General features: G+C 44.4%; 2 protein-coding genes and 2 long non-coding RNA genes across 4 annotated transcripts; 2 read left to right on the forward strand and 2 right to left on the reverse strand.

Annotated features, from left to right (window-relative positions):
• Nucleotides 1-11,434: 11,434 nt before the first annotated feature.
• Ttr (transthyretin) lies at nt 11,435-19,563 on the reverse strand. The gene is made up of 4 exons (XM_021628496.2): nt 19,383-19,563; nt 18,255-18,385; nt 15,436-15,571; nt 11,435-11,686 (listed from the first exon to the last, which is right to left on the reverse strand). Exons 1-4 carry the CDS (start codon nt 19,449-19,451, stop codon nt 11,579-11,581), a joined length of 444 nt encoding a protein of 147 aa, XP_021484171.1. The 5' UTR covers nt 19,452-19,563; the 3' UTR covers nt 11,435-11,578.
• A 28,000-nt stretch (nt 19,564-47,563) lies between these two features.
• Nucleotides 47,564-52,076, forward strand: LOC132652374 (uncharacterized). Its single transcript, XR_009589880.1, has 4 exons — nt 47,564-47,675; nt 49,818-49,920; nt 51,104-51,303; nt 51,745-52,076. It is a non-coding gene; the product is annotated as an uncharacterized LOC132652374 (long non-coding RNA).
• A 5,553-nt stretch (nt 52,077-57,629) lies between these two features.
• Nucleotides 57,630-110,264, reverse strand: Dsg2 (desmoglein 2). The gene is made up of 15 exons (XM_060377638.1): nt 110,142-110,264; nt 95,109-95,144; nt 93,401-93,535; nt 89,184-89,345; nt 88,916-89,060; nt 87,640-87,806; nt 80,391-80,528; nt 80,112-80,297; nt 74,711-74,976; nt 71,341-71,483; nt 70,835-71,062; nt 68,395-68,622; nt 65,772-65,893; nt 63,237-63,566; nt 57,630-60,630 (listed from the first exon to the last, which is right to left on the reverse strand). Exons 1-15 carry the CDS (start codon nt 110,187-110,189, stop codon nt 59,608-59,610), a joined length of 3,357 nt encoding a protein of 1,118 aa, XP_060233621.1. The 5' UTR covers nt 110,190-110,264; the 3' UTR covers nt 57,630-59,607.
• Nucleotides 102,517-105,285, forward strand: LOC132652375 (uncharacterized). The gene is made up of 3 exons (XR_009589882.1): nt 102,517-102,611; nt 103,631-103,769; nt 105,204-105,285. It is a non-coding gene; the product is annotated as an uncharacterized LOC132652375 (long non-coding RNA).
• Nucleotides 110,265-120,901: the final 10,637 nt, after the last annotated feature.

Genomic DNA, 120,901 nt, shown 5'->3' on the forward strand with positions numbered 1-120,901 from the left:
GCCTGTGGGCTTGCTGACCTGATGTATGCCACAGTGAACAACAACAAAAAGACCCCGACTTACACAGGACAGGAGGCAAGGTTCAGTTTCTGAGGTTGGGATTTTCCTCTGACCTCCACCTGCAAGCTGTGTAATGGTGCTTGCTCACATGCACACATACACACACGGGCGTGCATATCCACACACACACCAAAGAACCAAGAATTATTTTCTTACCTTCACCCCGAAACTTCCTTTTTCAGTCACAGTTTCCGGGAGCTGAACTGAATGTCACAGTTAACTCAGTTTTCAGATATTAAAGATATTTAAGGAAAAGCAGTCAGATTCTAAATTCCTTGGGACTAGATTTGTATTTGCATTTGGAACTTGGTCATGAGTTTTTTGGACTTAACTGTTTCTGTAATGAATTCTGGGTATAACTAATATTTAGAGAACTTGTGACCTATAGATGATTATCACTGCATAGCACAAATGATGTCAGTCATTAAGTAACCACCATTTAAACGACCAGACCTAAAATGTAATTTAGGTTATTATGCCAGGGGTTCATGGCTCTGGTGTGTGCCACAGAGAACAGACTTGTGTGCATGTGTGTAAATGTGTGTATGTATGTATGTAGTTATATTATTTGTATAAGTATATATTTACTTAACTTAGATCGAGGTGTTACTGGGGATGGAACCCAGAACCCCTGAAAGATCACTCTAAGACTCAGCTATATCCCCAGACTTTGATTTTCTGAGACAGTCCCCCAGGCGCCTCTAGAACTGTGAGTCCCCCACCTGCTTCTACATTATTCTGCTGCCTCAGTCTCTCTGGGATTGCAGGCATATGCCACCACACCTAGCTGTTGAATTTAATAGTTATATGTATACATTTTTGGTCCCGTCTTTACATACATGTTTGGACAAAATGGGTTAATCTAGAGAAGGCTATTTGTAGGAGTCTTAAACTATATACCACTCTTGATTAAAATGACTCCAGAACAAAGAGAATTGCAACTACAATATACTATAGAAGAAGAAAAAGTAGAGGAGGTTCCCCTTTCTCCACAACCTCTCCAGCATGTGTTGTCACTTGAGTTTTTGATCTTGGCCATTCTCATGGGTGTAAGGTGAAATCTCAGGGTTGTTTTGATTTGCATTTCCCTGATGGCTAATGAGGTTGAGCATTCTTTAAGTGTTTCTCTGCCATTTGATATTCCTCTATCATGAATTCTCTGTTTAGCTCTGTTCCCCATTTTTTAATTGGATTACTTGATTTGCTGCTTTTCAACTTCTTTAGTTCTTTATATATACCGGATATTAGCCCTCCGTCAGATATAGGGTTGGTGAAGATTCTTTTCCAATCTGTAAGCATTTGTTTTGGTTTGATGACAGTGTCCTTTCCTTTACAGAAGCTTTTCAATTTCATGAGGTCCCATTTATTGATTGTTGCTCTCAGAGCCTGTGCTGATGGTGTTCTGTTCAGGAAGTTGTCTCCTGTGCCAAGGCTCTTCCCCACTTTTTCTTCTAACCGATTTAGTATGTCTGCTTTTATGTTGAGGCCTTTGATCCACTTGGACTTTAGTTTTGTGCAGGGTGATAAGTATGGGTCTATTTGCATTTTTCTACATGTAGACATCTAGTTAGACCAGCACCATTTGTTGAAAATACTGTCTTTTGTCCATTGTTTGGTTTTGGCATCTTTGTCAAAATCAGGTGTACCACTCTGGAAATCAATCGGTGCTTTCTCAAGATCCAGCTATACCACTCCTAGGCATATATCCAAAAGAGGCTCAAGTACACAATAAGGACATTTGTTCAACCATGTTTGTAGCAGCTTTATTTGTAATAGCCAGAAGCTGAAAACAACCCAGATGGCCCTCAACTGAGGAATGGATACAGAAATTGTGGCACATCTACACAATGGAATATTACTCAGCAATAAAAAACAAGGAAATCATGAAATTTGCAGGTAAATGGTGGGAACTGGAAAAGATCATCCTGAGTGAGCTATCCCAGAAGCAAAAAGACACACACTGTATATACTCACTCATATAAACATATAATATACAATAAACCTATACACCTAAAGAAACTAATCAAGAGGGAGGACTCTGGCTAAAATGCCCAATCCCCATTCTAAAAGGCAAAGAGGATGGACATCAGAAGAAGAAGAAAACAGAAAACAAGTTAGGAGCCTGCCACAGAGGGCCTCTGAAAGGCTCTGCCCTGCAGACTATCAAAGCAGATGCTGAGACTTATGGCCAATTGTTGGGCAGAGTGCATGGAATCTTATGAAAGAAGTAGGAAATAGTAAGATCTTGAGAGGACAGGAGCTCCACAAGGAGAGCAACAGAACCAAAAAATCTGAGCACAAGGGTCTTTCCTGAGACTCACACTCCAACCAAGTACCATGCATGGAGATAACCTAGAACCCCTGCACAGATGTAGCCCATGGCAGTTCAGTGTCCAAGTGGGTTCCATAGTAATGGGAACAGGGACTGTCTCTGACATGAACTGATTGGCCTGCTCTTTGATCACCTCCCCCTGAACGGGGAGCAACCTTACCAGGCCACAGAGGAAGACAATGCAGCCACTCCTGATGAGATCTGATAGACTAGGGTCAGAAGGAAGGAGGGGAAGACATCCCTTATCTGTGGACTTGGGGAGGGGCATGTGTGGAGAAGGGGGAGGGAGGGTAGGATTGGGAGGGGAGGAGGCAGGAGTTTATGGGGGGATACAAAGTGAATAAAGTGTAATGAAGAAGAAGAAGAAGAAAAAGAAGAAGAAGAAGAAGAAGAAGAAGAAGAAGAAGAAGAAGAAGAAGAAGAAGAAGAAGAAGAAGAAGAAGAAGAAGAAGAGGCTCAACAGTTAAGGGCACACATTGTCCTTGCAGAGGACCAGAGTCCAGTAAGCATGTACCGCATGACAGTTATATACCAACATGCCTAACCTTCAGACAGTCTTAAAATAGTTTTTATGTCTTTGATATATATTATTAATTTAATCATCACTGTTTCAACTTGTGTTCTTCAGGCTCTTGAAGGGGTAGTGGATACTCTGACCCTCAAGAAGTATCTTTCTTCTGAATGGAAAACTTATAGAGTGGGTAGACATGAAGAGCACATGCCATCAATGTGTCATGTTTCTGAGCATCACTGTAGGAGTGGCTCTCCCTCATGTGTAGACTGCTTCCCGGCTGTACACACAGACTTGGAAAGGGTAGTTGAAATGACTGCTCTTCGGTAATAATAGACTTTAACAAATGGCGGTAAACTCTTAGGAAGGACTGGCAAGGGCTTGAATTCGGAGAGCCCTTGTCATGAGCCAGCTAACGGCAAACTTTCAAAGCTGGATCCTTCCCAGTTTAGTGAGCCACTGGAGGACTGGGATTGATTAGACCGGCTAACACTTGAACACACCTGGCATTCCAAGGAAGAACTTGATTTTTATGAAGCCAGCTTTCTGCCTTTACCTTAGAAAGCCTTTCTTCCATGCCAATGGCCCTGGGTTATGATTAAGAAACACTCAGCAGGGTGGGTATTCTTTGATTCTCAGAAGTTTTGACAGTGGTTAATTACACAAACAGTAAAACTGGCAAAGGCCCAAGGTTGACACGTGTCAGAAGTCCTAGAAGAAATGTGACAAGTAGGTGCTTGGGAGTAAATTGAGTGGTTGCCTCAGCAGCAGCTAATGTAAAAGGGCCTTGTAAGAAGAAAGGGGAAAAAGAGCTCACATCTTAACCATGTCAAGTCATTGTTCTAACACTGTACACGCACGATCATGAACTATCATGGTGAAAAGGCTGAGACAAAATGTTCATGAATTCTTTTTTGTGGTGGTCCCTCTGGCTCACCACCACACCTGGCCTCACTGATTTTGTTTGTTTGTATGTTTCTGGTTTTTTTTTTTTTTTTTTTTTGAGCCAGTTTCTGTGTGTAGCCTGGGCTGTCCTGGACTCACTTTGTAGACCAGGCTGTCCTCGAACTCACAAAGATCTGCCTGCCTCTGCTTCCCTGAGTGCTGGAAAGGTGTGTACCACCACACCGGCTTGATTTTCTCATTTTAATGTCTTTGAATATCTTGTAGGATCACAGGACCAGCTTACAGAATGGTTAATGAAGAGAATATTATTTCGTTTATTACATTCTAAGCTCTTTCAATCTAATTCTTTTTTTTTTTGATTCTCACATCTATTCAGAAGTGAGAGTAGGTTCAGGAGCCAAAGCAGATTCATTTTGCAGTTCCAAAAGAGGGTCCAAGGCAGGGGAGAGGAAATCCTCAATGCTAGGCACTCCTGCTCATTCAAAAGGAATCAGACAAGGGAGGTGGTTGAAGGAATTTTGAGAATTTGTAGAAGTCCATACATCCCAAGACTGAACAGCCTACAAAATCTTTTTTACAGCTGGACGGTGGTGGCTTACATCTTTAATTCCTGCACTGGGGGAGGCAGAGGCAGCCAGATCTCTGTGAGTTAAAGGCCAGCTTGCTCTACAGAGGTAGTTCCAGGACAGCCAAAGTACACAGAGAAACCCTGTCTCCAAGAAACCAAAAAAAAAAAACCAAACTAAAACAAATAAACCAAACGACAAAAATCCTCTTTAGAAGCCAATTTGTCACAAGAATTTTTTTTTCCTGAGGAAGATGTGAACAGCATCCACTCCCTCCTCTAAAGCTGCCAATCACAAACCGAAGTCTAGTCCACCTCTGCTCACTTTGGGGAGCCAGTGAGTTTATTGGGCTTCCTTACTGAGCAGGGGTGATGAGTTGCTGACAGGGGCATGAGCGACTCCCCTATCAGCCACACCACAAGTGTTCACCCCACATGGATTTCGACTTCCCTCTAGCCCCATAGAAGAGACCCCCTTCCCCTAGCTTTTTCCAGCTTATATACTAGCTGTGGGAAGCTAGGGCAGAACTTCCTACACATGGCTGGAAGGAACGGCCAGATACTGAGGTTGAGGGTTCTTGCATTTCCCACCCTCCCTCCTTCCCTCTCTTCTTCCCTTCCTTCTTCCCTTCCTCCTTCCCTCTCTCTTTCATCTTCCCTTATGCAGTCCAGGCTGACCTGAAACTCAAAATCTTCCCCCAGGCCTGCTCAGTTACAGAGAATTGCTGTCTCTCCACTGGGCAGAGGCGATGTAAACAGTTCCATCGTGATGGATCTCAGGAAGGCAGTGGCAGGTTTGGCCTAGAGGGTCAGGCCTTACAACACAGTTCATAACTTAGGCTTTAGGTTCAAAGAAATTCAAGGAAATATGAAGGTGTTACCCGCCCACAAGTGTGCGCACGCGCTGTGTTTTGTGTTGTGTGAAGGATTCCATTGCTTCTTAAAAAAGAATATGGTATTGCCTATACAGAGAGTTTGTTAAATAAATAGAAGCCATCCAAAGGACTATTAGGAAAAACTGGAGCAAGTAATCAAGTAATTATTTGTTAATAATGGGTTTTTAGTAGCCACTTATCTAAAAATTTCTTTTAGAAGTCTTTACTGGAAGTGGATGTAATTTCACTCTGTGCCCTGAAGCTAAAGCATTATAATTACATATCCCATTGAGGAACAAATTGAATAGGAATCGTGGAACAAGGGAGGAAACTTTCAAGCCATTCAATTCACTTCCTTTACGTTTCATTAGATTAGACATAGAAAATTTCCTTCTTCCCTCCCTCCTTCCCTCTCTTCTTCCCTTCCTTCTTCCCTTCCTCCTTCCCTCTCTCTTTCATCTTCCCTTATGCAGTCCAGGCTGACCTGAAACTCAAAATCTTCCCCCAGGCCTGCTCAGTTACAGAGAATTGCTGTCTCTCCACTGGGCAGAGTACCAGGGTTTTTTTTTTTTTTTTCTTTCCATTTTAATTTTAATTTTAATTAATTACACTTTATTCACTTTTTATCCCCCCGCCTCCTCCCTCCTCCCCTCCTAATCCCACCCTCCCTTCCCCTCCTCCATACATGCCCCTCCCCAAGTCCACTGATAGGGGAGGTCTTCCTCTCCTTCCTTCTGACCCTAGTCTATCAGGTCTCATCAGGAGTAGCTGCACTGTCTTCCTCTGTAGCCTGGTAAGGTTGCTCCCCCTTTTAGGGGGAGGTGATCAAAGAGCAGACCAATCAGTTCATGTCACAAGAGAGTCCCTCTTCTCATTACTATGGAACCCACTTGGACACTAAACTGCCATGGGCAACATCTGTGCAGGGGATCTAATTTATCTCCATCAATGGTCTTTGGTTGAAGTATCAGTCTCAGAAAAAACTCCTATGCTCAGATTTTTTTTAGTTCTGTTGCTCTTCTTGTGGAGCTCCTGTCCTCTCCAGGTCTTATTATTTCCTACTTCTTTCATGAAATTCCCTGCACTCTGCCCAATGTTTGGCCATAAGTATCAACATCTGCTTTGATACGCTGTAGGGTAGAGCCTTTCAGAGGCCCTCAGTGGCAGGTTCCTGTACTGTTCCCTGTTTTCTCCTTCTGATGTTCAGCCTCTTTGCCTTGCTGTATGGGGTTTGAGCATTTAGCCAGAGTCCTCCTTCTTGATTAGTTTCTTTAGATGTTCTTTAGATTTTAGTAGGTGTATCCTATATTATATGTCTAATATCCACTTATGAGTGAGTATATACCCTGTGTGTCTTTTTGCTTCTGGGATACTTCACTCAGGATGATCTTTTCCAGTTGCCACTATTTACCTGCAAATTTCATGATTTCCCTGAAAACCGACTGGTGGATCAATGGAATCAAATAGAAGACCCTGAAATAAATCCACATACTTAAGGACACCTGATTTTTTACAAAGATGCCAAAATCATACAATGGAAAAAAGACAACATCTTCAACAAATGGTGCTGGTCTAATTGGATGTCTACATGCAGAAAAATGCAAATAGATCCATACTTATCACCCTGCACAAAACTAAAGTCAAAGTGGATCAAAGACCTCAATATAAAACCAGACACACTAAACCTGTTAGAAGAAAAGTGGGGAAGAGCTTTGACCTCATTGGTACAGGAGACAACTTCCTGAACAGAGCACCAACAGCACAGGCTCTAAAAGCAACAATTAATAAATGGGACCTCATGAAATTGAAAAGCTTCTGTAAAGCAAAGGACACTGTCGTCAGAACAAAACGCCTGCCTACAGATTGGGAAAGGATCTTCACCAACCCTTTATGTGACAGAGGGCTAAATATCCAGTATATATAAAGAACTCAAGAAGTTAAACAGCAACATATCAAATAATCCAATTAAAAAATGGGGTACAGAGCTAAACAGAGAATTCTCAACAGAGGAATATCGAATGGCCAAAAAACACTTAAAGAAATGCTCAACATTTTTAGTCATCAGGGAAATGCAAATCAAAATGACCCTGAGATTTCACCTTATACCCATCAGAATGGCTAAGATCAAAAACTCAAGTGACAACACATGTTGGATAGGTTGTGGAGAAAGGGGAACCCTCCTCTACTGCTGGTGGGAATGTAAACTTGTACAACCACTTTGGAAAACAATTTGGCGCTTCCTCAGACAACTAGGAATAGCGTTTCCTCAAGATCCAGCTATACCACTCCTGGGCATATATCCAAAAGAGGCTCAAGTACACAATAAGGACATTTGCTCAACCATGTTTGTAGCAGCTTTATTTGTAATAGCCAGAAGCTGGAAACAACCCAGATGCCCCTCAACTGAGGAATGGATACAGAAATTGTGGTACATCTATACAATGGAGTATTACTCAGCAATAAAAAAAAACAAAACAAAACAAAACAAGGAAATCACGAGTAGCAGGTTTTCAATGCCCATAATCCAGTCGCTTAGCCACAGGCTTAGCGTCAGAAGCCCCCGGCTAGCCACTTCACCGGCTTCTCCATTGCCCTGGGTTGTTAACTTCCTGTCAAAACTCTCCAGACCTCTTCCTTCAATAGGACATACTGCAGGTTTGAATAACCAAAGCACTATCTTACTGGGAATATTGTCAATCTCCTTCTCAAGTCTTTGGCCCTTCATTATCTATCTTTCTTTTCATTACTGCGTTTTTACTATATACTTGCTTAGTGGTTCCTGATAACTTCTGCAGATTAGCAATTTGCCCAGCTTTGTGAGGTCGCTAATCCCCAGGAGAACAGAATATGCTTTACTATTTTGCTACTATACGATTTTAAATATTTTATGACAATGTTGACTGCCTATCTTTTCCAGCTGGCCTGTCATCTCATCTTCCTGCCTTTCTTCCATTCTTCCACCCACTGCCTGACATCGTGTATGGATGAGTATGTGTTCATACGTGCACACATGTGTCAGAGGTTCATGTTGAGTATCCTCTTCTTTTACTCTTCCCGGTGTTTTTTTGAGACAGGGTCTCTCCATGAAGCTGGAGCTCACTGATTTGACCACAGTAATTAGCTAATGAGTTCCAGGTATCCTCCTGTCTCCATACTTCCAATTATAGGCATGTACCACCACGCTCAGCTTTTGCTGTGGATCCTTGGCATCCAGTCTCAGATCCTCATGCTTATGTGGCAAGGACCTCAGCAGCTGGGGTCCAACCCCCAGCCCTGCTCCTTCTTTTTATAGCAATTACACCTGAATTCTTTTGTTGGACTCCCTGCGCCCTGGGCAAGTTCCAATGATCTCAGTGGGGCTCTGGCCCCAACGATGTTCTGATCCCCCTCTGTGGAGTTCCCATCTCATGATGCTTTCCTATTTAGACAGGCTTATGGCAGCAGAAGTCTCTGAAAGCAGAGACTTGTGGGGTTTTGATGTTGTTGTTGTTGTTTTTGTTCCTGACCCTAGTCTAAAGGACATCTTTCTTTCTTTCTTTCTTTCTTTCTTTCTTTCTTTCTTTCTTTCTTTCTTTCTTTCTTTCTTAATTCATTTTACAGTCCCAGCCCCCTCCCTCCATCTTCCCTTTTCCTTAGAAAAGGGGAGCTCACTTTCCCATCTGCTCCTGCTCATCAAGTTGCACCAGGACTGAGCATATCCTATTCCACTGTGGCCTAGCAAGGCAGTCCCACCAGGGGAAAGGGAGTCCATGTAAGATGCAGTCCCAGCTTTCCTTACTAGAGGACCCACCTGAAGTCTAAGCAGCCCATCTGCTACATCTTTGTAGGAGGCCTAGGTCCAGTGAAATAGACAGTTTCCACACATATTTTAAGTTTTTGAAATCAGTCCAAGAATGTAGAAGCTGGCCTTGGTACATAAAACAGGTTAACTAGAAGAGGTAGTAAATCATGTTTCCTGGTACCAACATAGAGAGAAAACTCACCTGGTCAGTTACAGGAGGTAGAAGGTTCAGGTTTGCTCACCTGGAACTAATCCTTTCATTTATTCATTTATTGGTTCACGCATTAATGCATTTGACATATTTGGCAGGGCTGCTACTCCATGACGTTCCGACATTGATCAAGCCCTTTGTGGTTAGATGTTGTCATACGGAAGCTGGGAAACCTATCTAGTGTGCCTTCCAAACGCACTTTCCCAAGGACAGCCTTGAACAGCGTTGTTCCCTTAGCTCAGCACAAGTTCTCACGCTGACAGTGGTTCCAGCTTCGCCTTGGATCATCAGCCTTGGCCTTCTCTCCTGTCATACCTTTTGCCTGTGTCTATAACCTCTAGTTTCCTGGGATGAATAAGTGGCAGTAACAGCAAGCGAGGGGTGAGGTACACATCTCTAGGGTCTATTTTAGGAAACCTGTATGCAGCCCATCTCCTAGCTCATAGAGGTTCCAAATGGACCTTCAGGATTTACTTGAGTTTTCCAAAGATGAATTACCATCTGCTTTAGCTTTAAATTAACTGGGACAGTTGCAACCCAGAGAGAATGGAGAGCTGGGGAGATGGAATTGATTCTAAGCTCATTTCCATTTGGAAAGGCAGGAAGAAAAACTAATGGAGCTTAGGGAGGCATGTGTTCTATGAACTGTGAAGTAAAGGAAGGACATGCCTGTGAAATGAAGGTTTGGGGAAAAACAATTCTGCCTCTGTCGTACACTCTAGATGGATAAAATATAGCTCAAGGCAAAAAAAATACCATCCATTTCTTTTTTTGACAAGTGCTGTCAAATGTGGCAGGTAGGACTTGAATATTTATGCTCATTCTTTTCAAGAGGTGCCTTCATCACTTGGTTATGTGCATGCATACACTGTCAACTTTAGAGTTTAAAAAAAACTTGTCTGATTATATTAAACTCAGTGTGGTTAAAATCGAACTTACTCTCTTTGATGACAAATGTGGGTGTTTTGATTTTGTCTATATTACTGTGTTCATTCCCTGGGGTGTGTGTGTGTGTCTGTATGTGTGTGAATACATACACACACACACACACACACACACACAAACACACACACATATCAGTTAATCCTTAATTTGGGTTTTGACTAACTTGTTGTTGTTAGAAAGGGTTTCACTATGTAGTCCTGGTTGACTGGGAACTCACTATGTAGACCAGACTGGACTCAAACTCACAGACATCCTCCTGCCTCTGCCTCTGCCTCATCTTTTGAGAGCTGGGTTGTTTCTTACCTGATTGCCAGGTAGAATTGGTCTAAAATGGATTAGAAGAGCTAAGTTGCAACAGGTTTGTCCCTTAGGAGCTCACTATTCCTTAAAAATGTTTTAGTGTTTAATTTTGTTTTCTCCAGTTTCATACCTGTGTGCAGTGTATTCCGATGCTCTCTTTCCTAGAATCCCCTAGGGAGATTCCTCTCTCATCTCCTCTCCCCCATCCAACCCTCCATACATTGCCACCAGACCTTGTCCCAGATTCATGACTTTTGATTTGGTTTTGTGACTGTGTTTATTCACTGTGGCTTGGAAATGTCCCTTGGAGCTAGTGGAGTCAAGGTACAGAACTGAAGACAATGTCTCCTCTTCTCCCTGAATCTATCAGTAGTCAACAGTTGAGCAGCAAGAGCTGAACCACCTTCTCCATCCATGCCTGATGGCTGATAAGTCCATTCTTGTGCAGAGGAACTGTGACAGTCCCCAAATTGGTAAAGTGAGTAACAAAAATGCCTGAAGAACCTGTCCTTACAATTCTTTTTATCTATTCCCTAATGGTATAGAAAAGTAAAACACTTTCTTTTCAGAACATGTCTTTGGCTTGCTTTTCAGGGTTGTGATTAAACCCGGGACTTTGAGCGTGCTTGGGGAAGACACTACTGTGAGTCTCCACGCCCTCAGACTGTGTGTTTTCAGTCCACAGACCATGTTTATTATTGATTTGCTGCTGCTAAAGCATTGAAAGGTTGGCCGTCTCTGCTTCCTGATCTGTGTGCCTTGAGCAAGTTGCGAGGAACATCCACAAGCACAAACATCCTGCCCAAGACGGACAGGATCCCTTTAAACCATGAGCCCAAAAGATATTTCCTTTCTTAAAAAGTTCAGATCAAAGATCTTCTAGAATTCTTCAGTAAGAATTTGGGTTTTAGTAGCAGAGGAGAAAATGAGGGAATAAAGAAGAAACAGTTGGAATGAAATAACAAGTTTAATAAGAATGTTTCATGGCATCTTCCCGAGGTGCTAGTACAGTTTACAGAGCAAGAACACTGTTTCAGTACAAACAGGATACTACTGCTTTGGCAAGAACCTGGTCCTCCTGGGCCAGGGTTCTCAGTTCTTGGGGTTGCTGACAACAGCGGTGGTGCTGTAGGAGTACGGGCTGAGCAGGGCTGCGATGGTGTAGTGGCGATGGCCGGAATCATTGGCTGTGAAGACCACCTAAAAGAAAGGAGAGATAGGTAGTTCAGACAGAGCCGGGGGGAGAGCCATAGTCCAAGCTTTCACTGGAAGTTCAGTGCTAAAGTGATAACCTTCGTGTTTTTGTCTGATTTCTCTAAGGTGGGGGAGGAATAATTAGAACAAAACAAAATATGCTGCCTAGATAAGTCCTTTCAGCCGTATGCGGGCTCCTAGAGAATTGCAGGAGGTCTCTCTTTACAAGTTTACATCGCAGTCTGGGTGGCCTTGCCCCGATCAAGCAGGGTCATAGAGAGCCTGGAGGCTACTGTTTACTTTCTTGGTTTAGATTAAAGTGAGGAGAAGGGAAACACTGGCATCCACAAGCAAAAGACCTGTGGGGAGTGGTGGTTGTCAACCATTACTCAAACCTCCAGACCCAGAATGTTGGCTGGAACCATTCTCCATCTGAGGAGCACTTGCTGGTGTCTGCCTATGTTTCTACAGGGGTCCCTGTACAACACAAGTGGTATGTGGTTGGCTGAAATGTGAATAAAAGCTTTGGAGCTCATGGGAGTTTCTGGACAAAATGTGGATTTTGCAATTAACTAGCCACTTCTCAAATCACTAGATTGTCTGAGACACAGATAGAGCAGCAGCTCAGGGATGGGGGTGAGGCAAATCCAGAAGAGATGTTAAGCCTAGAAAGTGTATGCAATTGTACTCATTTTGGGTACAGGTTTTGAACACACTTTGAAAAAAATACCTTTTATTTCCAAATTTGGGCAAAGAAAGCTTGGATGACAGAGTAAAACAAGCTAACACAAAAATAATATCCAGATACTTGGAAGAGAGAGTCACCTTAGACACTCCATTTTATTTATTATTATCATTTATAGTGTTATGGATTAAATCTTGTGACTGGCAGGCAAGCCCTCTGGCACTGAGTCTCAAGCCTGGCCTAGGTTGGCCACTAACTCATGATTAGTCTACTTCAGCCTGCCAGCATTAGATTGCAGGCCTGTGCCTCTCCACCCACCCCTCCGAGTTTCTTTCCTCTGTCACATTGTCATCCAGTCTCATTTGTGAAAAATGGATATTATGTGACTAAAAAAAAAAAAAAAAAAAAAACAACAACAGGAAACAGAGCTCTGTCAGTCATGTTCTTGCCTTGTTAGCATGAAGACATGAATTCGATCCCCAGAATCCACGTAAAAATGTGGGGTGTGGTGAAGAGTGTCTAATCCCAGAGCTGGGAAGTGGGCAATAGCCTCGGGATCACTGGCTGGTCAGTCTAGCCCAGCTGGTGAGCTCCAGACTAACGAGAGACTCTTCCTCAAAGTGTGTGTGTGTGTGTGTGTGTGTGTGTGTGTGTGTCAGGGTGCAAGGGGCTGGGGTGGGTGGGTATGGGTGGACAGTGTCCTTGAGAATGATAGCTAAGGTTGTCCTGTAGCTCCCACATGCACACACACATACACACAGGGCCATACACACACGGGCATAAAAAAAAATCCACAAAGCAAGGAGACCTATTAGTGCTAAAGAACATTTCCTAATTTTCCTTGGTCTGTGAGATGCCTATGATAGGATGGTCTGGAACCCCACCTGGGAGGAGGTGGCCAGCACTCAGAGGCTGCAGCTACCTAGGAGTGCTTTATCAGAAGAGGAGGCAGAAAGAGGATAGTGGCAGCAAGATCCGCCCACCTGCCAGCACCACAGGATTAGGGACCCACACCCCCTTTCCCACAGTCTCCGCTCCAGTGTGCCGAGTGAGTCCTCCCCTTTCTCTTCCAAGGGCACGTGCTTTCAGTTCTGCATCTCTAGCCTTTAGCAGAGTGCTCAATATCAGAGGTCTTTATTTTCAAAAATGCTTGTTGGGTGATGGGTTGGGAGTGTGGTTCAGTGGGTAGAGTGCTTGCCTGACATCATTAAAACTTTGGCTTTCAGAGCTCCAGCTTGGAGCAAAACAGCTGTGGTGATGTATGCCTTTCATCCCAGCACTTAAGAGGTGGAGACAAAAAGGCTAACAGCTCAAGGTCCTCTTCAGATACACAGCTGGTTTGCAGTTAGGCTGGACTACAAGAGATCTTGTCTCAAAAAAGAAAAAAAAAAAAAAGCCAAAACAAGATAAAAATGTTTGTGGACTGCATTCTTAAAAAAGGATCCTACAAGCATTCTAGCAGGAGGAGAATGTTATGGGTGAATCCTTACAGGTACTCCCAGCAGGCTGAGATCAGCAGCAGACAAGGGGACGGGGCCATTTCATCCAGAGGACAGAGCAGGCGTTCCGTGCTGGCGCCCAGCTAACCCCTGCTCATGCCTCACTGCACTAGTGTGTTGTGCCCGGTGAGGACTAGAGTGCCATCTTATCAGACGGCAGACTCTCGGTAAGCGTGAGCCCCAAGAGTCTAGCAGGCCCCTCTGGTTTGTCTGGTAACAGTCTGCTGAGAGGACTGCTCCACGTCACCCGAAAGTCTTATCCGTGGCTAAAGCCACGGTCCCCAGTTCCCGTTCGTGCCTCGCTGGTTAGGATTCGTCAGCTCGACAGAAACTAGAATCCCCTAGGGAGAGGGGCCCTCCACCGGGGAATTGCCTCTGTCAGATTGGCCTGTAGGCAAGTCTGTGGAGCTTTTTTTTTTTTTTAAATTAATGATTGGTGTAGGAAGGCCAAGCGTGCTGTGGATCGTGCTGTCCCCTGGGCACAGAGACCTAGGCTGTACAAGAAAGGTAGCTAAGTAAGCCAGTGAGCAGCATGCTTCCGATCTCTGCTTCAGTTTCTCCTCCCAGGTTCCCATCTGGCTTTTCTCCACGAGGAACGGTAAGTTGGAATATGAAATAAACCCTTCCTTCCCCAAGTTGTTTTTCAGTCATGCTGTTTATCGTAGCAACAGACAGCAAACGAGGTCAAGCGCCGAGCTATTTTTGGTGGAAATTGTTATCTCCAGTTCTGACCAACAGGCCTGGCTTCTATTTCCGTGACAGCCCACCTGTGTGAAGTGACTGGGGAGCAAAGGCTTAGAGAAGCCCAGTGTGAAGCAAAGGCTACTAACATGGCTTTTGTTGACTTAGTGTTTAAATTCAGCTCCATTTCTTACAGAGAAACTAGCTGAGGCAGGGAAGGCTCACCAACCAGCCAGAGTCCAACTCCAGCCTGAGCACTGCCGATGTGTCCTGCTTCTTCACTGGCTAGCACCTACACTTACACGTGCTAGCCTTGTGGCCTGGATGAGGTACTCAGCATCCCTCGGCTTCTTCATTGGTAAAATGGGTGCAAGACAAGGCTAGACCTCCAGAGGCTGATCAGAAGGATGAAAGAGCTTTGATTCAGAAACCCCCTTCCCATGTGGTATGCACATGGTGATTTAGAAATTAAACTGTTGATGATTTTGAAGGTATTGTCAAGAATTATATACACAAACCTCTGGGGGGGGCAACAGATGTGTTTCGGAATAGAGAAAATGTCAGAATATAGAGAAATAGCGTAGAGAACCCTCTCTTTGGCCCTGAAATGTCCTTAGTGGGGTCCGGAGGCTGCCTCAAAAGCAAACATTAATATTTTCTTAACAGAGAGACGGATTTTCTCAGAAGTGCAGTTAGCTGACCATAAGTAGTGTGAACAGGCTCAGGCTGTGTTGCCGGATGAGGCACTGTTTCTCAGGCACTGTGGAGCCTGGCTGTAGAATGGGAAAGGTTCCCCACTCTCCTCTCACGCCCAAGGTACACCAAGAGCAAAGTGCATTTCCTGAGACTGAAAACAAAAGCCAGACAGCTCCGTGTGTGTGTCCACTCACCTCTGCGTGTTCATGGAACGGAGAAATGCCAACAGACTTCCAGTACGACTTGGTGTCCAGCTCTACCCTGTACACTCCTTCTACGAACTTCTCATGTGTGGTCAGCCCGTGCAGCTCTCCAGACTCAGCTGTGCTCCTGGAGGGCACAACAGTCCAGGTGAACGCAAGCAAAAAGAAAGGATCACTAGCATGGCAAAGAATCCACAAACGTGTGTGCATACATGTGTGTGTGTGAGTGTGTGTGTACATGTATGTATCTGTGAGTTCTTCAATTCAGTTCTTTGATTCAGTTCAATCAACTGAATCAAAAGGAAGGAAATTCTTGTGTTTGTGATAAAATGGCAAGAAATTCATACAAACTTTGCATACAGCTCCATTGTAGAGTTTTGTCTTATGAGAATAAAGTATAGTAAAATGTTTACCTTAAAGGTGTTAATCCGGGTATGCAGGCCCACCTGTTATTTCAGTGCTCTGCAGTTAGAGGCAGGAGGGTTGCTGCAAGTTTGAGGGCAATTTGGTTTATATAGTGAGCTCTGGATAAGACGGGACTAGGTGTTGAGACCCTGTCTCAAAATTTTTAATTAAAATTTTCAAGGGAAAGAAAGAATAGCTGTAAGGCCCAGGGGTGTTGTTCAGTGGTAGAGTTCTTTCCTGGATCCAATCCCCAACAACAACAACACACACACACACACACACACACAGAGTATTGCATTCAGAGTTAATGATGTGACAAAAGTTCATGACAGTCCCTGAAAATGTCACAACCTACTCTAACTCTGTAGTCCCCTGTGACAACAGAGTGGTAGTTCAGTGTCCCATGGCACAAGGGTAACTTCCAGAGGTATTGTCATTTATCATGGCAGAAGGCCTAGTAAACAAAACAAAACAAAACAAAAAAACCTTGTAACTGACTTTCTCCTTTTATAAATTTAATCCATTTGGTAATTCTTTGCCAACAAGAAATACCAGGTGACTCCCGTTTTCACGCAGGCACCAGTTCAATAATGTTAGAAGCAGTTCAAAAATATTAGAGACTGCTCCCCATTGAATTACAACCAAGACAGAAAAAAGTGGCAGTTGTCTTTGGTGACTCTGAACAGGCCTATCATCATCTCTCCACCTCCTTTTTTTGGTGTGTGTACACGAAAGAAGAGCCACAAGAAAGTCTGAATGTTTGGGTGTAGTTCTATTCCATTAGAGTCCCCTAACTACTTCGCATGCTGTGCTTGACACTTATATAATCACAAAGAAATTAACAAATAGAAACTCAGTTAAAACCACACCAAAGAAAATGATCTTCCCAATGACTGGTGAAGAGCACTAGTGGGTCTTAGTATTCAATTAAAGCCTAGTAAAGGCCTCACCCAGGAGGTATAATGCTTAAGCTGTTCTGCTAAGTGCTAAGGTGTCATTGCTGTTTTCCATGTGCTTCATTTGTTCAGGATAATTAGTGAGTTAATTGCTAAAAAAAAGAACAAAAAGTAGCAGATCTCCGATGATGATGTGTTTCTTATTAAGCATGGTGGCTTCCACAGAGCTACTCTGTAATGGTGTACATTTAAAAAGCCTCTGATTCTGGATAATGCCGTAAGCTCCAGGAGGGTGCAATGTCAATATTTTTTCCTTTCATTAATAAGTTAGCACACATGTACACATACTTCCTAAGAGTCTAAGACCTGGACTCAAAGCTTGAGCATCATCCATGGGTACCAGAGAATCTGAGAACTGAAATTACATGTATATGGTTTTGTATGCATTTGCCCATGGATCTCTTTGTGGCCATGGAGTCTATAATTTTTACTTATTTATTTTTACCTCTATTTCTCTCTGTCTCTCTGTACGTGTGTGTTGTATGTATTGTTGGATGTGGTGTGTGTGTGTGTGTGTGTGTGTGTGTGTGCATGCATGCGCACACATGCGCGCACGTTTGCATGGCTTCATCTCAAAGCTGGATGTCTTCAATTATTCTCCACCTTGTTTTCTGAGTCAAGGTATCTTGCTGAACATGAACCTACCTATTCATCAAAGCTGGTAGCCAATGAACTTCTGGAGCCCCCCCCCCCATTTCTTAGCTCCTAAGTCCCAACTACTGTTGCAAGCATGGACTACCATGCTGGGCTTCTTACACCAAGTCTGGGGCCTTTGCACTTGAGTCCCCAATCTTCTGAGCAGGCACTTCACTGACAGCCACTTCCCCAGTTCCCAGAGACTGTAATTATCATCACCTTCTTCAAGTGGGAGGAGAGGTAAAGGGTTGCAAATTCCAGCGAAGCAGGGAAATTACTGACTCTCCCTTTTCCCTTCAGCCCTAGACTGTGTTCCGCTTCCTAGTCATGTTCAGTCAAGCAAGGCAAGAAGGCAGCTTTCTTCTTCAGCTCACACCTTTAACCTTCTAACAGATTCTTTAGCTACCAGGTGTGTTTGGTATATATATGTATGTATAATGTATATCATATATATTATACGTATCATATGTACATGCATCATATATATTATACGTATATGTGTATAGATATATGATTTGTCTCCTTTTACTTTATGTGTACAAATGTTTTGCCTGCATGTGCAACTGTGCATCACACACATGGTAGACAGAGGAGGATGTTGGAGCCCCAGAAACTGGAGTTTCATGATGGCGAGCTTCCATTTCGGTGTTGGAAGCCAAGCCCCTATCTCCTGCAAGAGCAGTAAGTGCTCTTAACCACTGAGCCATTTCTCTTAGCACTGTGGCTGATGATTGCATGTGCCTGGCTCCAGCAAACAGGAGGGTGAAAGGGAAGCTGGAACTAACCCTGTGGTGGGGTGTTCTGCAAGCTTACCCAGAGGCAAAGGGCTCCCATTTTCCCTCACTATTCTTCTTGAACACTTTCACGGCCACGTTGACAGCAGGGCTGCCTCGGACAGCATCCAGGACTTTGACCATCAGAGGACAGTTGGATTCTCCAGTGCCCTGAGAGTAGAGAAGACAAGAGACATGTCGGTGAAATGGATCACGGTAAAAGGGCTTGTTCTTTCTGGTGTTAGAATCTGGAACAAAACCAAAAGTACATGCCGATCCCATCAAGATAACATAAGTGTTGACAATTAATGAGCTTCCTTATTCGGCATAACACAGGCAGCACTGTTTCCAAAGCAAGAACAGTTTCTGCCCCCAGATGCACTGCTGGGCACCAGGGATATATTGAATGAATTTTCAAAGGGAAAGCAGGCCCTCTGAGAGCCATTGCTTTGTCCACCTCCCCTTCTTAATGGAGCCACTGAAAGGGGCACAGTGCAAAAAGAAACAATGAGCTTTTTCTCGAGATAGTTTTAATCAGCGGTTGCTATAGTAATTTCCTCTAGTTGTATCATAGCCCCCACCTATTCCCTGACCCATTTCATTGCGCTATTTAACTCTTCTGGAGGACTTCATCAGATACTGTGATAGCGTATCAGCCAAAAAAGAAAAAGAAAAACGATCAATAGTACATTTTGATTAGCTGAAGAACTAAAATATAATCTTTCACAACAGATATATTAAATATAAAGTCTACTAGGTATATTAAATGTATTTTGTGAGAATTCAATACTAACAGCCCCACTGATCATATCCCTTTTCTTGTACAGCTGGAGATTGAACACAAGACTTTCTACATGCTAGGCATTCGCTGGACCACTAAGCTACACACCCAGCCCTTTTATACCTTTATTCATGTGTTTATTTCATATCTTTATTGTCTAAGGATATCAGGGTACTGAGTGCCACAGAGTCAATGGGCCAAAGTCACAGGGGGAAGAGCCAGGGGTCCAAGCCTCAGCCCTTCTCTTTGGAGCTTAACGGTAAACATGGACCATGGGTACCCTTGTCCTAATAACACCAGCTAGATCCCAAAGCTGGAGGAAGCCACTTCTCCTTCATCTAAGGTACATCTGTCATTGTCTGGAAAGGCTTGCACAGGATCACTCACCGCAGGGTCAGCCTCAGACAGAAATAGCAGTCCGGCGAGGCAAAGGAGGAAGAGACGAAGGGAAGCCATCCTGCCCGGAGTCCTGGACCTCTGTGATGGCTGCTCCAGTTGGAGGGGCTTTTATACCCCCTCTTCCCAAGCCAGGCTGCTGATCCCTGCCAATCTGACTCTAAACCTGCTGATTCTGATTATTGACTTAGTCAACAAAAGGAGAATAAGTAACCTACACAAATATGAACCTTGTCTAGTGAGATTAGAGGCTCGGAACACCCATTCTATGAAATATTCTCAACCGGTCATTTGACCAGCCAGATTCCACACAACAAAATAATCTAAACAAAACAAGAGCAGCCTGCCCATGTGGGTTGAATGGAGTAGAATTTGGGGGATTTCCCCCTTACCAGTTTCTATGCATCTTTTCCAGTTTCTATATCTTTGTTTTTTATCTTTGATTTTAGATGATAGATATAAATTGCAATGATTTGTTGGATGCTGATTGACATCTGGCTATTGTATATATTTAAATATAGTGTATTTGAGGATACCTCTGCATTAGGCTATGAGTCATCAAGGAAGATCCCTTGGCAGCTTAAAAAAAAACCAAACTTTCTTGTAGTCAAACTAAGCAATTTGGAAGCTTTTTTTGAGTCTGTGTGTATGTGTACCACCATTTCTCCTTTCCTAGATAAAGTTTATCCCAACCTCAGGAATAATGGTGTATTTCAGATTGCTGCTTGTGAGAGGGTAATGAGAAATCTTTACTGAGGCTTCTCATCAGGAATGCAGGAACAAAGACACTGGCTAATCTTTGTCAGAACTGAAACTTCTGGAAGAAAGGAGGCATGGCTGAGTCTGTGACATCTCTTCATCCTCACTGACCAACACAAGTTCAGAAATGCATGAACTCTTGATTGTGTGTGTGTGTGTGTGTGTGTGTGTGTGTTGTATGCTGTGTGAAGGCAGTTTTTTATTCTTACAAGGATGATATGTAAGAGATACACAGAAAATGTGTGTTTTGGACATGTGTCAAAGGGGAGAGTACCTTGGCGCACCTAGAGTTGGAGAGGTATTCCAGTGGCTGATAGAACCAAATCAGGAGAGGATCAACAAGAAATCATGAAGAATACCAGCTTCCAGGGAGACATGGATGGGACAGGAGGGAATCCCAGGATATGAAAATGTGCAGATGGCTTTGGAAAAGCAGGCAACTGTAGGAAAGCAACACAAGTTGGTACAGCGAGAGCAGGACTGTAAAGTCCCACAGTTTAGAGTCTGACAAGATTGGAGGATCAGACTCAATGGCCTGCTTGCTTCTAAAAAGGATTTCCCATCTCAGATATCAGCCCACACACTTGTAAATCAGAAACATCCAAATTTCTCCTTGAAGGGGGCTTTATAAGAACTTTAAATATGGCATGCTATAAGTGCATCTTATAAACTGGAAAGCACAATTGTAGTATCTGTGCCATTCAATATCTGTGCCTAAGGAGAAGATGCTTTCTCCAGAAGCTCTTATGCCTTGTAACACAGGATTAACTTGAAAGCCATTCTCTGTACAGGAATCCTAAACTTTTGAAGGTTCTTTCACTATCCAATGAAACCCCCCTACCCGTGTATGTGAACTTCACACTCTGTTGAAACAAGAATTGCCTCCCCAGAATCCTGCAAACAGACTGAGCTGAGCTGCCACTTGCCCACAGGCACCATCGTTTCTCTAGAATTATGAAACATCTGCAGAAATTATAAATTGAACCATGTTTCATTAAAACCTGGACTTTTGGCTCATCTTGAGAGACTGGAAGACGGCAGCAGAAGGCTTACATTCTCATGAAAATGCTCTGTGGAGTCCCATGCTGGGATATCTCAGTTTCCCGAGTTCCCTCTAACTCTGAGGCCAGATGGCATTGCTACAGCACTCAACTTCTTTGTCTGTCTGTTTTTGTTTTGTTTTTTAAATGCACATCTGTATTCCTGATTCAGAAAAAAGCCCAGCCTCTTTCCTCTTTATAATTTAGTTGTGATTTGGTCTTCTGGCAGCATGTTTTCTTTTGCCAAATAAACACACCCACCTCTTTGAGAGATTCCTCTTTAGACATAGGACCTGGACTCCTCTCTACCAGGACTTTGTCCTCTGGCATCCTCCCACTGGTCAATGTTTCTCTTTAAATGTGATGCACTGAGCCGGACACACACTCCAGATAACTGAACCAGACACACACTCTAGATAACTGAGCGGGACACACACTCTTGATAAGATCACTCCAACCCTGAGGGCATGGAGATGAGGTTTTAGTCTTCCTTGACAAGCACAGTCTGCAGACAGTGTTGTACCATGAATGCATTCACTGTGGCCCCTCCCCACTCTGTCTGGCACAACTATAGAACATCCATCATAATGAGCTATGCTCATTTGTCAATTTCTTTCTTTTTCTTTTTTTTTCTTTTTTGGCTTGATGTTTAGGGATGGGATCTCACTTTGTAACTTTGGCTGACCTGGAGCTTACTACATAGACCAGGTTGGCCTTGAACTCACAAAAAGATTCTCCCAACTCTGCCATTTATACATTTTAATCTAAGTATAGGACCTCGCATTTATCTCTGACCATCGCATACTGGTAGTTCTGGCCCACCAACCCATCCTACTGACATTTGATAATTGACTGTATTAACCAGCAAATTAGAATATCTTCAGATACTTTGATGTGTTTGCTTTTTGGAAGAACATCACCCTAGAAAACAGTTTAAAAAAAAACCCCAATAATTTGAAAGAGACAAGAATGTGAAGGAAAAGTGAGGTGTTTGAAGCACAGGGAGATGTTGAGTATGATGGGAAAACTACTGATAGCCCTTACAGACACGGATTATTAGACCATGTTTGAACAGAGGCTGATGATCAACAGGTAGACTGTCTGGAGCCTGAGTCAAAGGTCAAGAGCATTTTTTGTGCTGGAGCTGGACAGAAGGAAAAACCGACAGAGTAAGGATATATGTCCAAGATGAGCTTATGGGACAAAGGGCAGCTGTGCCCTGGTAAAGCCAGATGCTTCTTTCCTGATAGTCACTTTGTGAATGGGTCCCATGGATAAACACACTTTTCTAAAGAAAGAAGAGCATGCTTCTTGTTTAATTGAATTTGTAAAAACTCTTGATGGCTACAGGGATCTATCAAGAAGGATGAATTCATGTCAACATTCCCCATTTTTCTGGAGCCTTTGCTGTAGACGTTGCCTGTTCTGGCGTGATGGCAGCAGTGACTAAGATCTGCAGCTAGACAACACAAATACCGTTGGTGAAGTGTTCAAGGTAGAAGGCGGTGTCTTTTCTTCGCCTTTTGCTGGTTTTCTTCGCATTCTAGCTGTGGTGCTATAGCCTACATGTTTAACTAAGGTGAAAGAGAGACTGATTTAGCGACAATATCTGTTTTTCTGCTACCAAATACATGGTAGTTAATGAACAACCCTGGCTGGCTGCTTGTTTGAGATGCTTCTGCCTTCTCCCTTAGGTTGCACAGCTTCGTTCAACACATCATTTCTTCCCCTAAACAATTTCCTCATTTGTTTTCTGAAGGTCCACAACGGACACCTAGCCAGCTAACAGTCTGTAGGCCCTGGAATGTTTGCTAATACTATTGCCATAAGCTGATTAGCAAGAAGGAGTTGGAAGGCCAAGTGCTCTCGTTGCACCTCATGGTGAGAAAGTTAGAAAGAGAGAAACAAAGGTGTTTGGGACTCTGGATCTTTGCAGGTCAAAGAATTCAATTTTGTTAGCGCTCCTTGAGGTGGATAAGCCCTGGGGGTTTGAGTAATGCTAAGCAAATTATAAAGCCTCCTTTGAAAACCATAATGCTGATTTAATTAACAGTCAGGCGGGCTTCTGATAATCAAGGAACTGGAGCAAGACGGTTCTGCATGTTTCGTGAGAATGATTTCTAGGTGGGAGAACCTGGCTAAGATTGTTTACTTCATTGCTGAAAATACTTTATTTATTTGCTTTTTTGTAATAGACATGCTTGAACCTGCCTTGTCTAGTGTGGTTTTTTTTCCTCCTGGGAGTTGAATGCATAATGAAAAGGCCTCTTTCTTCTCCTCTCTTTCCTCTGTCTTCTAAGAATCCAAAGGATGACTGACATTATCCAGGAATGGTCACTACATCACCTTTTAGTTTTTGGTTCGTTGTAGTTTCAGTCTCCTGGTTAAACTGTAGTGCTCTCCTAGCTGGGAGTGACAGTTGAGAACATCCTTATGTAAGACTGCCCCCCAACTCCTATCATGCATGCTGCCGTACAGTGTGATGGGGGACAAAATCACCAAGAACATTGATCTCAGCTTCTCTGCTGTCTAGAACCTACTCTGTCTCTCTCAGGTGGGTTCTGATTTGTCTACTATCTGCAGTTCAGATGATAGCCAGTTAAGACATCATGCCTTGGTCTAGTCTGGGCTTACTACATTGGTTGCTGTGTTCACACATTATTTTAATTGCTTTATTCATACATAGACGTTATGTGTGGCGTGAGTTTTGGCTTTTAGAATTTTCCAAAGATTATCCTCCTATTTTATGTGGACAACGAGAAGGTTCAAGGCCTCTTTGTCAAGTAGAAGGGTTTGTCTTGGTTTCTCTTTGTTGCTCCTTGCCGTTTTCAGGGAGCTAGTGAGGCCCAACAGGCTTGAGGCCACTTGGCACTTTGACGTGTCTGGCTGTGATCTGTGAAGGGAGAGCAGGAGCATGGTGCATCCAGGGACCAGATATCTTTCCAATCTAAACGTGTCATTGGCTGTTTCATAGCTCAGCTTCGTTTCCAAAAAGACTGCAGTGGGCTTGGGCCAACAGTGCCAGCTGAATTAAAGATTTGATTGATCTTTCACCTGTACTTTCATTGTCCTTAGAATTAGCTGCACGGCTCTGTGACCACAATCCATCATCAAGGATTCAGGGCTTGGTTTTGACCACTGCTGTTCTTTTGTGATGTGGAGGTATGACTGATAAAGAGACATTGTAAGCTCAATTAGTTAAAAAAAAAATAATTCTTCTAGGCATAAGTTAATGTTCAACCTTCAAGTGGCCCATCATTTAACTCTTAGGGAAGACATGTCTTCATTAAACTGGAAGCAATCAGTGAGTGGGCAAAAATTCATGAACAGAAGTGGCTTTGGGTTCATGAAGGGATACAATTTTGCTTTTACTATCAAAGATCACAGTATCTAAGAATGTAGAAAGAAATTGTGCTTTTAATTCTTTTCTTATTCAAGAGGAGACATATATGGTGAAGGTGAATGAAGGGATTAATGGCTTAAGTCCTGTAGGACACAGAATAGAGGAAAACTCAAAATCTACGATCAGGGATGGAGCATAGACTGACAAAAACATCAGGGTTTTTTTTTTTTAATTTTTTACCTTTCTTATTTTGTATGTGTGCTTTTGTGTGGAGGTCAGAGTCCAACATCAGGTGTTGTTCCTCAGGCTCCATCCACTTTGTTTTTTTAAAGACAGAATCTCTCACTGGGACATGGAACTCACCAGTTAGTCTGAGTTGGCTGGCTCCTGAGCCCCAGAGATTCCCTGGGTCTTCCTCCCCAGTTCTGGAATTACAAATGCTTCTCACCATGCCAAGCTTTTCTACCTGGGTGCTGGGGGTCAAACTCAGGTCCTTGGGTTTTCATGGCAAGCACTTAACTGACTGTGCTGTTTCCCTGGTGCCAACAGAATCATTTTTAGAGGGTTAAAGAGAGATTTAGAGGAGAGGGAGGCAGTGGAGTAGTAATAGAGCAAGCTGAGAGGGAGAAGCTGGAGCCATTCTAGGGTCTGGAGCCTGATGCTCTAGACACAAGAGGTTTCTGGATTTTGTGCTTCTTCAAGTTTCTACACACATAATGAGAATAATTTTGTATTCTGGGACACGGAAAATCCTGCTTACTTGTAGGTGATGAGCACAGGAAACATAGCCATCCCAGTACCCATATGACAATTAGTTTCATGGTCAGGACCTTCTCTGAAACAAGAAAAAGTGGTGGAAAGAGTTCCCACTAATATGGCAGGAAGTGAGTCCACTGGTCACTGACTGGGGGATTCCTAGGGAACATTGCCATCTTGAAGTTTGTATGTGTGCTGTAGGGCTTGTGAGTTCATCTCTCAGGTTTCTGATGAAACTGGGTCTGAGCCTGCCTAGTGGACCTTGGATATTGCTCAACCTAAGCGAATTAGTAGATCCACACAAGTGACACATGCTAGACAAATGGCAAGCCTGGATGCATGTGCCTTCAACGATCATCCTCACTCAGTAAGGTCAGCAGTAGTAATCAGGGCTGGTAGTGAGCCTTTGACCACAAAAGGAAGGGAAGATGCCAAAAGACAATGCTAGGCAAGGGCCAATGCCAGAGGGATAAGGCAGTGAGGAAGGAAAACAAAGGGGTTGGCATAATTGCTCAACTTAGAGCCTACGAGGATTAGAGTATCTCCAACAGAAAGTCACGAAACAGTGACTCAAACCCCACTTGAGGCTGTTTATTGAAAGTGTAGAGGTTTAATTTTCTTAAATTAAATTTTATTTTATTATTGTGTGACCGTGTATGCCTCCTGCCCCTGCGGCCGCGTCTGAGGCACCACGATGGACTATCACTCAAACTGTGAGCCAGAACAAACCCTTTCTTTCCTAACACACTTCTGTTGAGCGTTTTGTCACAGCTATGAGAAAAGTAGCTAATAAGCTTGATCTTTCATGACAGTAGATGACATTGATCTGAGGTTTCTTATTTGCTGTTTATTGGATCTTTACCTTCTTCCTACACCTTTCGTTCCTCTATGCCTATAACTTAAGCAGCACCATTCCACGGTGACATGTCTCACTCAGTCTTTCTATGGCTTTTCCCTATGATCTTATGATCAGAGGTCTGTCTCATTGTCCTGTGCTCATGACAGTCTACCTTCCAGTTCTTCTCATCACTGACTCTGAAATATTCTGTCGATTTCTCACCTTGCTCATCTATTCCCAGAGCTGTTGTCCCCTCTGGTAGGGCTGAGTCACTGTGCTCCCCCTGGCTCTGCTTTGTCCTGGGATTCTCCCCCTGCTTGAGCCGTCATGATACTTCCCAAACTGAACATGTCTACGTTGGAACTTGGCAATTCCCCATTCCTTAAACATTTTCTCTTGTTCCATCACTCTTCAGATGGAATCATCATTTCCTGGGTAGTGAGGACTTAGAACCCCAGGAGGAAGCTGCCTCTATTCCATCACTAGACTTTACAAAGTAGTGAAAAGTTAAGTATGTTAGTGCATGCCTGTAATCCAAGCACTTGGGAGGCAGATGTAGGAAGATTAGGAGTTCAAGGTAAGCTTGTGCTATAGAAAGAGACTTTGTCTTAAAAGTAAAATGTTTTTCTTCTCCAAAATATTCCCCTCATTCCTTGCATTCTGTTTCCAAAGCTGTCAGCTGAGTTCAGGTCTTCATTGCTAATCACACAGCCCTTTGCCATTATGCCACAACTGACCTTACTGATAATCTATTTTCCATATAACCTTTTTCCTATAAGCTGTTGCCAAATTAATCTTCTTAATGCATACCTCTCATTACATCACCTCTCTTTACAGAGTTTTCTCAGTCCCCCGTGGCCAGCCAAATAAAGCCCAATGCCCTTCAGACAGGATCATTACTTGGTTGTGTTCCACGCTTGTTTGTTGCTGTGGTTCTTCAAACACTAACTGAAGGGCTGGTGAGATGGCTCTGTGGGTAAAGGCACTTGCCACCGAGCTTGAGAACCTGAGTCTGAGCCTGAGATTCTCATGGTGGAAGGAGAGTACAGACTCCCATCGTTGCCCTCTGACCTCCATACCAGCTGCAGCTGGTACACACTCACACACAGTAAATACAGTGTAATAAAAGTAAAGCCCAATTGAGATGCAGATGTTGTGATTGTCTCTTCTGGACATAACTTCCTAATTCACTTTCATCCACAATGTAATTTCCAGAAGAAGCAAATAGCAGGATCACAGAGAAAAGACCAGAGAAGAGACAGTCTCAGAGGTCGAAACAAGTGAAGGAGGGCTGGAGAGATGCCTCAGCAGTTAGGAGCATGTACTGGTTTTGCAGGGGACCGAGACTTGAGCCTCAGCACCCACCTCAGGTGGCTCCCAGCTACCTGTAACTCTAGCTCCAGGGAAATCCCAGGCCTTCTTCTGGCCTCAGTGCCACATATATTCATGTGTAAATACCCCTACTCAATCATACATACATACACATAATTCAAAATGCAAAAATAAATTAAAAGAATGAGTCTAGTGACATCAGGGCCTAAACTTGGGAAGGAAGAGGCAAGATGACTTGAATATTTTATTGAGTTTGGGGGAGGAAGGGTCAGATAGTAAAGCCATTAGCTTAGAAATACATTAAAAACGAAACTAGTTTTGGAAATGCTGATGTTACAGATTTGTTTCCAGGCATTCATGTCTGGACAGCAGCTGGAAATGACAGCCTGGGAGACAGGGCGTGGTGGAAACCAGGCTGAGGTTTCTCTTTCAGGGTCCTGAGCCTGCGGCCTGGATGCCAGCATTTGGAGGTCACCAGGGCGTGCCCACAGGAAGAAGACACTCAATAACCCAGCATTTGGTGAGAAAACCAAGAGAAGTCTCAAAGTTTTTCCCAGACGGAGGTTGGCTGCCTGTGAGTATTCTGTGTCTCCTAAGCAGCTGTGCCATTCATGAGAGTTGTCCTCACACTTTCTCTTGAGTGTGTTAGGCCTCCTTACCTTTGCACCTCCATATTCCATGGCCTAGTGTCTAGCCTAATACTCACCGAGTAATGCCATCGATGAGTGGTAATGCCTCCAGGCCTACCATTGGACCAGTCTGCTCCTCACAGACAATCTAGCTGCCATTTTCCAGTGTTATCTGCTGCTGTTGTCTGGCCAAAGCCACTCTGCCTCTGAGTCCCAAAGCTCCTCATTCCCCTCCTGGTAGGACCCTCATGCTCCTGCCTGCTCACCTGCACCCAGCTCCCATTGCTGTGAAACTCACTCTGTGCATCCTCCTGTGTGATCCAGGATCTATTTTTGTATCTTCAGCTACAGACTTTCTTTTAACAAGGTTTGGAAGGATGGACTCTCCTCCCCCAAGAAACACACACACAGACACACACACACACACACACAGACACAAACACATAGAAACATACAAACACACACACATTTAATTACATTTGAAGGCAAATTTGTCTAACTTATGGCACCCAGAACACATTTGGAATCTGGAAGAGAATGCTTTTGCCTCTGATATTCTAGGTGACTCTTTTGTGTCTTTGAAGTCAGATGTCCAAGACCAACAATATCTCTATTCTCTGGGAACTTGTTAGACATATAAATTCTAGGATTCCACTCTAGAAACACTGACTCTGGAACTCTGAGTAGAGCCCAGCGATCCTTGTTTGTTTTTTTTTTTTGTTTGTTTGTTTGTTTTTGCTAGTTTGTTTGTTCTTTGTTTGTTTGTTTGTTTTAATTGTTTTCCTATCAAGGTCTGCCAATCATTATGCTAGGTTCAGCCTATGCTCCAGAGTGAGGCTGGACTAGGAAATTGCAAGTTTAGGTTCTTCACGAATGTTGCCACCCAATTCACTGGGCAATATGACCTAACCTCTTAACCTCGGTATAGTTGAGTTTTTTTCCCTAGAAGATAATGCTGTGACCCATTATGCAGTGGACTGTGCTTGTGATTCCATCCCTTAGGAGGCATAGGCAGGCTGAGGAGTTCAAGGTCTTAGGCCCCATAAAGAGTCTGAGGCTAACCTGCATTGTGCGAGACCCTGTAGCAGAAGAGAGTCAAATTGTTGTCAAGTTATCCACTGTCGCTGGGAGCGGTGCCAATGACAAGAGTGGTGGATTTCCACAGGGCAGGGCAGTGTTTCAGGGCCAGTGAGGCGTACTGTGAAGGCTGGCTGACTGCTACCCGTGCGCAGTTACCTTTAGTTTCCTCCAATCCTTTTCTCTTTTAAAATTTACTATTTATGTCTTTATTTATGTATTTATTTGTGTGTGCATGAGCGCATGCTCAAGTGTGTATAATGGAGTACATATGGATGCCAGGAGAGCTTTGGAAGTCAGTTTTCTCCTTCCACTTTGTGGGTTCTGGAGATTTGAACTCAAGTCTCCAGGCTTGGCTGCAAGTGCCTTTACCTGCTGAGCCATCTCTCTAGCGTAGCACCCCTTTATCAGAAACAAAAGCATCTGGTTAGGTATCTAAGAAGCAAATAAGGACCTCCTTGTCTCAGTGAATCAGGTGCCAGAGTTCTGAGTTGAGACAGACAAAGTAAATGATTCATGGTCATGTGGGTCCTTTTGAATCTGGTGCTGTTTGCCCTGCACACAGGAATTTCCTGAAGATACTAGGAGCTTAGGAAAGCTGGTGAGCGAGTGTCAACTGAGATGTCACCAGGAAAGAGTTACCCAAGAAGAGGCTCCTCGCCTTAGCGTCTTGTTACCGATGAATCCAGCTGAATAGCTGCTCATTGGGCTCTCAGTCTGAAGAGTCTGAACTGCAAGAGCACTCTGATAACCACCGGCAATTTGCACAAGAAGGTGGCTATGCCATTATGTGCTGTGACATTAATGCAGTTCCTTGGGAACATGATCTAGCTTCTGTTCTTCTGTGCCAACACTCTAATTCTTCAGTCTAGACCAATGTCTGTGTAAAAGCAAAATTAATTTATCTCTATTTGATTCACATAGAGCCACACTTGGCCTCTTCCCCACTTAATTTAGTTCAGAGAACTGCTTTGACGTCATCATGATAATGTTCCTGGCTCTCCTGTTGGTCCTGGTGCAGCACATTGGTACCCAGCTTTGCAGGGCATAGCTTTATAATCTCTTAACCCACCTCCCCCCAGAGGGCTGAGGGCCGAAGCCAGCTCCCAGCATAAGGAAGTGGCGTGTCTTACCTCATGCCCTGAAGTCCTCCACTATCTTAGTCTCTATCTGGAGACTGGGAGACCTCAAGAGCAGTAGAGTCAGCACATTCACCCGTATGTGGAGAAGCACGTAGTGGCTCTGCCGCCGGGGCTCCGGGTGTTGACTGCTGGCCCAGGCTGTTTTGTTTGTTTGTTTGTTTGTTTGTTTTGTTTTTATGATTTTTGGTGTGCACATGTGTATCTGCTGGTTTACATGTTTGAGAATTGAGTACTTTATTCACTAAGCCATCTCTTCAGCCCAGTGATACAATTTTTAAGCACTGTGTTTTGTTTTTTTTGTTTTTTTTTTTTTCTGAGACAAGATCTCATGTGGCCCAGACAGGCCTCAAAATCACTGTGCACCCAAGGATAACTGAATTCCTGATCCTCTGCCTATAGAGTCCTGGGACTGTAGACATATACCACAATGTGTATGAAAATATGTATTTATAGCCAGGTGTAGCAGCGCACGCCTGCGATCCCAGCACTCAGGGAGGCAGAGGCAGGGGGATCCCTGAGTTCAAGGCCCGGCCCGCCTGCTCTGCCAAGTGAGTCCAGGACAACCAAGGCTACACAGAGAAACTCTGTCTCAGAAAAAAAAAAAATATTTATTTACCTATATTATCTATGTATGTTCACGTGTGCCATGTCACAAGCATGAGGAGGACAACACGCAGGACTTAATTCTCTCCCCATGCCATGTTCATCCTGGGGCTCTCTAACTCAGGTGGTTGAGCTTGGCAGCTCGTGCCCTTTAGCCTCTGTGCCATTTGCCTTCTCCTCGTGGCACATCTTAATAAGGTGATCCTGTGAGTCACTGGAACTTATACAGGTGAGTTGGATTTGATTTTTGAGGTAGTTGAACAACGTTGATCTCCAAACTCAGCTGGGACTCTCGTGTAAGGGCACGTTTTGAATATTTGGTGGCACCACTCTTTAATCTTTCAGAACATCTCCTCATCTTCCTGCCTAAGGGCCATAGCTGAATGTGTCCCATACCACCCTGACTGGAGGAAGGGCTGCTAAGCAATGGAACAATGCCTTACCTGAGAGGAAATGTCCGTTGGTGGAAAACACACAGACCTTGGACCTTTGGAAAATCTTGGTTTAACTCCAAGCTTGTCACATAGTAGCTCTTTACCTGGGGTGTCTTACACAATCTACACTTCTTCTACACAATGCCCACTTAAGCAATTTCCTCTTTGCTTGTTTCTTTGTGATTGAAGCTCCCTGACAACCTAGGGCCAGGTTTCAAAATTTTTGGACAGTAGTTATCATGACTCCGGTCTGAGACCTATTTTATTTGTTCCCTGACTGTGAATCTTATCAAAATAGATTATGTAAGTTCATCAGAATTTGCCCCTGTTTTCCACTTGACTAGTAATTACTGCTCAGTTTCTAAGTGTATAGAAACATAAGGAATTATTACGGCACTCAAATGATATACCCATTTACTATGGGGAGATTCACCTATACAGCAGATAATAGATAATTTATGGATCTAAAGGTTGCAAATTAGGTCAAGGAGAGAAAGGCATTTTGGGGGTGTCTAATAATGTTGTGAAATATGATGACCTCTTTCCCCCCAGTTACCAGCCATGATAAAAAAAAGAATTCTGAATAATTTGTACCTGGGAAGGATAATTGGAGCTAGGTCTTCCTGTTGCTGTCAGCCAACAAAGGACCCACTAAATCATGTTTCTAATGGGTACGAGAGCACCTTCAGACAAATTGTTGGAGGGTGGTGGTAACACCAGTAACATTTAAAACTTTGACCCAAGCACTGAGCTTTAATGAATTCAGAGACAGCTTGGCGGACTAGGGGAGTGTCTGTAAATAGGGAGCTGTACTCGGGGTGTGGGGAGCAGCAAGCCATCTGATGAAATGGACAGAGAGGACACTAGCATTTGGAGTCTGGTTCAGTGACTTCAACCTTTCTGATAGGATAAAATGGTTTCCCGGCGTCGCCAGTTTTCTGTTGGCCTGGGGAAGTTCACTCAGTAGAATGCTTGCCCACACAAGTGTGAAGACTTCAATCCGACCTCCAGCACTCACTGAAGAGCTGGAGAGCAGAGACAAGAGGATCCAGGGCTTTCAGGTCAGCTCGTCCAGCAGAATCAGAGAGCCCCAGGTTCAGCAAAAGGCTCGGTGTCAAAAGTAAGGTAAAGCATTGTCTTCGTTAGGGTTTCTGTGAGAGTCGTGAAACACCAGGACCAAAGGCAGCTTGGCGAGGAGAGGGTTTAATTCACTCATGCTTTCACATCACAGTCCATCGCTGAAGGAAATCAGGGCAGAAACTCAAACAAAGCAGGAAATGAAGCAGAAGCCATGGGGGAGTGCTGCTCACTGCCCTGCTCCTCATGGCTTGCTTAGTCTGCTTTCTTAAACACCTCAGTACCCTCTGCCCAGGAGCGTCACCCTCCACAGTGAACCGAATCTGATCACATCAATCAGTAATGAAGGAAATGCACTACAGTGCTGTGGACAGGCCAATCTTATGAGGGCATTTTCTCATTTGAGAGTCCCTCTTCCCAAAGGACTCCAGCTTGTGTCAAGTTGACACAAAACTAGCCAGCACAAAAATAAGGAAGACGCCTGCTGTTAACCTCTTACCTCCACATATGTTCGTGTGGTGTGTATGCGTGTAAGGGTGTTTGCTGCACAAGTCTGATGACCTTAATTCTATTTCCAGATCCCATGGTAGAAACAGAGAATGGATTCTTGGAAGTTGCCTTCTGACCTCTAACATGCACTATGCGTTGCGTTTACTTGCTCCCTCCACCTCCAACACACACAAATAATAAATAGAAGTAGATATGTGACAAGAAAATAAAGTCACCAGTGACTTGAAATGGTTTTACATTTCTATAAATTACACACGTGCTTGTGTGTGCAAGTGTGTATACGTGTACATGGACACCTGCGTGTTTGAGAAGCGGTGGTCATCTATTTCTGCATTTGTAGTACTATCAGAGCCTTTTAAATGCTTGGGCCAAGCACTGGAAGGCCCTTCGCCACATCTACATGTCGACTCCAGATGGCCAAGATGATCTATTTATCTCATCAAGAGCCAGATGTTATCTCGGTCCCAGGGGAGGATACCTTGCAGGTTCTTCCTCTGGTGCCTCCATGCAGGAAAGCATGTCCGGGCAGAGAGTTGAGCAATGAGTCAAAGCTCGTCTTGAGGGTGAAACACAGCACTGGTCTTAACTGCAAGAGGAGTTGTATCGCAATCTCTTCTTGAGCAACTGAAACCCATTGAGTGGGTCAGGAACGGAGCTCATGTGCCTGTAATCTGACATGTATTAAAACATGTAATAAAGCTCATGGCTGGTGACTCAGGCTGAAGCTGCTCAGTGCTCCTGGGAATCAGAGATGTCAATGGAGGGTTGGAACACTGAGGAGGCTCTTGTGAAGGAGTTGTTAGTGAGGCTTAGAGGAGGCATAACCAATGACCCAGAAATGAAGAAGGAAGAAAGGACCATGAAAATTTCCAGCCTCTTCTCCTTTTGAAAGCCTTGTTGCATCCACCCCTCCACTGGCCAGCCACAGCTTCCTTCCTCCTTTCCTTTCCACCTCTCTTTTGTGAGTTGCCTAGTACCTGTGGTCAGGGAACGGGAAGCAGCTTAGAGCTGGTACCTCTTTCACAAACGAGCATATTGAGTAAGACCAGACACAACCCTGCTTTTGCTGGAAAGATGGGTCGCCATGGCACCAAGGGCTCCTGAGCCCCTCAGATCACGCAGGCCATGTCTTTAGATTCCCTACTCACCTTTCGCTCTCTGGGACCACATAGTTTTTCTGGCAATCTGTTCTAGCTCCTTCTGAAAGGTACTTCCTGATTTTGCTGGGCACCATGTTACCTTGTTAACTAAGAAGCTTTCAGAGCAGACTTGAAGATTAAGGTGCAAACCATGGGGGCATCCAAGTTGTGTCTGATCCGGAGGAGATGTCCACTAATGTCCCTACAAACTGCTCTGCACTGCTTATTTTTTGTGGACTTGGCACAATTAAAGCCGCTTGGGAAGGGGGATTCTTAACTGAGGAATTGCCTATGTCAGACTGGCATGTACACAAGCCTGTGTGGGCATTTTCTTGGTTAATGGCTGTTGGGGTGATCTTTCTGTGCACTGTGTAAAGACTGTCTTTGTATTATTCAAATGCTGATTTCTGTACCAGTAGAGAGCTGGGGGCAGCCTGGACTTGGTGTCCTTATTCCTACTGCTGCATCGGATTTTTGTAAACACTCCCTCCAACACCTTCTGACTGGTATAAAGAACTGAACGGCCAATAGCTGAGGCAGGAGAGGATAGGCAAGACTTACTAGCAAAGAGAGGAACTCTGGGAAGGAATCTGAGGTGACGGAGGATCACTAGGCTCACACTAAGGAAGAAACAAGTGCCAGGACTAAGGTACCGTGGGATGTAAGCCAGGCCAGTAGAACCTGCCCAGATAAAGTGCGTAAGCTTATAATACAGATAATAAGTCTCTGTGTCATCATTCCATCCACCGGCAGTCACAAAGAGTCTTCTTTTAAACGGTTGGTGTGGGAGGACCTAGCTTATGGTGGACAGTGCCATCCCTGGGCAGATGATCTTGGGATGATCTTGGATTGTAATGGAAACCTGAACAAGCTACAGAGAGCAAGGCTATAAGCAGCACCTCTGCGCAGTCTCTGCTTCAGTTCCTGCTTTTGGGTTCCCACCTGGAGCTTCTACCTTGACTTCCTTTGAGAATGAATTAGAACGTAAAAGCTAAAACAAACCTTTTCTTCCCCAGGTTGCTTTTTGACCATGTTTTAGGACAGCAACAGAGAAACCAAACTGGAATACAGTCTTCTCACCATGACTTCCTCTGGGCTGCCGGGTCAGCAGGAAAGCCTGAGTGAAGGGCTCTTAGAAGACGCCTCTCAGAATAGAGCACATCCCTCACTGAGGACAGTCTGATTGGGAACCATTGTAGCTGTGCATGTCTTGGGATTGGATCTATTTATCTCTGGATTTCTCCCATCCACTGGCAGAATCATCGAGAGGTTTTCTTGTAGAGAAATGTCTTGAAGTAGCCACCTCATATTCTTGTTTCTAGTGTTTCCCTACCACCCTCTGTTCCAGCTGAAAGACAAGCCAGAGTCTCCTAGTAAGATTATGGGCTGAGGGCTGGGGATGGCTCAGTTGGTAGAGTACTTGCCTAGCATGCAGGAGGTCCTGGGTTCAGTCCCTAGAATTGCATAAAATCAGGCATGGTTGTTCTTATCTGTAACCTCAGAACTTGGGAGGTGGAGGCAGGAGGATGAGGAGTTCAAGGTCATCCTTAGCTGTATAGATAGAAGCCAGAATGGGATTTATTTTGAGACCTTGTCTTACAGAAGGGAAAAAGAGAGAGAGAGAGAGAGAGAGAGAGAGAGAGAGAGAGAGAGAGAGAGAAGAAAAAAAAAAGACAGACATGTATTCAATCCTGCTTTTACCACCTTCCTGGTTTGTGGAGGAAAATCTCAATTTCTCAGAATTTCCAGTTTCTTTTCTGCATCAGCAAGGATAGGTAAAGAGCAGAGGAAGTATGTCTGGGAGAAGCATGGGTTTTACAAAAAGCCAGATCTCAGTGGGTCCTTTTCTCCTTGTATGGGAGCAGCTTTGCCCCCAGACCCCATTTTATGCCTCCATCAGCAGCATACCCGTTTCTTGAGGAATTATGGAAATTTAGAATTTTGGTACTGGAAACATCAGGCCAACCTTTCCAGTTTACTCACTGAGGGTTGAAAGAGTTGCATCAGCTTGCTTAGATTGATAGCTGGCAGGCTCAAGGGCTCAGCGTGTGTTAGGTATTACAATGTAACCCCTGGCACCCATTTTACAGCTTGGAAACAGAGAATCCAGGCTTGAGCAACCAACCTTTGGACGCCTCATAAACTGCCCAGAAACATAGAACACATTCTCCAGGCTCATCCTTTCCTTACCCTCCATGTGCCTTCCCCAGGTGCGAATGGCTGTTCACTGCCCCTTTTCTTGCTGTCAATAGAAGTTTTTAACTTAACTCATGGGGACACTGGGTAGAGAAATCTTTAGAATCTTTTTTAACTTTTAGTTTACAGACGCTGTCTCACAGGGTCCCTATTGCTGGGATGAAACACCGTGACCAAGCACAACTTGCAAAGGAAAGGATTTATTTGGCTTACAAACCCTGAATCACAACCCACTGAGGGAAGCCAAGCCGCGAACTCAAACTGGGCAGGGACCTAGAGGAAGGGAACAGATAATGGAGGCCGCGTGGGAGTACTGATTGCAGGCTTGCTTCTCATAGCCTGCTCAGTCTGCCTTCTTACAGCACCCAGGACCACCTCCTCAGGGCTGGCCCCACCCACAGGGAGGTGGACTCTCCCGCATTAGTCGCCAATCAGGAAAGAGCTGCAGAATGCACAGGCTTCCTCACAGCCCCGTCTTAGGGAGACTTTTTCCCAGCTGTGGCTCCGTCTTCTCCAACGACTCTAGCTTATGCCAAGTTGACATAAAACTCGCCAAAGAAACACTGATAGAGGGCTGGTGAGCAAGTTCAAGCGCTCACTGCCAAGTGTGGTGACCTGACTTTGGTCCCCACGACCCACCTTACAACCTAGAAGCAGAGAATCAACTCCGGCAAGCTCTCCTCTGACCTCCACACAGGTGCTGTGGCATGATAGACAAATTTTAAAATATATGAATAAGTAAATAAAAACACGAACCCTATGCACGTATTACTGATAGGTAGGTTGGGCGTTTCTAATCTCAGCACTCTGGAGGCAGTGAGTTTGAGGTCAGCGTGATCTATTAGTGAGTTCTAGTCCAGCTAGGGCTGCATAATAACACCCTTCCACAAACAAACACAAAACAAAATAACAACCAAAAATTGATAACCCTTTTTGTTTTAGAATACTTTTGGGTTTACACAGAGGCCTAAAAGGAATGGGATGTAAGTACAGATAGAAACAAAGTGTGGACAGCACTGGCTTAAGAAAGAATGAGCTGTTACTCTGTCCTTTCCTTTATTCACTATGGATGGCTTTTTACAACTGGTTTTGCTCTGTCAGCTCTCTTCATCCAGGTCTCCTTCTTAATCTCCTATATGATTCACCTCCCTGGCCCACGTGTCCATAGCGTCCCGATTATCAACACCTGGTGTTGTGTGGCACATCTGATTCGGGAGACAACGCGACAGGAATGCATCATTAACTGCAGTCCATATTTTACCTGAGAGTTCACTGCGTGGTGTGTAGGTTTTTGACAGAAAAAAAATTTATATGTTGCATTAATTTCTTTTCTTGAGCTGTGACAAAGGCCATTTAAGGAAAATAGAGTTCATTTTTTTGGCTCACGGTTGGCAGTATTGCCTGTTATGGCTGAGGAGGCATGAAAGCAGAGCGTGAGGCAGCTGGTTGAGGGCAGAGAGAGATGAAATGCTGGTGCTCAGTTCATTCTCTCCCTTTTATTCAGTCTTAGAGCCCAGTGGCAACGGATGGTGCCATTCATTCAGGGTGTGTCTTTCTCCCTCAGTTAGGCCTTTCTGGAAGCAGACATACCAGAGATGTGATTCCATGGTGATTTTAACTCTACTGAAGACAAGGATGATGACCATCACTCCTGACTCAATGTTATCGTTTGGTATAGAGTAGTTCTATTGTTCTCAAGGTCACGCATGCTTTACTTGTTTACCCTTTCTTTTCTGTGTCTGTCTCTCTCTATGTCTATTTCGGGGTGTGTGTGTGTATACGTGTGTGTGCCCATCTGTCTGCTGAATTCTTTAATCCTTGGCAATCACTAACCTTTTTTTCTCCTTACATACTTTTGTCTTCTCCTGATTATAATATGGTTGGAATCACACATTTTGTAGCCTCTTCAGACTGATCCTCACATTTAGCAGTTTACACTTAGATTTCCACATGTCTATGTATGGACCAATATCCCATTTCTTTTTCTCACTGAATAATTTTCTGTTGTGTAGATATAATGCAACTTTTTTTGTCCATTTACCCAATGAAGGACATCTTTGTTTTATTAAGCCTTTAAGAAGAACTATGTCAAATTATGAACAAGCTATAAATACTCATATGTGCAGAAGGAAAAATTTTTAGACAACCAATCCCTCTTTAGAGCACTCTCAACATCTCCAACTTACTTTTTTAGTTTTATCTGATTTGTCACATCCTTTGGGATGATCTTCCTCATTTAAGAAGAACAATCTGTATCTTATAAACTGCAGTATTTTGGGTCTTAGTAAACCTCTTCTGGATCTATCTATCTATCTATCTATCTATCTATCTATCTATCTATCTCTATATCTATCTATCTATCTATCTATCTATCTATCTATCTATCTATCACTAGAAATTCTCAGACTCTGTTAGACCTATGGGAGCTCATCACCCCTAGAATGATCAACTTCCAGGTAGGCCTTACATGGACTGGAATGCTGTCAGCCAATAATGGCGTTTTGAGCACCAGGATGTGTCTTAGTGACTTTCAACCTCATTGTTCCACATCTTAGCTAGGCTTCTCTGCTGTTGTGATAAAACACTGACCAAAACCAAGGTATGGGAGGAAAAGGTTTATCTCACCTTACAATCTCCAGAACACAGTCATCACTGAGGGAAGTCAGGGCAGGAACTCCAGGAAGGAGCTTGTAGGTAGGAACTAAAGCAGAGGCCATGGAAGAATGTAGTTTGATTAAAAAAAATTAATTATCAAGTGCATTATCTATGGACAGGTATCACTACTGCTGTACTAATTAACTGAAGATTACCTACATATACAAAATATAGCTAGGACTGACAGCAAAGAAGATTCTAGGGTGATGGAAAACTTGGCCTTGCCCTCCTCTAGGCACTGACTTCTTGATACAACATCTGCTTTTCAAACCTCTTCTCTTTTGGCAAATAGCAATGCTGTAGTTTCATTTCTGTTGCTATGATCACATATCTGATACAAAGCTACTTTGTGGAGTAAGGGTCTCCTTCCGCTCACAGTTTCTGGCAAGTCACAGATGAAGGTACTTGAGAGGGCTGCTCACACTGAATCCAGTCAAAAGCAGAGGGAGCAGGGCAGTGGTGGCGCATGCATTTAAACCCAGCAGAGGAGGCAGATCTCTGTGAGTTCAGGGCTGACTTGGTACACACAGAGACTTCCAGGACAGCCAGGGCTACACGGTGAACCCTGTCTTGAAAAACAAACAAAACAAAACAAAGCAGAGCAGAGAGAAAGGATTGCATGCCTGTTTCTTACTCAGGTAACATTCTCTGCTCTTCCAAAGTTCTCCTGTCCTGAGTAGTAATGAGCTTCAAGGCAGGTCCCGACTAACTACAAAACTCGGTTTCTGACAGCTTCAAGTTTTATCAACCGAAAGAGAGTCCAAGTCATTAACATCTGTGAGAGCAGATTACAGCACAGGTCATAGTGCTCTGGACACTAAGGTCTTCTTTTAGAAATCTTAAACTCAACTACAGTGAGGTTTTACACAGTAGCAGATATGATTTTCAGTCACTCTCCATCTTGGTCAGGAGAACAAATTTAATCTCACCACAACTATTGTTGGAAATCCTAAATGGGAGAGAAACAGGCGCTTTCTTTATTCTTTTCCCATTATTTCCCATTTCCTGCCTCCATGCATGAAATAATTGGGGCTGCTGGGACCTGGTTGAGAATTTTCTGTTAGGAGCAAGAATTTTTCTGGAGAAGTTTGTTGGGGGGGGGGAGGGGAGAAATGTTGATATCAATTATAGAACATGTAAAGAACATCTGTCACGTGCCAGGTACCATGTGATGACCGTTCCAGCTATGAAATGAACCTTTAGATAGAGGATGTATTGTGTCCATCCTCAAAGTCCACTTTTTTATGGGCTTTTCTGAGCCCAGCCAGGATTTTTTTTTTTTTTTTGACACCGTGATGAATGCTTTGTGCCACGGCTGTGAGGCCCTTGTGCAGCTGGACTGAAGTGTATGATCACCGTGCTGGGGTGTTCTACACTCCAGGTTTAGCCGCATTTGAAGCGACGTTCTCCAGGAGTCGCTTTTAGTTACAGTAGCAAGAAATTAGACGCACCAAAGGAAGGTGGCAGCTCTTTCCCCCGTAGCTCTTTGCAGACGCTGATGGTGGCAGGTGGATGAAGGGTGCCTCCAGGCGTCCCAGGCTGTCCTTGTTCCTCTTGTCATTGCACAGCTCTTCTTTCTGATGGTTGGTCCAGAATGTGGGCCAGCTCCTGGCTGTGATCGTGAAGTAGCCAACATCTCCCGCCCATAAACATAAGCTTCTTTATTGCTGTCTGTTTCTGTCCAAACTGTCTCAAGCATATGAGCACAAAGGGTGGCTCTGTTTTGGGATGCTGTGGACCCCTTGTGATGTTAGGGCCTAGACAGCTGCTGCAGGCCATCATCTTGAAGGTTAAGTTCAGGCCCATTTTCAGACCCAGCTCTCTCCTTTATTGTCCAACTGGATGTGGACACTCCTACTTTGCACTCCTATTGCTATAGACAAAGCACCCCGATGCCATGCTTTTTCCACTGTGGTGGGCTGTAACCTCTGAACTGTGAGCCAAAAATAATCTTCTCTTCCTTAAGTTGCTCTGTCAAGTAATTTGTCCCAGTGATGGGAAAAGTCACCAATACAGTGTCTTTCTTCCGTGGCTGATGCTAAATCATTTTCCTGTATCCCAGCAAGCTATGCTCAGCCCCTGAATGGTGACTCAGAAGGACCCTGGACTGAAAACTTCCTCAGGCTTCCCTTCCAGACTTCCATTTCATCATCATCTCCTTCAACTGTGTCGGCTCTAATCTGTCATCATGTTTGTTGGAGTAGAGCTCTGCTTTCCCAATGTTGATGAAACGGTTCTCACCTAAAGGGAATAAGATTATTTTGAGACCAATACAAGTGTTTACGGCTTAAAACTCAGGTCGCCTCTGGATCTCTGTGAGTTTGAGACCAGACTGGTCTACACAGTGAGCCCAATACAGCTAGAGAAACCTAGAGAAACACCGTAAAAGAAAACATAAAACAAAATTAGGTCACCTCAAAAGATATATTCTACCATGGAAGTTGTCACACAGGATTTTATTGTAGAACAAAAAAAGTCGCCCATGAAAGTGTTTGCCAAACATATTGCTGGAGACCGCAGGTACACTGGTTGCAACTAAGGGAGAAATTCTATGATTTCTGTGTGGTGATATTATTAGCTTTTGGGTCAGTGGGATCAAATGGTCTGCTAAGAGTACACTTCAAATGTTTTTTTAAAGATTTATTTTACGTCTATGAGTGTTTTGTCTGCATGTATGTATGCGTTCTGCATGCATATATGGTGCCTGAGAGGACCAGAAGAGGACATCAGATCCCCTGGTTTGGAGTTAGGGATGCAAGAAAACAAACCTTGCAAGAGCAGTCAGTTCACCAACCATCAAGCTCTTCCTCCAGCCCCATAAGAATACAGTTGGCACAGGTCTTTAATCCCAGCATCTGGGAGGCAGGGGCAGGAGTATGTCTTGAGTTGAAGGCCAGCCTGGTCTACAGACTACGTCAAGGATAGCCAAGGCTTCACAAAGAAAAGATGCCCTGTCTAGAAAAACCAAAACCAACCAACCAAACACACACACACAAAAATTCACAACAACAATAACAACCAAAAAACATTTTAAAGAGAGATGGCTCGGTGGTTAAGAGAGCTCCTGCTCTTGTAGAGGACCTGGATTCAGCTCTCAGAACCCATGTCAGATGGCTCACAGTGACTTGTAACTCCAGCCCCAGGAGATCCAATGTCCTCTTCTGGCCTCTGTGGTTAGCTGCTCTCCTGTCACATAACCACATACATACACACAATTCTGAAAACAAAATACATCTTTAACAAAAGACTATGCTTGTAAAGTGCTCCCTAACAGTCACAGGGATGCTGTGTCAGACGTAGGGTTAGGCAATGGATGAATTTTAAGGTACTAAAGGTAGTGTAAGATACCGTGGCTCTTATCTGCAGCTTTTCCAAGGGTCCACAGTGAGGAAATTCTCATCAACCACTCAACACTGCAGAACCTTCAACACTGGTGTGGCTTTATATTTTTCAGGGACCTTCAGTATATGCCGAATGAAGCCCAAACAATTTGTCTTTTTTTTCTACCAAAAGCAGAGGTGGAATGAAAGACTACTGAATTCCCCCAGAAAACTTGCAAAGTTTTCCCATGGTCTAAACAGTCAGTTCTGGCTTGTGAATGCAGGGAACATGCCCATCCCAGCCTCTTGGGAGGGCAGGCATTTTCTAGCCTAACTGTCCTTCCTGTCCTTCACTTCCCTTGCCAGAAAGGTGTCTAACTCCCTCTGGTCAGTGAGCTGGGATTTGGTGATGGCTTCCAAGAGTCCTGAGAGCTGCCTGTTTGAGAACATGGTCACACATTCTCCACCTCATTTTTTGGCCCTATCTCTAATGGCTGCTGTGTCCTGAGAGAATCTCCATACCATAAACTGGGAGCACTTGTGCTTTCTGAATTCAACTCCAGTTGCTGTGAGGGAGTCAGGGCATGTTCTCAGAACCCTTTCAGGACCTTCTATGGGCTGAAGGCGGATCTGCAGACAGGTGGAAAGGTTTCTATTACTACCAGAAGACAGCAGTTCAGAGTGGTGCGAATGGAGTCATACCAGGGGAGAACTGCGATTTGAAACAGATGCATCTAAGAGAGAATGAATCCAGGAGTGGGGAAGGCTCCCAGTGTTCCTCAGAGCAGAGAAGGAAAACAGTGTGTGGGAATGCTGAAGACGGGCATCAGTACGTCCTGTCAGCCTGATGCCTGCCAGTGTTGGCAGGGGTAGAGGTGGTGCGTGGTGGTACTTTAAGAGAGTCGACAGGGAAGCCCTGGGGCAAAACTGGAGGAAATGCAAGAGAGCAGAACTGTGACTCTTATAAGTGAACCTCATGAGCTCTGATCCTGGTCTGAGGTGGAAGGTAAATCCTTTCCTGAGCCTCCCTTTCCCCAGGCAGTGAGTTTAGAATGGTGATGGCCAGGAGCAGAGAGCTGGTGACCATGATTATCTTCATCAGCTTCCCTTGCCAGCTTCCTTGCTTACAAAGTGCCAGCAAGAAAAGCAGCTATATAACTAATCAAGAGAGAGGACCCTGACTAAAACGCTCAATCCCCATCTTGAAAGGCAAAGAGGATGGACATCAGAAGAAGAAGAAAACAGGAAACAACCTAGGAACCTGCCACAGAGGGCTTCCGAAAGCCTCTGCCCTGCAGACTATCAAAGCAGACGCTGAGACTTATGGCCAACTGTTGGGCAAAGTGCATGGAATCTTATGAAGGAAGTGGGAAATAGTAAGATCTGGAGAGGACAGGAGCTCCACAAGGAGAGCAACAGAACCAGAAAATTTGAACACAAGGGTCTTTCCAGAGACTCATACTCCAACCAAGTACCAGGCATGGAGATAACCTAGAACCCCTGCACAGATGTAGTCCATGGCAGTTTAGTGTCCAAGTGGGTTCCATAGTAATGGGAAGAAGGACTGCCTCTGACATAATCTGATTGGCCTGCTCTTTGATCACCTCCCCCTGAGGGGGGAGCAGCCTTACCAGGCCACAGAAGATGACAATGCAGCCATTCCTGATGTAATCTGATAGACTAAGATCAGAAGGAAGGAGAGGAGGACCTCCCCTATCAGTGGACTTGGGGAGGGGCATGCATGAAGAAGGGGGTAGGACTGAGAGGGGAGGAGGGAGGGGAGGAGGGAGGGGCTTATGTGGGGATACAAAGTGAATAAAGTGTAATTAATAAAATAAAATAAAATTTAAAAAATAAAAAAAAGGAAGAAAAAAAAGCAGCTACAAACCAGCCTCTGCCTTACCTGAGCATGGCCTCCCATCCTTGGGTCTCTAAAGCCACATGGAGCACACAGGATGGTTCTGTCTCCCAGCGGCTCCTTTGTCCCCTTGTAAAACCATAGCGCACGGCAAGATGGACAGCTCCTTGGATGCTCCTGCTCTTCCTCTCAGTGGGTGTGATGGTGCAGCGCTGTTTTCCTTTCCGTCTTGTTTCCCTCTAGTTAATATAACCCTTCTGCCACTGCTGTACCCCAACACTAGTGGACGTCAACGTGGATGAAAACTCCAGAGAGCATGCAGGAGCTCACGGAACCTCATGGTGCCGCCATCTCTTTAAATACTGACTCACCGCGAGAACACAGGCCCTTCATGCTAGGCTTCGTAGATATGTGTCTGAAGAGTGACTTCAACACTGAAGTCAGGGAAGAGAAAGTCTACGTGAACTGATCACACAAGCCAATTGATCACACAAGCGAAATGTCAAGATGCGGCTCGCCTTCGCGAAGAGTTCAAGGAGTTAGCTTGAAGCAGAAGCAAGCGGGATTCCTGTAAGACTTCAAGAACTGCCTTCTCTGAAGCTGAGAACTTGAGGAGTGAGTTGTCAGGGACAGTAGGAGTCCTTTCTCCTACCACAGGTGCCTGTTGCTAACGGGCTCTGGCTGGTGCAGCTCCTCAGCTTTCGTTAACTCTTGGGGATCTTGACTATAAGTAAACTTCAAAGCATTCCACAGACCTTTCTTTATCTAGGGCTGGTATGGCTTTTTGTATAGTTGAAAAACAAGCAGGTGTAGAAGCTGAATTACAGATTCAAGGACTGGGCAGGGGTGGGGGATGGGGCCTTCTGCAGGTCACACACTGTTCTCCTTCAGTGGTCATAGGAGTTCCAAAACCTCAATGAACAAAGGAAACTTGTTTTGCTCCAAAAGGAAAATAAGAAGGAAACCCTTCAAGCCAACAGCAATGTTGCCTGGCCTCTGTGGTCCCCGCAAACCTCTGAGCTGTTGTTGGCTCTGCCTTGTTGGAGCCGGACCATCCTGCTAAGGAGGAATGCAGCCCGGCCCAGCTTTGACCTCCTCCACTGTAACCTGGTTGCTAGGCAACGAGTAAAGATTAGCTTGTTGTAAGTGAATGGAAATTTCTCCTTTGTACTGTTTAGAGAGATGAAAAATAGTTAAGGGTATTTGAGGAAAAAAAAAACCCTTTTATGTCTTTGGCTCTTGGATTGTTTTTCAAGATTAATTTTATCTATCATCTATCCATATCTATCTCAATCTATTTATCTATCATCTATTTAGTGTGTATGTGTGTGCATGTGTGTCTGCCCAGTGTCCACGCTGGTACCCGAGGAAGCCAGAGATGGCATCAATTCTCCTGGAACTGGAGCTATCAACAATTGTACACTGCCGTGTGGGTGCTGGGAGCTGAACCCAGGTCCTCTGCAAGATCTGTACCCAGGCACTCTTACTGCTGAGCCTTCTCTCCAGCCCACAGATTATTATTTAAAGAGCCCCCTTTTTTATTCTAACCAGAAGACAGAAACAAGCAACAGATGTTTTCCGGTGGCCCTGAAGTGTCCTTGGTCGGAGCTTTTTTCTTGTTCCTGCAGTTACTTCTTTCTCAAGGGAGAAGCACCTGAACTAGGGAGGATGAGACTCCGAAAGTTCAAGGCCAGTTTGGGCTACAAGATGAGACCTTGTCACTCCACCTTCCTGCCAAAAAAGAAAAGGAAGGTTGAAGGGCAGGGAAGGAAGGATAGAGACCTGGATATCTGCACGGGGTCGTTCCCTGTTAGGCTAAGCACAGTGGCGTGGGCCAACAGGTACCTGAGAGGCTGAGACCTGAGCTCAGGAGTCTGAGGCCAGCTTTGGAGAACACAGCCAGACTGCAAACCGTGACCCCCGAAGTAAAACGTTAATTGTGATATCTTGGGCGAGAATATGAAAACTAGACAAAAATTCTTTTGAATTTGCTGTGTGCATGAAAATTTTCTCAAGGTTTTCTTTTTTTTTTTGGGGTGGGGGCTAGTTTTGGTCCTGCTCTGTGTAGTTTAAGGACATTTAGCAACAAACGCTGTGTGTAAAGTGTGTGTAGGTAGGGACAAAGTTCTTGGCTCCAAGTGTACATAATTCTATAAGACGTGCGCACACACACACACACACACGGACAGATTTCCCCTGCCGTCTGCTCTGTCAGTAAGTGTGAGAGGTTAGGTGAATGGCCGTATGCTGTTTTGTTTGCTTTACGTACAAATGCGTTCATAAATCAAGGGGGGGAAGGTATCTTCCCCATTTGAGTTATGGGAATATGTGTCTGTAAGAATCATATTTTGCCTCTGTTGGTTTCATGACTTTGTTGACATAACATTTAATATTTACTTTAGAGCAAGGAAAAGAGGGACTGGGAATACATGGAAAAATCAATAAGATTCCGAAGAGAAGAGGACGTTAATGTTTAACACTCCTAATGGTTAGCGCTGCCTTACGGCCCCCTCCCCTCTCCACCACCTCCCACTGCAGCCAGCAGGCTCTCAGCGCTCTGCCGCCTGCTCTGAGAGCGGGGTGTGGGCTTGCAGTCTAGTCTCTCTGCGCCTGGCAAGGCTTACTGCTTTTTCTCTCACAGCCTCTGATCTGCCCCCTGCCTCCCCACCCACACCTGACCCGTGTACAGTGACCTCTGACCTGCTGATCCCTCCGCTTGCGTGTGCAGCCTCCCAGTTGTCGCTAAAACCCCACCTCTCTAAACAAACAAAAAGACCTCCGACGTGTTCTCTGCCCCTTTGCTTCTGAGGGCAGGCAGAGACCTGGAGAAACTAAGAGAGGAACAGCGCTCTCTGATAATCGTTCTCCCTGCCCTCCCCCTTCCTTCTCCTCTTCTCCGATTCCTTCCCCCCTTCCCTGTCTTCCTTCCTCTTCTCCTCCTCTTCCTCTTCTTCTTTCCCGCTCCTCTCCACGTCTTATTGAACCCAGGGCTTTACACCGATAGCCAGCGAACCTGATCTTTGATGGTTTCTTTCTCAGCTCTGGCCTCCATGCGCAGAATAAGTTCTTTATGAACCCTGCTTCCACCCCCACTGTGAGCAAGGAGGGCAAGGGCTGGGCTTTACTTTTTAAATCACGAATGAGTGAGACTTCAACCAGTGTTTACCTAATCGAATGCAGTTTTTCTGAAAAAGTCAACATCTGTTCTCAAAATTGCCCTCCACCAGGCTGTGCCGCTTGTCTGTCCGGTCAGTGTCATTTCTCCAACGGCAACATTTAAAAGATGAGCAAATGCATGCCTTAGATGTACAAAAAGGAATTAATGCTCAACTAAAAGGAGGCTTGATGGTGTTCAATCAGAGGACTGACCTCGTGCAGGAGCAAATTGATACCCTATGGCAAATCGCTCAACTTGGCTGTCAATGAAAGTATGCTGGACTTTGAGTCACTAGCATACAACATGAGAATTTTTCCCGTGCTGCAAATCTGTCTAAACAATTGTCTAGCTATATTTTAGGTAATTGGACTGGAGAATTCGATGCTACGATGGAGCAGCTGAGAGTGGCCATTATCACGGTAAACTCTACCAGAATGGACGCAGGACTAGCCACAGGATTATCACCATGGATTGCTGCAGCCATGAATCATCTGAAGGAATGGGCGGGCATGGGAGCGTTAGCAGGCCTTCTGGTGTTGGTCTCCTTGGTTTGCCTGTGGTGTATATGCAAGATTAGAGTCTCACAACAGTGTAATGCAGCCATGACCGTTCAGGACTTTACAGCCATTGAAGCAGGACAGTCTCCCCAAGCATGGTTGGCTACCATAAAAAGCTAAAATGTTACGCTCAGGATGCGAGGCTAAGCACTGCACTCAGGGTCAGCCTCTTTGGACCCAGAGAAGAGCATGTCTGATTGCATGCGGGTTGATGCCCCAGGTCCCGCCTCTGAGAAAAAGGTATCGGACGGGTCTGATGCTCTTTGGGTGGATGACACCTAAATGAACATTGGTACAAAGTCCCAATTTATTTCTAATATCAGAGATCAGACCTCTACTCTTGCCTGATGCGTCTAAAACAAAAAGGGGGAACTGTAGAGAGCCGCGTAATGCCGTGCCTTAAAGATGGAGCTGGTTTCCGCCTTCCACCTTCTGGATGGTGAGTGCTCTCTGTCACAAACAACTCCACATTTGGCTAAGGTTAAGGATCTGGCTTGCTTCCATGTATGTGGACCTATCTGCATTGCCCACGTGGCACGCTGGGGTTGGCTACCCAGAGGCTATTTAAGCTGTGGGCTGGCTTTCCCCAGGGTCAGATGATTGTTCAAGGTTCCTGAATAAACTGCATTGAAAAAAAAAAAAAAAGATGAGCAAATGTGCATGGTTGACCTTCAGAGAGCATTCTGTATTTCATCACCAAGAATGGTACAGGTTTTATTTGACTTCCATAACTGGGGTCCCACTGCACAGGCTTTACAATGTTTTTCCTTTGCATAATGTGTGTGTGTGTATAGCTATATGTGTGTGAGTGTGTGTGTGTAGGTGTATGGGTGTGTGTGAGCATGTGCGAGCGTGTGTGTGTGTGTGTGTGTGTGTGTGTGTGTGTATGTAGTGTGTGAGTGTATGTGTGAGTGTGTGTGTGTGTGTGTGTATGTAGTGTGTGAGTATATGTGTGAGTGTGTGTGTGTGTGTGTGTGTGTGTGTGTGAGTGTGTGTATACTCAAGTGTGAAAATGGAGAGCATGGCTCTGCAGAGGGCAATTTCCCTTAGGTCTCTCATGGAGGAAGGAAGCTTGAATTCAGTTGGCTGCGTGGGTGACAACTGCTCTTCCTCTGTGGGCCATGGCTCTGGCCCATCATGGGCAATGGTAAAGCACCTCAAGTTATACTGAAGGAAAGCTCTTATCTCTACCAGTTTGCATTGTTCACGAACCTATGAAATTGCTTAATCTCTGGCGGCTACGTTGCTGTGCTATCCGACTTTGCCTTTTTCCTGCGTGCACAGTGCCACCCTGTGGCCACAGAGTACACAGCACCTACATTTGTTTCTGCTGCTGAAGCTTAGCTGTGCTTTTTTTTTTTTTTTTTCAATGCAGTTTATTCAGGAACATTGAACAATCCTCGGACCCCGGGGAAAGCCAGCCCACAGCTTAAATAGCCTCTGGGTAGCCAACCCAGGCGTGCCACGGGGGCAATGCAGATAGGTCCACATACATGGAAGCAAGCCAGATCCTCGGCCTTAGCCAAATGTGGAGTTGTTCATGACAGAGAGCACTCACCATCCAGAAGGTGGAAGGCGGAAACCAGCTCCATCTTTAAGGCATAGCATTCCGCAGCTCTCTGCAGTTCCCCCTTTTTGTTTTAGACGCATCAGGCAAGAGTAGAGGTCTGATCTCTGATATTAGAAATAAATTGGGACTTTGTACAGATGTTCATTTAGGTGTCATCCACCCAAAGAGCATCAGACCCGTCCGATACCTTTTTCTCAGAGGCGGGACCTGGGGCATCAACCCGCATGCAATCAGACATGCTCTTCTCTGGGTCCAAAGAGGCTGACCCTGAGTGCAGTGCTTAGCCTCGCATCCTGAGCGTATCATTTTAACTTTTTATGGTATCCAACCATGCTTGGGGAGAATGTCCTGCTTCAATGGCTGTAAAGGCCTGAATGATCATGGCTGCATCACACTGTTGTGAGACTCTAATTTAGCTGTGCTTTTACTCTTAGTTTCTTCGCTGGCTTGCTTTTGTCGACGCTGGTGATTGAACACAGCTTTGCCACTGAGTCCCACAACTGTCCTGCTCTTTTATGGAAGTTATTTCTATACTAGGTAAATGCCCTCATAGCTTACTGCTAACCCAACTCAGGTGGGCTTATCTAGCAAGATCTTGTATTTGGAAGCACTTACAATTTGTGTGTGTGTGTGTGTGTGTGTGTGTGCATTTCCTACCTTTACTCATTACAGTATTCCAAGGGCTGTCATCTCAGTGTTGTCTCTTTGATTCTATCTAAAACTCAGGCAAGGACAGAAGTGGCTGTTGGAGGGGTGGAGTATGACAAAACTCAGAAAGGTCCAACTCCAGAGGGATTGAAAAGTAAAGACACTTGAGCTATAGTTTGTATCAGTTTCTTTTCTCATTGCGGAGTGCAAATACTTGAACAGAAGCAACCTACAGAGGCTCATGGTTTGAGGGTGCAGCCCACGATGGTTGGGGGTGCATGGAAATGAGGGCAACTGTTAGCTATGGTGGCAGGAAGTGGAGGGTCAGGAAGTGGAGATGAGGCAGGAAACAGGGCCAGGTTATGCACCGTAAGATCCAGCCTCCCAGTAACTGACTTTGCCCTAGGAGGCCCAACTTCCTAAAGGTTTCACAAAGCCCAAAGCTATGAGCTGGGGATGTTGAAACACATAAAGATACTTTGCATTCAAATAGTACGCAATAAAGGAAATGGCCTAAGACGCAAACACACTTGAAATCCTTTGACCATATCCAGCTTTTTTTTTTTCTTCTTCTTCTTTTCCTTGAGGCAGAGGCCTCATTGCTACTGATCTGGGATGATAGCGCAATTCAGTGGGTACCAAGTTCTTGTGATTCGGAGCAAAGAATGGGGCAGACACAAGTCACAGCAGAGGAAGAAACAATTTATCTGGGGAGAATCTACTGCTCAGGGAGGGAGTGGCCCGGGCAATGAGTGTAGCTTTAATTGCCACATTGTAAAGAACTGGGGCTTTATGACAAGTAGCGTGAGCTTGTTGGTTCCTTTCAATAGCACTGGCTTTCTCATGTGTGTGTTCTGTTACGTGTAGTCGTACATAGAACCTCACAGGTTACAGGTCTGAATAGGGTCTTAAGTCTCTACCTCGGGGTGTGCGTCCTGATATTATAATGAACCACAGATCCCCTGACCCTGGAGTATCCCTGTGTCAGGGCAAGAATGTGGTGGACTTTATCGAGGGCTCAGGAATTTCCAGTCTTCTCCATCGTTATTCTTTTTCTCTGTTAATGTTGAAGCTATGACCCAAGGCTCTCACTCACCCTCTACTCTAGTCTCCTGCCGTGTTCCTCTGGTTAGTCCTGCAGTGCCGGTCTCTGGGAATGACTACAGACTCTCTGGGATCACAGCTGCACCCATGTCACCACACCTGTCTGCGGATCCGGACTTTGAGCAGATGCACATGCTCATTTCATCGCTGCCTCAACTTTGCTCACGGGTTAGTGGGTTTTGCCCTCTGGGGAACAGCGCACGTCCATTCTCACCTGCCTGTGGGTTTGCTTCAGAATGTCGACGATGAACATTTATTTTAGCAAGTGGGGCTGCGTGATAGAAGATGTGAGGGACGGGAGATTACGTCTGCTCAGCATACGGCTGGGCGTAACCATGGCCCGATGCGATGCCAAAGCCCTGGCAGAAGAGCTAGTGTCCTCAGAGAGATGCCAGTGGCCTCCCTTCATCACCTTGCACTTGCAGAACTAGTGTCTCTAGGAGACTGCAGGGGTCTGAGCTGAATCTGAGAAAACGCAGAAAGAACTTCCCGACAAAGGAAAGGACGTAGGGAGGCAGAGCTGCTAGGCCCGGGACAGGCGGGCGTCTTACATCCCCAGATACAGTCTTCTCTTAATACTTATTTTAAAAATTATGTTTATTTACTTAGTGTGGAGGAAGGGGCATGACGTAGCCGCGTGTGTGGAGTCGGAGGACGGCTTGCTGGAGTCGGTTTTTCCCTTCGACCATGAGGCTCCTGGGGATCAAATCTGTCTGTCAGGCTTGGCAGCCAGCTCTCCCCAGCCCACATGTAACCTCCTCCTTTAAAAATGGGGATCTCGGGGCTGCAGAGATGGCTCAGCAGTGAAGAGGGCATGCTGCTCTTGCAGAGGACCCGAGTTCAGGTGCTGGAACCCAGACTGGGTATTTTACAGCTACCTGTAATCCTAGTTCCCGGAGGATCCCACGCCTCTGGCCTCCCTGGGCACCAGAACTTGTGTGTACCCACACTCTCATAATTAAAACTAAAAATCTAAATATGGGTCTTTAGCACCTTGTTTTCCCGAGCTTGGTCTACAGCAGAAAGCCACCTCTAACAGAGACTGGAGGCAGCCTGTGAAAAGAAATTTACATCTATTTACGTTAGTGAACAGAGAATGTGGGCAGAGGAGTTTTGTTCTTATATTTAAAAAAAAATCAATACTTATTAATTATTCAAAATGCTGGGCATCACTGAGACATTTTTGTGCATTTATATAATGTACTTTGGTCATAGACACTCCTCCATTACCCTCTCTTATGTACTCAGCTCCACACCCTGCAGGTAGAAGCTTTTCTGGCTGACAGACACCAGCCTGAAGCCACAGTGGGTGGGGGTGGCGCCCCTCCCCCATCAATCACTAATTAAGAACAGGCCCTCCAGGCTTGCCTACAGCCTGGCCTTACAGAGGCAATTTTTCATTGAGGCTCCCTCCTCTCAAATGACCCCAGCCCGTGTCATGCTGACATGAAACAGCCAGCACAAGCGTACACCCGGCAAATAGTGCTGTTGACTCCGGCCAAGTTCTTGAAGCTGTGAGCTGTAGGCTTCTGTCTGGCTTTGTACAAAGGTGGGGAGCTTCTCTGTCTTCAGTTTCTTTACACGTTGCTCCTGGTGAGCATAACATTTTGGCTTAATGTTTACTCAGTGGTAAAACCAGGCACCAGAGAGATGGCTCAGCAGTTAAGAGCACTTGTCGCTCTTGAAGTGGGTTCAGTTCCCAGCACCCACTTAAGGCAGCTCACAACTGCCTGTAACTCCAGCTCCAGGGTTCTGACATCCTCTTCCAGCCTCCCCAGGCACTGAACGTGTACGATACATGTATATACACCCACACTCACATACAGACTCTCTCTATATTTTCAAACACATATTTTTAAAATGGCAAAACTATTTTCTTCCTCTAGAGAAAAGTTTCTAGGGTTTGTGTCTTAGTTCAGGGTTTCTATCTCCGTCATGGAACACCATGACCAAAAAGCAAGTTGGGGAGGAAAAGGTTTATAAATCTTACATTTCCATGTTATTGCTCATCACCAAAGGAAGTCAGGGTAGGAACTGCTGGGGGTTGTCCTTGGGCAAGTGAGGCTTACAGGTTAGAGCCGTTTTCGCTTTATAGATCTTAAGCATATTGGTTTAAACTTAAAACATAACTTTAGCCCTCACACCCCATAGCAATAAATAAATACAGAAATGTATAATCCCCAAGTCAATAGAGGAGCTATGTGGATCCCTAGAGAGGGCATTGTACAGGTGTTATCAGCACTGCTGGGGTTGGAGAGTAGGGCAGAGATCGAGGTCTGAAAGGCTTTGCGCAAAGCCCTTCAAAATTAGCATACTGAGCAAACAAGCTGTCAAAGCCAAAGCGGAAGGCTAGAAATCCCCAGGCAAAGTCCCCGGACGAAAAGGTACTCCTCAGTGTGCCAGAGTGACCCACTGCCCACCCTGATCCCTGAATGCACAAGCCAGCTGAAGATTTAGGATGCTAGTGAGGCATGCGATACTAGATATGTGTGAACAGCATCTAGCAGAGAAGGCACCAAAAAGCTGCACTAGGCAAATGAGCCCAAGGTTTGTGTCAAGGTAACACGAAAGCTACAGCTTCCTATGTGGTGGGGCCATCGTCAAGCTTCTCCGATCTCGGTGGAGGGTCAGCAAGGATCACAGTCATGAACATGAGAGCCCACCTGAGAATGCAAACAACCGTAAAAGAAAAACAGCTGTGACTAGTCCCATCCTTGAATTAAAGCCAGAGGCACGTAGCTCTCGAACGGTAGGATGAACTGCTCCGAGATAGCCTTGAATTGAAGCCAGAGGCAGAGAGTTCTCAAAGGGCAGGATGAACTGCTCCGAGATAGTTTTTAAAAAAATAAGGGCTGGGTGAATTGTTCTGAGAAAACTCACAAACGGCCAAACACTGCAAACAACTAGCTGTAAACTATCTTCACGCTATTCCTGCTGACCAATCAATGTATAGAGCAAAAGTGGCCAGGTATTTAAATATAAAAACCCTGTGCTTTGCATGCTTGGGGTCATCTCCTGCTTTTGGAGGGGCGACCCTATCGTGATTGGAATAAAAAAACCTCTTGCTTTTGCATCGAGATGTGGTCTGTGGGAATTCCTGGGAAGGGTGCGATCTTGAACTCCTGAGCTGTGAGACCCCAGGTCTTACAAACACACCTGAAGGCAGGAGTGAAAAAGCTTAGGAGATAATGAGCAAATGGGTACCAAGACTCATCCGTAGGAGCAACTGTCACAAAGCCCATTTACAAGACCTGTCCTGGAGACAGACAGGCACCGAGTGAAAGGGTCAGAGGCACTAGAAAGCTCACCGGCCATTTTAACGATAGGCAAAGGCCGGAAAGCAAGAAAACCAGAGACACAGAGAGATAATGCACAAGGCTAGAGAAACCAATATTAAAGGAGCAGTAGAGAATCATGAATATTTGTGCTAGTATCAACACAGATCTAAAACTTCGGGGTACAGGAAGCCAAGGCAGAATCAGAGGTGACAATGAGCAGAACTCTGAGATGTACGAGACTTTAATAGTTTTCTTCCAGCCACATATGGGGTAGGAAAAAAAAAATAGAGAAGATACATAAGATTTAAATTACACCAAAAGAGCAGAAGTGAAAGTTTGGATGTGTTAGAGAGATAGTAAGAGTTAATTATCTGAAGATCAGTATCTGAAACCCTTTGTTTCCAGCAGAGAACACGGGCCACATCTCACTGTGTGCATCTGAGGTTGTAAGCTGTGGGCTGGCTTTCCCCGGGGTCCGAGGATTGTTCAATGTTCCTGAATAAACTGCATTGAAAAAAAAAAAAAAAAAGAATGTGGTCTGCACCTCCCCTATCAGTGGACTTGGGGAGGGGCATGAGTGAAGAAGGGGGAGGGAGGGTGGGATCGGGAGGAGAGGAAGGAGGGGCTTATGGGGGGATACAAAGTGAATAAAGTGTAATTAAAAAAAAAGAATGTGGTCTGCAGACATGGTGCAGTCACTCCCGCATGCCTCCTGGCGTGGGGACCCAGGAATGCACAGGTCTTCGTGCCTCAGGAGGTTCTGACACAGCAGTGTTATGAAATTGCTGGTCATGTTGATTGTAGTGTTGCCAGCGTAGGAGAGCAAACTGCGCCACCTCTTTATAGGACTTTCCCTCCTAAGGACACTATTGGTGTTTATCAGCAGAGGTGTGGCAGCAAGTGGACATATTGCTTCACGACGCCCTTCCCTGCAAAAGCCTGAGGAACTCTTTTTGGAGATCTCTGCTCAGCTCAAACTGGATCCTTGGCTTCACCGCAAAAAGGAATTCAGCATGAGCCAGCTCGAAGCAGCATCAAAGTTTGTTAAAAAGGATTTCAAAAGAAGGTTTACTTTTATTTTTATGTGTTTTGCCTACATGTATGTCTGTGTACTGTGTGCATTCTTGGTCCCCATGGAGGCCAGAAGAGAGTGTTGGATCCCACAGAACTAGAGTTACAGACAGTTGGGTGTAACTGGAGTCACACCCAGACCATGTGGGTGCTGGGGACTGAACCTGCGTCCTCTGTAAGAGCAGCCAGTACTCTTAACCACCGAGCCGTCTTTCCAACTCCTAAAATGGATTTACAACGTAGATTTGAGCATAGATGTCAGTAGAAGACGAGATGTCCAGGGAAAGGTAAGACAAGCCCAACTGTGGGTATGAGCTTCTCAAGAGAGCCCAGTATCTCCGTCTTTGCAATAGTCATATCTGGGATTTTGAAGTTAGCTGTCAAGGGTTGCTGAGGAATGATGGATGGTTCCTGCCATGTGCTCTGGGAGACTTCATCTGATGAACCCTAAGATGTTTTCACTGTGAATAAAAGTTTCCAGGACAATTAGCATTTGCTGTGAGGGTTGCCGACTTACAGACAGTATTCCTTTAATGTATGGTATTTTCAAGTAAGAATGTTAAAATAGCCATGAGCCGTGCTTAACCATGAGCAGATGAGGCCTGCAATTTGGCCATCTTCCTTTCCAGGCAATGTTCTGAAATCTCACAAAGAACTTTTTAGTCACCATGAAAACGTCTTAGGGTTCTCTTACAACTCTTAGGCTCTATAGTGGTCATTTTTCTACAATGTTTAGAGAGGCTGTTTGGTTGCTTGTTACATTTTGCAAAGGAAAAATATAAGAGTCACTCCCATATAGGAAGAAAGAAAAAAATTATTCTATGCTGACACTGAGAAAATACAGAAAAGGAAAAATGTCCTCTTGAGCCGGGTGTGGTGGCACACTCTTGTAATCCCAGCACTTAGGGAGGCAGAGGCAGGCAGATCTCTGTGAGTTTCACTACACAAAGGGAGTCTAAGATGGCCAAGGCTACACAGAGAAACCCTGTCTCACCCCCCCCAACAACTCCCCAAAACCCAAACCCACCAATAACAAGGAAGAAGAAAGAAAGAAAGAAAGAAAGAAAGAAAGAAAGAAAGAAAGAAAGAAGGGAGGGAGGGAGGGAGGGAGGGGGGAGGAAGGAAGGAAGGAAGGAAGGAAGGAAGGAAGGAAGGAAGGAAGGAAGAAAGGAAGGAAGGAAAGAAAGAAAGATGTCTACTGTCAGATGGGAAGAGCTTTTATCTTCTCTGGCTAAAAGTAAGACACTCCTATACTTTCTTTCTGGCCACAGTGACCTTCAATTTCTAAAGAATAAAGCTGCTGGAGTAACCAAACAGAAGTAAAACCACAGCACTTGGTTAAAGTTTAACTTCAGCTAAATAATCTAACCAATCACAGACCTATGGTGATTCAACTGCAGGCGGGTGTGCTGGTTGGCTTTGTATGTCAACTTGACACAAGCTTAGAGTCATCACACGAGCCTCACTCAGTTCAGGAAATACCTCCATGAGATCCAGCTGTAAGGCATTTTCTCAATTAGTGATCAAGGGGGGAGGGCACAGCCCATTGTGGGTGGTGCCATCCCTGGGCTGGTGGGCCTGGGCTCTAATAAGAAAGCAGGCTGAGCAAGCCAGGGGGAGCAAGCCAGTAAGCAGCACCCCTCCATGGCCTCTGCATCAGCTCCTGCCTCCTGGTTCCTGCCCTGCTTGAGTTCCTGTCCTGACTTCCTCTGGTGATGAACAGCAATGTGGAAGTGTAAGCCGAATAAACCCTTTCCTCCCCAACTTGCTTTTTGGTCATGGTGTTTTGTCACAGCAACAAAACCTTAACTAAGACGACTGGGAATATTAGCTGCACGCCTAGTTTACCACATGTTCAACTACTGCTGGGCTTATTGAGATGTAATTCCATCCCATGTCAAGAGCATCTCCATTTTTTTAAACCACTGGATGTACAGTAAAAGATTATTCAACGTTGACCTGAAATTTCAATTTAATTACCCTTCTAAGGAAGATACCAATGTTCTCTCAAAGAGGCTGACTGGACCAGAAAAGAAGATTACATTAGATAATAAAGCCCAAGAAACATCTGCCTTCAGTAAGCTTTTATAATAAAGCAACAGTCCTCGTAAACTGTAACACATCAGTAGGAAGACAAGGGAAGGGTCACTCTGAAGGAAGGTGGCGTCTTTATTTAAATATTTTACATGGGAACACACACACAAATACAATCCTCCCAAGGAACAACTGCAAACCATCTTTTCAGGAACAAGGAACACCATGCATGTGTCTATACCATGTACAAAAGAGAAGTGGGACCCCAAACCTGCCCACAGAAGAAATCCAAGACTGAGTTTTGGTTCTCGGAGCACACAGTCCATATCCATAACTTCACACAGTAGTGTAATTCCTACTGCATATCAACTACAATGAAAATAAAAAAATAAATCCCCACAAAGCTCGCTTTGTAGAAAGTAAACAGTTCTAGATCGCAGAGACGCAGAGACAGGGTGACCTCCACCCCACAGAGCAGCCCACGGGTAAGAGTACTTCATGCATCACGGTTAGTGGCATGCATGGTATGAAACTTCTTACACTGCAATTCATGTAAACAACATTTTAAAGTGTCTACAAAAGTGTAAGTGTAGAACTTCATTTTCCTGGAAAATATTGAGAAGTTGATTGTTTTCAGCAATTTTTATTTTTTTGTGAGAAACATGCACATCAATTATGACCGACACGCATGTGGGTTTTGAAGCGTTGTTTCTCGAAGCAATTTTTATTTATATCATACTCTGCACTGGAAATCTGCACAAGCCAAAGTCCCTTAAAGAAACAGGGTGAGGGAGCTGAGTGAAATGAAGCTGGGCCAGTTATCCAAGGTTTTCATTAAAAAAAAAAAAAAAAAAACAAAACCTTCAAGCTTATCAAGTCATGAAATCAAGGTCGTAAAACTCGTCATAGTTCAGCATTATGGAAACACTGAGTCTTTTTGATATTTGGATAATTGTAATAAAAGGGTGGTGTGTGGAACTTATCCTGAGCCACAGATACTGGCTTGGCGCGGATGAAAGGCACGGAGGATGAAAGGCACGTGGAGAATATGGCTGGTCACCATCCATACTGAATAATGCAAGTGCAGTGTCTTGGGAGCCTATTAGAGGGCATCAGATCCCCTGAGTTGGCCGCAGGACATGGGCTTCAGAAGCTGAAGTAGGGTTCTCTGCGAGAGCAGTGATGTGCTCTTAACCACTGAGCCATCTGTCCAGTGCCTAAGTGCACTAAATTGTAGCTAAGAAACAAAGACATACTGTTTTTCTTGATAGACTATTACTACATTATAGAAAAATCAACTATGAATTTTACCCTGGAAATACAGAGTCTCTGTATATGGCGCTGGATACCCTGTACCTCTGACTTGAGCCCTCAGAGATCTGCCTGCCTCCTGAGTGCTATGACCAAAGGCATGCACTGCCACACCTATCACAGACTATTCAACTGAATTTGAAATGCTCACCATTTTCATGTCCTCTGAGAAATATGAAGTCAGTTTTTAAAGCTCATAGGACACGTGTGCATACATGTCATGTGCAGAGGAATACACACATACATCCTTATCCCCTCAGTGTTCTAAAAGCACATCAGTTTCACACAGGTAAAAAGGGCTCTATTGATTTTTCCTCCTTTATTCTGGCCTCCTGTGATTCTCAGGGTTCCAAGGTTAAAGAGAACCGGAAACAGCCGTGGAAGGCCAGAGTGGAGATGTGTCTCATTGTTTTATAATACGAGGGGTGGAAGTGTCCCTGCTCAAATCAATGCATTGTGCAGAGACCCATACTTTTGCACCCAATGAACTAAAAGCAACGCTTTAATTTGGCAAGTTCTCAGGAGAAAACTTTACTTGTGCAGTTTGTGAGTATTGCTTGCACAGTACCCTCAAAGGCACTTAGGAACTAGCATCTTCACTCCAATATCACAGACATGCATTTCTGAAATACAGCCCTACCTGATGCGGCCCTTGGCATATCAATGACCTCTTTCAAAGTGTAAGTCTTTGTGTGGCTCATATAACTTTAGGGGCATGGAGACAACACATCCGGGCAAAGCTAGTTAAGCTCCCGATCAGACTGCAGCCAGCTGCTGTTTAGGAGTAAGACTGTTGGACAGTGCTATGCTTGGTGATCCTGGTGGAAGATGTGGTTACACTAGAATTGAAATGACCTGATTCCTCTGAATCTATATTGCTCAGAGGGCCCGGGCCTCCCACACTAGAAAACACGGTCTTCCGAGCCTTGATAGAGGTTTCACTGGGAATCTGGTAACTGGATTGCTGTGTGGAAGCAGGAGCCAGCACTCTTTCTGTCACCGTGACATTCTGTCCTGCTGCCACACTGGGGACCACCAGGGTGGGCTGCATACCTGAGCTGGGAGCAAGGATGCTCTCTCTCTCCCTCACCATAACATACTGTGCATCCTTCAGATGCTGGGTGGCCTCAAGGGGTTTAGGGATCCCCCCATTTGGCTGGATCACCCGCTCAGTGACAAGGACCTTTTCTTCATTGGCATAGTGCTGATCCACCAAGGTGGACGCTGGGGCGTACACCCTCTCTGTCACAATAAGGCCCTGGGGCTGTCTAGGACCCAGGATCACAGTGCTAGGTGGCACCGCGGGGCCTGTGGTGTAGGAAGTTTCTGTCACTATGATGTTACCAGAAGCCACAGGGTCAGGAGGCGGCGGCACCACCTTCTGACTCTGCCTGGAAGACACAGAGCTCTCAGTGACAACTTCCTGGGTGACTTTCTCTGCGTGTGCTTCGTGCAGAGGTTTGGGGACTTGGAAGCCAGCCTGAGAGGAGTAGGTGCTCTCTGAGTTGAGCGTCATTTGCTCGTAGTGTGAGCCCAGAGCTGGCTTCACACTTGCTTCTCCCACAGGCTTTTGCCTCTGCTCAATGTCCATGTCCATATCGATCTTTCGACCTAGGCAAACTTCGGCTAGTGTCTTGAACTTAAGCCCCAGGTCGTCTAAGAACCGGTCATCAAGCTCTCCCTCAATAAAACTGCAGCACCCGATGGAGCCTCGAAGAGAGTCCGTCTCTTCCTGAGAGTAAACGAGAAGACAGTCTTTGGCCATGTGAAGGTCGTCTTCCTCGGCATAGGAGGCTGCTTTCTGAATAAAAATAACAACGGGGACAGATCATTACCGGCACAAATTCATTTAAAAACAAGGCTTGATATTCCTGTTTATAATGCAAGAACTGAAAACAATGCATCTAACGACAAGGAAACACAAGAGAAACACAATGGAGACGTTCCACATCATGGCTGGCCTGTCATCTCAAAATACATTAACATGAAAGATGAAAAAAGACTGGGGGGACAATTCCAGATTTTAAATTACTGAAAGAGTACTAGTGTTGCAGTAACTCAATTAGACACTGTATAGAAAAATTAATTGCTTCGCAAGACTGCCATTATCATGGAACTTATCAGTATCTAAACTGAAATGTAAACTGTACCAATTTTAAGTTCCTTCATTTGTTAGCTGTACTGTAGTGATAGACAATGTGCACATTATATTTGTAAGTATACATATGTGTTTATGTGAGTGAGAGAATGGAAAAACAAATAGAAAATGATGGCAAATGCTAATTTGTGAAAATCCATGCAAACAATGGATAGGCATGAAAATACCTAGTCTCTTTGAGACATGAGTTTATGTATTTCAGGCTGGCCTCTAACTAAATATGCAGCTGAGGGTAACCTTGAACTCCTGACTCCTGCCTCGGCCACCATGTGCTACGATTACAGATGACTGTATCCACTTCTAGCCATTGATTCTTCTGACGGCTTTATGATAGCTTTGAAATTCCAGTTCCCTTTCCTTTTTTGGAGGTTGAGGATCGAATATGAAATTTTCATCTCTTGGGCTGGGGAGATGGCTCAGAGGTTAAGAGCACTAATTACCCTTCCAGAGGTCCTGAGTTCAATTCCCAGCACCCACATGGTGGCTCACAACCATCTATAATGTGATGTGATGCCCTGTTCTGGCAAGCAAGTGTACATGCAGATAGAGCACTCACATAAGTAAGTAAGTAAATAAATAAATCTTATTTTTTTTCTCCATCTCTTTCACCTAAATTCATAATCCCTGCAATGCTACCAGACCTATTTAAACGACTGTGGTACCCAGTGTTCTACCATGTCAACCAGATCCGGCCAGCTGACAATGCTACTGTGCCCCTGCTGACTTCCTCTCTTTGTTTTTTCAGCTTCTGACTATAATTATTGATGTGTCTATTTCTCTAGGAGTCTTTGCTTCAAGGCGTTGGGTCCTGTCATAAAGCACTGACACATGTAGGAGTGTTAGGCTTCTACATGAACTGACTAGTTTCCATTCTGAAACAAAAACAATTGGTTCTTTCTAGGAATGAAACATGTTCTGGGATGAATTTTGTCCAGATGAAACACTTATCTCCAGTCCTGTTTTCAATTGCTAATCTGAGGTGAAGACATCGGATTGTCTTTTGTGTAACTTTTATTTTATTTTATTTGTGAATTCCCTTCAGAGTTTGTCTTATAAATAACAAAAATGTGGAGCTAGAGAAATGGTTCAGCGTTTGAGGGCACTTGCTGCTCTTCCAGAGGACTCAGGTTTGATTTCCAGCACCCACATGACTGGAAGCTTACAAACACATGGAACTCCAGTTCCAGGGATCTGACACCCTCTTCTGGCCACCACTGGGACTGCATGCATGTGCTCAGACACATGCAGGCAAAACACCCATACACATAAAATCAATAACGTTAAAACAAACAAATAACAAACAAAAAAACCCCAAACAAAAGTGAGAGTGGATTTATTAGCTTGAGTCTTTTAGACCATGCTCTCCGTCTTCCTTCCTGTGTTTATTCCTCTGAAGACTGCTTCTGCAGAGGGACTGTATTTTCTGACCCATGGTCACTTGTCATAATCACATGACTCGCTTTGACCAAAGCAATGCAAGTGTAAAGGGGGCAGAGTCTGGTAGAGCCTATGATGATTAACCTTCATTACTGACCTGACTGGATTTAGAATTTACCTTGGCTTGTGTTTCTATGAAGCAGTTTTCAAAGAGGTTTGAATAAGGGAAGGGTCACCCACCCTAAGTGAGCGTAGCTCCATTCCATGGGCTGGGATCCCAAACGAAATAAAAATGAAAAAACAAAGTGAGCTGCGAGCCAGCATTCACCTCTCTCTGCTCCCTCAACGTGGATATAACCTGACCAGTCGTCCTATGAGTTCACTGCTGTGCTTTCCACACCACGATGCTCTGTCATCAACTTCTTAAACCATGGGCCCAAATAAACCTTCCCTCCCTCCCTAAGATGTGCTTGTCAGGTGTTTTAACAAAACAAGGAGACAAGTGGCTACCAGAGCTGGTCTGGTTCTGCCACAGGACGGCAGCTCCCCAGGTTCAATCTCCTTTCCTAGTGTGCATCTTAGAATGAAGATGGCATGGAGTGGAGCGGGAACAAATTGACAGGTGAAAACATGAGGAAAAAGGCCTTTGTAAGAACTAAGCAGCTTGCTGGGGCCACTTGTTACTGCAGCAAAAACTTAGCTAACACTGACTGTTTCAGTGAGTCCCAAATCTTTCTCATCGTCTGTAAACACAGCTCAAAAAACAAAACAAAACAAAACCAAACAATCCCATAAAACAATCCCATAAAACTTCCTCACAAAAGCCCACTTAGGAATCTAGAATCTCATCATCCACAAAACCCAGCGCTTACCTCCGTGAAGTAACTTCTTAGGAATTCCTCATTCATGGCCACAGCCCCTCGGGCGCCGCCCATGTCTCTGGCAGCCCCAGCGGCCCTTGTCCTAAGGGTTTCACCTGCGGCGATGGCTCCGGCCGTCCCTACTGCGTGGGTGGCTCCGGCAGCGAGGAGGCTTCTGTGCTCTTCCCATCTTGCGTCAACCTCAGTCAGCTCGTGCTGCGCTTTGGAAAAGGAAGCCGAGCTACTGCCTTTCGCCACGCCTTCCTTGAGCATCGCACCTCCCACTCCGTTTCTCAGGGCTGAATTCTCTGCGTGATCTGCCACCAGAAGCGACGGCACCACCTAGGGGTGAACACAACTGTGAATCCGCAGGACTGAGGGTCAGTGTGCTCAGCAGAAACATGTGAGCTAGGTGGATGTAGGGAGGGAAGAGCTACGTCCCTCTAGGCAAATTAGGAAAACTCCCAGGATGTGACGCATCACTGGAGTCTTGTGAAGGATTGCGTCTTTGCTTTTCCTGCGTCAGAGCTGACTACAAACCATGAAGGACACAAAGCCCAGTTTCTAGCCGCCCCCCACCCCGCCTCACTGAGACAGAATTTTTCTGTGTAGTCTTGGCTGTCCCGGACTGTCACTTTGTAGATCAGGCTACAAACTCTGTGATCCACCTGCCTCTGCCTCTTGAGTGCTGGGGTTAAATGCATGTGCCATGGTGCCCTCTAATCCCAGATTGCTTTATGCGGTCCCTCTTTCCCAGAACCAATGGAATCCACCTCCCCTTTATGGGCTTGTGTGACAGTCACACAACCCTGAAATTTCAGCTGGACACACGGTCATTCAAAATCAAGACTCTGTTTCCATTCTTCCATTGCTACCAGATAGAGTCTTTTGCCTTCTGATTGAAGAGAACCAAGAAGAAAAGGCATATGGACTTGTAGAAAGTGTGGCTATGGAGCAGGTCCTCATGCTGTCTCAGGGGCTTGCTCCAGCCTGCGTCTGGAAGGAAACCATCTGGAGAGCAGCAGGGAGAGTGGAGTGGGGTCATGTGTTGAAGGCTCTCCATGTTCATGGATCCAGGACCACCTACATGTACTCTCTTATTTTTATCTGTTTGCTTAGTTGTTTGAGACAAAAAAAAAAAAAAAAAAAAAAAAAAAAAACTCACTGTGTGGTCAAGACTGGCCTTGAACTTGTGACCCTCTTCCATCAATCTCCCAACTACTGGGGTTATAGGGCTGTGTTACTGTTTGAATATGAAATGTCCCCTGTAGGCTCATGTGTTTGACCACTTGGTCTTCAGCTGGTGGGGTGCTTTGGAAGATTGTGGAACTATGAGAAGGCAGAGCTTCTCTAGAGAAAGTGGATCACTGTAGGGGGGGATGGGACGGCCTTAGGGTTTTATAACCCAACATCACTTTCTGTTTGCTCTCTGCTTCCCAATTATAGATGCAATTCCACCAGCCCCTTCCTTCACACTTTGGCTACCAAGCCTTCCCTGCCACGATGGATTGTATCTCTCAAACTGTAAGCCAAATAAGCCTTTCCTTCCTCGATTGTCTGTCGGCGGCTGTCACAAGGAAAGCAGTCAACATGGAGAGTCATCATGCTCTACTTTGCTGACACTCGAAGTTGAAACTTACATCCTATGGAAAACGGACAGTTGTGGCAGACGAGGAGGAGAGACCCAGGGTGCAGACCCAGGGCGAGAGACGGGGGATCTGACTCTTAAGCAATAGGAAATGGATTTGGGCATACTTCATAAGCACCTTGGGGAGGGAGGTTGACCTCTGTCAACCAAATACATACACCAAGAATGGAAGTGGTCAGATCCTGGTACTGAAAGGACCATTTAATAGTGGGGCAGAAGAGTCTAGTCTGAAACCTCATGTGCTCTTGCCCTCCCTGTCCCTTGCTCTACATAGTTTGGATCACCTGCAGACTTATGGTCTGCATTCTCAATAGCACAGGACATACCACAGCGCAGTCGAAGCCTTTCCATTATGCCCTGGCAAACAAGAGAGAATACGCTATCGCTTGAGCCTGTTGTTTAGCAAAGGCATGCGCATGAGGTCTAATGACTACAACATCAGCACAGGCCCTGTGACCTTGGAAGGTACAGGGCTTTTTCCTCACCAGCAAGCAAGCAGTCAGTTCTGCAGTGGACATCATCTGGGTCCCTCAACTTCCCTGTGACACTGTCAGATCCCACAGATGGAGGGCTCAGTTCTCCCAACATGGTTAGTTCCAAGGTGCCAAGGACTTTAAGAATAGAACGCTGGCTCTTAAAGTATATGTTTCACAATGTGACAGCTCTGTTAGTCTCTCATGACCAAAAGTGTTGCAAATGCTCACTAAGTAAGGCACCGTTGAAATCACAAAGGAAGGCTAGGCATGGTGGTTCACAGCTATGAATCCCTGTACTTGGTTGTCCAAGGCAGGAGGAATGCTTTGACTTCGAGGCTAGTCTGGGTGAGACTGTTCAAACTCCCCACGTCCCCCAATAAAATCAGACCAGTAGCAGGTTGCAGCATGGCCTGATGCACTGACCTTGTCCTCAGGTGGTGCCCCTTCATTATTCCAAGGGTGCAGCATCTCTATGGTGCCAGGAATGGGGGCGAAGCCTTTGGCGCCCTCTCCGCAGTGGCATATCAGCAGCAAGAGTGGTACAACTGTACAAAGCAAAAGTGGAGTCCAGAGATCCGTTTACCAACTAAACACACATCATTTAGAATTCACATTTGACTCCTTGACATATTTGAAGCTTCTTTTTTCTTTTTTGTGTTTTTGACTTTGATCCAACCTCCCCAACCTTGCTTTTGGTTGGATTACACCAAAGCCCATAGGCAGACAGAGTGATCTAACGCGAGGTCTCACTCATCACAGAGAACCTTTCTCTGGCTCCTGTGATTACATGAGCTCATATGCACATTAGAAAAACCAAGGGAAAGATGAAAAAACTTAAAACTACTGTCCAAAGGTTTTTTGTTAAGTCTACTGTCTAAAAGATATGTATCAGAGTGATCAAAAGCAGCCAAGAATGGTGGCTCATGCCTGTGATTCCCTCAGTATCTGGCAATTCTCCCATGCGTGGGAGGTTGAAGCAGGAGGATTCCTGTGAGTTTTAAGGCCAGCCTGAGCTAGAGTGAAACCTGGTCTCTAAAGCCCCATTAAAAACAAAACAAAACAAATCACAATACAACATAACAAACTCCACCCTGGGGGAAAAACAGAATAAAATATCAATATATTCTATAACAACAAAGTTATTGTATTTTACCTCAGAGTGGGGCTCTGACCAGACCCGACTCTTTCTCTGATGTTTCAGTTCATGAACTGAACTACCTAAGTATCATTTTCTTTTCTCTGCATTTATCTATCTATCTATCTATCTATCTATCTATCTATCTATCTATCTATCTATCTATTTTCAGATAGAGTTGTTGTGGATATAAACATCATTTTGTTTTGGTACCAGGTGTGGGATGTGGGACTGATTCAGATGGTCCACAGCAACAGACTATTTGCCTCATGCGGGCTCTGAGAGGAGCTCAGAGTTTTGTTTGTTTGTTTTTTAAGTATGTCTACACAATTGTCTCTATTTTTCTCTAACTTTTAAATTCTCCTTTTCGGTTTTGAGGCTGAGTATCATTATGTAGGCCTGGCTGGTCCATAGCAGCAGACTCTTTGCCTCATGCGGGCTCTGAGAGGAGCTCTTTGTCAGCTGCAGATAGTTTAAATCTGAGGAGGACTCTGGAGAGAGAATAAATGCCAGAGCCCAGAGAGTGAGGCGCTAGGAGAAAGAACAAGGCTGCTTCTGCTTCCCCCTTGCTGCTCTGGGTTGCTGTTGTGAGACAAGAAACTGGAGATCTCCTGAAAGGAGGATTGGACTGGCTCCAAGGAACCTGATGACCCTAACCAGCAGGAAGCAGCTCACAGAATTTCAGCCCCTCTCCCACTAACCCTGTCTCTCTCCTACCTGGTGTTGGGGTGTTGGAATGGATTTGGGTAGAGTAGGGAGAAAAAGATAAAATAAATGTAAATAAAAGTTTTTGAAAAAGTACGGCAACACAGGGTATCATACAGCCCAGGCTGGCCTTGAACTCAATATGTTACTGAGAAAGATCCTGAAGTCTTGACCCTTCTGCCTCCACTTCCTGAGTTCTGGGATCACAAGTGTGCTGTGCCACTGTATCTAATTTCATGTGATTTGGAGGTTGAGCCCAGGTATGCGAGGTAGAAATCTACCAACTCAACCACACACCTAAGTATCATTTTAAAAAAAATCAATAGTAATCAAGTGTCATGGGCTGAGGGCCAGATTAGGCTACAGGGAAGCTGGGATGGGAAGACAAGGCATGGAATTCCTACATGAATGATGCCCACCCAACTCATGGTAACCTAAAACAAGTCACTCTCCATCAAATAGAGCTGATGGGCTAGAGGCCTGTTGTAAATTATTGAGTTCTGGGCATTTAACTAGACATCTACAGCTGTCTCTAATAGGGCCCCCCTCTTTCCAAGGAGATAAGCCCAGGCTGTCTTGGAGGTGCTGGTCTGCCCAAGTTCAGATAAGGTGGGACTGCAGGTGAAGCCAGGTCTTTGGAGGGATGGAGGGCAGGTAGGACTGTCTGGGCACAGCTGGGAGCTTAGAAAAGGGATAGTCAGCTGCAGTTGGTGCTGGCCAGGGGCAAGCTGAGTAGCCAGGAGTGGAGGCAGAGGAGCCTTGACGAGTTGAGTGTGCAAAGAACAGTTAGATTGCAATAAATCTCGTTTGTAAAAATAACCTTATATCCGCATGGCACATACATATGCCAAGTCTTTTCTGAAGACCCATTAGCACTACTCAAGGCACTGGGAATCCAGCGGAGCAACAGATACCACCCTCTCCAGAGGTATCCGAGTGTGAATACCAGCAGGAGTTACGGCCAAAGTCAGAAGGGCATGCTTTGCCCTTTATTTTATTGAAAAACCAATGTATTTTGTAAGACTAACTTTTCAACCAATGCATGCACTCAGCTCTGCTGGATTTATCAAGCATCTTGGCTGTCTCCCTGCTCACTCTCCAAGGTGCTGTCATGAGGTTAAATCGAGAATGTCAGGAAGTCACTAACTACAGGGTTAGGAAGTGGCCGTGGACTGAAGACACTCAAGACAGGCTCTGAAGACTTACGGAGCAAGAGCAGGAGGGCCAGAATCATGAGAGCGATGGCGGCGGGTCCCAGGCCAACGTAGTTGTCGTACAGGGCTGCTGCACAGCCACCGCCCCTCAGACACTCGCACACGGTGAGCTGGAGGACCTGCCTCTCCGGGCAGCTGAAGCCCTGGCTGTCGGAAATCAGGAGGGGAACCTCACTTCTCCCGAGCTTTCGCTCACTTTGCTGCAGCAGCACACTAGTACCTGCAAGAGGGGAGGCGCGGGGAAGAGAATTGAGTGGCTGTTGAGGGAAGACAAACTAAGGAGTCTTAACGTAGCCCCAGCTCCCCATGTTGTTCATTCTCTGTGCTCATCAAAATGTGTTCACAGGTTTTCAAAGGAAGTTTAACTAGCAGAGGGTCAGGGTTGGACACACCTTTTTTTTTTTTTTTAAATTTTATTTTATTTTATTTTTTCATCACTTATTTAGTTTTTACTTTATGTGCATTGGTGTGAGGGTATCAGATCCCTTGGAACTGGAGTTACAGACAGTTGTGAGCCACCATGTGGGTGCTAGGAATTGAACCCAGGACCTTTGGAAGAGCAGCCAATGCTCTTAACCACTGAGCCATCTCTCCAGCCCAGACACACCTTTATGATGATTAATTTAGCTAACGGGTGTGGTCTACTAGAGGCCAAGAACAACAGCCCCACTGTCCAGTCAGGGGGGAATGAAATGGTACGTGAGATGACATTTATATGAGTAACATTTTCATTCGATGACTTTTTACCAGTTATTAAAAAAGAAGCTATCAAAGTAGCTTTTAAATGTAGCAGAAACTGCGTGATGTCAATCCCAGTTTGGATAATTTTCCGGACAGGCTCATCTTCGACAATACCTTCTCTCTATATACCTGTTTTATCTCTTTTGTTAGCAAGTCTGGTAATGGCATTTTCACATTATTTAAGTAAGCATTTCAATGCAGTGAGAGATATATAAACGACAAGAAAAGTAACAGTGTTTACACCCAGAGATTGAGCAGGACAATAGCAGTTTGAGGCCAGCACAGGCCAGAGTAAGACCCTGTCTCAAAAAACAAGCAAACTGAAACAACAACAAGGCCGCCAAAACAATAAAAAAATTTTGAAGTTATATCTCAAAGAGAGAAAGAAAGTTACATTTGCTTATTTACTGTGACGAGGCTATGTCTGTGTGTTCCAGTACCATGGTCAGCATGTGGAGGTTAGAGTTGGGTCCCGGCTCTGGAACCCAGTAGTGAGGCTTGGCAGCAAGGGCCTTTACCTACTGGGCTATCTTGCTGATATTATTTCTTTGAGATAAGGCCTTGCTATGTAGACCAGGCCAGTCTGGAACTTGATCAGTAGTTGAGGCTAACCTCAAAATAATCCTCTTGTCTCTGCTTCCTAAGGGCTAGGATTGTGAGAACCATTTGTACCTGGCTTGTTGTGTGCATTAAAACAAAACAAAACAACAACAAAAACAAAACTCAATATAAACAAGCAGTGGAAAAAACAAGGAAAACCTTTCTCTGAACTACTTTAAAGTAAGCTATAGACAGTCGCTGGTAACTATGATATAAGCCTTTCTGAAATGAACAATGCCTGTTAAATAGTCTTCTGGGTAGAACTTTCAGCATTTGAGACTGTCCCAAGGACACCCAAAAGATCACCTCAACAAGAGGAATGTGCCTAAGGCACAGGCATTTGACTGCACCCACCAGCACTGCGTTAGCATGTGTGCCAGGCCCTTTGCAGATCATCTTCATCACAAACTAGTTTTGTGCCTTTCAGCAAGTAGCTACACCCTAGGTAGGCCAGCGTCCTCCGCCACCATCAGGAAATGATGTTACTGTGCAAGGATTAAAGGAGATGGTGTATGCAGAGGGCGTGGCACACAGTATATGTTCAATAAATATGATTTTAAACAGTGCACTTTATGAACGAGTGATTGCTGTCTATGGGAAGGCTCTCATCTCCTCAGCTTGCGAGACGAAAGTACTTGAAGGGCTACTTGGAGAAAACTCAGCCTCCTTTAAGGCATGCTAGGCCATCTTTACTTTCCACAGGTCTGTATGAGGAGCTGCGGTACTGCTGGAGTTTCAGAGCCTTGTTTTTTTTTCTCCCATGAAGACTATATTGGGGATTACATTGGAAGTATAATTTGAGAGAGGACACACGGTCTACATTGTTACTGCTTTTGATGCACGGTCTCACTGGCTCTGGCTGGGCTGGGACTCCTGATGTAGACTAAGTTTGCCTTGAACTCACAGAGGCATAACAGAGAACTCACTATTTTGCCTCCTTGGCACTGAAAGTAAAGGTGTGTGCCACCACTCCTGGCTGAAAAATATACTGGAAGTAAAAGTTGAGAGAAGAAGGAGCCTACATTATAAGAGTTTTAGTTATCCATCATGCTTACTATCTAGATTTTGATGTGGCTTAGTGATTTACTCACTCTCTTGGTGTGTTATTTTCCACTTTTGTGCTGTTCCAGGGGGCTGGTCAATGATGGAGAAGCTGAATGGCCCACTGTTCTGGGGTCCATCCAAATCCTGTGCAGTGACATTCACGTACGGTGCATCCTCACAGACACTCTGTACTGGGTCCACCAGTGTGGGGCAGTTGTCATTGATGTCTTCAACAGTGATAACGACAGTGCCAGTGATGGTTTTTTGGGGATGATCTTGAAAACAAGCAGGAGAGAGTTCAGACTTCTGAGTCTATTGCTCACTGTGGCTACAGTTTCAGTACGGAAGCCTATTGGGCAAGAAGTGGGTGCTCAGCACTGAGGATGCCTCCCGCAGCTGGGTCTCAGATTGCTGTCAGTGCTAAGTCACTACACAGGCAAGAACGTGCAGGCTTATCGGCTGACCATTTACACAGTCAGAACAAATGCTCCCGCTGCAGGGAGATAAAGTCTAAACACATTTAATCAGGAAAAGCATCTGCTCAACGACTTACCATCGGATATAGCCACAACCTTTACAGTGTAGGTGCCATTTTGGACGTATCTAGACTCAAAGTCAGGAATCTTCAAAAGCTTAATTTCTGAAGTAACAGAATCCACAGAGACCCAGTTGTCTATATCTTCCATTTTCACATATCTGTTACAAAACAAACACCAAATTAATGTTTAATTCTGGGCACAGTGGGACTCACATCTGTGCCTCTTTCAACCTGAACTTTATCCCAGTAGCTATGTCCTTGTTATACTCACTGGGTTTGAATGTCACAAGGCAGGTTCACTAGGCTTATACAGTCTATTGAGATGTTATCAATATTTAAATAGAACTCAAGAAAATCAGTGGTTGCCTGAAATGGAAGCAACCCAACATTGTGAGATATTGTATAGTGGTTGGAATGATGACTTTCAAGCAGAATTGATTGAAAATGAAAACACTACATTGCTGGGTTTCTTCTCTCAAAGTGAGAAAACACTGTGAAAAGCCAACTGTAAGAAGGCAGAGAGAATATGCTCATATTAGGTTTTCAGAATTATATACACTGAGTACACTGACGTTAACAAATAAAAATACAAACACAGCCAAACACTAGCCTCTTGGTCCAGCAAATCAAATCAATACTTTATTTTTTATTAAGTAGCTATTTAAGCACTCAAGAATGGGTGGCTAATTTATAATAATATTTGTGTTCACTATTTGAAAACAATCCAATTATATAAACTACAACTTTACACCTCCTATTATTGTTATGTAAATGATTGTAGAGGGCAGTATGGTCCAAAACTTGGGACATAAAAGCAGAAGGATCAGAAGTTGAAGGTTATCCTTGGCTACATTGTGAGTGCAAGGCCAGCCTAGGCTAATGACACCCTGTCTTAACAAACAAACAATCCCTAACACTGTAAAAGTAAAACTATACAAATAAACGTAAAAAGCAACTGGCAACACACTTGGGTTTTCTGAAGTACTTCTGAGTGTCCTGTCAGAAATTTTAAGCAGGCATTTATTGCCTGGCCCATTTTTCCATTTTCATAGCTATTACACAATAAGATTGCCTATGCAGTAAATCTACAAATCATAGTGGAATGCATTCTGTGGTGTCATTTAAAGAGTGACATCTGATAGTCAGAGCTGATCTATTGTGGAACTCGGCATTCCGGCAGGATAGCAGCTCACGTGTTATCTCAGAGAGCTGGAAATTACTGAATGAATCAGCACAATAACACACTATGACAAAATTAAAGATACAATTCTTTTGCTGTCTTTATTAAGTTTTTTAGAAGGATTTTCATTTTTATATTAAATTATGTGCAAGTGTGCTTATCTGAGTGTGGATATGTGCAGGTGTGGGCAGGTGTGTGCAGGTGCCCTCAGAGGTCAGCAGAGGTTGCCAGGACCTCTAGAGCTGGAGTTACAGGTGAAGTTCTAGGAAACAAACGTGGGTCCTCTATAGAAGCAGCAGGTACTCTTGACCGCTGAGCCACCTCTCCAGACCTTTCTGTCCTTATGAAGGCTTCAAACACAGCAACACAATGAGCTAAGTGGTCTAACTTAGCTATGCCTCCCAGAAGTTATGAAGACTCAGAGGTGCAAGTTGAAGGTCAAGGCTGCTTCCTCTCTAATGTTCTATAATTACACGCTAAGGAAAGGAAATGTGACTCGAGAGAGACAGAAGCATATCTTATCATCTTCAAGCAACAAATACCATTTTGATAACAGTCATAGGCCCTGATTAAAAATAGCAGCAAGAGCCAGGCACAGTGGCACATGCCTGTGATCTCAGCACTTGGAGAGGTAGAGGCAGGCAGATCTCTGTGAGTTTGAGGCCAGCCTGATCTACAAAGTGAGCCCAAGGCAGCCAAGGCTACACAGAGAAACCCTGTCTCAGAAAAAAACAAAACAAAAGAACAACAACAACAAAAATAACTGCAAGACCTAAAAAAAAAAAAAATTGTCAGGAGCCATTTTCAATAGGTTGCTATTAGAACATGCAAGGTTCTCAGTGAATGCAGAGAGAAATCACATAGAATCCCCCATTCTGGGGACTCGGCCAGGGGTTGCCCTGTGAAATGGATATCCTCATGGTGGTTAAAAGCAGATCACCCACCTCGGAGGAACAGCCTGGCCCCTGCAGGAAGAGTTAGCAAAAGATGGTCACAGGTGATTTCAGGAAGCAATGGAAGGCGCTTAATAATATTAACTTGGGAAAGAGTTATCTATTCTGTGACTGATAGATTCCATTAATGGAGATTCAGAAAATAGTCAAAAAGACAGTTGGAGAGCTTTCTCTGGATTCCCTTCGCTGCCATAGTTGGTCCTATTTTCAGATGAGATGTTTTATGAAGCCCAGTACCCAGGGACACAGGCGTAAAGACATACAAACAGAAAGTGCCCCTTACTTCCCCCCAAAGCTATGAATCTCAGCAGCCAAATAAGTAACTCAACCCAAATAACTTCATAAGCATCAGCTTTGTAGAGGGGTCTTCCCTTGGGGTAACCCTAGAGCTAAAATAGAGATTCACTTTGAGAAATTTAAAGTGTGCCAGTGTAAGCTGTCACTACAGACCAGTGAAATCCTTTCTGTAGTGACAACGGCCGCTCAGTTCCTCACACATGTATTTTAAGTGATGACCACTGTGATCAATACACACCCCAGCTCACAGGGACTAGGAAGATGGCTCAGTGGTTTAGAGTGCTTAGTGACCTTGGAGAGGACCTGGCTTCAGTTCGCAGCACCCACCAGGTGGCTCACAACTACCTGTAACGCCAGCTTCAGGGAACCCGGCACCCTTTTCTGATCTCTGTGGGCTCATGCATGCATGTGGTGCACAGACACACAGTCCAGTGGATGCACACAGAAGTCCACCCCTCCTTGAACTAAATAAAGTGGCTTAAATAAAGAGACAGGGGTCACTGTGTAGCTCGGGCTGGCCAGGATCTCAGAAACCCCCTGCTTCAGCCTCCACAATACTGGGGTATAAGCACATGTCATCCTTAGCACGTGGTTAATCTTATCTGTTACTTCCTCACCCTCCAGTGTGCTGGGAAACAAGAGACTTTTTCAGACTTCTCTAGTCAGCTACCGTGGAGGTGACCAGCCCACCCCTGCCTCCACACAGGGGCTGAGGGATGGGCGTCAGAATGGAAACTCCTCCTTCTTCAATTACAGGATCAGTTTGGGGGAACTGATTTCACAAACCTTTGGCAAACTAATTCTGGGATGTGAAGTAATGAGCTGCTTAGATTTTGTTGTGAGTTTTGAAAATAGGCATTTCGAAACAAACAAACAAACAAACCAACCAACTAACAAACCAAACAGGCAGGGTAGGTAATTAAAACCCAGAAATACACTCACAACCATGTCTTACTTTACTTTAGCTGCTTTTCCAGTGTCTTCATCAAAAACTTGAAATTTTCCAATCGAGCGGCTGAGGCTAGATCTATCCATTGCCTCACTAGCTCGGACGGAGATGGTGCTGCTCTTAAAATGAATGCCTTCAACCACGTTCTTGACCTTGACAGTGATGGGAATGGGTGTGGGCTTGTACTTGTTCCTTATAGACTTGTGGAAAGCTGCTTTATTAGTGACAAGAATGCTGAAGTTCAGGTTCTTCATTTTTTCATAGTCGACTTCCTAGAGAGACAAAGCCAAGGGTAATGCTGAGTAACCAGAACACTTGAGTGCACACACACACACACACACACACACACACACACACACACACAGATAGACACACAAACAAAGACACACAGACATACACACAAACAGACATACGGACACATACACACATATAGATACACATACTACACATAACAGACACACAGACACACAGGCACAGACACGCAGACTCACATACACACACAGACACATCTGGATTTAAATATCAGCTCAACACACAGCTGAACTGAGCAGAGTTCAGTTCTACATCGACAGCAACCAACTATAAATCCTATTTGGAAATTCATAAATGTGAAGGATTTCTAGGAGTTTAAAAAATTATTATTATTATTTGAGAATTTTACTCAATGTTTGGTCATCTCACCTTCTCCTAGGTCCACTCCCACTTTCTTTCTCAGTTCTGTTCTTTCTCTTTCTCTCAACCCACGAAGTCCAGTTTTTGCTGTCTAGTTACTCTCGGGCATGAGGCCTATCCTGGTGTGTGGTCAATATACCAGGTGTCACACCATTAAAGAAATCTGACTCCCCCTATCCCAGCAGCCATCAAATGCCAACAGCTCCTCAACGAGGGGTGGGACCTTGTACCCACCTTTCCCCCTCCATGCTGGGAATTTGTTTGGTGTGAGTATGTACAGGACTTGAACACACTGTCACAGTCTCTGTGAGTTCATATGTGCAAAGAAACACTTCTTTGAAGTCATCTACCACTTCTGGTCTTTACATTTATTAGTATTTTGGGAACAATAAAAGAGAAGCTTTTCCTTGGGCTGGAACTCACTCTGCAAGCCAAACTGGCCTTGAATATGTCACGATCTTTCTGCCTCTTAGGTGCTACCTCAAGTGGGCTGAGCCACCATGTCCACCAAACATGTTTATGTTGGTCAAGATCACAGTTATTTTCAGAAGCATATATTTCTATTTTTTTAAGATAAAGCTGAGTACTAGATTTACATTTTTTTGTTTGTTTTATTTATACATATCCTGCCTGCACCAGATCTCATTACAGATGGTTGTGAGCTACCATGTGGTTGCAGGGAACTGAACTCAGTACCTTTGGAAGAATAGCCAGTGCTCTTAACCTCTGAGCCATCTCTCCAGCCCATATATTTCTATTTTTAACAAGCAAAAGTGAATCTTCTGCAATGGAAAAATCAGTTAATTTAATAAAAATTAATATTCACTAACACATATTCCATGAGCGTATTTTTGATGAATGGGGCTGTAGAGCACATGGCGGCTGTGAGGAATAGCTTATGTCACCTTGACACAAGCTAACGTCATCTGAGAAGAGGGAGCATCAGTTGATAAAATGCCTCCCTAAGATCAGGAGGAAGGAAGCCTGAAGGAGGACCTTTTTTAAATCAGTGATTGATGGGGGAGGGCCCAGCTCGTGGTGAGTGGGGTATCCCTGGGCAGGTGGTCCTGGGTTCTATAAGAAAGCAGACGAAGCAAACCATGGTGAGCACACACACCAGTAAGCAGCACCCCTCCACGGCCTCTGCATGAGCTCCTGCTCCAGGTTCCTGCCCTTTTGAGTTCCTGTCCTGACTTCCTTCAAGGATGGACTACAGCGTGGAAGTGTAAGCTGAACAAACCCTTTCTTTCCTCTACGACTTGCTCTTGGTCACAGTGTTTCATCACAGCCCTAACTAAGACAGTGGCACTGACAGCTCTGTTCTTAAGATACATTTACACTGCACCTTTGAGTGCTACAGAACCTGATCTTTCCTGGCCCAAAGAGAAAGCCCAGGAAGTATATTTAAGCAACAGCCTGGTCAGCCAGGTGAGGTGGTGCAAGTCTGTAATCCCAGCACTAAAAGAGGCAGAGGCAAGTGGATCTTTGTGAGTTCAAGGTCAGCCTGGTCTACAAAGGAAGTCCAGCCAAAACTACACAGAGAAACCCTGCCTCGAAAAAAAAAAAAAAAACAAGCGAGCAAGGTTAGAGAGGTGGCTCAGAGATTAAGAGCACTGTTTTTTCAAAGGTCCTGAGTTCAATTCCCAGTAACCACATGATGGCTCATAATCATCTATAATGAGATCTGGTGCCCTTTTTTTGGTAATAAAAAGAAAATAATTAGTTTCTTTAGGTGTACAGATTTTAGTAGGTTTATCCTATATTATAGGTCTAATATCCACTTATGCGTGAGTATGCTCAATCTCCATCCAGAAAGGCAAAGAGGATGGACATCAGAAGAAGTAAACAGGACAGGAGCCTGCCATGGAGGGCCTCTGAAAGACTCTACCCTGCAGGGGATCAAAGCAGATGCTGTGACTTATTGGCCAACCTTTTGGCAGAGTGCATGGAATCTTATGAAAGAAGTGGGTAATAGTAAGACCCAGAGAGGACAGGAGCTCCATAAGGAGAGCAACAGAACCAAAAAATCTGGGCCCAGGGGTCTTTTCTGAGACTGATACTCCAACGAAGGACCATTCATGGAGATAACCTAGAACCCCTATACAGATATAGCCCATGGCAGTTCAGTGTCCAAGTGGGTTTCATAGTAATAGGAACAGGGACTGTCTCTGACATAATCTGATTGGCCTGCTCTTTGATCACCTCCCCATAAGGGGGGAACAGACTTTCCAGGCCACAGAGAAAGACAATGCAGCCACTCCTGATGAGACCTGAGAGACTAGGATCAGAATGAAGGAGAGGAGGACCTCCCCTATCAGTGGACTTGGGGAGGGGCATGCATGGAGAAGGGGAAGGAAGGGTGTGATTGGGAGGGAGGAGGGAGGGAGCTACAGGGGGATACAAAGTGAATAAAGATTAATTTATAAAAAAATAAATAAAAATTTAATTAAAAAAGAAAATGAAGCAAGCAGAGAGAGAGAGAGAGAGAGAGCGCCTGCTCCCTACTCTTGCAGCACAGGGCCAGTGGGTATCGTATTTCTTGGCTGTTGAGTCCAAGAAGCATTAGCTTTCTTTCAAAAAGCTCTTTGTAAACTGTGGTATTTACAACACTCATTATGCAGCCTGTGTGATCATATGTACATACTGTATGCTCCAACTTTCCATTTTAAAAATAAATATAGGTATTGAAGTATGCTTAACTCAGTAATTCTGTTACTAGCTTTTGAGCTATGTACAGTTTTTTTACATAAAATTGATGTTGCTCTGAGAATTTTTATGCAGTTATTATTTTTCCCTCTGTTGACTTATATCCTATTACTAAAAGAGCCACCTAACCCAAATTCACTTAAATCCTAGCCTTTCACTGCTTTTACCTCTAGCAATGTTTTGCTGTACTGGCTGTAAGTGTAGACTCATATATCAGCTTAATTCCAATCTTCCCTAATGACTGGAGGATCTTGGGCTTTTTTCCTTGTGTGTATTTTCTGTTTTTTTGATATTGGGCCTGGATTTGTTATGTAGACCAGGCTGGCTTTGAACTCACAGAGGTCTGCCAGCCTCTGCCTCCCGAGTTCTGGGATTGAAGCATGTACCACCACGCCCAGGCTCCCCTAGCTTCTTTTCAATGGAATTGGGGCATTGCCATTATAATCTGCAAGTGAATCTTTTTATACCTGAAGGGCAGCCCAAGCCTGGCAAACATAGCGCTGGCAGGCCTTGCCTGTCTCCCCCACTCCCTCTTGTTATAAACCGTTAGATTGCATGCCTCCCAGATTCAGGGTCAGGAGCCTTATCAACTGAGCTATCCAAGCCTTCTAAGATTACATTCCTAATCATTTGTACATTCCTACATCACATATGAAATTTCTCACCTCTGTTGCTTTTCTATAATAATAATAATTTTACTTAAAACATTTTTTTTTTGAGACAGAATCTCATGTAGCCTAGGCTAGCCTCAAACTGAATATACAGCCAAGGATGACCTTCAACTCTTGATTTTCCTTCCTGTGTCACGTCACTGCATCTGGTTACTATGGTGCTGGCAGCACTGACCATGTGACCCAGGCCCATGCAGACGAGGGAAACAGTTCACCTAAGGAGCTTCATCTCTGGCAAACTTTACTCTTTTTCATCCACACCTGTCTTGATGTAAGTAACTGCATCCCTTTGTTGTGCTGTCACAGTACGTTAAAGACACTCTACCGTCTGTCATTCATCAACTGTTTCTCTCCATGTGTTACTGTGAATTCTGTCTTCCGATCTGCAGTTATGTGTATACAGTCCCTCTGCTCCTGCTGAAACACGGTGCCCATGGGCTTTTGCCGCTTGTGGAAGCAACAACTGATGGCTTGTAATTGTGTTTATTCCTATATAAGAAGCTTGTTTGGTCTCTGGTGCCATTACTAATTTCTTCAAATCATAAAAACCACCTCCCCTTTGAACATGAGGTAATGTTACCTCTGCTTTTAAAAAGGTAGTTTAAGCCGGGCATGGTGGCACATGCCTGTGATTAAAGCACTCAGGGAGACAGAGATAGGAGGGTCTCTGAGAGTTTGAGGCTAGCCTGGTCTACAAAGTGAGTCCAAGACAGCCAAGGCTACACAGAGAAACCCTGTCTCAAAAAAAAAAAGCAGTTTAAATGCACGTGGTCGCTTACTATTAAGTGAAGCCCTGAAACATCAAGTTAATTTTCTTTTCTATTTACACATACATTCATCTCACATTATACTGTTAGACTATACCATACAAAGTTGTCATTTATTCAGTACTGGGGATTGAACCCAGGGCCTCACACATGTGAGGCAAGCCATCTACCACTGCACTATTCCCGCAATTTTATGACAACTTAACTCAGTTTTCCCTTCACTGATACCAGGAAGCACTGGAAAGCAGGTTACGCTGTTCCAAAATGCAGCCCTTACAATACTTTCAAGTAAAATCACAGTAGACTTTTGTTTGAAAGGCAAGTTACGGAGCCCTGAGCCGTGAAGCTCACTGGGCAGCCAGCCTTCGGGAAGTGCGCGCTACACAAGGCTCTGCGCTGGGATCTGAGTTCCCAAACCGGCTTTGAACTGTAGTGTGACTGCTCCTTTCCCTGTGACTCGGGCCAGGAAACACGTTCCTGATCCTGGGCAATGCTGGTACCAGTTGATAGCCTTGTAAAGTACCAGTGAAAATATTGGCTCAAAATATGTTCGCCATGGTCCTGCCCTGGCAGGGAACGCCCACAACGTACCTTGACAAGGGTCACAATCCCTTCATTGGTCTGCGTGTCAGTCTCAATGTGGAAATAACCCCCTTCATTTCCTGATGCGAACGTGAAGTTTGCCAACCAGTTGTCGGAGCCTATCTCATCTGCATCGGTCACCTTGATACGCATGACTTCTACATTGACTTGGTTTTCTTCCACCACCCCCTCGTACTGCAAAACACAAAGACACAGTCTTTACTAATGCGGTAATCTACTTTTAGTTGTTATTAAAGAAATAGTAAGTCTGCTATAAAACTGAGTTACCATTTTATTTTCCACTACAGGTATATTGTCATTGACGTCCAAAATGCGAATCTGAACTTGAGCTTGCTGTACTGGTTTATCCGTTATCTGCCCTTCAGCATCCTTTGCTTCCACGGTCAGGGAATAGCTGCTGTATTCCTGCAGCATGAAAGCAAACAAAGAAACGCATTTGAGGTGGAATTATAGTTCCTGAAGCTGCTGTTCTGGTTTTGGTTCACTTTATCCTTAGGAAATGGGCCTCGGTCTATTTCATTCCGTGGCGTGGAGATGCTATTTATATTTATATGTAGTCAGAGGGGTAGAACCTAGAGGAGTTCTTGCTAATCCTTATCTACATTACTGAGAATAGTTTAGAAGATGAGTTCGTCGAACAAATGTGGACTGTTCAAGATGCAGTGTGTTCCGCCCTGGAAGCAGCAGTGGAACTGAGTGGTCACTTTTGTTTTGCTCCTATATTTTCATCCAAGTTAAATGCTAAGTCAGGAAGACTTGGCTGGGGACAGGGGTGTTGGGAGCAGACTTCCCCAGGGAGAGGAGTCCCAGAACATATGCTTAACAGATGCCCTGAGATGCCAAAAATGTTACTTCCTTCCTTCCTTCCTTTTTTTTTTTTTTTAATGTAAACTTGTACAATCACTCTGGAAATCAATCTAGCGTTTCCTCAGACAACTAGGAATAGTGCTTCCTCAAGATCCAGCTATACCACTCCTAGGCATATACCCAAAAGAGGCTCAAGTACACAATAAGGACATTAGCTCAACCATGTTTGTAGCAGCTTTATTTGTAATAGCCAGAACCTGGAAATAACCCAGATGTCCCACAATAGAGGAATAGATACAGAAATTGTGGTACATCTACACAATGGAATATTATTCAGCAATAAAAAACAAGGAAATCATGAAATCTGCAGGTAAATGGTGGGATCTGGAAAAGATCATTCTGAGTGAGCTATCCCAGAAGCAAAGATACACATGGTATATACTCACTCATATAGACATATAACATAGGATAAACCTGCTAAAATCTGTACACCTAAAGAATCTAATCAAGAGGGAGGACTCTTGCTAAAATGCTCAGTCCCTATCCAGAAAGGCAAACAGGATGGACATCAGAAGAAGGAGAAAAGAAGGAACAAGTCAGGAGCCTAACACAGAGGACCTCTGAAAGGTTCTGCCCTGCAGATCCTGAGACTTACGGCCAACCTTTGGGCAGAGTCCAGGAAATCTTATGAAAGAAGTGGGAAACAGTAAGATCTGGAGAGGACAGGAACTCCACAAGGAGAGTAACAGAACCAAAGAATCTGAGCACAGGGGTCTTTCTTTAGACTGATACTCCAACCAAGGACTATGCATGGAGATAACCTAAGACCCCTGCACAGATGTAGCCCATGGCAATTCAGTATCCAAGTGGGTTCCATTGTAATAGGAACAGGGACTGTCTCTGACATGAACTGATTGGCCTGCTCTTTAATTTCCTCCCCCTGAGGGGGAAGCAGCCTTACCAGGCCACAGAAGAAGACACTCCAGACACTCCTGATGAGACCTAATTGACTAGGATCCGAAGAAAGGAAAAGAAGACCTCCCTTATTAGTGGACTTGGGTAGGGGCATGAGTGCAGAGGGGGGAGGAAGGGAGGAGGGGGGGAACCACAGGGGGGATACAAAGCGAATAAAGTGTAATTAATAAAGAATTAAAAAATAATTAAAACAAAAAAGTTAGGAGAGTAGGTATAGACTACCATATCTGGTTCTAATTTCTTTAATTATCATAGGACTACTTAAGCTATCTACTTTTTATTGTGTGAGATTAAGTAATGTGGTTCTTTCAGAAAATAGCTTGATTTCATCTCTATTTTATTTACCTGAGCACATAGGTAGTCATACTTTTTTATTATCCTTTATAAGGTCAGAAGCTCAATTTAATAGTTTATGTTAGGATAGAAATAACTCTTTTGATTGTTCTTCTTATACTTAGTAATTAGTATTTTTTCTCCTTATTTCCCCTAAGAGCCAGCTTTTGCAATATTGTTTTGCTTTTTCCTGCTGAAGTCCTCCTTTCCATTTCATTGACTCCTATTCCAATTTTCATTTTTAGTCTTTTTCTGTTTAGCTGTATTTCAATTGATATTCTTTTTATTAATTTCACAAGGTGAAAACTTAGATTATTGATGTGACTCATTTCTTTTGTAATATTTGCAAAAAAGTTATAGACTTTCCTCTATTTTCTGCATCTAGAAATTTTTTATATTTTTAATTTTCATATTAATGTTTTATATTTGGGTTCAAAGAATCTCTAAATATAATGTAATTTTGCTATGTTTATAAACTTAATGTAAAGGAAAAGGCTTTCTTTAGAATTTCCCTTATCTCCATCAAATGATATTACAAAAGACAACATTATTGCCTTCAAAACTTTCATACTTCTATCCTTCCTCTGAAACTTCATTATCAAACAAACAAACAAAAAAACCAAGAAAAATAAAGGAAAAAAAGAAAAGAAAAATCAACATAAAAAAGCAAGCAAGCAAACAAACAAAGGACTGAGAAATCATATAATTATTGGATGAACCTCACTTAAAATTTTCGTAATTCCACTGAAACCATTGGGGGCCAATGGGAAATTTCCCTTTGTCCTTGCCATTAAAAATACTTGTAAATTTCTTTTAAGATATTTCCTTTCATTTATGCACTACTCACAAACAAACTGTTCAATCTACAATTCTTTTTGGACTTTTCCATTTATCTTTCTGCTATTAATTTCTTACCTACTTTTTATTTCTATAATTTTATTTAGAAACTTAGGACTTTTCCTGTTTATATTACCTATCTGTTTTTGTATTCTGTCATTTATTTTCTATGATTAAAGTCAGAAATATTGTCCCAAAAAATAAAAAAAAATATTTTTTTATTGTTTTTATATTAATCACAGGTTATTTACTTTGTATCCCAGCATAGCCCCCTCTCTCATTCCCTCCCAATCCCACCCTTCCTCCCTCATCTCCTCCCTGCTCCTCTCCAAGTCCACTGATAGGGGAGGTCCTCCTCCCCTTCCATCTGATCCTAGTTTATCAGGTATCTTCAGGACTGGCTGTAATGTCCTCTTCTGTGGCCTAGCAAGGCTGCTCCTTCCTCGGGGATGGGGGGGAGGTCAAAGAGCCAGCCATTGAGTTCATGTCAGAAATAGTCATTGTTCCCCTTACTAGAGTACCCACTTGGATACTGAGTTACCATGGGCTACATCCGAGCAGGGGGTTCTAGATTATATCCATACATGGTCCTTGGTTGGAGAAACAGTCTCATAAAAGACCCCCGGGTGCCCTGATATATTTGGTCCTTGTGGAGCTCCTGTCCTCTCCAGGTCATACTAACTCAGTTCAGGGAATCATATGAAACCGTTTTCTTATATGTGTTCCCTTGTCGGCTCCATTCAGTGCGTCTGGGGCTTACAGGGCTCAGCAGCCACATCAGCCAGAGAGGGTCTTGTGTGGGACAGACACTCAGTGGGTGGAGGGGAGCTGTGTCTTCAAAACTAGCTGCCCGCTTGCCTGACACACACTAAATCCTTTTGAGCCTCAGTTTCCTCATGTGTAAGATGGGAACAAGAGCTGGATTTACCTCAGGGGGTTTCAATGTGGCTTAAACAAGATAATCCAGGTAAACTCCCAATAACTGAGAGCCAAGAATATCAGCCCAATGACCACACTCCAGAGATTACTTTTCCACTCTAGTTTTATGTGAGCGTAAGCAGCAAGTTAGGAGTCATTGGTCATATTCTTAATTTCACAAAGATCTCAATACAAATGCTGGACGAGGTCCTTCCTATCTGAGCAGCTGGTTCCCAAACAAGACACAACTCGTAACAGTTTTACACCTGATAACACCACAGTAAGCCTCAGGGTAGCTGACATGTTACTTTTTCTATGTTATTAAAATCTTTGTGTCTGTGGCATGTAAAGATTATCTATCTCCCTTTGATTAAAACATTAGAATTAGGGGTTGGAGAGATGGCTGAGTGGTGAAGAATACTGGAAGCTTTCTCAGAGGACCGGGCTTTAGTTCCCAGCACCCACACAGTGGCTCACGGCTGTCTTGTAGCCGCAGTCACAGGGGATCTGATGCCCACGTCTGACCTCTGCAGGCACCAGGCATACATGTGATACACAGACACACATGCAAGCAAAACACCTCTGTACATAAAGCTAAAAAAATTTTTTTTTTGAAATCGAAATAAAAAAGAAAAATGTTTGAGAGGATAATCTAAGAAACAACCCAAATTCTCAAATTTTCTTTTGAAATTTAAAACAGTTTTGTTGTGGATATGAACATGGTTTTGTTTTGGTCCCAGGTGTGGGATGTGGGACTGATTCAGATGGTCCACAGCAGCAGACTATTTGCCTCATGTGGGCTCTGAGAGAGGCTCTTTGCCAGCTGCAGATAGTTTGAATCTGAAGACTCTGGAGAGAGAGTAAATGCCAGAGCCCAGAGAGTATGGAGATCAGAGAAAGAACAAGGCTGCTTCTGTTTCCTTCTTGCTGCTCTTAGTTGCTGTTGGGAGACAAGAAGTTGGTGATCTCTAGAAGGAGTATTGCACTGGCTGCAAGGAACCGCCCTGACTAGCAGGAAGCAGCTAAGAAAGAACTGCACCCCCTCTCCCACTAACCCTTTCTCTCTCCTACCTGGTGTTGGGGTGTTGGAAGGGATTGGGGTGGAGTAGGGAGAAGCAGATAAAAGAAACGTAAATAAAATGGTTTTTTAAAATGCCTACAAATGGCATCCAGACATCAGGCTTAAAATAATGAATTATGGCTTATGGGAGACAGGAGGGTACAGAGAGATGAATATACCATTTCAGGAAACAAGCATAAGGTTTACTGCGGCTGCTACTGCTAGTTTTATTCCTGCTTTACTCCCAGAAGGGATTCTTTGGTTTTGTTTCATTGCAGAGTTGGCACTGCAACTAGAAATTTAGTGGGTAGAGCTTGGAAAGCTTGGAAAGCAAAAGCGTCATTGGTAAAGGGAGAACACCTGGTAACTGAAAGCTGGAATTCTCCACAACTGCTGCCCAGCCCTGCTCCTGGCACTTCCGGTGTCAAAGTCCCACAGCCTCTGGGCTGGCTGGGGAGCTGGGAGGAGCAGAAGGCTATACAGGCCGAAAAGGTTAAAGGCAAAAGGCCTGTTTCAAGAAAGAAGGTTAATCTTGAGCAAACTGAGCTGCCAGAGAAGCAGCCTCAGGTTATGAGATTAACATCAGTAGCTTTCCCAGTAGCTGCCAAAAGTTTTAGGTACTGAGATGCTCAGTGTTGCCTCAGAGCTTAAAATGGCCGGTGTGTCAACCCAGAAATACGGTGCGAATGAGCCATTTCTGGCAGCACTGGGTTCTCTGCAAGAACACCTGGGTAGCTTCTAGAGGTTAGGAATCTAGCTCGGGGCTCAACAGCAAAAAGTAGGAGTCAATCCAGACAAGAGGAGCCGAAAGTCAGCAGGTTATAAAAGAAAAGGGTTTGGCTCATTCATTATCTCCTTTTACAAAAGCAACGGCAAGTTTCATTTATATTAAAAGAAAAGCTTTTTAATTTTTTTTTTTAAAACAGGAAGGGGTAAAATGTGGATATAAACATGTTTTTGTTTTGGTCCCAGGAGTGGGATGTGGGACTGATTCAGATGGTCCACAGCAGCAGACTATTTGCCTCTGAGGAGCTCAGAGTTTGTTTGTTTGGTTTTTAGGTATACCTACATAATTTTCTCTAACTTTTAAATTCTCCTTTTTTGTTTTTGAGGCTGAATCTCATTATGTAGCCCTGGATGGCCTCAAACTCATGGAGATCCAACCACCTTTGCCTCCAGAGTGCTGAGGGTAAAGGCCTGTGTTATCATGCCAAGCATTTATTTCAAAATTGAGTTTCACTATGTAGCTCAGGATAACCTGGAGCTGCCTACATAGAACAGGCTGGCTTTGAACTTGCGGAGATTCTTCTGCCTGAGTCTTCCAAGGCCTGGACCTACAGATGTGCTCCATTACATGTTTGAGTCACATGGAAAAATTTTAGAGTCTTCATACCAAGTTTTCCAACCTGGCTCTTATTCTACCCATTTCAATATAAATGCAGCACACCTGAGCTTGGACTGGTCATGTTTCAAGAGGCAATAGCACACACTGCTAGTAACTGCCATACTGGGCAGCCCATCCCTACATGATGATTCTGAGAGTCGTTCCATGAATGAGGAATGCAGGACAAATTAAACAAAATTTAATTAAAAATTAAAACATTCAAATAAAGAGTGGAGAAACTAGCAGAGAGTATAAAAAAGGAGGGTAGTCAGATGCCCCTCAGTTGAGGAATGGATACAGAAATTGTGGTACATCTACACAATGGAATATTGCTCAGCAATAAAAAAATAAGGAAATCATGAAATCTGCAGGCAAATGGTGGGAACTGGAAAAGATCATCCTGAGTGAGGTATCCCAGAAGCAGAAAGACACACAGGGTATATACTCATTCATAAGTGGATATTAGAGACATAACATAGGATAAAAATACTAAAATCTGTATACCTAAATAAACTAATCAAGAAGGAGGACTCTGGCTAAGATGCTCAATCTTCACTCAGAAAGGCAAAGAGGATGGACATCAGAAGAGGGAGAAAACAGGGAAAAGGACAGGAGCCTACCACAGAGGGCCTCTGAAAGGCTCTACCCTGCAGGGCATCAAAGCAGATGCTGAGACTTATGGCCAACCTTTGGGCAGAGTGCAGGGAATCTTATGAAAGAAGGCGGAGATAGTAAGACCTGGAAAAGACAGTAGCTCCACAAGGAGAGCAACAGAACCAAAAAATCTGGATACAGGGGTCTTTTCTGAGACTGATACTCCAACCAAGGACCATTCATGGAGATAACGTAGAACCCCTGCACAGATGTAGCCCATGGCAGTTGAGTGTCCAAGAGGGTTCCCTAGTAATGGGAACAGGGACTGTCTGTGACATGAACTGATTGGCCTGTTCTTTGATCACCTTCCCCTGAGAAGGGAGCAGCCTTACACGGCCACAGAGCAAGACAATGCAACCATGATTGAGACCTGATAGAGTAGGATCGGAAGGAAGGAGAGGAAGACCTCTCCTATCAGTGGACTTGGGGAGGGAGTGTGGACTTGGGAGAGGAGGAGGGAGAGAGCTACAGGGAGGATACAAAGTGAACAAACTGTAATAAAAAGAAAAAAGGAAAAAAAAGGAGGGTGGTATGTATCATTAACTTACCTCTCTGTCCAGAGTAAAACTGGTTGTATAAATCTCCCCCGTGTCTTTATTTAGGTAGAACACAGGAGTGTTTGCAGGCTCCTGAGAGACAATTCTGTAGGAGATTTTGGAATTCAGCGTATTAGGCTCATCTGCATCCGTTGCGCTGACTTTCATCACAAGCGTATCTGCCGGTTCGGAATAGAGGTGTCGAGGTAAGTGTACTTACAAAGAGGCTACCACTTTATCCTTTCAGCCATTTCCTGCAGGGATGCGAGGTTCCTATCAGAATCACACTACACCACTATCTGAAAAAAGCTGTCATGGGGTAAAGGCACTTGTTGCCAAGCATGCTGAACTGAGCTCGATCCTTGGGACCACATGATGGGAAGAGAGAACTCAAGTTTACAAGCTCTTCTCTGACTTCCATGCACGTGCCATGGCCGTGGGCACATACGTGTTATGTCTATACACGGAATAATGAGAAATATATTTAAAAAGGAACAAAATGAAAAATTGGCTATATGAGGGCCACACATTTGATCTAATAGCAAGACTGAGGACCACCCATGTCTCCGGATGCTTATTCAGACGCAAGCAAATTAGAAGAAGAACAACCATTCTTTTTATTTTGACGGAGAAAGATCTCCGTTTGGTCTTAGGGAGAACATTGCATTGAACAATGTTGTCAGCAGAAGTTACGGCAAAAACAATATAAATCAGAGGTCAACCATACCCCCTAGTAGCCCAAAACCAGATAGCTGCTTATTTCAGGCCTGCTCATTTTGCATAGTGTCTACAGCTGAGTTCCCCTTACAGGGGACCTGATGGAGACCTTACCTGTTCTGTCAATATAACATCTTTTCTGAAAGATCATGATTCTTAAGGTCTTTTAAATGTATAGTAATAAAAGAGGCCCGAACCTGGAGTAATGGGTTTATTATCACTCCTACTGTGAGCAATACTCAAATTTTAGGAAAAGCTACAATTTTGTGTTTTTATATATGGGGAATAAACGACCTGGTTGTACATCTCCCCCTGCCAAAAGACAAAAGAAAACTAATAAAGAAAAAAATATATAGTTGGATATGGAGCCATCCATGGCTTAGTGGTTAAGAGCACCTATGGCTGCTATTCATAGGACTCAGGTTCATTTCCTGATATCCACCTAAGGTGGCTTACAACTGCCTGTAAGTTCAGTTCCAGGGGATCCGACACCTCCTTCTGGCTCCTACCTGCGCACACGTGGTGCACACAGGCCTAAGACACAGAGTGAAAAGAAGAAATGCACTCTTACGTGCCGCGCTCAGTTCTTCGATGGACCCAACAAAGACATCTTGCGTGAACACTGGCTCGTTGTCATTGATGTCAAGAACTCTGATGCGCAGTTCTAAGGGCTTCTCCAGGTTGTTTCCTCTGGAGTCCAACGCGTAGCCCGTCAGCTGCACGGTGACACGAACAATAACAGATTTGCTGCAGTGGATCGATCGCTACGGTACAGCCGTAAAAACGAACTGTAATTATCACCAAAGAGGAAGTCCAAATAAAGGGAGTTTCCTTCTTACCAGGAAAAACGGTGTTTCTTCCCGATCAAGAATTCTGGTAATGTTCAGGTCTCCCGTGTCTCTATCAAACACAAATATGCCAAAAGGTGGTTGTGTAATTCCCTTCCCGGTGTACTTGTAGGTGATCTTTATTCCTTTTTCTTCAGCAAGGTCAGAATGTATCTAACATAAAAAGAGCAAAGGAATGTCTCGAGTTAAGACCTTTATAACTTATAGGCCAACGTTTAATGGCAATGTCCCTTTGGAGGTGTCGTGGTGTGGCTAGGAGGCAGGTGGCCCGGAACATGTAGTGGGGTCAGGAAAGCATGTTCTAATCTTGCTGCAGCACACACTTGTGTGTGACACCGGTTAGTTGCTCAGCCTCCCTGGGCCTCAGTTTTCTTATCTGTGCAATGGAGAGCAGGAGAGTGCTCACCTTGTAGGACTATTGTGGAATTAAGATATAGTGGGGTATGTCTCGGAGGGGAAGTAGAGTTTTTGTTTTTGTTTTCCCTTTTTACTAGGGTAAAGCCAGGGCCTTATGTATCCTAGCGGAGAGCTCTTGCCGAGCTACCTTCATCGGAAGTAGGTCTTATGAGATAGGGTTTCACATAGCCCAGGCTAGCATCCAGCTTGCTAAGTAACTGAGGATGACCCGAACTCCTTTCTTTAAGATTTGTTTATTATTTATACTGTATTCTGCCTGCAGGGCAGCAGAGGGCACCAGATCTCATTATAGGTGGTTGTGAGCCACCATGTGGTTGCTGGGAATTAAACTCAGGACCTTTGGAAGAACAGTGTTCTAAACCTCTGAGCCATCCCTCCAGCCCACCTCCTAAACTCCTGATCCTCCTGCATTTATGTCCCAAGACCTGAGGTTACAGGTATGGGCCACCATACCTGACTCAGCAGGAGCATATTTTAAATTTGGTACATGCAGTCAAAACTTCAGAATCAAGAATTACTTTCATAAAACCATCCAACTGCCTGGAAGGTATGAACCGGCCATCTTCCCAGACAGGGCTGAATACAGCTAAGCACTTTCTTAGCATGGAATAAATACTGCAGCAAAATCAATATTATTTCTAACCTGCTGGGTCCCCTCCAGTCATCCTCTCTGCTCTCCATAAGTGATCTTCTTCCTGCCTATGCTTTCAATAACCGTTCCCCTGTGTACCTCCCTCGCCCCAGGCTTCTCAGTTTATGTCATTTGTCCTCACACATCACTGAAGACATCAGTCTCTCCCCCACCCTAGCTCTCTGTACTGAAACCTCAGGATTAGTGATACATTCTTCCTACAGCTTCCCAAGATGCACTGGGTGTGTGGGGGTGTTTTGAGAGCATTGCTTTTATGGAAAGCAGAGATATACTGAGATATTTTGTCTTCTGTGGAAAGTATTTAAAAGGTGTGCTTGATGCATGAATGTAGTGGGGGTGGGAGAATAAGTGGGGGTGGGGGAGTCTGCACATGTGAACGCAGAGGCCTGCAGAGGCCACATGGAGGAGCCAGATCTCTCACAGCTCCCCTGACAGGTGGTTGTAAGTCACGTGAGGTGCTGGGAACCAAACTCAGGCCCTCTGCAAGAGCAGCATGTGCTCTCCCCCACTGAGCCAACTCTCCAGCCCCTTGCTTTTTGTGAAAATTTTATTTTTAATGACTTGGGTAGTTAAAATTAGTAAGAACAGCAAACACTTGTTAAACTCTTAAGAGTCCGTTTGTTTATGGAAACGCACTGAAAGACAGTAAGGATGACTGAGATATAAAAAAACAAAAACAAAACAGAACAAAGCAAAACAAATGAGGAAAATAAAACACCACCAAGCAAAGTGCAAACAAAGCACTCAGTTGCTTGTACACAGGCTACTCTGTGAAGCCACACTCAAAGTCTAGATTTTAGAAGGTTTTTATGAAAACAGTGTGGTGGGGCTGGAGAGGCAGGTCACTAGCTAAGAGCGCTGGCTGCTCTTGCAGAAAACCTGGGCTGGGTTCCCACCTGGGTCACAAATGCCTCTAACTCCAGTCTCAGGGGATCCAATGCCCTGCTCTAGCTTCTGTGGGCACAGCACACATGTGGTTACACACACATTCATGTGGGAAAACACACATACACATAAAATAAAGATTAAAAACACTGATCATGTTTTAAAAAATAATTACAACATGGTGCTAGAAAGAGGCAGCTATTGCCTTTGATTCTGTAGCTGTATTTCTCTTACAGAAGCCCTTCACATATAAGACCGGAAAGCTGAAGACTGACCTTGGATGCAGGTTAAGTATGCATTTACATGGTGTTTACTGACTACCCACCACATATGCGGGTCCCAGGAGGGACTGAGAACCTTAAGGAGGGTCCATGCTAATGAGGGAGGCAGGGAACAGGCAAGTGGTTTCTGGCCAATGTCTAGCAGTCAAATCTGCTGTAAGCCAAATTCATACAGGATAAGAGAACAAAGAGCCAGGTGGAGAGAGGTAAGCTTGAGCAGAGACATGATGATGTCACGTACCAAAAATCCCTGTGGGGAATGGACTCCAGGAAGAGGGCATAGCAAGTGTTCCCAGGGTAAAGGCTGGAGTGACCTGTGACCAGTTCAGTGGGTGCAGCGAAGTAGGCAGTGGGAACTTAGGATGGAGAGAGGCCAAGGCCAACAGTGACATGAGCTCCCACAGACCATGGCGTAGGGAGGGGTGGTGCTGTGGTCACAGTTCTCTTCCTCTGTGCCCTTCTACTTGCTGATTTCAGGGCCTCAGTCATGGGGTGGACATGCCTTAGTTTGTATATTCAAATGGTTGCTCTTGCTAATTCCAGAGAATAAGCTTTGTGTGGGTGAGGATTTCACAGGCGTGAACTCAGGGAGGCCAGGTGGGTGGTGGAGATGACAAGGACCTTGGCAGTGGCACTAGGGAGAAGTGGATGGTTTGTGTTGTACTTTGGAGATAAAACTGATAGTAATTGCTAGATTTTTTTTTTTTTTTTTAATCTAGGTAGGTGCCCTCTACTTTCCACCATGAATAGAAGTGGGTTCCATGAGTCCCGAGGAGCCCAGGACCGATCGTAGTTGCTGAAGGAGATGGTGTCATCTTCTAACGGTGTAGTCACTGGGGACAGTATAGGAAGAAAGGAAAAGGATGGGGGTAGGGGGGTGGGTGCAGAGCCAGAGGGTAACAGAGAGTGAAGTAACAAAATACTGCAGATACGTGTCAAACTGTGAAAATATAAAGGAGGTTCATCAGATGGCTGGGTGGGCAAAGGCGCTTGCTGCCAAGCCTGACGACCTGAGTTCAGTCTTGGGACACACACGGCAGAGGGAGTGATTCTCAGAAGCTGCTCTCTGACCTCCTCAGGGTGGTGGGGCTTCCACACTAAACCAATGTGAGAAGGAAGGCAGGCAGGCAGGAAGAAAACAACCCTAGGCTTGTGCTTCTCAACCTTCCTGACAATGCTGTGTCCCTTTAATACAGTTCCTCATGTTGTGGTGATCCCCAGCCACAAAATTATTTCACCGCTACTCATAACTGTAGTTTTGCCATTGTTATAAGCTGAAATGTAAATAACTGCGTTTTCCCGATGGTCTAAGGCCACCCTTGTGGAAGGGTCATTTGACAATCCCAGATCTCAGACCTAGGCAGAATTAAAACGCTGTTCACAGAAATGGTCAGAATATAAGAACAGCTTTAAGGAGACGAACAGGAAGGGTTGCATAATCAGGCTCGCACAGCTAACTTAGCTTTGGGGTTTAGAGTACTCCATGCTAGTACTGCCAGGAACTTTATTTGAAAATGGGACTGGTTTTGAGGAAAAGGAGAGCTGTTAATCACTAATTCCAAAAGACAGGCACAGAGTGCTGTCCCAAGCCAAGAAGGATGTATGTCACAGTCACTCTTCCTCAGTTCCTTGCAGCTGCTTGTTTTTAATGATTTTATCTTTTTTGCATATTGTAAGGTTTTTATTAGATCAAGACTAACCCAATGTCAGATTCCTTAAGTTGTAGTTGAATTAAATCCTAAAATCATGTAATTAAGGGTCATTGATGTTGCATCGTCTACATTAAAAAGTAAGTTCAAACACACCCTGAATATCTTAAAACCTGATATGTACATCGCCTGATTTTACTTATATTGGAAATTAATTTTCATGCACCACAGCCTTAACCACACACATGCACAACACACACACACACACACACACACACACACACACAACATACACCGGACACCCACATTCCCTGTAACGGGTACCTTGGCAATTGGGTTCTTTCTGGAAAGGTCTTCTCCCTCCCTCAGAGCCACAGGGGCGGTGATCCAGGCTCGCTTCCTGCGCACCAAGTGAGGCGGCTTAGGGAGCAGTCTGTCTTCACTTCTCGCGTTGAAGACCTGTTGACAGTATCACCTTCGGTTATCACCTACCCCAAGGCTTTTGTGAGACAATCTGTAATTCGCCAGACTTAAAAATAGTGCACGTTAAGGTATGAGTTAAAATAAACCTAACTGATTAAAAAACAAAACAGTATAAAACTTAGGTACCTTTGGAAGTTTTTTTTAAGGCTTCACTTGCATAAAGGAAATGCGTATATTGTAGTAAACTCCACATGCACATGAGAGATGGCCTCCCAGCTCAAAGAGTGGCAGGGTTTGCTCTCCATAGGAAGAAAATATTTCCAGAGTGAGGTTGACAAAAGGCCAACAAACAATCTGGTCCTTTACAGGTTAGGAACAATTCCACATCTAGGGCTTTGCTTTCTTACTAGCCGACAACTGAGTTTCACTTTCTGGGATAACTTTTGGGTTAAAAATACATGATTTATTTCTAATATCAGAGATCAGACCTCTACTCTTGCCTGATGCGTCCAAAACAAAAAGGGGGAACTGTAGAGAGCTGCGGAATGCTGTGCCTGAAAGATGGAGCTGGTTTCCGCCTTCCACCTTCCCAATGGTGAGTGCTCTCTGTCACAAATAACTCCACATTTGGCTAAGGCTGAGGATCTGGCTTGCTTCCATGTATGTGGACCTATCTGCATTGCCCACGTGGCATGCTGAGGTTGGCTACCCAGAGGCTATTTAAAGTGGGCTGGCTTTACCCAGGGTCCGAGGATTGTTCAATGTTCCTGAATAAACTGCATTGAAAAAAAAAATACACGACTGTGTGTTTTAGAACTTACTCTTCAGAAACCGCTGACATAAATTTGACCCCATCAAGGAAGCTTGTGCATGTAATAGTAAAAATGGTTCTACACCAGGCTCATTTCATCATTCTACTCATTTCAGTGCTCTAAATAAGCGTTTTGTTTTTTTTATTTTAAAATATTTACAGTCATTCATTTTTTCTTTATTTCTATATGAATTTTTCTTAATAAAACGTGAATTATAATCTAAAACATTATTCAATTTCATGCAATATATTTTGATCTTTTTTTCCCCTCCCTCACCTCCTCCCAGATCCTCCCCACCTACCTACCCACCCAAGTCATGCTTGCTTACTCTCGCTCTCTTGCTCTCTCTCTCTCTCTCTCTGACTCTCACTCTAAGAAACAGATGAGAACACTAAAACTTATAATGTAAAACTGTAGAAGTCCTATTCTTTACTCATTCCTTGTTGATGACTCAGGGAAAACCTCCTATGACTTCCACGGTTCACACTCATAGGCAAGAGCCTTCAACTCACTATGCTGACCAGGCTGGCCTCCAAACGACAGAGAGACCCACCTGCTCTGTCTCCCAAGCGCTGGAACCAAAGACGCGTGCTGTGCCAAACCTGGCAAGGCATGTATTTATCTATCTATTTACGAAATGCTGCACTGAGCCTTCTCTGATGTGTGTTCCTCTGTGTTTGTTTGAATGGGAAGGTCCAGGTTTAAGGAAGTGCTGATTTTCAATCTAGTAAGGTACAGCCAATCTGTCCACCAGAAAACTAAGGACTTGGCCCCCCAAACCCCCTTTAGTTCCTCACCTCTAAGTAAAGTCCATTTCCAACATCCAAGCAAACCTGTAAAATAAAATTATGGACATTATAAATAGGAGTAGCCATCATTATGCTTTGGGAAAGGAAACAAGCTCTAACGTTCTTTTCTGTCTTCCCAAAAACCAGAGTCAGAGGGCAGAATCTACCTTCTCCTTGGTCCATAAAGTCTCCTTCAGAGAATAATACAGAGTGTGTGTGTATGTATGCATACCCAGGAGGGCACACACATGCCCCAGGAAGCAGAGCCTGTCTTTTTACCATGTGGGTCCTGGGGATCGAGCTCAGGTTGCCAGGCTTGGTAGCAAGAGCCTTTACCTGCTGAACCATCCTGCTGCCCTGAGAACAAGTATTTTAACAAACAAAACAGGTCTGGGAATGCGGCTTGGGGGTAAAGGCTCAAGCTGTGCCAGCTTGACTACGCTGAAGCCCTTGGCGGAAGTGCGTATCTGTAAATGCCAGCGCTCTTACAGGGAGATGGGAGGCAGAGTCGGGGGGGGGGAATCACCCACAAGCTGAGTGCTAGCCTGTCACGGTAAACAGTAGGAGAAACTGCCTGAACCAGGTGAGGATTAACTCCCCAAAATTGTCCTGACACACGCAAAATGAATATAGAACAAAAATTAAAGTGTCACCTTTTGACACCGTAAAACCTCTGACCATTTTCTCCCCACCTTGTGGCTTTTCTCTCATGCTGTCTGGGGCCTGGGTACCTTTCCTCAGGGCTGTGCAGAAGTGTGATCCATTCAGACTACCAGTTACAGTCACTGTGCCTTTATCTTCCCCTCACTGTCCCCACCATTGGCATCTCAAATGTCCAAACCCTGGAGTCATGCTGACTTCTGGGCAGACTCGTTGTTACACAGTGATGTCATGTGTTACCTGAGACTTTGTCTTCAGTCATCCCCTCCCTTTCTCCAGGGAGCGATGTCCTGAGGACTTTTCAAATTTAACCAACAACTGTGCACTTTGGTTGTGACTCTTGCTTTTCCACATTTGTCATCTTAGGTATCACCGTCACTTGGCTAACCTTCCGTGATCCTTTTCTAAGGCCACCTAAACATGTGTTTTCTCTTTGCTTCTGCTTTGCACCCTTTAACGCTAACCCCAAGCTGGAAGTAGTTTCCTTAGGCTGCCTTTACTTTTCCACTTTCCATTTATGTGTAAAATCACCGTCCTACAGCCTCAGCTTGAATTTCTGCGGCCTTGTTTGCTTTTCCCTGCATGCATGGAGTTCATACAGTGTGGAAATCAAGGCTTTCTCTGAAAAGAATGCATGCTCTCTGGCAGCCTTCATATTCCCTTGAAAGCTTCCTGTGGACTCTGCTTTTTCTGTGGATCTTACCCCTACCCCCGCTCACCACCCCTCCTTTTTTTTCTCCTTGCCTCACCTAAAAGAAATTCAAGGTCAGTTGACCTACAGCTCTAAGGTGAGTCTCTGAGCAGATGGAAAGCTATGGTGGTTTGTACAAGATGTATGCCCTAAGTCTCTGGCATTTGAACACTTGGTCCTGGGTTGGTGGCTGTTTGGACAGAATTTAGAGGTGTGGCCTTGGTGGAGAAAGTGTATCGCTGGGTGCGGGCAGGCTTTGAGCTTTCAAAAGACACATGCCATTTTGGGTTAGCTCTCTGAGCCTCCTGATTGAGGTGTGAGACGTGAGTTACAATTTGAGCTGCTGTTGTAGTCATCTGCCACCTGCTATTTCCACCCCGTCGTCATGCATTCTAATCTATAAGCTCCTAGTAAATGTTCTTCTATAACTCGCCTTGGTCATGATGTCCTTGCATATAGAGAAGTAACTATTATAGAAGCCTTAGCCAATTATGTACTGCCTATGATATAGCTAGATACATTATTTCTTTCTTTTTCTAAATTACTGTATCTGGTGAGCAAGGACTAGAGATATCTAGGCAAAATGTGCTCCAAAATGTTGATATTCTCAATAACATTGTGATATATAAAACTGTGGTGGTGATGTTAAGATAAGTTACTACTTTGAGTTAAGTTTCTCTGGTAAGATTTTGTACAGGAAAGACTAGTGCGTGCATCCAAATTGCTCAGAGCCACGTCAGAAGGGGACATTCTTGAACTAATACTTCCTCTCCCAGCTTCCTACCCATCTCTCGCTCTCTTTGATAGTTACATGGACCATTATATTTTAAAAATATTCATTTTTATTTGTGTCTGTGTGTGCACACGCCTGCTCGTGTGCAGATGCCTGGCGGCCCCTTGGAGTTTGAGATACAGTAGTGCTGGAAACTGACTCTTCTCTGCCTGGACAGCTAGTACTCTAGTACTTGAGTCATGTCTTCGGTCCCCCATTTTCATTCTGGTCTAAAATATTGGCCCTAGCAAAAAGGCCTAATTATGTGTTACCATAGTGTTATTATTTATGACCAAATAGCATATGTTTTCCTTGCTACAAAAGGAAGTGATTTATTACCCTCTGATAAAAAGTAAACTCACCATACAAGTGTCTTTAGTAACTCATTGAAATCTGTTTCCTACATGTTTCTTAAGAAGTAGAGATTAGATAGTAATATGATATACCCAAGTATAGGAACAGACATCTCATGGGACAGAGGCATGACTCATTTTTTTTTTTTCTTTCTTAGAAGGAACTTGATGACAGATAAATGTCATATGCAATGTTTGCCTGAGAAAAGCTTCTATGTACTTAGCCAAAATAATGTTTTTAGATGAACCAGGAAAATCCTTCGAGGGCTTCCTCAACCCATAAAAGTTTAGACATTTCTACTATTGGATCTTGTGCCTCAATGTAAAAATTGGCCTTCCTGGTAAGGAGCAAAAAACCAAAACCAACCAACCAAAACAAAACATTTAGCAGCAAGGAAGGCCAAATAGCACTGAAAAAGCCAACAGTGTATGTGTTGTTCTCAAGCTCAGTAACTTTAGAAAGGGCTTCCTGTTCTGACACTATTTTGATGAATGTCACCAGGGGACTGTGGAGGACTGGGTGTTGCTAGCTGACAGGTTGCTCCACAGCAGGTGACCTTGAACTTCCTTCTGTGGGCTGGGAGTCCAAGGTGGGTGACCCTTGACCTTTAACATCTCAGACTAGTATCTTCTAGTATTGAGGTACAGAAAATAGTCTTAAATGATATGGTGTTTCCATTCTAGCAGAGATGGCTAAGAGGGCGAGAGGTATGTGCAATGGGAGAGTTTTGGGTTCTGCACAGGGCTGACCTAGCATGGGAGGTTGTTCTTTAAATTCAGACCCTCTCTGTGATGGTTAATACTGTCAACTGGATAGCACCTATCACCTAGGAGACAAACCTCTGGGTAGTTAGGGTGGGATAACCTACCCTCATTTGAATGGCAGCATGTCATATGCTGGGGCTCCAGCCTGAATAAATGGAGAACGGAGGTGAGGACCAGCATTCACCCTTCTGCCTGCAAATGCAGTGTGGCCAACAGCCTCATCCTCTGTGGGCCTCATAAGGGCTTCCTCACTGTGATGGGCTGTACTCTCAAACTATGAGTCAGAATAAACCGTTCCCTCCTTCCAGGTTGCTGTGTGTGTGTGTATGAATATTTTGTCATAACAATGAAAAAAGTTACTTTTAGTAACTCTCAAAACCATTCTATAATACTCTCACCTACCTATCTAACCATGAAGAATATTCTAAAATTCTTTATTTCTCCTTTGGGCTATTTAGAAGGCCAAATCAGGCATTAAACTGAGGATCCTTGGCTCTTCTCAAATTCATTCATAAAATGGACTTGGATTTAGTTTGGATGAAACAAGTAAATAAGATGAGATCAAATGAAGGCATTGGGTGCACCTGTTTACTTCTGGTCACATGTCCTGATCCTGTGTCTGTATCAACAGAGTTGGAGATCTGGCCCCTGAATATCTCCGAAGAAGGTTTGGGCAGGGCTTCTGTGGTCATAGGACCTTATGTGGCTGCAGGAGCACCAGCATGTTGAACTACTTCTCTGATAACTCTAATGTGGACCGCATTTATACTGGAATTAAACATGTCATACTTTCTTCTTGTTATATTTTATGGAGGGAGGTTAGTCTTTGTATTTTTCGCTTTATAGCTAAATGTTACAACTTAGTTAAAAATCCCCACTTTGGGCTGGTGAGATGGCTCAGGGGGTGAAGGCATTTGTTATGTAAGCCTGCTGACTTGGATTCAATACCTGGAACCCATATAAAAGTGGAGGTAGAATTAGGTTGTTCCCTGACTTCTACATGTGTGCCATTGCAAATATGCTTCCCCATAATAATAATTATAATAAATAAAAATCCCTCCAAGCGGGCTAATATCCAGAATATATAAAGAACTCAAGAAGTTAAACAGCAACAAATCAAGTAAACCAATTAAAAAGTGGGGTACAGAGCTAAACAGAGAATTCTCTATAGAGGAATAGCGAATGGCGGAGAAACACTTAAAAAATGCTCAGCATCCTTAGTCATCAGGGAAATGCAAATCAAAATGCCCCTCAGATTCTACCTTACACTCATCAGAATGGCTAAGATCAAAAACTCAAGTGACAATACATGCTGGAGAGGATGTGGGGAGAGGGGAATACTCCTCCATTGCTGGTGGGAATGTAAACTTATACAATCACTTTGGAAATCAATCTGGCACTTTCTCAGACAATAAGGAATAGTGCTACCTCAAGATCTAACTATACCACTCCTAGGCATATATCCAAAACATGCTCAAGTACACAACAAGGATATTTGTTCAACCATGTTCATAACAGCTTTATTCATAATAGCCAGAATCTGGAAACAACCCAGATGTCCCTCAACTGAGGAATGGATACAGAAATTGTGGTACTTTTACACAATCTACACAATCGAATACTACTCAGCAATTCAAAACAAGGAAATCATGAAATTTGCAGGCAAATGGTAGGAACTAGAAAAGATCATCCTGAGTGAGGTATCCCAGAAGCAGAAAGACACACAGGGTATATACTCACTTATAAGTGGATATTAGACATATAATATAGGATAATCATACTAAAATCTGTACACTTAAAGAAGCTAAGTAAGAATGAGAACCCAGGGTAAGATGATCAATCCTCACCCAGAAAGGCAAATGGGACATACATGGGAAGAGGGAGAAAACAGGGAACAGGACAGGAGCCTACCACAGAGGGCCTCTGAAAGGCTCTACCCAGCAGGATATCAAAGCAGATGCTGAGGCTCATAGCCAAACTTTGGGCAGAGTGCAGGGAATCTTATGAAAGAAGGGGGAGATAAAAAGACCTGGAGGAGACAGGAGCTCCACAAGGAGAGCAACAGAACCAAGAAATCTAGGCCCAGGGGTCTTTTCTGAGACTGATACTCCAAACAAGGACCATGCATGGAGATAACCTAGAACCTCTGCTCAGATGTAGCCCATGGCAGCTCAGTATACAAGTGAGTACCCTAGTAAGGGGAGCAGGAGCTTTCTCTGACATGAAATGAGTGGCTTGTTCTTTGATCACCTTTCCCTGATGGGGGATCAGCCTTACCAGTCCACAGAGGAAGACAATGCAGCCAGTCCTGATGAGACCTGATAGGCTAGGGCCAGATGGAAGGAGAGGAGGACTTCCCTATCAGTGGACTTGGAGAGGGGCATGGGAGGAGATGATGGAGGGAGTGTAGGTGGGATTGGAGGGGTAATGAGAGAGGGGGATAGAGCTGGGATACAAAGTGAATAAACTGTAATTAATTTAAAAAATAAAAAGATAAAAAAGATAAAAAGAAACCCTCCAAGCATGGTGGCACAAGCCTTTTATTCTAGCACTCTGGAGGTTGAGGAAGGTGGATCTCTGTGAGTATCGGGCCAGCCTGGTCTATATAGTGAGTGAGTTCCAGGACAGCCATGACTGCAAAGGAAGACCCTATTTCAGTAAGTCAGTAAGTAAATAAATGAACGAATAGTCCAAATTAAGGCTTCAGCTTGTAAACGACACAGATACACACATGGCCCTCAACAGTTAGTTTAAGTGTACAACTGTAGTCTTCCGCGGTTGCTAATGTTGAAAAAAGTCCTTAGTAGCAGAGGAAAGTAGGGCTGTGAACTGTACTTTCTAATTATGAGCTGTGCATTCGAACCCGACAGATGACCAGCAATGTGCAGGACTGTCCTAACCGCCCGCCTGCTCTTCAGACACCAGTCTCAAAGGAACGTGTGACTTCGGGTGAATCAGCCACTGAAGTCGGCGCCAGCAGGAAGGCATCTGCATGGTGCTGTTTTACTGACTCGGAATTTTGAAACACGAATTGAGCTATGCTGTGCTGTACTCAAACCTGCCTCCTCCTATCCTGTAAGGAATTTTCATTTCCCGAGAAGTTCTGTGTCATTACCGCCAGTTCCTAGACAAACTAACGGAAACCTCGAAAAAGTCACAATTAATTTTTATTCATTGTTAATTTTATCAGCATCCCTAAAGCATCCCTTAAGAAAGTTCACAGTGGCTTACGGGGGTAGGCCTTTATAATGTTTAACCTTTTCTACTCTCAGTTTTCATCACACAGCGATGTGGATGGTGCTTTTTACACGTCAGAATTATAATAAAGACTGTTTGGCCCAAGCCAAGCAGGAACACGTATCTCTAGGTAATACCGACGCTCCATGGCCTCCAAGGCCAATTTCAAAAGCCCCTACCTAAGAATCTCAGGGCTAGCAACGGAAAGAGAGAAGATGACAGGCAGAGCCTGGGCGACTCATAAGCCAGATAATGAACCCTTTGATGCCGAGAGCTGTGTGCAGACACAACTTGTAAAAGATGAACCTCAGGCACCGTGAGTTACACAAGTAGGCTTTTTACCCCATAGGTGCCGATCATGTGCCAAAGTATTGCTTTAGAAATTGTGTGGTGCGCACATGCATGCCATGAAGGCCAGAAGAAGGTGCCCAGTCCCCTCAGGCTGGAGCTACAGAGAGCTGTGAGCTGCCATAGTGGGTGATGGCAGTCCAGGAGCAGTAAACACTCTCAACTGGCCAGCCATCTCCCTAGCCCCAAGACTGCTTTAAATTGTATTTTCCCTGTGATTTATATCTCTCCATCAGGTTTACATGTTACGCTGATGCTGGATATTTGTCATTAAAACAAAAAACCTCTTATACCATTTTATCATCACATTTCTCAGCAGCCACAGATACCTTTGAAATTAGACAAAACAGAAGCTAATATATGTGTGTGTGTGTGCGCGCATGCTTTATTTTATTTGACATTTAAGAATTGTGAGCTATTTCCATCCTTTTTTGAGTTTTAACTGCAGTGCAGTTTTGTTTGTTTGTTTTCCTGAAAATTAACACTTAAAATATGAGGGAAACTGGATCTTCTTCGCTGAGGTTTAAGAGTGCAGCCTTCTTCCCACCACTAGATGGCACTGGTCGGCCGACTCCAGGAACCACGGGACCCGGACCAACGATCATCTCCAGAAAAGTGGAGTAGCAATATGGAAGGGTTCTGAGAGCCGTGCGAACACGTTGGCAGGATTCTAGCCATGAAATTGGGTAAATTTTGCTTTACTTTTCTTTGCAGCTGCATGTGCTGGCAGGTGAAGGCTGCGCGGTGTGGGTTGGTGGACACTGGCAGTTCTCTGTGCGGTTCCACGCACCGGCACACGAGGGATGTTAATAGAATATCAAGTTCTCTTGCCCACACTCCTCTTCCCCACTGTAAGCTTCACAGTCATGTGGGCGCACCCAGAGACTGTTTCTCACACCCACAATTCATGACTGTGGAGTGTGTGGGAGTCAATCATTTCCTCTTCCATCTTCCTATTTCAGTCTTCAATCTACGCTTTTTTATTTTTTATTTATTTATTTTTTAATCTTCCAGTTAGCATGTAATGGGTCTCAAATGACATTCCGTAACATGTACGCGATTGCACTGCATTCTACCTTCCTCCTCCACTGTCCCGGCCTCTCCTTGTTTGTTCTCCCCTTCCCTCCAAACAGCCCCAGCTTCTGCTCTTTTGACATATATTCCACGGCCCTCATTTCCCTCTCTGCATTGCTCAGGCCTCTTCATTCCTCTTACAGCCCCACCCCTAAAACTACTGTGTTCCACATAAATGTCATTCAAACCGAGATCCCACGTGTGGGAGAAAACGTGTAACTGTCCACCTTGGCCCATTTTGCTTACAGTAACCATCTCCCAGTTTTATTCACAAATTCTTTAGTGCAATTCAGATAGCTTTGCTGGCTTCCCGAACACAAGAGGGAATGAATTCATTCGGAAGGACCATTTTTGTGTCCAAGGAATTTAGTGAGTTTCTAGGCATATGCAACAAGGATGCCACTGTAATGACTCTCAGAACTTCGGAGAACATGGGGGTTTTTATTCTTCCCAAGAGGGACAGCTCTAGACCTCTGTGTCTATGAGATTATTTCTGACATACCAACAGAAAGGTGTAATTTATAAATTAGACATAGTAAGAGATGCACAAGAGCTCTAACAAAAACAATCGCAGTGATACATAAAAAGAAACCTAATTTTAATATATGAATTGTTTATTTTCATCTAATAGTTTTCTACCAGGACTGACCACGGCTAGCTGGAGCTTCTGGCAATAACAGCTCTGGGAGAACGTGTGCTCCACAGAGGGGGAGTCCTAACTGTGTGAGGACCACTTGCGAACACTTCTGTGGAATTTGCAGAGGCAGAGGGTAGGTACTTCCTGCTGGGAGGGAGGAGGTGGCAGTGGGCGTGGCTTTGGAGAGGGTGCAGACGCTAGAAAGAAAGGAAACCCACGTATCAAAGGACACAGATATATGAAGGCAGGCAAAACAAGAGATGGTGGCAAGCAGAAAATCAGATAAAGCGGGGAGGACCTTCACTGATGGTGAGAAGTGAGTCACCACTTTCGAATGGGAAACCTGCCACTGTGCTTTTGAAGGATTTTCTGGTACTACAGTACAGTGAAAAAGGCAGGAGACAGTTTGAAGATTGAAGGAATGAGCCAGGAAAAATGGAAGGAGGGGCAGCCCTAGGGTAATGACATTGTTTGAAGTGGAAGGAGGCAGAGGAGGCTAAGGCTGAAGGGTGAGTGTCTGGAAGACTGAGCTTTTCAGAGGACAGATTGGAGCTATGTTAGGCTAAGATGATGAGGAAACTGATTAGGCAACAGCAAACAGTGGGGGGTTCCCAGGTCAGTGACACCCAGACCGGTCACTGGGTGTCTTCCCAACCCCTTTACTCAAGATCTGTACCCTCTCAGGGGCCGCCACCTACCCTCTTTCCAGATTCTAGCCCCACACGATGTCTTCCAGTTTGGCACCCACTGACTATCCTTTCATCCTATTTGCTCAGAATAAAAGGGGTGATGGATGCAACCTTCCAGTTGCTTCTGTTGGCATGCTGCTCACAGCGCTGTAAAGCCAAGCAATGTGCCTCCCCAAAACACCCACTTCGCAAGGAGCCTTTTTTGACCTCTTCTGGTAGTTTAGAGGCCAAAGACTTATACCTACGCACTCTTGTGCCTCACATCCTTTGTTTAGGCAACGTGGACTGTGGTAGCTCCTGCTCAGAGTCCTCTCAACCTAACATGTTCCTCCTCTTCCTCTTTCTGCCATCTCATCAATTTGTAATTATTCTCATCCCTTGTCTAGGACGGGCTGGTTGCTCATTCTGCACTGTGTTAATTGCCACTCTTATCTGAACCCAGTGGGAAGTTAGTCATTTCATTGCACCACTTACGAGAGGGTAGGCATCACTCTGCCCTTGCTATTGACTTCTTGTGCCGAGCACGCTGCCTAGCACTAAGGGGTTACACATAGCTAGTTCCTTTCCTCATAGACATTTCTTAACTTACCATGACAGTATGATCTACATCCTGGCACCCCAACTTCCTGCATACTAATTATCAGGCTTCACCTATTAAAAAAAGCTCAATGAGTTTTGAAGTAGAAACATTCAACATCATATGACATATACTTCTAAAATGTAAGGATGAACTAAGCTGAGGAGGTATCTTTTTCATCACAGACAGAGCATATGGTTAAAAATGCTCCAAAAGTGGCTGAGCTTTGTGAGACTCATGGAGAAAAAGCTGCTATGTTAACAGAGGCTAAAATACATCTAAAGCTCTTTTGTGTTTTCAGTCAAGGCTTCTAAGTGTGGAGGGACTACAGAGATGGCTCAGCGGTTAAGAACACTTGCTGCTCTTGCAGAGGACCTGGATTTGGTTCCTAGTGCACAATGCGGTGCCTCATGATTGTCTGTAATTCCAGATCCAGGAGACCCAATGCTCTCTTCTGGCCTCTGTGAGTACTGTATGCATGTGTTATGCATTTGTATACATGCAAACACAACATTTAAACACAAAAGAAATAGATCTTTAGACTCCATTTTTTAATAGAATTTGACAGTTTTAAAAAGTATCAATTCAGGGCCAGTCAGACAGTTCAGCAGGGAGGGCGCTTGGCGCCCAGTCCAGTGTTCTGAGTTTGACCCTTGAAGTATACACTGTAGAAGAAGAGAATGCTTGAACCTGTCCTGATGTCTATAAGCAGTGTGGTATACATGCTCACATATACACATAAAAAATAAACTTTTGTGAGGAAAAATTTAAAAATACCAATCCACATGACTTTATTTTATCTTATTTTTAAGATAGGGTCTAGCCACGCAGTTCAGGCTTGTCTGCAATTTACAGTGTAGCCCAAGCTAGCCTGGAACTCATGAGTCTATTGCCTTGGTCTCCCAAGTGCTGTGAATATGGGTGTGTACCTCCAGGCCTAGCTCTAATGTGTAATATTTCCTCCATGTAGACACTGGCATGTGTAATATTTCCTCCATGTAGACACTGGCATGTGTAATATTTCCTCCATGTAGACACTGGCATGTGTAATATTTCCTCCATGTAGACACTGGTATACTTTCAACTGTTTTGAAACTGTAGAGCAGTAATTCTCACTCTTACACTAGGGTCAACTGGAGTTTCTACAGAAACATCTTTCTGGACTACAGGCTTGAAAACTGGGGTTTAGCTTAAGAATCCCTCACCATAAGGGAGAATTTAAATTGACACAGTCTCATTGTTCAGGTAAAGTACTCTAACAAATTTTCAACTAAATAAAACTGTTACAGATGGCATTTTCCCTTTTACCAAGTTTTAGAAATCAAAACATACCCCTTTTCAAAATTCACAAATATCTGATTATTCTTATGAGCACTGATGTTCACCATGAAGTCTGTACTTTATTCTTAAATCTGTGCAATTCAGTTGCTTAGTAAGCATAATTATCTAATTGCTGGTCATTTGGAGAGCCTAGTTGTTAAATGGTGTCTTTTAAAGAAGGCGTAGAAATCGTAATGATTTGGAAGCATGGTTATTGGAAACGAAGGTCTGTGTAGATTTAACCAAGCTGAACCCCCAAGGCTGGACCTCACCCAGTAAGAACTGGTGTTCTCAAAAACCTGGACACAGACACACTGAGGGGGATGACAGCAAGAAGTGACAAAAGAGAAACTGCCACATGAAGAAGAAGACGGGAGGACTGGAGCAGACACTGTGGAGGAGTGTCACGGGCAGCCTGCCAGCTGTCCAGTGCTGGGGCCAGGTGTGGAGGGGACGCAGTCACACCTGGCTTCCCAGCTCTAGAACTGGGAGATGGAAAACTTCTGTTGTTTTAGGCCACCCAGTTTTAGCAGTTCTTTTAGGTCTGGTGAAAAAAAATATGCTCCTAAATACATCAGCTCAGGAATATAGGCTAATTTGAATCCATAACATGGAGTTTGACTTTTAAAACACAAACTTAGTTAAGGCAAGACTGAGGTACCTATCAGAAGATTCCTCCCCCCAATACCCTCCACCGCAGTCTGTCCCTAGTAGAATGGTTTTAAAATATATACAATATATTGCATTATTAGCCCAAGTATATTAAAATTATTTTAGAACTTAAAAATTACAAATGTTACAGTAATTTCATATGCTTCGCTGTAGAAACATTAACTTAAAAAGCCTGCTAAAGTCTATTAGTAATATTTAAAATAAATGGTGTTTCGGGATAACTGATACAGTAAAATGTTGAACCATACTGTGAAAACACCACAAATTATGTTGCTAATGTGGTCACATCGCCTCAACTTAAAGAAATGGGAAGTCTCGGCTAGAGAACAGTGGGAATTCTCATGTATGTAAGTCCCTACATTTCCAAATGCCACCTGAACTCTGTCTGGGGAAAGCTTTATGGTGGAATAGCTTTAGCTTCGTCTAGGAAGATGAAGGACGCTGGAAGAGGAAGACTCAGGTTTTATTCGGAGAACTCTTTCTGTCATTTTGGCAGAGTTGGGAGACATTCAACAGTTCCTTTGTGGTGTGTCACTGATGGGGCAAACCAAAGACCACTAACAGCTCCTCTGCAGGCTCAGTGCCCAACGCTTGTGGGTTCAGCCATTCTGAGCTGGGCACCGATAACTGAAATGTTCGGAACCAACAGATTTCAGGTTTGTTTGTTTGTTTGTTTTGTTTTTTCTTTACAAGGGCAATACATGTGCAGACTTTATTGGCAAGGCATCGCCAATCCAAAACTGCAGTCTCAAGTCCTAACTTGTTGAACTCCGGCATGCTCAGAAGGCTTCGGACCTCACAGCACCTCAGGCTGCGGTGCTCCACCTGTCCCATGACGCTGGACGGAACCTGAGCATCTGCTACTTTCCCTGGTGCACAGGTGTGGACGAGGCTGGGTTTGTAGCAGCCCTGTTCAGCCTCTGGTGTCTAGTCTCCAGATGCGTGGGTGGCCAGGGGTGAGGCACAGGCGTGCCTCTTCTTATGCGTTCCACTCACAGCATTCTCTAGACTGTGGAAGTGACCCTCTGGCTCCTGGCCTGGTGACCACAGGTGAGGCAGCAGCTCCCTAAGTGGCTGGGACTTTGAAAGTCCAACAGCTCAAGTTGGAGTAGGTTTCCTCAGTCCTTTTATTCTCTGCAGAGTCAAAGTATAATGCTCTGAAATAAGTCCCATTTTATGTGACTTTCCGTGCACACGTGTGTTCTTGTGGGCCTGCCTATGTGTACAGCTGTGCAGGTGTTGGGGAAGAAGTTAAACTCCTGGATTGTCCCTTAGCCACCACCCACGTTGTCTTTGGAGACAGGGTCTTTCACTAAACCTGGAGCTTGCCCAGCAGGCTAGGCCAGCCATCCATCCAGCCCCAGGGAGTTGGCCTGTCTCTGTCTCTGACTGGGATTATATGGGTGCACCTGCACATGAGCATTTTTACACCACCTGAGGGAGACTTAACTGGGGTCCTCCTGCGGGGTGAACATTTCAGCAGCTGAACTCTCTAGTCCTAAAGCTTTTTTTCCCCCCCTTTCTAGAACTGGGTAGAGTAAATGCTATTACGTGAGGCGAAGTGACCAAACCGGCTAAAATTTACATTCCTTCCTGTGAAGGACCCACCGTTTCCCACCTGTTACCAAAGCACTGCCTGGCAGCCTTCTGTATCTAAGAGCAGGATGCTGAAATGCCTACTATGCTTGAGAGCTCGCCTTCAGATCATATCACACACACAAAAATAACACCACAGAAATACATAGAATAGTTTGGGAATTTTGTTTGTCTAACTAAAAATGCTAAGATGGAAAGCCTAAACTTACCTGTTCCTTTGCGAGTCTATGAACTGGCTTGCTCGCTATACGTGTGGAAATTAAAGGGAGTGTTTTTTTTTTTGTTTGTTTGTTTTGTTTTTTTTCTTTTAGGTAGAGAATTTATATTGAACATAGGTGAGCCAAGGGCTGCTGGCTTGGCATTCCCCTTTGCTAGGAAGCATCAAGACGAGGGGGTGAGGTTATTCCTCAGGCCAGAGACAAAGCCCAGGATAATATCATAGAAATATCTCATGAAAAATGACCTCAACAGCTTGGGCAACACAAAACCAAACTGCATGAAAACAGGCTATGCCAACAGCCCGAGGTTCCTGGTTACCAAGCTGTCTGTGGAAAGTGAGTTCATCAAAATCGTTGGACTGAATTTACTTGTCTTTCTTCTGGTTTGCCTTTAGAACAAAATCTCTTGTTTCCTCCACCCCATCCCTATCAACACTCCAGGATCTCGCGCCACTTTTTTCTTTTTCCTGCCACAACTCTGTGTCCTATTCTCTCCCTTCCTTCTTCAACGACCACACCTCTAAATTAATCGTTTAGAGGCAAGAACTTCCAACGGAGTAAAAAAAGCTTACTTTTTAAATTTCAGTCACGAGGTAAGAAAATAGGGTATCATTTTATATCTAACCTCTCTGAACCCATTTGTGAAGGCTCTGAGATAGGATCTTACATTTTATCAAAACCCAGTTGACAAATCTCTGCAAAAGTCACGGACATTCCTAAATTATATGCAATTTCATTTGCTAACAAACAAACAAGCAAACAAACACAGCCATTTAAAATCCAAGTTGAGCATAGAAACCAAACGTAAGAAAGAAATCTAGATCTTGGGTCTGAACCTTGCCTCCAGTGTGGAAAACCCTTTTCTTTAAAAAGGCCATTTCTGAAAACTCTTTTTGATGATGGTGGACTCAATTTTCTCCCAAATTATAAAAACTACTACCCACAGTTATTTTAATACCGGGAAAGCTCTAACTGTTCAGGCAAGTGATCAAAGCATCCTTAAGAGCAAAACTTTAAGCTTTGTAAACAGTACTTTTAAAGAAGGCATTTTTAGTTACCGTTTTTTTTTGTTGTTGTTGTTGGCTTTTTTTTTTTCACTCTAGGAACTCAGGTCTTTCCTGGTTTCCCGGTTCACTGACTATCAGTAGTTGCAGGAACTTTAGCGAACTTTCGAGAGAGTGCGTGTGGGGCTTCCCACTGTCCCCACGTTCCCTGCCCAGAAGGCTCCACAGGTCCCCAGGAAGAGGGTTCCCTGGCCCCCGGGCTCACCGCACCCACAGATAGCAATTAAAAAAGAGTCACCGGGGCCTGAGTGTGACAGTCTGGGAGAGTTATTGGGCGCAACTCTGCCCACCCGGTTCGCCGCAGGTTGGGCCCAGCGGTGTCCCACCGGGGCGCGTTCCCGGCGGGGGCGCGGGGGTCACTGCACTCACCAATGCCAACAGCAGCAGGGCGCACCGGCCTCCTGGGCTCCGCGCCATCGCCTCGCTCCGCCGCGCCCTCGCCTCCGGGCCTCGCCGGCGCCCAGCGGATCCTCCTGTCCAGGTCCCTCCCGGGCCGCCCTTGTCCGCCTCGGCCCGGCCCGGGGTGCGGTTCCAGGTGTGGCGGGGTCGGAAAGGGTAGCCGGGGGCCCGCCCGCAGCCCGGCTGGAGGAGGGGAGCGCGCTCCGCGGGTGGTGCCAGCCAGTTCCCGCCCTCCGCACCTGGGCCCGTGACGTCCCCGCTGGGGACCTTGGGTGGCTGGCCCCGCCCCGGCCGGTCTCCTTCCTGGCCCCCTCCTCCTCTTCCTCCTCCTGGATCACCTCGAGCAGAGAGCCTCCTAGTCACAGTCAGGACCCCAGGACAAGATTTAAGGAGCTGGGCTGAGGAGCCAGCGTTGTGGGAGTGAGCGCAGCTGGCACGGCCTGGGGCCTGCTGGTGCGAGCGAGACTTTAGAAGTGTCCCTTTAAAGGCCTCTCACTTTTCCTCTGTGGCCTTTTCCAACAGGTTCGAAACTTTCCTGGCTCAGGGAAGAGACAGGAGAAGACTCATAGCCAGGCGAAAGAGACAGGTCTTTGGCTCTGCTGTACCCTAAGGTCCAGTACCCTGGGTACTGGGTACGAATAAAATTAGAAAATCTTTCTTAAGGACTCAGTGATAGCTGTTAAAATTAAAGTGAATAAATGTTAAATAAGACAATTCTACTCCTCTTCCTCCTCCTCCTCCTCTTCTTCCTCCTCTTCTTGTCTCTTTGATAGCCCAGGCTGACCTCAGACTTGAGATCCTCCTGCCTCATCTTCATTGCCTACTTCTCTGATTACAGATGTGTTACTAAGCCTGGCTAAACAAACTCTTGAAAAGCAGAAACTAAACATGGGTGTCCAGACACTGGAGTCGGCACAGGTTAGAAAACTCCCTTGTTGCTTGTAAGAAGCAAAGTATTACGGAAAACACCCCGGTAAATTTTAACATATTTGAATATATTTACATCAGCACTATACCATCTTAAAAAAAAAGTGTTTGCCATAATCTTTAGCTAGTGGGGGAGGGCTTCGTAAAGTTTAATTTTCAATTCCTGTTAGTATTTCTGATTATTTCCGGTTGATATTACAGAAGTGGACAATCCTCTACGCCACAGAGGGCTTACAGGAAACTGGCAAGACTAATTTGTCACGAAATTTAGCTCAGCTGGCCGAGTGCCTTCTCAGTTTCAAAAGGACGCGTTTCCAGGATTTAGTAGCCTCTCATCCTCTGTGTGGACCCACTCCTCGCGGCTGTACAGGTAACGTAGAGGGAAGGCCGTCTATTAATTTCTACTCCTTTCTCTTGAACTACACGTGGGAGCTAGCACAACCTCTTGGTAATTCGCATTCCTCACGATGCGGGAGTTCTCATTAAAGACAGCAGAATTTACCAAAATGTGTTTGCAGACCTTCCCAGGACGCTTTCTATCAGCTCTGCTGGAAAGAGTGCTCTTGCCTTTGAGCCCCGTAGGCACGTATTTTTGCTTCATTATCGAGACTGCAGGAGCTGTTTCGCAATGAAGATAATTGTAGCTTCCAGCGTAAGAAATAGCTAATTCAGATTTTATTTCTGTTGAATTATTCACCAGCCTCTGGGGACTGTCAGAGCCAGCTTTAGGCAATATTCCTTCTATAAAGTGTCTGTCCCAGGACGTGAGGGGCAGTGTCGGTCAGTACCCGCACCACATGACGTCACAAAATGTCATCCTTGAATAGTTCCCACTTTGTAAATTCTAAGCGAAGGGCTCAACTGAAGGGATTTTCTGAGCATCAGCTAATTCATATCTGCTTCATTTGCTCCTGATTTCTTCGTGCTTGGCTGAGGTTGAACTTATTTAATAAATCTCTGCATATAAAACCAAATGAGGTAATTTTCAATTAAGCAGTAAAGATGGCTTTGGGATAAATGAAAATATTGATAATCTGTGACAGTTTTAATTTCCAGACCCCCTCCCTAAAGTAGTTTAAGATTATGGTACACATAGTTATTTTCTTTAGATGCTTATAACTCATTAGCTCAAAACATATTTTGTTCAAAAAAGCATATTCAAATAAGTTAAAGTTGGGTTGGAGGAATGGCTCTGTGGTTAAGATTGCTTGTTGCTCTCGCAGAGGACCTGAGTTTGGTTCCCAGCACTTGCATGGTGGATCACAGCCGTTTTTAACTCCAGTTTCCAGGGATCCATTTTACTCTTCTGACCTCACTGGGCATCAGGCACACACGTGCGTGCACACACACACACACATTAAAATTTACCTGTTTTCAGCCCGGTGGGGTGACACATGCTTGTAATCCCAGCACTGTGGGAGGCAGAGGCAGGCAAATATGTGAGTTCGAGGCAGAGTGAGTCCAGGACAGCCAATGCTACACAGAGAAACCCTGTCTCAAAAACCAAAACCAAAAACAAGACAAAACAAAAAGGAAGCAAGCAAGAAAAATTATCTGTTTTCTATAATGGAGATGATAATAATCTTTATGTGATTAGTTTTGAGTTCACTCTTAATATCATCTAAAATAAAACATGAAGGCTTTTAAAAAGTTCATTAAAATTAGCATATCTCCTCTGAACCATCACTGCTTTCTCTTCCCACCACCTTTTGGCCTCAGAGGTCTTTTTATACATTGGCATTTCTTAGCTAAAGGTCAGATAGACAGCTAGCCATTTAATTCCAGTGATACTCTTTCTAAGTGCATTATTAATCTTTGAGACTTTGAAAGCCAGATCTAGCTGTTGTCCTAAGAAAATACCTTCCAAGAAAATAAAAATAGTGTGTGATTTTTATGAGACACAAGGTTGTTATGGCCAGTAGGCTTACCCACAAAACTCTGATTAGCAAGAGGTACCAAGCTGGGGGTGTAACTTGGTGCTAGAGTGCTTGCGAGGCAGGTGCTGGACCTCTGGATTTAAGCCTGAACTCTCTTCTTTGCCACATCCAATACCTGTCCTCCTTCAGGGAGGAAGGATTGGTTTTGGCTCACAGTCTAAAATGATACAGTCCATCGTGACAGGCAAGGGACTCGGAGGTATTTGGTTACCTTGAGTCCTCTGTCAGGAAGTGGAGAGACCAAACAGGAAGTGGGGCTGGGCTATCAAATGTCAAGGTTCACCTCTAGTAGCCCAATCCCGTCAGCTAGACCCAGCCTCCCCATGATTTTGCAACTTTCCAAAACGTGCCACCAACTGGGGACCCAGGTGTCAAACATATGACTCTGAGGAGGACACTGGCCATTTACCCATGATGCTAGCACCACCGAAGTGATAGATTGGTGATAGATAGACAGACAGATGGATCGATAGATAGATGGAAAGTAAAGTAATATAAAGACAGAACAAAATATGTAGCACTTTGAAGTAGCCTAGAGGGACACTACAGGGAGGAATCTGTTTTTAGTTTAGATTTGTAGGGAAGGAATAGTCAAGTAGTCTTGTTCTTTTCTCTCTCTCTCTCTCTGTCTCTTTCCCTTTTGCTTATTAAAATTTGTTTTACATGTGTTTGTTTATTGTGCGCGTGTGGGCGTGGTGTGTGTGTGTGTGAACGCAGGGATCTGGAAGTCGGAGGGCATGTGTGTGTCAAAGGACACCATGTGAGTTCCTCAGAGCAAACTGGGGTCACCAGGCTTGGCAGCCGGTGCCTTTACTTTCTGAGCCATCCTGCCCCTCCTTTCTCAGCCCTTCCCCTGCCTGCTTACCCAGCGATGTCTCTTTTAAGGTCTATTTTCAATTTTTTTCCTTCTTCCCTGACATTAGACGTAATTCTGCAGCTATTGCCATTGCGCAGCCCTGGCACAATTTTCTGTCCTATTTGGCTCTTTCATGGGCACCTCAGATCACCGTGATGCTGCTGTAGCCCCAGCGCCTTGATAGGCAAAGATTTCTCTCTCTTGTTTCTACCTCTCCAGAGCAAGTCTGCTCATCCCTCACATGGTTGTGAACAGTGGCCATGTTTCTTGGTTACCCAAGGCAGACCCAAGGTATCAGCCTCAGTTTCCCATTTTTTCTAGACTTTACATGTTCTCTGTGGTTGTAGTCACAATGAATCATACTCCTGTGTGTAGTAGTAAGCACTGTGATTCATGGTCATTTCACCCAGGTCAGTTGCTCTACCCACTGCTCTGTCTCAAGACTGCACGTTCCATAAATGTAAGGACCATTTGATACTCATGGTGGGCTCAGCCCTAGTCTCAGGTTCATACTGGATGATCAATAAACATTTGTTGGACCAAGCCTACATACCAGAAAGAATTAATTATAAACAAAAAACTAATATTATGGAGGAAAATATTTTGAATATCACCATGAATGAACTGATAGATCTAGTCAGAAAATCCTGGTCTGTAATGTATGTTGTGTGTTTTGTGTGTGTGTGTGTGTGTGTGTGTGTGTGTGTGTGTATGTGAGAGAGAGAGAGAGAGAGAGAGAGAGAGAATGCATTCACATGTATATACATATAATTTGTGTATGTGTGTTTCCTTAGCAACCCTGCAGCCAAACAAAGATAGCAGATGTGAGTCAGGCTGTGGGGCATCCTGGCTGATGGTTGAGAGATTTTAGTATCCAGTATATATAGGAACTGAGTGTGGCTGGGAGGGGAGGGATAAGGTGAAGCCTTAAGAGTCCAGGAGCCAACTAAGAACAAAGGTCATTACCCGGAGGGTGGAGAAATCAGGCAGAATTGCCCTTCCCCTCAATTCTAGTGAAGGAGACCCGACCCGTCCTGTGCCCTGGAGGCCACGGTGTGAGCGTCAGACATTGACAGCTGGATCTTGAAGTGTCCGAATTCTCTAGTCGGTTGGACCAACAGCCAAATGTAGCTTAGGCAGTAAGAAAGCGTTGATAGGCCTCTAACGGCAAGCTGGCCTTTGTGAGTTAGTCAGAGTGGTAAAGGCAACAGTGCAAACACTGGGGCAGAGCTCAGAGGAGCCAGCACACTGTTAATTAACAGTGCCGGCGGCCTGGAGGCAGGCACAGCCCTGAACACTGTTCAAGACACCGATATTTGAGAGGAGCGAAGCAGCCGAGTGAGTCAGTGTCTCACTGCACAAGTCCCCGCATGTTCTTCTGTGTGAGTCACTGCACTCACTAGGACGGTGGGCACAGAGTTCCTGAGCCTGAATTGTTAACATTGGTCATGTGGTAGAGAAAAAAAAATAGAAAAAAATGCACAAGTAGCAAAGAGGGACTTGTGCAGTCCACAGAGTGTCATGGGGAGGTGACATGTTGATCTGCATATGACTCTGACACCACAAATATGCCCCCTGTGCTCCACCTCCTAGCTTTTGTTCTCCGTGTCCCTTTCCCCAGGCACAATTCTGTGCAAAGTTTATTTCTTCATTCTTTGCTTTCTTTCTTCTCACCCTTTATCTTCTCAAAGCCTGACCCTTGGCTTGAAAGCTGCCAGTGCGCCCCTGCACCCCGTGCTTCCCTGTGTCACGCTGCTCTTTGGTACATCACATCCTAATGGGCTGCATTTCTCTTACTGCGTCCTCCAGAAGGCAAAGTCTGTATGGGCTGGGGTGTCTCTCTGTGAACTGCTGTGTATGCAGTTTCTCTTGGAAAAGCACAACTCTGAAAGAATACAAGTATGGAAAAGGGACTTGTAGAGAGGAGAGGTTTCTAGGAGTGCGAGGGAAACAATGAAAGGGAGGGATAAATTTAAGAGAAAATTGAACAGGCCAACTCATTCAGTAAATATTAATTAAATGTGTGAATGAATAAGCTTTTAAATTGGAAGGTGTGTGCTTGAAATATGGGCAAAGTGGGAAAGAGCAGAAGGATATCAGTTTCTTGGAGCTTATGGGTAATTCTCCAAATGAGGGAGGGGTTGTGGTTGAACTTAGTTCACTTTGGACAACATTCTCTGACTTCCCCGTTTCTCCAAAGGTGGTTGTGATACTGGGAAGCTTAGACGCCACCAGAGAGCATCTCTTCGTGTTCACCCGAACATGACAGAATGTGGCAGTTAATCGTCATTGTCCACTTAACAGGACCGTGGAAACACACCTGAGTGTGTTTATGAGTATTCCCAGGAAGATTTAACTGGGGAGGGAAGCCTCACCCTGAATTCGGACAGTGCCTTTCCACAGGCTGCAGTCCCAGACTGATCAATAAAGAGGAAGGGACCACGGACCTCCATGGGGTCCAGGACTGAAGGATAAAGAGGAAGGGAGCCAGCCCCCAACCTTTATCTCTCTGTTTCCTGACTGACGGCACAATCTGGCCAGCTGTCTCACTCACTGCCCCAGTGCCTTCCCCGCCCTGACAGACCATACTCATATGCTGTGAGCCAAAATAAATCCTCCCTTAGGTTGCTTTTGTCAGGTATTGTATCGGAGCAAAGAGAAAAGTGACTAATACCCAGGAGGACAGAATGAGAGAACCGGAACACTCTGGAAATGGCCCCTTCTCTCTGGAGCTGAGCAGAACAGACTTTCCTTACAGGAATTCAATACTAGCAAGGTTGATTTTACCAGCTCTTGGAGAATCTGTGGCTTTCATTTTGCCCTGGGATTGTTTATGGGCATTCTTAGAAAGATAAAGGCTCCAATCGTGGTCAGCAATGAGAGGGTGTCCTTGGCTGCTGACAGTAGCCTGGAATCTATCTGCAACATGACAGGGTGTGCAGGGTTTCATGGGAATCTAGCTGCAGTGTTTACAGAAGGCACCAAACAGAAACCACTAGTGACCGAGGGTGACTAATGGGCCTGTAGAAACGCAGATAGAAACCCTCAGAGGACAGAAAAGACATTTCTTGTTTCAGTCACTACACAGGGACAAGTAGCAGTCTTCTATGCAACAAAACCCAAAGCAACCAGTCAATCACTAACCACAAAAGAACTGAGAAGCCAAAACAATAGGGCAGACATGCAGAATCTGAAAATTAACCCACCAAAGAACTCACAGAAAATGCTTATTTTAATCCATGTTAAAGACAGTTTAGAAATATGTGAATATGAATGTGATTGTTTTAGAATTCCTATGATATCTGAGTTTGGTATAATAATTTGTTAACACCAAGTTCAGAGGTTCATGAGGCTTGGTTAAGATGTTTGGAGTGCAGCTAAGTTTGTGCGATGGTGATGCTTTTTCTGGGAGCCTGACAGTACTAGAGTATGTGCCTAGTATGCCCAGGTCTGCGTCTAGGCACTGAAAACAAAGATGTCACTGGCTTGCATTCCTGGGTGGAGGCAGGAAGTAGATTCCACCAGGAAATGAGAGAGGTGTCTGTGTGAGCTTGTCCTTGGGAGGATAAGAGCTTTGATTCTACGTGAAGACAGTGGGGTAATATGCGTGAGATCACATGCTTGAGATATTGGAGCAAAAGTAATTGATAACCACAGAGCAGGGAAATAATAATTTAGCCAAGTCCACTTCTGTAGTAAACACACAGGGAAGAGAAAGGCATAGCCTTTTACATGTCATTAGGGAGGACATCAGAACCTGCCTAGCATTTCAGGAGAGTCTTTATAAACGTGTTTCATTCACCCTGGTACAGTTTTACTTTTGTGAATTAGTTTGGTTCTTCATCACCTCTAGTTCTTTCTCAAGGTAGGGATTTTATTAAAAAGAAAGCATATTCAAATATAAAGTAGCCAGTGAGACAAAAATTTGATACAGATCCTGGGGATGTAGCTCAGTTAGTAGACTGCCTAACATGGCGAGAGCCCCTGGTTAATTTTCTGTACAATTTTCAACCTCACCCCCTATCGCATGGTCTCTGCTAACTTCTGCTGAAACAATACCTAAGTGATGTCAGACTTTTGAAGTGAGTCACAACCAGTTTAATGCAAATTCAGCTACAATAAAGCTAAACCCTTCTGTGAGTAATTTTCCAATGGTTATGTAGGAGGAAGAAAGTCTGCCATTGTTTTTTATTTCTTAACATTGGGAATAGAACTGTCATCTAAATTAATTGGTTAATTGGATGTCAAGTGAACAGTTTAAGCAGAGCGGTGTTCCAGGGAAGCCTCGGAGTTGAACAGACTGAAATCCACATGAGGCGGTATGGGAAGGACATCTCTGCAGTTGCTAAGAGCAACAAGGTGGGTTTCCATTGGTCAGTGTTGTTTGACAATTAGCCCATCTCACATTTTTCCGTAGATGCCGTCTTGAGAACCAAGTAAGGATGTGCAACAGAGGCCGAGAATTGTCCTAGAATGCGCCCCCTGGGGCTTCACTTTAGAACTGGGGTTAGCCATGAGTAATGACCAGCTTCTCCTGGTTGCTTTATGTCCCAGCCTCTGGCAGCATTAAGCCGACTGTTCAGAATGTGAGATCCGAGTTCCAGGCGTTTATTCACACAGACGTGATCCTACACGGACAGATGTCAAAAATATGATTTGTTTGTTTGTTGTTGTTGTTGAAACAGGCTCTCTATCATACAGCTTTGGCTGTCTCGAAACTCACTAGGTAGACTACGTAGACCAGGCTGGCTTCTAAGTCACAGATATTCCTCTGCCTTGCCTCCTGATCAAAGGTGTGCACCGTCACTCCCAGCGTATGACTTTACTTTGAGGGAGGATCTCTTGTAGCTCAGACTGGTCTCAGTCAGCCATTGACCAGGCTGTCATCACCCAGACTCGTTTTGAACATCAGTATTTAAAAAAAAAAAAAAAAGGCTGTGGGTAGGTGGTGGTGGTGCTCAACTTCATCGCAGCCTTCTGGAGGCAGAGGCATGGCCCAATGAGTTCAAGGCCAGCCTGCCTGGTCTATAGAGCGAGCTTCAGAGCCACACAGAGAAACCCTGTCTTGAAAAACAAATGAACCAACCAACAAACAAAAGAACAACAACAACAAAACCAAAACAACAACAAAGGCTGTGGTGATACACCGTATCAATGGTTTGAAATTCTGTAAGGTAGACAGTCAACCTAACTTAGAGTTCATTTTAAAGATTTAAGATGCAAATATAACATTTTCTAAGTACTTACTTTATACCAAATCAATTTTACAACTACAAGAACCTGGTGAGGTAGAGAGGGTTATTATCTACATAATAATAGTCCATAGAGGTTAAGCAACTTGCTGTGATGTTGAATTCTAGTAGTTTGTCTCCAAAGTCTGAACTGGTGTTAATGAGAAACCCAGGGCACACATGGACAGAAACAGAATAAAACTTTTTTTTAAGTTTAACTTTTGTTAATCATTAAAACATAGTTATTTCTGATTGATTAGCAGATGGAATAAGATTTCAAACTTTTCTCTAAGTTTTTTTCCATAGCAATTTGACTTTCTGAAAATTTTAGTGGGTTTTCTTTGCATAACAACTCATTATTTCCTATCTCTAACAATGTCTCTGGACTTGCTTTTTCAGAGGAGAGATCTTTGGCTAGCCAAAATTGGCAAAGGTGGTCATTGCAGGCATTGGCATGTTGGAGAAGCCCTGGGAGAGCTTTGGCTGATGAAGTGGGTCTGACAACAAGGTAACATTGCCATCAAGGTATTCATTGTTAGTTTGTTTCACAGAGAGACTACCCAAAGACAAGCATAAAAGAGCACAGTTCTAGGGAACTAAGACTGTCTGTCTACAGAGAACTGCTAGAATTTTTGTTTGTTTGTTTTGTTTTCAAAGTCAACTTACGGGCTGAAGAAAATCACTCTCTGCTTAGAAGCACTTGCTGCTCTTACAGAGGACCCCAGATCAGTTCCTAGCCTCCATGTTGGAGGGCTCATGACTGCCTGTAACCCTAGCTCCAGGGAATTAGCCATTCTCTTCTGGCTTCTTCAGGTACAGCACTCATGAGCATATATGCACACACAGATACATAAATAAACGTAAAAAGAAAATCTTAAAAATAACACACGTCAGCTTATTATAGCCATGAAGTAACTTCTGGGGATAAGTCTGAGTTTACAGAAGTGGGGAAGAGGGGATATACAGGAAAGAATGTTTTTGTTTGTTTGTTTGTTTTGTTTTCTTAATTGAAGGGCCTGTTGAATGTCTTCCTTGTTAAGAACAAAGTTTGGTCAAACACAGACTCTTGATTAGATCTATCTAAATGTGGAAAAATAAGAATAATTTTGCACTAGTAAAACAAGAAAGCATATGCCTTGAATGCAATAATAGGCCCATACTGAGCATTACTGTTTGGCACATGGATTTGATAGTGAAAAGACTTGTCACAGCTTTTCCAAGCTATGAGGTTATCTGAGGCAGGTGTGCGTGTGCGTTTTGTGTGTGTGTGTTGCATAAGCCTGTGTTTTGCCATGGAGGTTGGATCATATGAATCATTCTTCAGTTCAAGTCAGTTAAACATGAGACGATATGACAAAAGTTGATCTTTGTGTGTGTGTGTGTGTGTGTGTGTGTGTTCAGTATTAGCATATACACAGGAGTGGAAATCATGTCATCACACCATTTAAGTAAATACAAAATTATTTGGTTTAATACCTTATAATTATGAAAGGGTTTGAAGTTCTCGCTGATAAGTGCTTGAGACTGCTGTAGACTTGTTCAATGTTGCTGTTTTATGTTATTATTTACTTTTTCTGTTTTTCCCTTCCTTCCTTCCTTCCTTCCTTCCTTCCTTCCTTCCTTCCTTCCTTCCTTCCTCCCTCCCTTTCTTCCTTCCTTCCTTCCTTCCTTCCTTCCTTCCTTCCTTCCTTCCTTCCTTTTTTCCTTCCTTCCTTCCTTCCTTCCTTCCTTCCTTCCTTCTCTCTCTCTCTCTCTCTCTCTCTCTTTCTTCCTCTCTTG

This window comes from Meriones unguiculatus, chromosome 2 (genome assembly GCF_030254825.1).
Source record: "Meriones unguiculatus strain TT.TT164.6M chromosome 2, Bangor_MerUng_6.1, whole genome shotgun sequence".
NCBI lineage: Eukaryota > Metazoa > Chordata > Mammalia > Rodentia > Muridae > Meriones > Meriones unguiculatus.

What these genes read in the sequence shown, in the direction of transcription:
- Ttr (XM_021628496.2), bottom strand. Translation starts at nt 19,451, where the DNA reads ATGGCTTCCCTTCGTCTCTTCCTCCTTTGCCTCGCCGGACTGCTATTT. An exon ending in TGTCTGAGGCTGACCCTGCG is followed by an intron (nt 18,386 to 19,382) that starts GTGAGTGATCCT and finishes CTCTACTCTCAG; the next exon opens with GGCACTGGAGAATCCAACTG. An exon ending in CGTTCCATGAACACGCAGAG is followed by an intron (nt 11,687 to 15,435) that starts GTGAGTGGACAC and finishes CCTTTCTTTTAG; the next exon opens with GTGGTCTTCACAGCCAATGA.
- Dsg2 (XM_060377638.1), bottom strand. Translation starts at nt 110,189, where the DNA reads ATGGCGCGGAGCCCAGGAGGCCGGTGCGCCCTGCTGCTGTTGGCATTG. An exon ending in CTGTAGTGGAAAATAAAATG is followed by an intron (nt 80,298 to 80,390) that starts GTAACTCAGTTT and finishes TGTGTTTTGCAG; the next exon opens with TACGAGGGGGTGGTGGAAGA. An exon ending in TAAGAAGTTACTTCACGGAG is followed by an intron (nt 60,631 to 63,236) that starts GTAAGCGCTGGG and finishes ATTTTTATTCAG; the next exon opens with AAAGCAGCCTCCTATGCCGA.